The sequence below is a fragment of the Molothrus ater genome, chromosome 9 (assembly GCF_012460135.2).
Source record: "Molothrus ater isolate BHLD 08-10-18 breed brown headed cowbird chromosome 9, BPBGC_Mater_1.1, whole genome shotgun sequence".
Lineage (NCBI taxonomy): Eukaryota > Metazoa > Chordata > Aves > Passeriformes > Icteridae > Molothrus > Molothrus ater.
Window position 1 is genome coordinate 30,172,112 of NC_050486.2, and position 108,526 is coordinate 30,280,637.

At 52.2% G+C, this 108,526-nt stretch overlaps 5 protein-coding genes across 8 annotated transcripts; 1 reads left to right on the forward strand and 4 right to left on the reverse strand.

The window, feature by feature from the left end:
- Positions 1-2,431: 2,431 nt before the first annotated feature.
- SERBP1 (SERPINE1 mRNA binding protein 1) lies at positions 2,432-19,365 on the reverse strand. 4 transcript variants are annotated; one of them, XM_036387572.2, is made up of 10 exons: positions 18,902-19,365; positions 15,670-15,832; positions 14,478-14,615; positions 14,263-14,358; positions 13,614-13,688; positions 11,702-11,879; positions 7,810-7,857; positions 5,283-5,456; positions 3,695-3,733; positions 2,432-2,856 (listed from the first exon to the last, which is right to left on the reverse strand). In XM_036387572.2, the coding sequence occupies exons 1-10, from the start codon at positions 19,260-19,262 to the stop codon at positions 2,800-2,802; spliced, it is 1,329 nt and encodes a 442-aa protein (XP_036243465.1). In that variant the 5' UTR covers positions 19,263-19,365; the 3' UTR covers positions 2,432-2,799. The 4 variants fall into 4 exon arrangements, with proteins under 4 accessions (XP_036243465.1, XP_036243466.1, XP_036243468.1 ...); XM_036387573.2 differs by having other exon boundaries at positions 14,263-14,334; positions 18,902-19,364; XM_036387575.2 differs by lacking the exon at positions 7,810-7,857 and having other exon boundaries at positions 14,263-14,334; positions 18,902-19,362.
- Positions 19,366-34,209: 14,844 nt separating this feature from the next.
- Positions 34,210-36,131, forward strand: GADD45A (growth arrest and DNA damage inducible alpha). The gene is made up of 4 exons (XM_036388320.1): positions 34,210-34,347; positions 34,435-34,536; positions 34,618-34,831; positions 35,392-36,131. The coding sequence occupies exons 1-4, from the start codon at positions 34,304-34,306 to the stop codon at positions 35,503-35,505; spliced, it is 474 nt and encodes a 157-aa protein (XP_036244213.1). The 5' UTR covers positions 34,210-34,303; the 3' UTR covers positions 35,506-36,131.
- A 1,332-nt stretch (positions 36,132-37,463) lies between these two features.
- Positions 37,464-57,043, reverse strand: GNG12 (G protein subunit gamma 12). Its single transcript, XM_036388316.1, has 4 exons — positions 56,966-57,043; positions 49,351-49,408; positions 40,534-40,650; positions 37,464-38,912 (listed from the first exon to the last, which is right to left on the reverse strand). The coding sequence occupies exons 3-4, from the start codon at positions 40,627-40,629 to the stop codon at positions 38,787-38,789; spliced, it is 222 nt and encodes a 73-aa protein (XP_036244209.1). The 5' UTR covers positions 40,630-40,650; positions 49,351-49,408; positions 56,966-57,043; the 3' UTR covers positions 37,464-38,786.
- Positions 57,044-66,306: 9,263 nt separating this feature from the next.
- On the reverse strand, positions 66,307-67,483 carry DIRAS3 (DIRAS family GTPase 3). The gene is made up of 2 exons (XM_036388314.2): positions 67,355-67,483; positions 66,307-67,201 (listed from the first exon to the last, which is right to left on the reverse strand). The coding sequence occupies exon 2, from the start codon at positions 67,114-67,116 to the stop codon at positions 66,520-66,522; it is 597 nt and encodes a 198-aa protein (XP_036244207.1). The 5' UTR covers positions 67,117-67,201; positions 67,355-67,483; the 3' UTR covers positions 66,307-66,519.
- A 3,888-nt stretch (positions 67,484-71,371) lies between these two features.
- On the reverse strand, positions 71,372-101,225 carry WLS (Wnt ligand secretion mediator). The gene is made up of 12 exons (XM_036387902.2): positions 101,028-101,225; positions 89,780-90,052; positions 84,326-84,450; positions 83,740-83,901; positions 82,859-82,995; positions 82,346-82,514; positions 82,090-82,187; positions 81,523-81,586; positions 80,907-81,050; positions 79,550-79,633; positions 77,928-78,081; positions 71,372-73,508 (listed from the first exon to the last, which is right to left on the reverse strand). Exons 1-12 carry the CDS (start codon positions 101,131-101,133, stop codon positions 73,399-73,401), a joined length of 1,626 nt encoding a protein of 541 aa, XP_036243795.1. The 5' UTR covers positions 101,134-101,225; the 3' UTR covers positions 71,372-73,398.
- Positions 101,226-108,526: the final 7,301 nt, after the last annotated feature.

A 108,526-nucleotide genomic window follows, 5' to 3' on the forward strand; every position in this document is an offset into this window, starting at 1 on the left:
GATTCCTGACATTCCAGGAGAATCCATGGCCTTTCCCACACAGCTAACTCCTGGAACTGACCAATCAACGCCCCCTGCTCCCTCCCACCATTCCAGCTCTGAGGTAACTCCCCTGCTCAAACCTTGCCCCTGCTCATTCCAAAGCCAATCTGCTCCACACCTCCAACTTTCTCTGCTCTCTTTTCCAAAGGATTAGAATTCAAAAGTTGCAGTCCCCTAGATTTGGTGTGACAGCAGGAGCAAGCAAGAGGACAGAAAATGTTACTAAAAGTAAGTTCATTAATCATTAATAACCTACTTGGGAGATGCTTTTCCAAGGCAAAATCCATCCTGGGAATGGGAATGGAAGCTGGACTTCCTGGCACAGACCATGGATGAGCCACTAGGAACCTCACTGGTTTCATTCTGGTTTTCAGGACATTGTTTTTAAAACAGCATGAAAATAAACCTTTATTTCAGTTAACACCCACCAATATTAAAGATAAATGTTCACAGTTTTAGTTCTTGACACAAATGGACTGAAAGAGGTGAATTTACATCTGGCAGAACAGCAGAAGGACCAATTTTAAGTTACAAGCTGTGTTGAAAATCACTCCAGGTGCCATTTGGGAATGCTCTAGAGGAGGAAAAGGGAAAATCCAGCCAGCAAAATCACCTGGGTGGCAACTGGAACAGCAGTTTGGATCAAGGAAGAGCCGTGCTCCAGGGAAAGCTCTGCTCCACCAGTTTGGGTGTTTTCCAGGCTGTCCCCAAGGCTGGAAGTGCAGCACATCCCAGCAGGCAATGGGAGAGGGGAAAGGAACAGCTCAGCTCTTACAAGAGCTCCACACCAAGAGCAGAGTCAGGAGAGGAGAACCAAGGGATTTTCCTTGGAAAAATGGAAAATCTGCCTCCTCCTCCTCCTCCTCCTGCCTGGGGCTGGAGCTGCAGGTGAGGGAACTGATCCCTGGTACTCACAGTGGGTCCCAACAGGAGCTCTCGTGGAAAACAGCTCAGGAAAAGCAAAGGCAGCTGCTCACACCCCAGCTGAGCAGGCTGCTAATCCATATTCCAAGGGCTCCAACACTTCCTGCCTGTCCTGCACAGTTTTTACAAAAATAGGGGGTTACCTTCAGTTTTCTACCTACCTACGAAGCTACCAATATGCTCTAAGCTGGCCAAAGAGGAAAACATGAAACAAAATGAGAGATTTGTTCCTATTCTCCTAACAACTGCTGATAAAACCCCTACAAAATCCTCTATTAGCCATTCACTCAACTCTTTTTGTGTATTGAAGGGATACATAGGGAAGAAATTGAACCTGTGGTGGATTTTGAGGGAGGAGAAGGAACTTCTTACAATCATTCTCTGGAAAAACATTCCTTGGTGATGTCCCAAGCAGGTCCTGAGCACTGCACTGAGCCAGAGCTGCACTTGGATGGAGAGGTGAAGTGTTGAGGTTTAGGGGTGGATTTCTGGTGTCCCATGCACAGATTGCCATTGTCCCAGTGCGAAGCCATGAGCCACAAGTCCCTGCTGAGCCAGCCCAGCTCCTTCCTGGGAACACCTGGAGCAGAGCTGGGAATGCCTCAGGTACTGCTGCACCTGGGTGCCAGTCCCACAGCCCAGCTGGGAGCCACAGCTGCCACCTTCCTTCCCCCACTCCCAGCTCCAACAATTCCCCCACACTCACGGAATCCCAGCTCCAAGGACAGAAAATGCCCCTGAACTCCTGGAATCCCAGCTCCAGCAACAGGAATTCCCCCATTTTCATGGAATCCCAGCTCCAAGGACAGCAATTCCCTCTGTTTTAGGGTATCCCAGCTCCAAGGACAGGAATCCCCTCTATTTCAGGGTATCCCAGCTCCAACAAAAGGAATTCCCCCAATCTCAGGGTATCCTCTCAAACAAAAAGCAAAGGTAATTAAAAAACTCTTTTTTTTTTTTTTTTGCCAAAAAAGCATCTTGTTCTGTTAAAGGGAAGGAAGAGGAAATAAAGGTCCAGAGGGGGAGTGCAAGTGGGATACAGGAATTTTAAAAACCTGGTTTTCAGACCAGTTATACCCATTGCTGGATCCATATACAGGTATTGAATCATAAACCAATGTGCTTTGAATCTTGATTTCAAGTATCTGCTTTCAATTTTCTAGAAAGATTTTGTGTAAACAAAACTACCCAACAGAGATGAAAAAATGACTGGTTTTCCATGTTGGAAGTGAAGCATTAAAAGTTAAGTACTCCAGGAGTTCATTCCATACAGCACTAACAGTCTGCCAAATTAATGTTCCACAAATTCCATGGGCTGAGAAAAATCTGCCAAGGAGGAATTAAGGAAACTGAAGTAGTGTGCAAGAATTAAAACCTAGTTTGGAGTTTGGGGTGGGGGGAAGGGGGAAAGTCTAAAATGCTGACTTTAAATTTAAAAAAAAATGAACACAAATGAAGGGAAAGCTTTTAACTGGTACACACTGTTCACACCTATATTTCAAGTTTGGAAACGCATATTTTCAAGCAGCAATACAAAAAAGTATCCATGAAGAATGCATAATCTCTGAAAAAATTATGAAAACATCCCTGCTACCATTACATTTCTAAATACAAAACTTGACTACCATATTGTTGCTTCTGTGTAGCGAGAGAAGTTCATTTTCAAAACAGATAAAATTCAGTCTTTAGGTGTGAATGGTATGAATGACAGTCTCTTTTTTTTTTTTTTTTGTTTTGTTTTTTTCAATTTCTTAGTTGTTTTAGGATCCTTAAGCATGCAAGCCTCGGAGAGGAAGGCCCGACCAGGGCAGGGTTGGCTTTATGACATCCAGTTTAGGACAGAGCTGGGAAAGCCTCTGGGTCATCTACGTCAGGAGCAGAAGCACTTGACTGAAAGAGAAACAGCACAGAGTTATTGCCTGGAGGCACAGGGGGCAGCACCTCGGGGCTGGAGAAATCACTACAAAAACAACCCTTTTTTCATTTATTCCAAGCATTCCAAAGCCTTCCATACTGTTTTTTAATCCAAGCTATCCGGAGAGGAATTGTAGGCAAATTGCTGTTTGCACATCATTATTGCACAGTTCTCTTTTTAAACAGATCTCAGAATGGTCTGGGTTGGAAGGGACCTTAAAGACCATGGAATTCCAACCTCCTGCCATGGGCTGATCCTTCCCTGTGGACCAATCCTTACTGAGGGACACAACTGAAATGATAAGGCCGTTTCTGGAGCACAAATTAAGTTTACACAACTGAAATGATAAGGCTGTTTCTGGAGCACAAATTAAGTTTTTCATGTTTACTTTTTCCCCCACTCAGAAACCAGGTGTTGATTAAAGTAATTTTTGTGCCAAATTTTTAGCCCTAAAAATTCACGCATTAGTTTTCTGAAAGGCTCTGCACCACATCTAAAAACCAGAGCAGAAATGAGGAATTTCATACTCTTGGTCTTTGGAGAAGAATGGGAAGATAGTGGAACTTCCTGTCACGGTATTCATTTATCAGGAAATATATTTAAAATGAGGGTTGCATCAACACCTGTAGCTGCAGAGTCTCTGTCTTGCCTAAGACTCCACAGGCTACAAACCAGAATTAAAAAGTAACAGCAGGGCTTAAGCCACAGGCTCAGCATCTCCAGTTGCTCAGCACACAAGAGCAGGAAGAGCCAGAAAAAGGAGGGGAGTTTTGGTCCCTGATCCCAGGGAATGCTCATGCAGAGCTCACCCACCTGGTTGGGCGTGTGGATCACATCAAACTCCTTGACCAACTGTAAGGAAACAAAAGCAACACAAAGTCAGGTGCAGGAAAGCTTGGAATTACTTTGTGGCAGCATTCTTGAAGAGTATTAGTGAACAACTCAAACCAAACCACCACGGTTTAATTTCAATTCCTTAAAATATTCTGATACTGTTGTCAGGAGAGAGCTTCCCAACGAATAAACTAAAATTTGTGAAGTCTTGTGTCTGCCAGAAGGGACAAAACCAAGGAATCTGTGCGAAGAAAACCACAGCACAGAAACTGAGCTCATTTTCCAGCCAGTAACAATTTGACTGATGCCTTTAAGGCAAGTAAGTCATTCATAATAAATCAAATCTTCACTGTAGCTACACTGCAGTGCTTCAACCTCACATATTGTCTCCCAAACCCCAATCAGTATTTTTTCAGGGTATTTATTCCCCTGGTGCCTTAGCACCAAAGAAGGGAAAAACATCACTGGAGGTTGGAGAAAAACCAGTAAGAGCCCTGTTTCCAGCTGGAAAATCTGAATTCCTCAGGTCCAGGCTGTGACATGCAGCTGTACAACCAGTCCTTCACCCCCAGCAGGTCACAGTGCACACTGAGTGTCCTGGCTGTGGCTGAAAATAACCTGCACTTGTGCTTCTGCCCTGGCACCACCTCAGGCAGCTCAGGGTACATTCAGACCTGTCCACACTGGAAACTCATTCTTCAGGTTTAGACACAAAGACGGGCACCCTTTAAAAATCCACCCTCCCTTTTTTGTGTTTGGTGACAGCACTGCTCAAACCTTTTGTCCTAAGAGCCTGGTTTAAAGGCAGCTTTGCCCAGAAGGGTTTTCACTTGAGTTTAAAACACTCTGTTTGCTGGCAGAGAAAAGGAGGATGGCAGCAGGATGGGAAAAGGAGGATGGCAGAGGGACGGGAAGGGGAAGGAGCCAGAGGGATGGGAAGAGGAAGGGGAGGGAGCCAGAAGGATGGGAAGAGGAAGGAGCCAGGGGGACGGGGAGGGGAAGGAGCCAGGGGGACGGGGAGGGGAAGGAGCCAGGGGGACGGGGAGGGGAAGGAGCCAGGGGGACGGGGAGGGAAGGGGAAGGAGCCAGGGGGACAGGAAGGGAAGGGGAAGGAGCCGGGGGGACGGGAAGGGAAGGGGAAGGAGCCAGGGGGACAGGAAGGGAAGGGGAAGGAGCCGGGGGGACGGGAAGGGAAGGGGAAGGAGCCAGGGGGACGGGAAGGGAAGGGGAAGGAGCCAGGGGGACGATGGCAAGGGGAAGGAGCCAGCCGGACGGGAAGGGGAAGGAGCCAGGGGGACGGGAAGGGGAAGGAGCCAGCGGGAAGGGAAGGGAAGGGGAAGGAGCCAGCGGGAAGGGAAGGGAAGGGGAAGGAGCCAGGGGGACGGGAAGGGAAGGGGAAGGAGCCAGGGGGACGGGAAGGGAAGGGGAAGGAGCCAGGGGGACGGGAAGGGAAGGGGAAGGAGCCAGGGGGACGGGAAGGGAAGGGGAAGGAGCCGGGGGGACGGGCAGGGAGGACGGGCAGGGAGGACGGTGTCCCTGTCCCTGTCCCGGGGTGGGTGGTGCTCACCTTGTCGGTCCTGCCCCCACGGCTGGCCCTGCCCCCGCGGCCCCGGCCGCCCCTGCCCCCTCTGCCGCCGCGCCCGGGGCGGCCCAGGTCTCCGAAGTTGATCTCCAGCTGGGATGTGATGTCGTTGGCCGGCTTGCGGAAGTGGTGATCCATGACCGAGTCCTCAGCGTGAGCCTGCAACAGCACATCGCCATCAGTCAGGGAACAGCAGCAAATCCCCTCCTGGGCACTGCAGCTGGGCTCTGCCCAGCACAGCCCCTGCCCACACTCCTGGTTTTCCTCTGGGAAACTTGGAATTTCTTAGCGACCAAAGTATTTTGGCTTTCCGAGATAATTCATGAGTTCACACCATCACTGAGGTTGGAAAAGTCCTCCAGGATTGAGTTCAACCTGTGCCCAATCCCCACCCTGTCTCCAGCCCACATCCAGTCCTTCCCTGGACACCCCCAGGGATGGGCACTCCAAATCTCCCTGCACAGTTCCTTCCAATGCCTGACCTCCCTTTCCTTTTCCATGGAGAAACCCTTTCCAAAATTCCACCAGAGCAACATGTCCTTAATCCCAGACCAGACTGACTATTACCAAGCCAATAGAGAATCTCATGTTGTAGTATTTTATGTCCTGGTTCCACCAATTCCTTCCATTCTTTTTCCACTCTTGATCACCCATCCTGATTTTTCTCCCCTAGGATTTACACTTTTTTTATTTTAGCCCTTGATAAATATTCAAGGCCAGGGATCTGCTGAGAATCCCTCACTGCTCTGCATTCCCTGTAACAGCAAATGAGGCACAGAAAGCTCCAACACGAGGAGCTGAAGGAGCTAAAACACAACCAGTCTCACCAGTGACACTGGAAAATGTGGATCTCAGCACCTTTGCCAGGATATTCCCTCACTCGCTTGTTCCCAGTGCATTTGGTGGAAAGCTGAGCCTGGAGGAGCAAGAGATGCTCCCAGGAGTTACCAACAGCAGCAACCTTGGAAAATTCCAGTTACACACTGAACCCCAGCAGGTGCTTCTAAAGCAGTTACTTCTATTTTACACAAATAAAATTTCCACGTGCAAGGCAGTTTTTGGCAGCCAGGATGATACAAAGAATGTAAAAACCTGCCTGTCACAGCTCAGCCATGGTGTTTTGGAAACATGACAACATCCAACACGTTCCTTCCCTCCAAGCCCCCAACTGCTGGCTCAGCACTCATCAATTTCCTGCTTTTCCTACACAAATGCCACGTGCAGGCTCAAGCTTCCCAACTCCAATTGACTTTTCTGCTGCAGTTACACAACATTCGGACTTTCAAAGGCAACACATTGTGCAATTAAGCCCTGTGATCTTTAATTACCATTTGTGAGGCCTTCACAAGGCTGCCAGGGGATGGAGAGGTCTGGAGCCAAAGCTGCTGCCAGGGATTCCATGGGTCCTTCCCAATATCCCATCTATCCCTGCCATTCCCCCTTGTCCTCTCCCTGAATCCCCAATTTGATTCAAAACATCCCTTCCTTGCTGCTTTATTTCCAACACATTCCACTGGGATGTATTCCACAGAACAGCTGGTCCCTACTTCACTCCTGATTTCATTTTTCCCTTCCCCTGGAAATTGCTTTGCCTAACGTAGGAAGTTTGTCTCAACAAAAGGAAATTATTCCACACCTCAGCCTGACATGGCACTACTCAAACCTAACACCAGCACTCTGTAGAACACTACAGCACCTTAGAGATGCTCCAAATTCCTTTCTTACTATTTAATTTTTTATCACTGCAGGGTACTGAGATTCTATTTCCAACTAGTGGTAGCCATGTGGTAACTCCCTTTCCTGGGATTACAAGGAGTGGTGGGATCAGTGGATTTGTGCAATATTTCTGTGTATGTCCATCCCCATGCTGTTTTTATTTAAGAACAAATCACTACAGTTTACCAAAAACCATATTGATTCTGGTATAACCACTGAGCCAACAAATTGCAAATTCCCCATGTAACCTGATGATTCCTCTATCCAAAGTAATTAAAGGTCATTTAAAACTCCAACAAAAGACTTGGCACATTGTCCTCAGCCTCCTCCATCACTGGGGTGATAAGTCAGACACACTGAACAAGTTGCTTATCCTGAAAAATCCTGGGAAACATTAAATTTCCATGTATTGGTGACTCAAGAGTGCTCTGATTTAATAACTTCTTGAAGGCAGTGCTACCCTTAAGGGTCTTGCAGAAGGCTGTCAAAAATTAAGAACAAACTACCAAGAGAGCCAAAGCAGACAGTGAGAGATGGAAAAACAGCAGCAACAAAAAAATAAAAACTCATGATAGAAACTCTTATGATAAGGTTTGAAACGAGCAGGATGAGGAGCAAGGGGACTAAAACCATGCTGGGCACCGGATGGTGCCCAGTGAGACAAGAGGCATGGACAGAAAAGCTCCATGTTCAGTAAAATTCTTTCTTTTGGTGAGTTTTTAATGTCCAAACGTTCCCTGCGGAAGGGGCTGATGCTCACACCAGGTATCACCAGTGACAGAGAAAGGATCAGTACCTCATTTGAATCCAGCTGACTCCCCTGCATTTCTGTCATCGCCTTTGTCTGGTGACAGTTGTGTGTCCACGCCAAAGTGACAAAAGGAACAAAGGGAGAAAACAAAAGGGAGAAATGAGACTCAACTACATACAGGAACAACAGGTAATCAGGTCACAGGAGCTGCTGGTACAGATGGCACTGAGCACACGGAGCAGCACAGGGAGGAGGGAGCAGCTGTGCACGCAGCCAGAGACAGCACAGGATGGATGTGCCAAGGGTGGAGACAAGAGAAAGCTCAGGTGGACACCAAAAACCAGCTCAGATGGATGGACACCAGAAAACAGCTCAGATGGACACCAAAAACCAGCTCAGATGGATGGACACCAAAAACCAGCTCAGGTGGATGGACACCAAAAACCAGCTCAGGTGGATGGACACCAGAAACCAGCTCAGGTGGATGGACACCAAAAACCAGCTCAGGTGGATGGACACCAAAAACCAGCTCAGGTGGATGGACACCAAAAACCAGCTCAGGTGGATGGACACCAAAAACCAGCTCAGGTGGATGGACACCAGAAACCAGCTCAGATGGATGGACACCAGAAACCAGCTCAGGTGGATGGACACCAAAAACCAGCTCAGGTGGATGGACACCAGAAACCAGCTCAGATGGATGGACACCAAAAACCAGCTCAGATGGATGGACACCAAAAACCAGCTCAGGTGGATGGACACCAGAAACCAGCTCAGGGGGATGGACACCAGAAAACAGCTCAGGTGGATGGACACCAGAACACAGCTCAGATGGACACCAAAAACCAGCTCAGGTGGATGGACACCAGAAAACAGCTCAGATGGACACCAAAAACCAGCTCAGGTGGATGGACACCAGAAAACAGCTCAGATGGACACCAAAAACCAGCTCAGGTGGATGGACACCAGAAACCAGCTCAGGTGGACACCAGAAAACAGCTCAGAATGACACCAGAAAACAGCTCAGATGGACACCAAAACAAAAGTCAGATGGACACCAATAAAAAGGCTCAGGTGGATGGACACCAATAAAAAGGCTCAGGTGGATGGACACCAATCAAAAGGCTCAGGTGGATGGACACCAATCAAAAGGCTCAGGTGGATGGACAGCAGAAGGTTGCCCAGGAGCTGCTGGCAGCCCTGGCAGGGAGCACACATGCAGGCTGGTCTCCAGCATGGCCACATGTCAGGCACAGAGATGGAAGAGCAGGGATGTTTGAATCACTGCTCATCCTCCTGCAGAGCCTTCACTCAAGAGTCATTCCTCCCAACTTTGAGGAGATGAATCATTCCTTTCCAAAAGACATTTCCTAATCTCCCAGTGCAACCTCCTCTAAGGAAGGACGGGATTAGTGAGGAGGTTTGAAGAGGCACAGCAGGGACAGTGTTCTACTGGGTATCAGTTTTTCCAGGAGTCCTGGATTCCATTTTTGGGATGAATTTTAGGATGTGTCCACACTATAACTCATTCCTGGTTTTGGTAGGAACTGAAGACTCAAGGCACTGAAGCAGCTGCAGAGAAGATCAGGAACTCTGCTCTAGGGCATAACCCTGTGTTCTGGGAAGAGGCTCCTTGGAGCAGGGCTGCTGAGGGCCCTGGATGTCAGATTAAAGCAGCAAGAACCCAGGACAGAACTGAGAGTCCATTCTACCAGTACCTGCAGAGGGAAGGGGAACAGAGCACAGAGCTCAGGCAGGGCTGAGCATTTCAGCCCCTCAGGCAGGAGGACAAGCAGGAGGAAAAGGAGGACAGCTCCTTCCCGAGACTGAGCAGCAGCAGATCCTCATTGTCCCTCTTCCAGGCTCCTGGGTCATCTCCAAGGAGTTCCCAAGCTACAGGAATGCAGGTGCTCACCACAACACCTCAGATTTCTGAGAGATCTATTGGGGCACACAGGGTTTTTCAGCCATAGGAGTATAGATTTGGGGCTAAAACCAAAATTTACCTATAAGCCAAATTGCTTCCATGCATCATCTCCTTCTTACGAATGAGAATCAGAGAAACCTTAATTTCTTGACTCCTAAGTACACCCAAGAGGACAAAGAGAGGAAACAGCAGGTGATTGGTGTTTTTTTTAAATATGTTGCCTTCTAAAGCTGCTCACAAAGGAGCTGCAGTGGAAGCTTTCCTAACGCCTGCATTATAGAGCTATTCTCCTCTAATCCTGAGAGCAAATCCCCACGCTGCTTCCCATGGGAGCAGGGAACAATGAAGAAGGGAGATGGGGAGACACATCTGCTGGGTGGACAATAAAGCAGGCTAAAGGCAGCTCAGCTTGAAGGCAGATTTGTTAAAACCTCACTTTGGTGCTTACGCAGCAAGAGGCTGTTACCTTCTTATGTGATGGTGCTAAAAATACCCAACTTGTTTATTTGAGAAGTTCACCTCTTAAATAGAACAATCTACTAATTATGTCAGGTCTTCATGGCAGTAATTTGATTATTCACAGGTTTTGGTCAGATTTTTTGTTATTGTTTTTGCTTGGTTGTTGCTTTTAGTTTTTTTTTTGTTTTTTGAGTTAACTGGCTCAGTTTTCAAATGGAAAATACAGTCTGGATTTTTCTAGCCTCTAAATTTCTCACAAGTAGCATCACCTTTACTACCATATAGGCTCATATATTAAAAGAAGTGCTCTCAGATGAGTAAATGTCAAATAAATCTGATTCAGAGAGACTGAGGGAATTTGAAGAACTACAGGTTTAGTAAATCTTGGTAAAGTACATAAATACTTCTGCCTAATACATTCCTTCAGCACACAGCGACATTAAATGTAACTCAAACTCCCTTTTCTACCCAAGCCAGAGAAAGCAGCATTTAAAGAACACTTCAGTGAACAGCTCAGAGGAGACACAGCCATGCAAGCACTCCAAGAACTGAACTGCCCCACACAGCAAGGGAACAGCCTGGTCTGTCACCAAGCCACCCTCACTGGGAGCTCGACCAGAGCAGAAATGGAGCTTTCACTGCAATTCTGAGCAGTGCCCCCCACCCCGTATTACATCCCAGCTCCCAGGATCAAGATTGGCAAGGTGTGAAAAAGCAGGAATACATTTTAGGAGAGCAAACAGAGTATTACACACTATCCAGTCACTTCAAAGGACTCAGCACCATCAGTATACAAAGTTGCTGCCACCAATCTCTTAAGTGAGCTACTTAACATATTACAGAGCGCTAAAAACAAAGATTAGAACCGAAGATTAGCACAGCCCTGCATTACAAAACAAGAGCTCTCAGCGCTTCCCTCCCTGGTGCATCTCCCCTTGCCACTCTTGGAACAGAATAATGAACATTATGCAATGCCTGAAATGAGAAACTACAAATTTAAAACAATTCTACAGCAGCCAGGCTGAGTGTCACTGGAGCACAAAAATCATTCCCAAGAGCTTGTCTGTGTCACAGCACCAAGTGAGGAGACACCCACACCACAGATTTCAGATGCACTGTTGGGTTCAAGGTCTCTGAGGCAGGACCAGTCTTCCTTCAAGCTGACATCACTTAGCAGGCTCCATGAACCTGTGTACTGCAGAGCAGATGCTAAATAACACAAGCTGCCTTTTTTAGAAAGCAGACTTGACAACATTCCCCTAAAACTCTCACCAAGAGGCAATTTTTACAAAGCTAAGGGCACAGCTCAGCTCCTGAACCCAACCACAGTCAGAATGGCCACTTGTGCTACTGCAGAAGCTCAATGCTGCTAAAAGAATGTTGCTCAAATGAACAAGAATGAAGCTCAAATTTAAAAAAATGCTGTTCCCACTTTCTAAACTTCCAACAACAGGTAAGCATCTCCCAGAAGGGAGCTTCCACTCTAAAAAATGCTCATCAACAACAAAGCCTTACAGGGCGGACACTCCAAGCATGGAAAGGGCACTTTACCTCCTCACTCTTTGACTTGTGGAGCACAAATCCCTTTTTCCACTGCCCATCAGCTCCCTCGTTTGGTTTGCGGATGTTGAACTCGACTTTCGCACGATCCTTGCTTTGAATGGCTTTCCACTCATCCAGGGTCATCTCCTTGGGGCCTTCTTCCTTAACTTCTTCAACCTCGTTCTCCCTGTGGTAAATTCACGCAGATCATGGTCACAACTGAGGATTTACACTCTGCATACAATTCCAAAATCATTTGCTGGCCGGTCCCAGGTTCTAAATTGGACTTTGCCAAGGATTTAGCAGTTAAGGGTTGAAAATATGAACACCACTTCCACCACAGGAAAATTCATCTCCTTTACAGGGAGTGCCCAAAAAAATTACACCCAGCCACCTCTGAGCACAGCAAAATGTTTAAATTAAAACTGACCCATGCCATCAAATCTCCACATTACTGTCAATTTTATTTCCAACTCTGAAAGCCCAACTTCTGGCATGACTTGTTTGGAGCTCCTTCCCCTCTTTTTTAAATACATCTCTCATAAACATTCAAGTCAAGGCAGTGAGAACTCGTTCTTCCCACAGTTTTCAAGCTTTTAGTATTTTAAAAACCAGAATTTAAGCAGCTTTGGATAATTTGCTTCCTTTGTTGAATAAAGACAAATATTCAAACAAGTTTTACTTCCAGTTAATTTGAAAAAGTAACTGCACACACGTTATTTGTGAGATACAGCACATCTCCCTTGTGCCAAAGGCTATTTTTAAGTAAAACACACAACCACTGTGCTCAATAACAGATCATATTCCAGCTACTGGAAGCCTCTGGTCATTGTTCATGTGTTTATGCAACTGAATTTCTGATTTATAGGAAACCAATGCTGTGTATGTGCAGCAAAACGATCATGAAAGCCTCAATTTCAAAGGTTTTCATTTGGCAGCCATTAATTTTGAACAACAATGCAGAGGTTTTATGTCAAAATAACTGCATTTCAACTTTTTCTCACTGTGTAGGAGAGGATGATTTTTGACACGGGATGTAATCAGAACTTGTTTTGTTCAAGCCAAAGTTTGTTTTACAAAGTTTGTTTGCAGTAAAACATCCTACAGTTCTGCTGAAACACTGAGAGCAAAGATCCACATAAAATCAGACAATTAATAAATTACCCATGTGGAGATGCTTTTTTGTACAGAGGAAATTTTCAGTAAGGCAAGCAAGCCATGGCAAACACCTTAGGAATCATTAGGAACAAGCACTTCAAAATTCTGTTTGCCATTTTTGGAGTCCTCTACAAAGCCCACTCCTCATTAAAATACAACATTAGTCACACGAGGCTACCATAACAATTTGCATTGTATTTTTACATCAACTCAGTAGCAGTAAGGCTCCTTCTGCTTCTCTGGTTACTCTTTCATTCATCCAGTCCCTGGTTCCTTCTGTAACAGTGTCCAAGCGAGATGAGAAGAGACCCAGGTAACTTTGAAAACTGCCCAGAGAATGAAAGATACAACCTTTCTCCTACAGCTCAGTCACACAGTCTCCAAAGCCGTTCTAGAAAATTAAGTTTAAAAAGTTGCCTTCCACTGGCATTTCTGTCCCATTTGCTTGGTGCTGCTCCCTAGTCTGGGCACAGACACTTTTGGGCTTGGAATCTGGAGCTGCAATCTCAAGTCCCAAAGTGTATTAGAAATTATTATTAATAAATAAATAAACCTGAAAGAGCCTGCAGGACACCAAGGAATGGTTTAAAGACAACAACTTCCAGACACCAGGTTTTTAAGGAGACTCATTCAGCAGCACTGTGGATGATCTGCTGATAATCTGAGTTTGGCCAAAGAGAAGTGGGAATAAACAGCAGAGGTTAAAGGGAATGGAACAGCACCTCTGAGGTAAGCCAGGAGCACGGAGAGGAGTGGTACTCACTTGTTTTCAGAATCAGCAGGCGGATGCTCCTCTCCCTCCGGCGTTTCCTCAGTTACAGCTGACTGATCCAATTCACTGCAATTACATAACGGGGGGAAGTTGGGCCTTTTTTACAACTTCATCCCTCTTTAAAGCTATGTAAGATTAACAATCAAGATCTACTGTGGATTTACTGTACTTGCAGTAAGGATTGGTGCTCTCTGTGCCTTTTAAACTCTATGCTTTTCACTTAACTAATGGTTTTCCCCAGTGCTTCCTACTACCCCTCCTGAAAGGCTCCCACTGTCCCTTCCAACACAAAATGGATTTGGGCATTAAAAATAGATCTCAATGGGACAGCTGAATTTTTGTAATACAAAATGCGTGCTTATTCTGATCAAAATTTACTAGAAGTAGAACAGTTTCATTTTAACCAAGAATTGTTATCAAACCAGCACAAGAGCTCCCAAACTTGCCCAAAACTCTGGTTGAACAGTGAAGCTATTCTTGTGGTACAAGAAATCGCTGGGGTTTTAAACTCTGCAGAAGCGTGGCAAAAACCATGGAGATCAAAGGCAGAAATGCAGCTAAATCTGGGTGTTCTGCAAGCCATAATTAGGGCTGATTAACATAGTGCTAATGGTTTTCTGAGCAGTGACAGGATACTAACGTTAGCTCGTCTTTGACGGTTCCCCAGTTGTGTGATCCGCTGCCACCGCGCTTGTCCTCGTGCTTTAGGCCGCTGAAATGTGAATGTGAAACAGAACTAACAAAACTGAGTTAACATTATAGTGTCCAGACACAGAAATTCAAAAGATCAATTTCAAACGGGGGGGCAGAGAGGTAAAGGAGAGCCACGAGGGACAGGAGAGGGCAAAGACTCACGATCTATCGCTGCCACTGTGTCTGTCAAATTCCCGCTTGCCACGAGAGTCAAAGCCATCGCCTCGGCCCATCCCGCGCCCGCGGCCGCGGCCCCGGCCCAGGCCTCCACGTCCACGCATGGGTCGCTCCAGGATGGGTCTGCCATGGAACACACAAAGCATCTCGTGGCTCTTATCCCTCTTTGAGGATTTTATTTACTTGGTTTTGCTTTGATTCTTACTGTTTGGAAGCTGCGTCAAGTGATCGGCCACCAAAAATGTACAGCGTGCTTCATGGTTCTTTTCATCCCTGAGAATTTATTTACTTGTTTCTCCTTTGATAATTAGTTTGTAGCTGGGTTCAGGCTCTAATTCCAGAAAAGTCACTCCCCCATCCCTGGAAGTGTTCCAGGCCAGGCTGGAAGAGCTTGGAGTAAGCCTGGGATAGTGGTAGGTGTCCCTGCTCATGGTATGGGCTGGAACCAGATCACCCCTAAGGTCCCTTCCAACCCAAACCATTCTGTGTTTCCATGATTTTAGAATCTGGAAACAAATACTCAGGACTGTTGTTTGTTAGTGTCTTCTGGCATTAATTCCAAAATTTAATCTTTGTCTTCTGTTACATAATTAACTGATGTTAAAACTTCAACTAAACTCACTTTTATCCAACTTACTTTTAAAAGGATTTTAACTTTGGCAACTGAAACATTAATATTTGAACATTACTCAAATTCTGGCTGCCTCACAATACTCAAGACAGTTTAAATTTCATGTAGATCTAAGACAGCTTCACCACTTCCAGGTCTGAAGCCACTGCAGCCAGTCTGCAAACACCTACATGGACAAACTTTTGCTGGCTTTAAGTCAGCTGTGCAAATTAAAGCCACAGCTGTAACAGCAAACAAATCTCATCCTGCAGGAAACAGCTATGTTTGGGTTCCCTTCCTGAGCTATCTGCCATGGATGAAGAGAAATATGGTGAATATCTTGGTTTAAACCATAATTCAGTTACACCTATGACCCTGTTCATGCACATCACTCCCAGCCTATAACTGAAGTTTGCAAACAAAAGCAGGGAAAAGCGAAACGTTCTCGCTTGCATGACAGGAATTCAATCTTGATTCAATCAGCATTTTTAGCTGAGCAGCAGAAGGCAGGACAGCCCTGCCTGTCAAAGCTAGGAAAGCTGTTTCTGAGCAAGCCCAAACTCTTACTTATCCACGGAGAACTCTCCTCCCTCGCCCTTCTCCTCGGCGGGTTTCTCGAAGCGGCGCTCGCGGGGAGGTCGTCGCTCGGGTCTCCTGTCGATGGGTTTGCCTTCGCCCTGCTGCTGCTGCTGCTGCTGCTGGTCAGGCCTCCTGCCAATCCTCCTTATCCCTGCAACATCGGGCCAGACACATCAACGGAATGTGCAGTGCTCCGGGGCAGATACCGACCCTCCCCCCGGGCAAACAAGAGGGAAGAGGTTTTATTGCTGCATAAACTGAGCAGCCCCGCTTCCACCTGACTCTACTCAGTCCCTTTTTTACCCAGGATTTCAAATTGGGTTTGACTGAGAATTTGGGTAATCCCTAATGAAACAACAGGGTCAACTTTCAAACGAAGATCAAGGTAAGCAGGATTTTATCACTAATTTTTTTTACTGAAAGGTGCTTTTCAGGTAAAACAAGTGGGTTTCATTGAGGAACAGCCAAACAAAGTGAGCATCACCTCACTGGCCCTTAGACAGTGAATCCTGTGCTCCCTAGGACAGTCAGTCCTGTTCTGTTCTAACAGCTGCACCCCATGGTCTTGGAGGTGTTTCCCAACCTGAAGGATCCTGTGATCCTGTTCTTGGAAACTCTTCTGGGCAGCAGTGCCACCACCTGCACTGAAGAGGTGGCACCTGCAGGTAGTGGTCAGTGAGTAACCTGGGTGCTCGCCCACATGGATCCTCCCAGTCCCTCATTCCCTGACAAAGATTCGCCTTCTGGTGCACTCCTCAAAAGAGCTGAAGAATCCACAGTGCCACCGAGCTGCCCAGCCTTCTTCCTCCCTGCCTAGGCCTCCTAAAAGGGTTTTTATTGCAAATAAAAACCTCCCGTGGGCATTCTCTTCTCTACCAAGCCCTCTCAAAGATCTAACACAGTTTTCTTTTCCACTCATGTGAAAGGCCTTGTTTACTCTTCTTTAAAAGATGAGGACAAACACATCTCTTACACCATTTTCTTGCCAAAACACTGCCTCCAAAATTAACAAAACAGCTTTTAAATTCAAAGCTGATTTTTAATTATTTTTTAAAGAACCGAGTTTCTGCCTAGCAAGCAATGTCAAATTTGGGTGGGGCTACAGAAGTTGCAGTTGTAATGATATCCAAGCCAACACACCCAGATGAACAACGTCTCCCTCACCTTCCAAGCTGTGTTTAACATGAAGTTTGCATGGCACACAGAGCTCCCTAAGCATTCCCGACTCCCTGGGGAAACAAGGGGTTAAACTCAGCAGCCTGCACTGGGACAAGGGCTCTCCAGTGGGGACAGGCATTCCCTGAGAGCAGGAGAAGCAGGGAGAGGAGCAGGCATGCTGCAGAACTGGAATGGAACAGCCACGGCTTTTGAATTTCGAATTCAATGCCCTGCACTCAGAAAAACCCGGTTCCTGCTGAAGCCTAACCCAAAAAACGAGTTATTTCTCAGCATCACCAAGCTTTGAACTGCTAATTCAGCAGGCAAATCACTTGCAGCCTTATGGAGTAGTGGAATAGCTTAAAATACATTCACACAGGAAACAAACCCTGGCATCGAGCACCTTTATGATGCCAGAACTGCAAAAACAGCCACGCACAAAAATAGACATTTTCAAACTGGAACTTGACTTTGTTTACCACACTGCTACAACAGCAGCCCCGACTTTCTCTGTTTCACTACCACAACAAACCACGAAAATGGTTATTTTTCACACTGCTCTTGAAAACAAGCCGTGAAAATCGGAAGAGGGGCTGCCCAAAGCCCTCCTGTGGTGCCGAAGACTCCGCCGTGTCCCAGGTGTACCTCGTGGGGCAATCCTGCACCTCACTAAGGCCTCCAGAGGACACTGGCTCGGCGAGCTGGGACTCCGGACAAACCACTGAATCCCTCAGAGAGAAAACACTCCTGACCTTAATGAGCACGAGATCCACAAGCAAAGAGTATTTCTAAAATTGTTCCTAAATTTGTCTTCTCACAAGGTGCTTTCGAACAATATTAAACACCCACTTTCCAAAACAAAACAAGTAACATACTAAAATTATTTCTTTCTTTAACAGCATAAACCAGTGGAGGATCAGAACCACTTTGTAACATAAATGCGGAAGCATTAAGATGCTCTCACGTAGCACCGTGCTCTGCGAAAAGCTTGCTGAAATTGCAGTGAACCTGTTATTTATTCCCTTGCTCCCACGTCATCTGCTGTCACCACACTCTGATGGGTTTTTTTCCAAGGATTCCTTTTTGCCCGAGCTGTGACCCACCTGCCGAGCGCTGAAGTTTGGGCGCGGTGGAGCTGCTGCCCGCACGGGACGCCATGTGCCCACATCCCTCCCCATCCATGTGGGGCCCGGCCTCCTAATTCCCAAAGCATGTTCTTCGGTCTCTTTGTGCTTTAATTTCTTTTTTCCCCAAGTTTTTCATGTAAGATGTCGTGAAAATTTAGAGAAACTAAGAATTCATGCAAGTAACTATTAAAATATAGATATGGCTATCAACACTGTTCCCCTAGAAAATGGCCCAAAGAGATCTTGGAAAGCCCAGGAACTTCCAAATATCCTGTAAAATCCATCGGAGCCCCTGAAACACGAGTCAAGTTCAGGATACAAGGCTGGACGGGGCTTGGAGCAACCTGACCTAATGGAAGGTGTCCCTGCCCATGGCATGGGGTGAACGAGAAGGGCCTTTCCAACCCGAACCACTCCAGGATTCCATATGCTGGTTTAAATGGGATATCGAAAGAAATTTTTCCCTGGGAGGGTGGGGAGGCCCTGGTACAGAGTGCCCAGAGCAGCTGTGGCTGCCCCTGGATCGCTGGCAGTGCCCAAGGCCAGGCTGGACGCGGCTTGGAGCAGCCTGGGCCAGCGGAAGGTGCCCTGTGGCAGGGATAGAACGGGATGGCCTCTCACATCCCTTCCAACCCGAGACACTCCACGGTTCCCCTCAGTGCTGGCCTTTCCCATTCCGCGTTGCCCCTGTCCCTCCCGCGGGCACCAAGGCCGCTCCGGCCGCCCCGCACGCCCGACTCCATTTTGCGCGGGCCGAGCCGCGGGACACGTGGGGCCGGCCGAGCCGGGCGCCGCCGCCGCCGGCCCCGCGGGCGCCCCGGGCGGGCTCCCCGGGCGGGTTCCGCCATGCGCGGCCCCACGTGCGGCTCGGCCCTGCCCGGGCCCCCTCCGTGCGGCCCGGCTGACCCTCCCCGCCGACCCCCCGGCCCGCTCACCCTCCTTCCGCAGCGGCGCTCCAGGCTGGCCCCCGCCATCCTCCCGGCGGTCCCCGCCGGCGAAGGGCGGCAGCGGGTTCTTGCGCTCCTTCTGCGACTCCCTGCGCAGCTGCTTGGCCGCGCTGCCCGCGCCGCCGCCCGCTTGGCCTGCTCCGCCGGCCCCGCCCGAGGAGCCGCTCTGGGCGCCCGCCGGGCCGCGGGCCCCGCCGCCCGCTTGGCTCCCGCCGCCGCCGCCGCCGCTCTCCTTCCTCCGGCTCTCCGCCGCACGCAACACCTCGAAGGGGTCGGACTCGTCATCGAAGAGCTGATCGAAGCGGTTGGTGACGACGCACCCGAAGCCCTCCTGCAGGTGTCCGGGCATGATGGGCCCCCGTCGGCGGGATCCTGCGCGGATGCTACCGGGCCCCCCGCGCCCTGCTCGCTGCCGCACAAGATGGCGGGCCCTGAGGAGACGCGCTTCTCTTCCGGCGCGGCCACATCCGGGCACCCCCACGGGGCGGGCGCTGCAGCGCCACCAGCGGCCGCGCCGCGAACTGCGCGCGCATTGTGTGAAGCGGGCGCGGGGTTTCCCGCCGTGGGCTCTACCATCGCCGACAGCGGGGGGGAATGGGTCGACGGGGGAGGCGGGGGGGGGCGCGGTGCGGGGCTCCGCCCCGCCCCGCGTCCCCCCCCCGCCTCCCCCGTCGACCCCCGCGCCTCGCCCGCCGGTGGTACCTCCCGCGTGAGGGCTCCCTCAGAAATAAAACCTAAATACAGCGGAATTAAGAGATTTGGCGTTATTAACTAATAAAAGTTGATTTCCAGGCCTTGATCTGAAAGTTATGACAAGATTTACCGCTTTCGTGGGCATTTCTGCTCGTCTAATTAGCAGACGGGGGTAGCAGGTAATGTGAAGTGGAGGTGGTAGATGTTTGCGGTATTAATACATATTAGCATGTTATTAATATAGCAATATACAGTATAAATAAATACTGTATATTTCTATATACAATAACATGTATAGTATATTATAATATCTATGGTAATGTATCATATGTAATAACAATGCATCATGCGTAATACATAACATGCAATGCACACTTAATGTTAATATTAACATAATAAATATTGTATATTAATAGGAATATATTGGTGTAATTATACGTCAGCATACCACTATTATAATATTGATATAGCAGTATCTGATTATAACCAAAAGGCATTATATCAAAAGATAGATAGAAAACATAATATATATAAAAAACAATAAACAGGCACAGATTTGACATGTCCTTCAAAACACAATTTTATTGCTCACAGTTTATATCTCTAAGTCATCAGAACATTTTGGTACCTGTCATAAAATAAACTTTGTGCCTCAGCAAGGATGTTATTTCCAATATTTGCTTTGCCTGCTCCAAGAAGCTTGAAATAATTGCTTTAAAAATTAATTTAATTGCATTTGTTCAGTTCTTTAATGCGTATTGCTCATAAATTCAAGACTCAACACCAACTGGTTTGGAAAACTCCAAAGTTTAGTTTCTTAAAATTGGCATTTGGAAAATACCAAAGCTTGGGGATTTTAGTTTAGTTTCTTCAAATAAACGAATAAAGTTTTGCTTTCATGGATTGATTGTTCTTCACTATATATTATATATTTCCCTGCAGTGCCACAGCTCCCCGTGCTCACTTTCGGGGAGGTTTTTGAGGAATCCCCTCCTGCGGTGACTCTGAGGGGGATTGCAGCAGCTCCCCCCCTTCCTGGGGTATGAATAATCCCCATAAATTCCACCCTAAGGATGGAACACGTTCTCTCGAAGCCTTTTAGGGATGAATCAGAGGGCACCAAGCAGCACCTAATGGAAAGGACATTCCCAGGAAAAGCCTGGGCTCCCCGTCACACGCTCCGAGGCGCGTGGCACCACCCGCACGTTTTAGGGACAAAACACCAACAATTCCTGCTCGGATCCTTGACGTGCTCCTGCCAGATGGCACCGGCAGCTTTATGGGAGGGGATTTGCTCAGGAAATGGGCTCCGAGGGCTGGGATTTGCAGCTCCAAGTGGAGGCAGAGCATCTGCCTTTTGTTGCTTTCCAAGGGGCTCCCCTGTGCTGCTGATGTTCGCTCAGTACCCCACCATTTTCCAATGGTAAAAGGTCTGGGGTGACACTTTGGGTTAAACACACAGGACAAACAGGACAAGGGGAACGGCTTCCCTCTGCCATGTGGGATATTAGGGAGGAATTCCTGGCTTTGAATGTGGGCAGGCCCTGGCACAGGGTGCACAGAGCAGCCGTGGCTGCCCCCAGATCCCTGGAGTGTCCAAGGTTGGAGCAGCCTGGGACAATGGAAGGTGTCCCTGCCCATGGTAGAACCAGACAGTCAGTAAGGTCCTTTCCAACCCAAACCATTCCATTCTCTGATGAAAACAGGCTGGAAGTGTTCAATAGACAGAGGGAGATGGATAAGCACGTGAGCACAATCAGCAGAGGTGTGCATTCCGTGCAGCAGGAAGCAGGAATTGCAGCCTGCAGGAAGCTCCAGCTCTGCTCTGGAGTGTCACATGCTGTGCTTGCATGCTGCTGATTGCATTAAAACGGCCCCACAATCAGCCACATGGGTCAAAAGTCCAAAAGACAACATTATCCATGAGGATAATTCACAGTTTTCAGGCACTTCCGGCCTCAAGACAATATTACCATTCCTGACATTAAAAAAAGGTGTTTAAAGTATTTAAACTAAAAGGAATTCTTTACACCGAGGGAAGATCCTAGTGCTGCACCCACACAAGAGTCATTGCTCGTGTGAGGGACAAGGACAGGACAGAAGTCATCTGTATTTAGGCCTAACTTGAAAATCAACTCATTAATTGGCACGTTGAAATGGATGAGTTTTCCCCAGTGGACAGGCAGAGCCTCGCAGGAATCCCAGCCCACAGTGGATCAGGACACAGATCCCACTGCAGCCAGCCGAGGGCAGGATGGCTGGCAAGGTCTGCACTCACACAGTGAGGGAGTGATTGAAAACCAAAAACCACCCAGAGATCCTCCAGGAGCTGCCACCAAAGGCTGGGCTGGCTTCCTCCTGCACAACAGGCACGTGTGTTCCCCTCTCCCAGCGAGCAGCCCGGCGTTCCCAGTGGCCACAGGAGCAGATTCCCAGGGCTATTTCTGGCTGGGACACGCAGGGCTATCCCACCTAAGGAGCTGCTCCCGAGCTGCTGCCCAAAAGAGGCCTGGAGAGCCTCCGGACACGCCACGCTCCTCTGCTATTCCCAAGCTTTGCCAGCAGCTGTCAGCTGCCTGCTTAATAAGCAGGAATAGGAAATGCAGCGAGTTCACAGCAGGGGGAAAAGTGTTCAGCCGGGTCCTTGCTCCATTCCAAAACCGTGATTTTCCTAATTTTGGACTTTATGAATCCGGTTTGTGGGGTTTTCAGTTATTTCGCTGTCAGCATAGGCTGCCATAATCACTTCTGGACAAGGAGGATGTTGCTTGGAGGTTTTTTTGGCAGGAATCTTCCTTTAGGTTGGACTCGATGATCTTGGATGTCTTTTCTGACTTTAATGGTTCTGCGATTCTGGGCCACAGGAAATACAGGGATTGCTCCCAAATAAAGTCAAGTATGGCCATGACTTCTGAGTGTGAAAAAATTCACATACATCACAGAGAAATGTAGCAACTTCTCAGCTTGCATCCACACACGGATCCCTTCCGAGAAGAGCTCCCAGAATTAACCAGCACTGTCCAGCTGGACAGCAGGAACGAGCAGGAGAAGGCAGAGCTCACGAGGAGATCCACGATCTGTAACACACATCTTTATCCTCCCACATATTCTGCTCATTTCAGCACATTGCCAGCTCTTTTATTTTTTTAATATGGCAGAAAATGCAGCAGTTTCATTACGAGGAGGGCTGTAAACATGTGAATAACAGCAGAATTTCTGCCCTAAGTACGTGCAGTGAAAAACGCCCTCCCACAGCATTGCTCTGTGCTTTAAAATGTGCACAGACAAGCGAAGCAAATCGTGCAGACACAGAACTTGGCTTGTAAATTAAGGCAGACTAATTGAGCTCTGCCTGAACTTTCTTCCCCTGAATCCTAAACAACCTGCCGAGCAAGTGCTCTTCCTTGGAGCAGTCAAGGTAAGAGGTATTTTTAGTTTGGAAAAGCAGCGCTGGAGCTGTACAAAGCAGAAGGTCGGGTACACCAAACACTCCTTCTGTCGCTGCTATTTCTGTGAGCTGGGCTGATTCCTCTGAGCTGTGCTCCAGCCACCCCTTCCCTGGCTCCCAAAGCTGTGGAATGGCGGTGCCAGGAGGGGCTGGGGGATGGAATCATGGAATCACAGCAAGGGTTGGGTTGGAAAGACCCAAAAGCTCATTCCATTCCACCCCCTGCCGTGGGCAAGGACACCTTCCCGGAGACCACAATGCTCCAACCTGGCCTTGAACGCTTCCAGGGATGGGCACACAGGAGCCTGCTTGGCCACAGTGGCCAAACACCTCCTTTGGAAACTGCCCTGGAGGAGAAAGGCTTTGCCTTCCTAACCTGAAAATACGGAGAAGAGGAGAAAATTATGTTTCTGCTCCTAGGAAGCTGAGGAGAGCTCAGGCACAGGGGGATCCCAGCGCTGTGGGACCGAGGGGAGCCTGCACACCCAGCACCCATCACTGCTGGGCTCAGCTCCTGCTGGGCACCAAGCCCTCCTGCCTGAGCCCCTCTGCTGCCACCCCCAGCAGCTCTTCCCAGGGTCATTCCTGGGGGAAATCAGGGGGGAAATTATGAGATGTCTCCATGAAACAGCCAAGGGCCGAGAGCAGCAGTGCTGAGAGGACTGGGACGTGCCCAGTGGAACCTGCTGGGCAGGCTGGTGGCTGTCTGAGCAGAATCTGCTCCTCCCTGCCAGCTCCAGCTGCCTCTGGAGCTCACCCTTCAACAACCCCATTTAGCCTGTGTGTAAATCTAAAAAAAAAATATTGACTGTAAACCACCGTGCATTAAATAAAGTGACTCCACCGCTGAGCGCTGCTGTGCTGAACACACTAAAACTCCAGTACAAGCTAGAGTCCAAAGCAACAAAATAATATGCCACTATCAATATTGCCAATACATTTTTCTCCATTCCTCTAGCAGCAAAATGTAAGCCTCAGTTTGCCTTCACCTAAAGAAGCATGCAGTACACCTCAAACTGACTGCCCCAGAGGTAAAACACAATCCTACTATCTACCATAGACTGATCCAAAATGCACTAAAAAAAGGTAAGGCTCCAAATCATCTACCATACATTAATGACATCATTGTGTAAAAAAAAACAACAGCAAAAGTGTTTAAGAAAAAACACTCGGGTAGCACCAGCTGTGCTGCCGCTGCCCCGGCTCGGTGCCACCTCCCATGCTGGCACTGCCACACAGCCACAGGAACGGCTGGAGCAGGGCCTGCCCAGCCTGGCAGGAGCCAAGCTGCCGTGGTTTTCCCCCTGTGCCGCCTTATTTCAGGCTGGCTGTGCTGGTGTGGCAGCCTGTGGGCAGCGGGAAGGGAACACCTTAAACCACGGAGCAGAGCGTGGGGAGCTCAGGCTGTGTTCTGTGAGTGTGGGGAGCTGTGCTTCCCCCACTCCTGCCCCACTGCCCCTCCTGGGCAGCTCAGCCTCCTGCTGACCCCCTCCCACAGCCACAGGCCCTGGTGCAGGGGGAGCCGGGTCCCTGAGAGGGGCACGGGGGTGCCAGCAGTGATGGGGACGCTCTGGCTCATGGACAGTGCACAGGAGCTCCAGGACCTGCAAGAGCCCTCTCGCAGCGGGCCGACTCCCTGCCCTGTGTCCTGAACAGCCAGCCAGCCCAAATCTGGGCTGCCACTGTCCCCGGGGCACTGAAAGCCTCTGGAGTACAAGTGTCAGCATGCCCCAGTGGATGGACACTGCCACCGAGACCGTCCAGGAGACCCTCACCCTGTCCCGGTGCCCTGGGGAAGCCATGATGGGGATGGAGCTGTGCTGAGCCCAGCTCGTTCTCTGCCTGCTGCAAACCTGCCCGTCCTGTTGGTGCAGCAGCACGGCCGCGGGGCCTGGGGCACGGCCAGGGAGCCGGGCTGGGCCGCGCTGCTGAGCCGGCAGCTCCGCCGGATCTGCGGCAAGAGCTGCCCAGCTGGGCCGCCTGAGTCACCCACATCATCACCCTGCCCCCTTCATCATCATCATCATCATCATCATCATCATCATCATCATCATCCTCAGCCTGCCTGATCACCCACATCATCACCCTGCCCAGTGTGGGGCTGCGAGGGACAGTGCCCCCCTTCATCATCATCATCCTCAGCCTGCTCACTTTCATCATCATCATCACCCTCACCCTGCCTGCTCACCCTCTTAACCCAAGAACTGATCTCTCAAATCTGCAATGTGGACTTTTCTGTCCAATTCCAAAATACCATTTGGACGTATGAAGAATAAGCTGAAGAAGATCAGCTAGCTATTGTTCTAAAACTTCTATCCTGCTCCATGTATCTTGCTGTGTTTTAAAGCTTTAAACTCTAGGTCTTCTGCTGAGTGATATTACACACTTCTAATCAAACTACAGACTCATAATCCCAGTGTTATCGATTAATTTTGGAAGTTTTTTTCACAGCCTCAGGTCAAATACGGTATTTTTTTGTGGGTCTGTGCCCTTCAGCACAGAAAGTTTAAAATTTTCAGCCTGTAGGATTCCAACAGCCGTCCTCATCCTCATCCTTCCTACTCACCCTCCCCATCCTCATCCTTCCCGCTCACTCTCACCATGCTCAGCCTGCCCCTCCAGCATGGAGCACAGAGTTCATCTGCCACACAAATAAAAAAGGTCCTTTTGTTCTATGGAGCACAAGGCAGGGCAGGAACGAGTGTAGGTTGATTTTGGGGCACGGCCAAGGCAGGGCTGAGTTAAGGAAGACACAGTTTCCCACCTGGCAGCTGCAGGAGAGTGAGGAGCAGGAGCTTGGCCGAGCTCTTGGCTGCACCCTGAGCCTGGTGGTGCTGGGATAACCCTCCTGGAGCAGGGATCCGTGCCACCCATGCCAGGCCCCTGGCACCCAAAGCCTTTCTCACACCAGGGACCTGTCCCAAACACAATCCAGCCCCGGTTCTTGGTTTTTCTTGTCCCTGCAGCTGCATTTGGCACAAAAGTGACTGAGCCAAGCCCTCCGTGCCAGCTGGGAGCACCCAGCCACTGCTGTTTGCCCATGGGGCAGCTCCCCCAGCCCTCCTCATCCAGCCCCATCCTCCTGCCTGTCTGGGCTCTGGGAGGAGCCAGCCCTGCAGGACCCCAGGGGAACAGGGCAGATCCCCTTGAGGGGGTGCAGCGCACGGACTGACCCCGCCAGCAGCTCCCAGCGGGCATAAGGGGATCCCAGATCCCTTCATCCCTGCTGGGCTTCCCTGGGGCCGGCTTGGTGGGATCCGGGACCTCGGGGGATTCTGGGCACAGCAGGAGCAGCAGCTCCGGGGCGGGGGTGACACCGCCTCTGTCACAGTGAGAGTGACACAGTGAGAGCGACACCGCCTCTGCCACCAGCGTGAGGGTGACACCGTGGGGGCGACACCACCTCTGCCACCAGCACGGGCATGACACCGGGTTTGCCACCAGTGCCAGGTTTGGGCTGTGAGCTGGAGTCGTTCCTGCGGCTGGCATTCCCAGGCTGGCATTTCCAGGCTGATATTCCCAGTCTGACATTCCCTGGCTGGCATTTCCAGGCCAATATTCCCAGGCTGGCATTCCCAGTCTGGCATTCCCAGGCCGGCATTCCCAGGAGTTGAGCCGGGCACCGGCTGAGCCCACGCGCGGCTCCCGGAGCGCTCGGACCACGCGTGCCCGGGCGGAGCCGGCCCGGGTAAGGAAACGCAGGAGCGGGCGGATGAAAGGCGCCGAAAGGAGGTCACGGAGCTGCCGCTGCTGCTGCTGCTGCCGGCCGAGGCACCCCCTCATTAGGGTGATTACAGGCACCAGCTCTGCTAACGAGCGGCGTGGGCCGCCCGGCCCGCACGTCCCGAACAAGCCCCGGGGCTGTTGTGGCACGCTCGGCTCGGCTCGGCTCGGGTGGCAGCCGGGGAGGTGTCCCCAGTGCTCCAGCCCGTCCCAGTGCCCTGCCCTGCGCAGGGCATCCCAAATCCTGTAGGTGCCATGCGCCCCGGCGGGCTCTCTGTGCATCCTTGGGGTGCTCCCTCAGCCCGGAGCTGAGGAACGGGAATACTGAGGAGCAGGGAGCGCCCAGAGCACCCTGTTCCATGGAATTCACGGGGGGATGAATATTGAGGAGCAGAGAGAGCACCCAGAGCAGCCTGTTCCATGGAATTCACGGGGGGATGAATACTGAGGAGCAGGGAGCGCCCAGAGCACCCTGTTCCATGGAATTCACGGGGGGATGAATACTGAGGAGCAGAGAGAGCACCCAGAGCACCCTGTTCCATGGAATTCACGGGGGGATGAATACTGAGGAGCAGGGAGCGCCCAGAGCACCCTGTTCCATGGAATTCACGGGGGGATGAAGAGGCTGGACATCGGGGCAGAGGTCAGGAGGCTGCTCACAGGCTGAGCATCCGGGGGCTGGCTCTGCAGCGCATACAAGGCACCGGCCCCAAAACGCCTGAGGAGGAGCTGTAGAGGCTTGGGATGTGTTTGGGAGAGCTCCTGCCCAGGAAGAGAAGCTTTACCCGGATCCCACCCATCCCGCCTGGCCCCTGGGCTGCAGGCACACGGGAGATGCTCAGCCTGCAGCCCAGGAGCTGCAGCAGGAGCCCCCAACCCCTCCCCGGGCTGAGGATTCAACCCTGGGGGCTTCAGCCTCTGCCTTGTGTGGCTCAGGGACCATCCCAGGGCTGTGTCCCCGCGGCTGCTGCCTTGGATAAGGACACGAACGAGAGGGAGCTGCAGGGCTGACAGCTCTGATAAGGCACCGCAGGGAGGGCAGTCCCCAGGCTGGCGGCATGATGGCACCGTCCCCAGGCTGGTGGCATTGCAGGCCTCCCATCCTGTCCACGGCACAAGTTCGTGGTCAAGGTCATTGGATCACAGAATGGTTTGGGCTGGAGGGACCTTAAAGGCCATCTTGCTCCAACTAATCCTAGTTCTAATTATAAAATTACGCATACTGGGGGGGAAAAAGTGTATTTTCTCAAGAAAAATAAGTCACCCTTGTTGCAGGTTCATGTTGAAGGGTTGGCCTGACAGGTGCAGCTTCAGAAAGTGGTGGCAGGTCCTCATCCCCCCGCGGCAGGTGGAAAGCAGTGTCACCACGTCCCGGTGACACGGTGACATGCAGGGGGGTGGGAGCCCCCAGCCCTGCTGCCGCCCCTCGGGACATTGCTGCTCCATGAGGCCAGGGCAGGAAGCAGCTCCCTCCCTGCAGGTGCCCTGGGGCACGTGCTGCTGCATTTTTCTGCTTGTTTCATCACCTCTAATTCCTGCTAAAGAGCTTCTGGGCTTGGGGCACAAACCCCACATTCCCCAGGGCTCCCCCACTCTCTGCACTGCTGGACAGGTTTGGAGTGGAGGTGCCATCAGGATGGGATGTCCTGACCCCACCCTGCTCCTGCCTCCATCCTCTCCATGGGATGGTTTCTCACCCTTTTTCCTCTAATTTTGCAGCCCGAGGGGCTCTCTGGCATGTTGGTGGCCCCAGCCTGCAGCCCCATAGTGGAGCAGGGGGGTCAGCACAAACAGACCCCAACCCCACTGCTCCCACCAGGCTCTCCACTTCAGGATCCCGTGGCTAAGGCTGGACTCGCCTTTCTGTTTTTCCTTACTGCAAGATTACATTTAAATTAAAAACCAAACGCGTTTTTCCCGCCGCGGTGTCCGCGGAGCCCCCGGGTGCTGCTCCCACTGCGGCCGCCAGAGGGCGCCGGAGAGACGGCGGCGGCGTCCCCGCCGTGTCCGTGCGTCTGTCCCTGTCCTGTCCGTGCGTCTGTCCCTGTCCTGTCCGTGTTCCTGTGTCTGTCCATGTTCATGTCCTGTCCCTGTCCGTGTCCTGTCCCTGTCCCATCCCTGGCCTGGTTCCTTTCCCTGTCCCTGTCAGTTTTTTCATGTCCCTGGCCTGGTCCCTGTTCCTGTCCCTATCCATGTCCCTGTCCCAGTCCCTGTACCCTGCCCCTGGCCCGGTCCCTGACCTGCTCATGTTGGACTCCAGGGCTGGAGGCAGCTCTGAAATAGGGTCTCACAAGCATTTTTAAAATCTTGTTTCTTTTAGTTTATATTTTTAAATCTGCTCTCAAATAAACACCTCTGTTCCATTATCTCCACTGCAACAACCATCAAACCCTGGGCTTCACTCCACGCTCCTTCCTCTTTGCTTTCCAAACGCTCTTCCCACTCCACGCATTTATAGGAGACAAAATGAACCCAGATTAATGATTTAACGTCCCCCCCCGAGCTCCCTGCTGCCCACAGGAGCACCAGTGAAGGTCACTGTGAACCACCCCAGCTCCCTGGCTCCATGTGCATGGCTGGGACCGGTTTGGGGAGGGTCCAGCCCTCCCTCTGCCCACACCGGAGCTCTCCTGCACGCCGGGGAAAGGCAAGGGAAAACCTGGGAAACAGGGAACTTCCCTGCGGGAGGCAGCAGGGGGCTGCTGGCTGGGAGATGATTCCTTGTGCTGTAGGAGAGTGCTCCCCCATGGAAGCACCACTCGTGTGCTGCTTTATGACCCCACGCCGCCGGTGGATGGACAAAGTTTGTTTTTATTTCAGTGCCGCTCTCCGTGTCCCCATGCCGGACTTTGCCCGGCCGGGTGATTCCCACCGGGGCTGCCACGTGTGCCCGGCATGCCCGGGGGGGAAAACGCCCGTGCCTGCAGGGAGAGGGGATGGAGGGCAGCGTGCAGGGCAGGGGAATGTCCCTGCCAGCAGCAGCACAGCTTTGTCACAGGAGCCGAGCAGGGACCTGCTGCGGAGCACCTCACAAAAGATATTCCACCAGGAAATATCCTTCAGCAAAAGGAAAAGATATTTCAGGTGTTTAGCCACAGTGGTGGGGCATGGGTGGTGCATAAAATCACAGAATCCTGGCGTGGTTTGGGCTGGAAGGGACCTTGGAGCTCACCCAGTCCCTCTGCCTTGGGGAGCAGGCAGGGACAGCTTCCCCTACCCCAGGCTGCTCCAAAGCAGCTTTGAGCACTTCCAGGAACGGAGCAGCCACAGCTGCTGGGGTCTCACCACCCTCACAGCCAACAATTTCCTCCTAATCTCTAATCTCCACCTCCCCTCCTTCACTTTAAAGCCATCAAAGCACTCCCAGCTCCCACTCTGCTCCCTGTTTGCAGAGCTCCTGCAGCCAGGGTGACCCGGCTCCCTCCCAGCGCTGTCCCAGCTCCACGGAGGGCAGCAGGAATGTGCTGAGTGCAGGCAAACCGGCGGGGATAAACACATCCCACATCCCCCAGCCCCCTGCCCTGCCACCTCTGGGGGAGCCAACCCCCGGCAGGAGCCTGCAGAGGAGCTTGTGCCAGGCAGGAGGGAATGCCCTGCCAAGGAAGGGCCAGCCCTGCTCCGTGCCAGGGGAGGGCCAGCCCTCCGTGCCGCCGAGCCGGGCTCTGGGCTGCATTCCCGTGCCCTTTGGGGCGTTGGGAAAGTTGCTGGCACCGTGCCCGGCTCCGGAGCCAAAGCCAGGCGGGCCCAGACTTCCCTGGGGCTGGCCAGAGCCAAACCGTGCCAGCAGCAGGGGTGGCTGCAGCTGAGCCCCGCTTCTGGCTCCACCAGGGACAGAGGGGCTCCAAGGAACACGGGGGGATTCTCTCTTTGCTCTTGCGCTGCCGGTGCTGGAGGGGATGTGGCACCGGTGGCGCCAGGGCAGCCGGGGCCTGGGGCCATCCCAGGCTCCTGCCCTGCTCCACGGGGAGGCAGAGCCGAAGTTCCCGGGGTGCCAGAGCCCGGGGGAGCTGCTCCTGCCCGGACTCTGCAGGAGCTGGGCACGGGGGACAGCGCGGTGACACGGGGCTGGTGGCACCGGGGACAGCGCGGTGACACGGGGCTGGTGGCAGCGGGGGCAGCGCGGTGACACGGGGCTGGTGGCAGCGGGGACAGGCGGCTGCCGGAGCAGAGGCCGCCCCTGGAAGGCGCAGGCTGGCGTTCGCTCTGCTCGCTGCCCGCGGGATGCAGCGGCTCCGGAGGGGCTGGGAACGCTCGGTGGCCCTGGCACGGCAGCCTGGGGTGGCCCGGCCAAGGGACACAGCGGGATTGTCCACAGCACGGGATGGCCGAGGGGCCAGCGGGGCGGGACAAAGGTCCCGGGTGGGACGGGCCGGGCAGGGAAACAAGGGAGAGGATCAGGGACAGCCCGACAAGGCCGGCAGGAGCCAAGGGACAGGGAGCAGCAGCTCCTGGCACTGCTCCGGGCTCAGGGGCCGGGACCACCCCGAGGCAGCCCCGGGAAGGGCCCCGGTGCCTCCGGCGGGGATGGGCCTTTGTCACCTCTCGCTGACGCTGTTTGATGGTTGGTCTCATTCCCAAAAACTGAAATTAAACAACTCGATGCTCTTTCGTGCAGGAAGCACCTCCGCAGCTGGCCCAGACGTCCTCCCCCGTCAAGGGCTCCAGTGGGCATCTCCCACATCCCTGGCGTTAACCCATTGCTCCCCAAGCTGCCTCCGGCCTCGGGCAGCCCAGCGAGCATTTGGGGTGAGGATCTGCCAGGGAAGGAAGAGCTGAGCCCCTCGGCAGAGCCCGAGCCCCCCTGAGCCCCGACTCCGCGATGCCAGACACGGAGGGGAGGGCAGGCCCAGCCTAGAGAATGATGAAAGTCAGGATTAAAGGGCAGGGGGGGGAGCAAAACACCCCGGCCGCTTTTGGCAGGCGATGAAAGGAAGGTTTAGCAGCAGCTGCCAGCTGGGAGCTGACGGAGGGACAGCTGCTGGTCCGGCTTCATCCCGGGCCGAGGCACCGCACATCCCCGCACGGCCACCCCCTGTCCCCGCAGCAGGACCGAGGCAAACGGGCACCCTGCGGCTCCTCGGGAAACGGGACAGCCGGGAAAACTCCGCGTCCCTGCTGCTGCTGCTGCTGGGGAAACGGGACAAGGGAAAACTCCCCGTCCCTGCTGCTGCTGCTGCTGGGGAAACGGGACAAGGGAAAACTCCCCATCCCTGCTGCTGCTGCTGGGGAAACGGGACAAGGGAAAACTCCGCGTCCCTGCTGCTGGGGAAACGGGACAAGGGAAAACTCCCCGTCCCTGCTGCTGCTGCTGGGGAAACGGGACAAGGGAAAATTCCCCATCCCTGCGGCTCCTCGGGAAAAGGGACAGCCGGGAAAACTCCCCATCCCTGCTGCTGCTGCTGGGGAAACGGGACAAGGGAAAACTCCCCGTCCCTGCTGCTGCTGCTGGGGAAAAGGGACAGCCGGGAAAACTCCGCGTCCCTGCTGCTGCTGGGGAAAAGGGACAGCCCGGAAAGTCGCGCCCGGCCGGGAAAGCGCAGGGCCAGAGCACTGTCGGAGCTTTCAGGGCTTTGCTGCCGGCCCCGGGAGCTGCCGCCGCCCGGGAGGGACAGAAGAGGCTTCAGCTGCTTCCCAGCTGCCCCCATGCGAGACAGATTTAGCTCAGGGCCGGCACAGATGGGGCTGCGGGGCCGGAGCCACAGGCAGAGCCCTCGAGCCCTCAGTTGCTAATAGAGATAGAGCAAATTAAGCGAACTTAATTCGGAGGGTCACCGCACAATGCCCCCACCTGTTTCGCTGCGCTCCGGCCATCTGCCGCCCCTGCACCTGATGCAAAAAGGGCTTTTCTCGCTTTCCCCCGACGCCGTGGGCTCCCTTGAGCCGTGTCGGGTCTCACCAGCAGCAGGACGGGGCAGGGCCGGGCGGGGGGACAGAACAAACCCTGGGAGTTCCCTCCCGGAGCCAGCACAGCCGGGGGGCACAGAAATCACCCTCTGCATTCTGCTGCAGAAACGCTTTGATGTGCCCCTGAACGTTCCAGGTTGGACAGGACATGGAGCAACCTGGGGTGCTGGGAGCTGCCCCTGCCCACGGCAGGGGGGGACACAAAACCATCCCTGGGGTCCCTTCCAGCCCAGACCATCCCAGGATTCTGTGATGTCCCATTTGCCCGCGGCCAGCTCAGGGGCTCTGCAGGAGGTGCACGGAGCCGGCATCACTGTGCTGTGGAAAACAGCTCCTGGTGCTCAGGAGCTGCAGGAAAACACTGACAGTACCAAACTTCAAAGGACACGTTGCCAAAACCTCCGTGAGGGACCACCAAGGGTCCTGAGTGCAGCCTGTGGAGCCGGTGGGAATGTGCCAGCCCACAGCCAGGTTGGGAAAGAGCTCTGGCTGTGGGAGGATGGAGGGGTTTGGGTGCAACAGCTGAGAAAGCTTTGACACAGCAGCCATCAGGAGAAGTCCTGCCCGGAGGTCTCAGGGCTGACACGGGACATCTGGAGCAGGAGCAGCTTCCTGGAGGAGCACCGAGTTCGTGGAAAGCTGCAAAGGGAGAGATCACAGAACCACAGACCAGTTTGGGTTGGAAGGGACCTTAAATCCCACCCAGTGCCACCCCTGCCATGGGTGGACTGTCCACCCTGGGACCTTCCACTGTCCCAGGCTGCTCCCAGCCCTGCCCAGCCTGGCCTGGGACACTGCAGGGATGGGGCAGCCACGTTGTTTCCTGTGCCAAACACTGACCCTGTGTTTGAAGTTGGTGAGGCTGAGTCTGAGCACAGGGGAGCTCCCTGCAAGGAGCACTGCAAGAGTGCAATCCCTGTGGGGGCAAAGAACAGCATCCATCCAAGGGGGAATTCTGTCCCACTACCCCTCACAGGTGAGGCCCCACCTGCAGAGCTGCCCCAGCCCTGGAGAGAGCCCAGAGGAACCCATGGAGCTGCTGCAGGGCTGGAGCCCCTCTGGAGCCAGGCTGGGACACCTGGGGGTGCTCACCTGGAGAGGAGAAGGATCCAGGGAGAGCTCAGAGCCCCTGGCAGGGGCTGAGGGGCTCCAGGAGAGCTGCAGAGGGACTGGGGACAAGGATGGAGGGACAGGACACAGGGAATGGCTCCCAGTGCCAGAGGGCAGGCATGGACGGGACATTGGGAATTGGGAATTTTTCCCTGGGAGAAGCTGGGATGGAATTCCCAGCTTTGCTGTGGCTGCCCCTGGATCCCCGGCAGTGCCCGAGGCCAGGCTGGATGGGCTCCAGGGCAGGGTCACTGTCACGGTTCCATTCCCGATCCGGGTCCCGGTCCCAAACAGGGCCAGGCCCGGCCGGACTTGGCAACTTTACGGGCGTGGTCTCATTTGCATGAGCCAATGGGAGCGGGGTATGCAAATGAGGGCGGGCGGGGCGGGCGGGGCAGTGCGCGCGGGGCGCCTTTGTGCGGCTCGGGCGGCGGGGCCGGAGCGGCCGCAGCGGCCGGAGCGCGGTGTCCGCCCCTGTCCCTGTCCGAGCCCCGAGCGGCCCTGGCCCCGTGATGACTCTGGAGGAGCTGCCCGGGGAGCGCCGCGCCGCCGGGAGGTGAGGCCGGGGGGCGGCGGGGGCCGGGCGGGGAGCGGCGCGGGGTGGCCGGTGACGGCCGGTGTGTCCCGGCGTGTCCCGGCGCAGGATGGAGCAGGCGGGGGACGCGCTCGAGGAGGTGCTGAGCAAGGCGCTGAGCCAGCGGAGCCTCACCCTCGGCGTCTACGAGGCGGCCAAGCTGCTGAACGTGTGAGTGCCCCCCCGTGCCCGTGCCCGTGCCCGCCGGTGCCCGCTCCCCGGCGCGCCCGCGGTGACGGCGGTGCCCCGCAGGGACCCCGATAACGTGGTGCTGTGCCTGCTGGCGGCCGAGGAGGAGGAGGCGGGGGACGCGGCGCTGCAGATCCACTTCACGCTGCTGCGGGCCTTCTGCTGCGAGAACGACATCAACATCCTGCGCGTCAGCAACCCGGCGCGCCTGGCCGAGCTGCTGCTGCCCGCCGCGGGCCCCGACCCGCCCGCCGACCTGCACTGCGTGCTCGTCACGGTGAGCCCCGGCTGCCACCGCGGGGGGACACCCGCGGGTCCCCGGGGAGCCCCCCGAACCGCCGCGCCCGGGGCTCGAACCCGCGGCCTCAGCTGCCGGCGCCGGGGGCCCGCGGTGCCTCCCGGGGACAGCGGCTGCCTTCGCCCCTCGTTTGCTGTGCTTTCCCCGTCTTCCTCCTTTGTTTCTCCCCTCTTTCTCCTGTTCGGTCTTTTCTTTCCTTAGTTTTCCTTTTTCCCCCCCATTCCCTCTTTATTTTCCCCCCCATTCCCTCTTTATTTTCCCCCTTTTCTTTCCCTCTTTCCCCTTGTTGTTCTCTCCCTTCCCCCCCCCACCTTTTATCTCTCCCTCCTGTTTTTTTCCCCCGTCCCTACTCTGCCCCAGAGTCCAAAGCTAAACTCCTCACATGCTCCCAGGCCTGACTTGTTTGTTTGCCTCGCCAGCAATTTAAGATGATTCACGCTCCTGCTCTTTCTGCCGTGCTCCCCCCCACCCCTCCTCCCCGCGCCGCTCTCGGGTTGTTTTTGCTGCCGTGCCGGAGCTTTTTGCCGTCCCCTTTCCAGAACCCGCAGGCGTCGCAGTGGAAGGACCCAGCGCTGAGTCAGCTGATGTGTTTCTGCCGGGAGAGCCGGTACCTGGACCAGTGGGAGCCGGTGATCAACCTCCCGGAGCGGTGACCCCGGCCCGGCTCTGCCGCCGCCGCCGCAGACTCTCTCGCTCAGGAAGGAACTCCCTGCCCCGGCTCCGGGAGGGGAGGGAGGGAAAATAAAACCCGACAGCAGCAACAAAAAAGAAAAAAAGAAAAAAAAAAGATATAAAATGATAAAGCTAAAACTGATGTCACTTCGGGGGGTTTGGCTGGAGCTGAGCAGTGTGGGAGCTGAGGAGAACAGGGATGAGCCCAGCCCGATGCCCTCCCCAAAACTCCCCTCACTCCTTCTGTCCTTAAGTGCCACTTAAAGTTCCTGCTTTAAACACCTTAACGAGCAAACGAGGTTAATCGAGGCCTTTTGCCAGCAATGTTGTTGTATTTTTGGGATGTAATTCTCACGTTTTTATGCTAAGATATATAATAATAATAATAAGTTATTTTCTGATATCAATGGAAAAATTATTTATACTTGGAGGTTTGAGAACCGAAACGCCCTCGAGCAGTTGGTCTGCAACCACGAATCTTCTCCCAGCTGGCTGCAAAAGCAGCGCCATTAATATAATTGTTTGAAATTCGAGTGTTTTTTGGGGTTATGGTGTTCTTGTTTTGTGTTTTCTTTCTTTTTTTTTTGAAATAAAGTGTAAAATCAAACCTTTGGCCCGGGCTTTTATTTCCTCGCTCCACGAGTGCAGACACAAGGGCTGAGCAGCAGCTGCTTCCTCCTCCTGGCCATGGGCAAGGTCCTGTTGTGCAGCTCCAGTGTGGGTTCATTCCCGGCCCCTCCCAAGCAATTAAAGGCTGAAGCAGCCCATGTGCTGCAGGAAATGTTGGGAATGCTATTTATTTATTTATTTAGTTCGTTAGTTTGAACGCTGCCACAACTAAAAAAAAAATAAATAAAATCTAACAAAAAGGGGCTTTGCTGCCGAGGTTTCTGTGCTCCTGCAGCTCCTCCTTGGAATCCTCATTCCCTGGGGGAGGAGAACCTGGCCCGGGGTTTCCTTGCAAAGCCCCGGGATTTGTTTGCACCCCCCAGGCTCCTCTTCACTGACACAGCCGGGCTGGCACAGGTGGCATTTCTGCGTGTGGCAGGACAATGCCACCCCTGCCTGGGGCCAGCAGTGACACACGCTGTCCCCCCAGCCCGGGCACGGGGGGAGGCTGGACCTGTTCTCCCACTCCTGGGATGCTCCAGCACGAGGCCACCCTGTCCCTGTGCCCAGCCCAGGTGCCACCCTGTGCCCGGGGACACTGCAGCAGCAGCAGCACCAGATTTATTTCTCCAAGCTCAGATTGAATCCAAACCCCACTGGTTTCTCCCAGTGTCACCCCAGCCCTGTCCCCACACCACAAACTGGGGGATCCTGGGGGCACCTGGCCCAGCACACAAATTCTCATTATTCTCCCCAGATCAGCACAAAAATTCTCATTTTCCTCCCCAGATCAGCCAGCTTGGCCAAGGACAAGAGGGGCAGCCCAGTGATGCCCCGTGGTGGGGTCTCACCATGGGCTTCTCCCAGCACCTGTGGATGCAATGGCTTCACTTCCTTTATAAAAAAAGTCTGCTAGGGCAGAGTCTGCATTTCCCCAGATTTTACAATTCCTGTTCTTTCTGGGGGTATTGATGGCAAAAAGCAAAGTGCAAACGTAACCACTCCAGATTTCAGTGTATATATTGCATTTTAAAAATGGCAAGTTCACCAAGAATCCCTGGATTAAACGCTGTCAGATTTGTGCTGGATCACCAGGCACCAAAACATCCCTGCAGCCCCACCGGGGATCTCAAACCAAACAAAAAAATTCCAATTTTCTTCCCAGATTGCTGGGAAAACAACCACCAAGAGCACGAGGCTCCTTCCCTCCCCAGAGCCCCCTGCAGCTGTGCACAGCTGGAATTCTCTCAGCCCCACGCTGAGCAATTAACAGAGCTCGTTAATTGTGACCAGGGCTGTGACAAACACACACAGACACAGTAGAGAGGAATTAGTGCAGAGCCACATTGTTGGTTTTTTTTTTCAACCGCCACTAGAAAAATACTCTGATTACAAAAATAATTGGCAGGCAAGCAGAGGGTAAGCAGCAGGTTTCTCTGTCAGGCTGATTTTTGGGGCTCTGCCAAAGAGATATGTCAAACAAAGTTGAATTTTTTATTCTGTATCAAAAGTGGGTCTATAATTTCATATAGAAATGACAAATGTGCAACATAAATGACAAGTGGTTCATGAATTCTGCAAATATCCCCCCAGAAATGCAGGGTTCTGGCAGATGCCTTCAGCTGCCTGCACAGGAGGACATTTGCAGCCAGCTGAAACCAGGATTATTTTTAAACCCTTCAAATTTTGCTGTTAATATATAAAGTTTATATATCTACACACACACAGAGAGAAAGACTTTTTTATTATGTGTATATATAAAATATATACTAGATGGAAAGGCCCTCAATTATAGATGCATAACCACAAGCTGGAGCTAATTTGGCATTTTTCCTGTTTAAAAATGGATTTTTTTTTAATAAAAATGAGTCAAGTTCTGACTCCCTGCTCAGAACCCAGCTGGGATTGGGAGCGAGGGCAGCGTTCCTCCAGCTCTGCCAGGGCACTTCCAGCCTCTCTTTCTTTTCTCATTTCTTTGAGGGTGTGTTTTATACTAACACAGGTGTTTCATTTGAGAAAAAAAAAACGCAGCAGAATCCAAGGTGGAAATTCTGCTTTTCCAACTCACAGAAAGCAGGGGAAGCATCTCTGATTCCCATCTCTATCCTTTGAAAGCCCTGGGATGAGAGGCCAGCAGGAGGAAGGCTGAGGCAGAGCTCCCTGGAGCTCCCCAGCAGCTGCTACAATCATTTTGCAAGGTAGATTTTGCTAGAAAATGCACTTTTAAGTGTGCCTGTGCACAAACAGGTGCTGCTGCCAGCACAGGCACAACCCCCCCACCCCCCAAAAAACCAAACCAAAACAAAAAAAATTCCATAATTTTATAAAATGTAAACCCAGTGATTCCATCAGGTCTCTACAGCTTTGCTTTATCTGCAAAGCTCAGGCAACTTTGGTCGTGCTGGAGTTGGCAAATGCCACCAGGACCCCCCGTGCAGAGACCCTGGAGCCCATTCCCTTGGCCAGGACAGGCAGGGGCTGAGCCAGAAAGCTCCTAAGGGGGACAGGGGTCAGCAGGAACGCCTTGGGGAGCTCAGGGAATGCTCTGGGCAGGCTCGGGGGTGCCCACGGGGCGCAGGTACCTGGGGGAGTGGTGCTGCTTGGCCCGGCCCAGCTGGGCTGCAGGGGCTGGGCAGCAGGAGCTGCCCCTGCCCTATAACAAAATGCAGGTTTTCTTGTCCTTGAAGGGGTTCTCAGAGGCTGGGATGCCCATCAGCAGGGGATCCTTCTTGGCGTGCTCCTCACAGTACAGCATCAGGTCAGCCGAGGCCTTGGACACCTGCAGGGCACAGAAACCAGCAAAAATGGGGTTTGCCATGGAAATGGCACCAAAATGGGGCTCAGGAAATCAGCAAAAATGGGGTTTGCCATGGAAATGGCACCAAAATGGGGCTCAGAAATCAGCACAAAATGGGGTTTGCCATGGAAATGGCACCAAAATGGGGCTCAGGAATCAGCAAAAATGGGGTTTGCCATGGAAATGGCACCAAAATGGGGCTCAGGGCACAGAAATCAGCAAAAATGGGGTTTGCCATGGAAATGGCACCAAAATGGGGCTCAGGGCACAGAAACCAGCAAAAATGGGGTTTGCCATGGAAATGGCACCAAAATGGGGCTCAGGAAATCAGCACAAAATGGGGTTTGCCATGGAAATAGCACCAAAATGGGGCTCAGGAAACCAGCACAAAATGGGGTTTGCCATGGAAACAGCACCAAAATGGGGCTCAGGAAACCAGCACAGAGTGGGGTTTGCCATGGAAATGGCACCAAAATGGGGCTCAGGAAACCAGCACAAAATGGGGTTTGCCATGGAAATGGCACCAAAATGGGGCTCAGGAAACCAGCACAGAGTGGGGTTTGCCATGGAAATGGTACCAAAATGGGGCTCAGGAAATCAGCAAAAATGGGGTTTGCCATGGAAATAGCACCAGAATGGGGCTCAGGAAATCAGCAAAAATGGGGTTTGCCATGGAAATGGCACCAAAATGGGGCTCAGGGCTGGGAGGGAGCCTGGTGGGGTGGGAGAGGTGCTCTCCATGGACTCGTTCTCCAGGACCTGCTGGTTTGATCCCCAGGGAATGAGGTAAAGGATGGAGCCTGGGGCTCCCTGGGGCTCTGTGACCCCAGGCAGGGAAAGGCTCCACCTGGATCCCACAGGACACTGGGAACAGGAGGGGCATCACACCACCACCACCAGAAACCAGCCATTTCCTAACTACCATGCATTCTAAGTGCTTCTTCACCTATCAGCTTTAACCATACCATACCATAAATACCTTAAAGGAAATAATCTAAAATCATCCATCCCTCATGAGTCCATCTTTCAGAATTCTATTTCTCCAAAGCACCTAGTCTTATTTACAAAGCCACCCTTTAGAACTTGTTTCTAGCTCCATTTCTCTCTCAACAATATCTATCCTATTCCATTTCTAAATCAACATTTCTTATCTCAACATTTACAATACAAATCCACACTATGAGAACCTTCTGTCAGACTTCAAGAATTCTCTACAAATCCGTTTCCCACAGGGCTTCAAAATCATTCCAGGGGGATTTTCATCTCTCCTGGAGGGACAGGACAAGGGGGAACAGCTTCCCACTGCCAGATGGGATATTGGGTGGGATTTTGTCCACAAGAAGTGGATTTATTCATTATTATTTATTATTAATAATTATTTATTATTTTATCATGATTTACTATTATTATTTATTATTTTTATTATTTATTATTATTATTTATTTGGAACTCTTGAACTTTGAGGAGGCAAACGCTGAGCTGTGGGTGCACGAAGACACCGAACCCACAGAGACACTGTGCAATGCCCCTGTCCTACAGCCAGGAGGGGAAACCAGAGGAGGAGGAGGAGGAGGAGGAGGAGGGGGAATCCCCCTGTGCTCACCTTTATCCTCTCTATGGAGGCCTCTATCCGGAGCTGCTGCACGGTCCTGCGGGCCTGGGCGATGTTGTTGCTTGTGGTGGCTGTTTTGCCTGACATTTTCAGAGGAGCAGGGAAGCTCTGCTTGGAAACACAGGGGGTTGTTATTGCAGAAGGCAGCACAGCACCCTCAACTGCTGCTACACACAGGCATCCACTACACACACGGCAAGAAGGGACTTTTAAACGTTATTGTTGTGGCATCCAACAGGACCAATCAGCCAAAAAACAGCTCTGGAGGCAAAACATGCTCCAGAGAAAGGCATGGAGCTGCTGTGCTGCCAGATTGTGCCCTTTTCTGACCCAGAGATGGGGCAACTGAGAGGTGGTTTAAAAACTTTTATTCCATTTTCAGTCTCATGAGAAGGCTGAGACAACACAGATGTTACAATTCACGCCATCACAGCCAGAAGCTGTTTTACAGGTTTGAGAATTCTCTACAAATTCATTTCCCACACTGTGCAGGTTTCTGAGGCTCTGGCACAGCCTGGGCCACTGGATCCCCCCTGTGCATCCCAGAAGGTTCTGGAAAGCCACAGGGTCCCTGGGAGCTGCCCGAGGAGAGGGGAGCAGCTCCTGCAGAGTGAAAGGAGGAGTGAGCCAGGATGGAACCACAGCATATTGGGGTTGGAAAATCCCTCTGAGCCCATCCAGACCAACCATGCCCAGCACTGCCAAGGCCACCCCTGCCCCGTGTGCCCAAGTGCCACATCCACAGGGACTGAAACCCCTCCAGGGACGGGGACTCAGCTGTGCCAGGGCTGGAGAACCTCTCTGGGGAGAAACACCACCCCTGGCTGATGGAAACACCACCCCTGTATGATAGAAACACCACCCCTGTATGATAGAAACACCACCCCTGGCTGACAGAAACACCACCCCTGTATGATAGAAACACCACCCCTGGCTGACAGAAACACCACCCCTGGCACAGGCTGAGCCCAGCACCCCTGGCTGGTTCTCCACCTTAGTCCTGAGTGTCCCAGGCCAGGCTGGACACTTGGAGCACCCTGGGACAGTGGGAGGTGTCCCTGCCATGGCGCAGGGGTGGCACTGGGGGCTTTGAGTTCTCTCCCAGCCAAACCAGTCTGGGATTCCAAATTATTCAGGTCTGTGGGAATCTTCAGCCCAGCCCTGCCCATGTCCCTGTCCCTGTATCCCAGCAGGCTCCAGCAGGGCCCTGCTGGCTTTGCCCAGCTCCAGGAGATGAGGGGAGCTGTGTTTGAAACCCTCCAGTGCCTGAGCTCCTCCTGTGTGTCACACCCCTGTGTATCACCCCAGTTCTGTGTGTGACCCCAGTTCTGTGTGTCACACCCCCTGTGTGTGACCCCAGTTCTGTGTGTGTGACCCCAGTTGTGTGTGTGTGACCCCAGTTCTGTGTGTGTGACTCCAGTTCTGTGTGTGTGACCCCAGTTCTGTGTGTGACTCCAGTTCTGTGTGTGTGACCCCAGTTCTGTGTGTGTGACCCCAGTTCTGTGTGTGTGACCCCAGTTGTGTGTGTGTGACCCCAGTTGTGTGTGTGTGACCCCAGTTCTGTGTGTGTGACCCCAGTTCTGTGTGTGTGACCCCAGTTCTGTGTGTCACACCCCCTGTGTGTGACCCCAGTTCTGTGTGTGTGACCCCAGTTCTGTGTGTGACCCCAGTTCTGTGTGTGTGACCCCAGTTCTGTGTGTCACACCCCCTGTGTGTGACCCCAGTTCTGTGTGTGTGACCCCAGTTCTGTGTGTGACCCCAGTTCTGTGTGTGTGACCCCAGCCCTGCCCTGCGTGGCCCCTGGCAGCTCCGTGCCCTTTCCAGCAGCCCCTGCAGGCTCAGGTTTCCCTCACCCAGCCTGGCAGCAGGGCTGCTCTCCAGTGCCAGCCCAGCACTTTCCTGCTCCCAGGCCCTGTTTGCAGGGGACACTCCTTGGAAAAGCTTTGGGCAGGAAATGCTGGGGGAGGGACAGGCACTCCTCAGATTGGGTGCCACTAAAAACTCATTTCCTGCAGGAAAAGAGATCCCCCTGCAGGTCCATGGATGCTCCAAGCCCTGCCCCACCTGGCCTTGGGCACTGCCAGGGATCCAGGGTCTGGGAATTCCATCCCAGCCCCTCCCCAGGAATAATTCCCAATTCCCAATCTCCCATCCAGCCCTGCCCTCTGGGAGCCATTCCCTGTGTGCTGTCCCTCCAGGCCTTGTCCCCAGTCCCTCTGCAGCTCTCCTGGAGCCCCTTTAGATGAAAAATGAATTTTCCCAGCAGGAAACTCCAACAGGCACTGCTGGAGCTGCTGATTCAACAGGGGCTCTGCCCATGGAGCTCCAAACCCCTCTCTGGGATAACAAGGAGCTATTTCACGTGGACACAAAGCACAAATCCACCACAAATGGAGCCCAAAGTCCCAAAGCCCCTGCAGTTCTCCCTCACAATATTCAAAACCTGCAGAGTGAAAAACCCAACACACAGCAATTTATTTTTATCCAGTAACAAATGCAGCTTGGAGAGGACAGTTCAGGAGCTGCTGATTCCTCTAATTTTAGTACTTTTTTTTTTTTGAAAAGGTTAAAAAAGTTGCAAAATTAAAAGATAATTATTATCCTCTCATTTAACTGGGGAAAGGCCACACTCAGCCTTCCCTCCCCCAGCCCCAAACCCCCTTTTGCCACTGGAGCTGTTGGATTCTCTGGATCCCTTCCCACCCTGCATGGATTGACCTCCTTAGGAAAGTTCCAGTGCTTGTTTTCCCAGCTGCTTAGCTTTGTTAATAAATGAGATGTTTGGAAAAAAACAAACCAAACCAAAACAAGCCAAACCGTAAGATTTGAAAATTAAATTGCTGCGTTTGCCCATCTCCAAACAAACACGAGCTTTAATAGCCCTCCTAAGATTACTAAATCTCTTCTGCAGGGAGATTTACAGCAACTAGGTCAGCTCCCCATAAATCTGTTTTCCTTCCCAGCTCCTGGCAATGCATCCGAGCTGCTGCAGCCATGGGATTTCTCCCAAGGCACCCTGGACTTCCCAGAACTCCCCAGATTTCAACTGGAGGTGCCAGAATTCTGCAGAACGTGGGGGTTCAGAGCCCTGGGCAGGGTTTGCTGGGCTAGGAGGATCTGCCAGGAGAAGAAGCTGCTCCCTGAAGAAAGGAGCCCTCAGTGTGAGAGGGCACAGCTCTGGTCTCTGGGAAATGACGCCTGGTGCTCAGCAGGCAGCCCTGGGAGCCTCCCCCATCCCAACACCTTCCCTTGGGATCTCTGGGGTGTCCCAGCACTCCCAGGCCCAGCTCCTCCTTCTGTGCTAAACGCACCAAAAATGAATTTTCAACAAATGTTTCTGTTCACCACCTAAACCAAAACGTGGCTGGTGATCCAGGCCAGGCTGGACACTGGGGCTTGGAGCAGCCTGGGACAGTGGGAGGTGTCCCTGTCCTGGCAGGGGTGGCACTGGGTGGGATTTCAGGTCCTTTCCAGCCCAAAGCATTGCAGGATTTCCTGCTGTGACCTCAGCTGCTCCAGGCAGGAGGGGGTTCCCTGTGGGGACACTGGTGACAACCTCGGTCCCCTGGGTGTGACACGGCTGAGCAGGACCCGGGCTGGTGGTGACAGAGATTCCCAGAGCCCAGAGCAGCTGCAGGCACGGCTGCAACTCTGCCATGGCTCTGACTCAGAGCCTAAAAGGAGACAAAGGACCAGACCCAGAGCAGCCTCGCTGGCACCACCCTGCCATGGCAGGGCCACCTCCCGCTGTCCCAGGGGCTCCAAACCCACCCAGCCTGGCCTGGGACACTGCAGGGACCCAGGGGCAGCCACAGCTGCTCTGGGCACCCGTGCCAGGCCTGCCCACCCTGCCAGGGAAGGATTTATTTCTCATTCACCCACTGAGAACTGCACAGGAGGATTCCCACCAGCCGCGCTCTGCCACGGAAAGACAAAACCACAGGAAACTTCCAGTGCACTTCCTGCAGCCACACACCTGCACTTTTTCCTTTCCTGAAACACCTGCAGACAGGTGGAGCTGCCCCTCTTCCAGAGAAAAGCCCTGTTTTTCCAGGCCTTGCCCCATTTCTCTCCCCAGGCTTTAGGCAATGAGGTTGCCGTGCAGCAGATCCCCAGATCCGCCTGGGCTGGCTGCCAAAGCCCAGCTCCAGTGGGATAATTAAACTCTGGACTGTCTTATTTACTCTCTTAGATCCAGGACTTGTGAGGCACCTGCTGAGTGAAAGGTAATTAAATCAGCCCTGCTAAAGCAGGGCTGGGGATCTGCTGGAAATCCCAGCAGCTCTGCCTGGAACACAGCTCCCAGTTTGCTCCAGTTACACCAAGCCAGCTCCTACTGGAGCAGCAGAGCCTGGCTGGCAGCAGGATAAAGCCTCAGAGGTGTCCTGTAACTGTCTCTTTGAAATAAAGCAGATTTTGAGGTGAACAACTCAAAACTTGGATTTGGTTGGGCAAAACACAAACCAACACCAGTGACAACATCAGCACCTCCAAGTGTAACACCCCGCCAGCCCTGGCTTGTTTTCCAGCCCCTGCTTTTCCCGCCCTGGTTTTCCAGCCCCTGGTTTGTTTTCCAGGGCTGCCAGCAGGGATCTAAAGTTACAGCTGACCTGCAAATGCAGGTTCCAAAGGGCTCTCCCTTTCCAGTGCCACTGGAGCCCTGCTGGGGAGGGTGGGAAGGAGGATGGATGTGCCAAACGCACCAAGGAAAGGGCAGGAAAAGGACACGGGGTGCTCCCAATGCCCCCAGTGCCCCTGCTGCCCTGGTGTGGGTGCCCTGCACACCCTGCAGGCCCGTGGGGTGGGAGGGAGCCCCAGGAGCCTCTGCTGCTGCTGCTGCTGCTGCAGGGAATCCATGCTGGAGCAGCTCCAGCCCGGAAATGTTTGGATGCTGCTGCCTGATAAACCAGAAACAATCTCCACCCTGGGAATGATCCCACTTCTCTAAAATACACAGGAATAGGGGGAAAAGGGAAACAAGCAGCTGGACAAGCTCAGAGCTGCTGCTCCCAGCTCACTGCCAGCCCTGAGCTCGAGTTAGTCACAGTAATTCCACCATGAGTGCTGCAGGTTTCCAAGTGACACCATTCCCAGTCCTGCAAACTCCCTGCTGTTTGCTGGGAGACTTTGAAGCTGGGTCTGGTTTGTCACCACCACTGACACAGGCTCTGGCTGCTGCCATTCTGCTCCCTCCTTTCTCCCTGGCACGCTTTCATCCTTCAGCTGGCACCCTGCAAACAATTTGGGAACAACACCAGCAAACCCCAAATCCAGCTGCCTTCCTTGTAGTAACTCACAGGAATAAAAGGAATAAAACTTTGCTTCTGAAAATGCGGGGATTTGTTGGGCAGGAAGGTGTTGGGAGGAGGAAGAGGAAGAGGGGATGCAGGGAGTGGCACCAAGCTGGGGGAAATCCTTATGGAAACAGGGGGAAGGAGCCCCAGCGGCCCCTGGAGGGGTGGCAGGAGCAGGGGGTGATGGCAGAGGCTGGGCTGGCCCCCGTGGCCACTGCAGGAGCAGGGCAGGAGTGGGGTGAGGCTGCCCTGGTCTCAGGGTGCTCTGCACTGCTGCGATCCCAGCAGCTCTGCGGGGGCCGGTCAGGACTTGAACGCTGGGGGTTGGCTTTCCTACAGGGCACCCTTGGGAGCTCAGGGTTTGTCAGGACTTGCAGAACCTGAAAATGCTCCCAGTCCAAGCCAGGAGGCCACTGCTGGCATTGAAGGTGGGGGCAGGAATAAGCAGCTCATTTCTGAGCAGGCATTGGAGCACAACCGGCCACAGCAACAGCTGAAACAACTCCACAGGGGCAGCACAAACTCTCTGGAATTGTGACATTCCCCAGTTTTGATCTCTGATTTTTCAGGCCTCCGGTGGAAGAATGTGTTGGAGGAATCTTAGTGTGCCTGGCTCTGTTTCCAGCCCAAGTGCTGCAGAGGATTTGGAGAGCTGAGGTGTCCCCCTGGCCCTGCACACCCTGGAGCACAGCAGCACCTGGAACAAGGAGACCCAGGAAGGCTGGGAGAGGCACAGAGCCCCTGACAGCCCAGCAGGAGGGAGAAAGGAGCACCCAAGGGCTGCCCCTGCCCACCCGAAACCCAAATGGCCCTCGGGGCTGCTGCTTCTCCCCAGCATTGACAGATGGGGCTGAAGGAGGTGCCTTGCCCTGGCAGGCCCAAGGATCTTGGAAAGGACTTGGGAAGAATGGATCATTTTTCAGGGTGGAAAAAGAGTGGAAGGGCTGTGTGGGGGGGAGCACCCTGAGCTGTGTGCCTGCAGCACCCCTGGGAAGGCTGGGCTGCCATCCCACCCCAAAGCAAACCCTGCAGGACCTGCTGGCACCTTCACTGGGAGCACTGGGAGCGGGCGGGCACGTCCCAGTGCTCCTGCTGGGCAAGGAGGGAAGGAAGGGAGGAGGAATTCCAGCCCCACAGCCCATCCCAGCCCCGGCCATGCTGCCAGCCTGGCTCTTCCTTCCAGCGGCCCAGGGGAAAGCCCAGGGCTCTGCCGGCCCAGAGCGGGGCCGTGCTGACACCCAGTGGAAGCTGCGGAGCTGGAACCTCCTCCTTCTGCCGGAGAGAATGGAAATGGACCTGGGCAGCAGGAGAACAGGAAACTGAGGGTGGAGCAAAGCAGGGATTCGAGATGCTTTTGGGTCAGTTCTCTCTTGATGGTGCTTTTGTCCCATCCCCAGAAGGGTCCGAGGCCAGCACGGAGCAGCCGGGGACAGGGGGAGGTGTCCCTGCCCACGGCAGGGCTGGCACTGGATGGGCTTTGAGGGCTCTCCCAACCCAAATTTTCAAATTTCACGATCCTTTTTCCCCGCACAAGGAGCAGAGAGACAAGTGGTGCAATATTCCACAGATTTCTGGGAGCACTGGATGGGCTTTGAGGGCCCTCCCAACCCAAATTTTCGAATTTCACGATCCTTTTTCCCCGCACAAGGAGCAGAGAGACAAGTGGTGCAATATTCCACAGATTTCTGGGAGCACCCCGAGCCACTCCTGCCCTTTGCAGACTGAACACAACACCCACAGTGCAAACTTCCCAGGAAAAATGGCAACAGGGGTCAGCCATGACCTCCCTGCTCCCATCAGGGGAAAGGAGAAGGATTTTTCCACACCTACCCCAAACCAAGCTGTGAGTAGCAGCTCCCTGGCTGAGCAGGCAAGAAGGGCTGGATTTTTAAGCAAGACTAGATTTTTAAGCAAGACTGGATTTTAAACAGTACTGGATTTTTAAACAGCTCTCAGGCAAGATTTACAGTCATGGCACAAATATTTTATATGAGCTTTACATAAGAAAAAGTTTAGGTTTGATGAAAGAAAGCAAGATCCTCCCCCAGACAAGAACCTGCCCCAGGGCTCACCCTCTGGAAAAGGAAAGCTGGAGCATCTGGCAGCTGCAGGACTTGCAGTGGTGTTGGGGAGAATGGGGCTGCTCTGGGGTGCACCACAGCTGAAGGGCTTGGGGGAGCTCGGGCAGCTCAGATTTCAAAGCCAATTTTGCAGCAGAAAAGGCCCAGCAAGGCCCAGCTCTGCTGCTATCCCCCTCCTGGAGGAGGTGCAGCAGCCAGGGCTGGATGGGAATTGGGAATTGTGGCAGGTCCACCTGGTTTGCACAGGGTGCTGGCAGTGCAAACACAGAATAAAAGCCCCTTAAAGCACAGAACATCCATTTGTGATGTTTCCTCCTTCAGAGAATTTACACTTGAGAGTACTGAGAGATTCTACACTAGAGATTCTTTTTTTAAATTATAAATAACACTGCCAGTGTCTTAATTGGGGATTAAAACCCTTAATGATGTGAAATGAAAGGAAACAGACAACTCCCAAGATCTTCAATTGGACTTGGTGTTCTGGGTGTTTAATTAAGGCTGTGCTCCTCCACAGCCTCCCCTTCCTAAGTTATTCCAGCACCATCCTGCTGATCAAGCTGGGCTGCAGCTCCCTTTGATTTCCAAAGGCAGCCCCCACTGTGGGATTCTGTCAAACCCAAGGCACATTCTGGGAGAGGAGCAGTGGAAAAACCTGCTTTTGCTTTCCTCTGCATTTCTCCTGACTTCACTTTTTGTACCTTTAGCACACACGAAAAGCGACTTTTAGATCAAGGTTACTTTGAAAAACATCTGAGCAGCGTTATTTTAGAGACACTGGAAAAGGCAATGAACTGCAGGGCAGCCTCTCCACAGAAGGTCCCTGTTCCTCCTCACAGGGAAAGAAGGAAAAACTCCAAAGAGACATTTGCAAAGAGACTTTCAGCTGCATGAAAATCAGGGCTGCAAAGCAGGAGTGGGCTGTGCTGGCAGCTCCAGCCTGGCCCCAGGTTCTGTGACCTTCAGCAGATTCTTTGTCTGGCACAGATAAAGCCTGGGATGCTCTGGGGAGAGCCCCACGGGGCTCAGCTCCAGGAACTGGGAAGGTGGGAAGGATTTCACCACCTCCTTGGCTGCAGGAATATAGGATGGGGGGAATATAGAATAATTTGCATTTATGGTCAAACAAAACACGTGTAGCACAGCAAAGGCAGAAATGATGAAGATTTGCAGGCTGGTAAAAAATTTTCCCTAATCAGGGAAATAAACAAGGAAAAGCTTAATTTCTGTGGGAAAAGCAGGTTTTTCTGCCCCCTGAATCCAACCCAAGAGCAGTCAGGCAGTTAAAATAATGAGGTGAAAAGTGTCAGCAGTCCTGCCAAGGACTTTATATTTGTTCTGCTCCAGAATAAAATTAAATCACCAGGGTTTGGGAGCTGTCATGCTGCTTTGTATTTTGCATGAACTAAAAGAACCAGAGTGGACTGGAAACTCACCTACATAGGCAGACTTGCTTCCTGTCCAGCTTGCCTTGATTTTATCGGTGTAATGATCCTGAAACAAGAATAAAATAAAAGTTATAAGGATTTTGCTGTTCAAGGAAGCCAAAGCTGGGGGGGGGGGGGGGGGTTGGCACTTGTGGCTTAATGCTAATCACAAAAACAATATTTTGAGATTGGAAAATGCACCTCAAACTTGGAGCAGCCTGGGAAAGTGGAAGGTGTCCATTCCCAAGGCAGGGGGTGGGACTGGATGGGATTTAAGGTCCCTTCCAACCATTCCAGGATTCCTTTGACCCTGGAGACTCAGAGCTGTCAGCCTGCAGTGATGTGTCCTCACAGCTGGGTGTAAATCACTGCCCAAACAAATCTGAGAGCTCACATTCCCTGTGGAGGCCTTGCACAGCCAGAGAGAAACCTGGAATTCTATCAGCCCTCACATCCTGGAGCCCCTTCAGGCCCTGCCAGGGGCCCTGAGCTCTCCCTGGATCCTTCTCCTGTCCAGGGGAGCACCCCCAGCCCCCTGAGGGCGATCACCCGATGGGAACTGTGTGAGAGCTGGAGCAGGGAGGGATTTACAGGTAAAATCACCTTTCCCCTCACTCTGCTGGCCGTGCCGTGCTGCTGCTCAATGCCTGCAGTCACACCCAGCTCTGTGCCAGGCTCCAGCAGCTCCCAATCCAACCGGGGCTGGCAGTGCCCGTGGGACCCTCCCCTGGGATGCCCAGTGCAGGTTCCCAGCGTGGAGCTGGGACCAGAGTCACTTCCTGAGCTGGCACGGCCAGGGCACGGCCGGATCCGGGATTTCAGCCCTTGGGATGGATCCAGCCTGCAGTGCCAGGGGCTGCTGCAGCCCTGGCACCCAGCCCTGGGGCTGCTCCGGCCAGGCAGCCACCACAGCCATCCCCTGCCCTCATTCCCAGGGAAGGAGGAGGCAAAACCCCACCTGAAATTCCCCAGGGACAGCCCCGAGCAAGGCAGGCAGCTGTGGCAATTTACTTTGGGGATTTTGGGAGGGATTAGAGATGGGACTTTTGAATTGTTTTTGATTATGTGGTTTGTTTTTCTTGTCTTCTGCATAGGCAGGAAGGGTGAATTTGGCCCATATCAATACAACATGGTTTAGAAGGTCTCAAGACCCTTAGTTATAAGACCTTCTAAGGAGTTATTGACTAATAAAACATTGTCAACAAGGATATTTATGGTTTTGATTCAATCTTTAAATATTTTGTTTTATGGACTCCTGCTACAGTGTAAGTTTTCTTAATCATGTTATGACACAAACCTACAGTGCTGCATTCTAAACTCTTTGTTTACTTCTGTAATTACTTTTACTTTTTCTATATCTTAAACTCTAAAACTCAAAACTTTCTTTTATTTAGCTTAACATGTCTCTGCTTTAAACTATAAATCCACATTCTCACTTCTGGCGCCTCAGTTTGGGAGCCTTTCCCAAGGTCTCAGATCAAACCCTGGGTTTAATTCTAAGCTTTGGTTTACAGGCCCAAAGCTCTGAGAGTTCCCTGCATTTCAGATTCCAGCAGGCAGCATGGGCACTATTCGCATTATAATCACACCCCACTTCCCGTGCTGGAAATGGGATCACACTTTTAACAAGTGCTGGTCAAATCACTGTGTGGAGGAGGAAAATAAATTGTGTTGAGGACAGTCTGCCTTGCCACAGTCCTTGTCCCTGTGCCAGGCTTGTCCTGTCCACATCCAGCAAGGAAACCAAAATAAATAAATGTGACACGTACCCTCCTCCAGGGACGTGTGACTGCTGCACAAAATCAAAGCTGGAATGGAAAAGCAGCTCCTCTGCTTATCTGTACAACATCCCAACCTGCTCACACCCCCTGGACACTGCCAGGGAAAAACAAGAAGAACTTTAAAATTGGCTCGTGCATCCTGAGGGGGATGCAAACACAGCCACAACAACCAGGGAGCACCAGAATGGTTTGGGTTGGGAGAGACCTTCAGGGATCAGCCAGCCCAGGCACATCTAAGGGCTGCTACAGGGAATGCTGGATCCCCAGGGAAGGCTGGATCCCCTGGGCCACGTGTCTGCAGGGCTGGATGGACCCCCACCACATCCCACCCCCTGTGGGTACCCCCCCTGCTCCCCCCACCTTCCTGCTTCTGCCTCTCTCCCTGAAATCCCTTGGGGAATCCCAGCACGCCCCTGAGGAATTCTGTCACAGCCTCTGCCCTTTCTCATCGATTTTAAGAACTTTAAAATCGGCTTGTGCATCCTGAGGGGGATGCAAACACAGCCACAACAACCAGGAATGGTTTGGGCTGGGAGAGGCCTTCAGGGATGAGCCAGCCCAGGCCCATCTCTAACTCACCTGAGCAGTGATTCCAGCTCCTGGGGCTGCCCTCCAGCCCAGAGCCACACTGCTGCTCCTGCCTAATCAAAGCTCCTATCAAGCCACTCCAAAAACCCACAAAGGCAGCATTGCTGGCATAGTTTGAGGCTGGAGTAATGCACCCCCTGCAAAAGCCTCCACTGAGAGGCCAGGCCCTGCTGGGGAAGGAATAAATCAGGGAAGGGCACGTGGGCTGAGGAAATTCCACAGCTGGATGGGTCCCAGTCCCTCTGGCCAAGGCTGGCAGCACCAGCCAGCTCCTCCTGCTCTGCAGGAGTTCCAGCTCCAGCTGGAGCATCCCTGCTCTGCAGGAGGAATCCCTGGCAAGTGCTACAGCAACGTGAGCCAGATTCAGCTGGGAAAAGGATGGGCCCTGTCCCACAGAAGTCAGGGACAGTTTCTGCTTATCCCAGCTCCAAGCTCAGAACAAAAACCCTGACCTTGGGAGGGGGATTGAAGCTACAAACAGAGCTGAGAATGTAATTTGGGACCTGCTCAAAATTATTCACAGCAGTCACAGAATCACAAACTGGTTTGGGTTGGGAGGGAGCTCAAAGCTCACCTCATCCCACCCCCCCCTGCCATGGCAGGGACACCTCCCACTGTCCCAGGTGCTCCCAGCCCCAGTGTCCAGCCCTGCCTGGGACACTGCCAGGGATCCAGGGGCAGCCCCAGCTGCTCTGGGCACCCTCACAGGGAGGAATTTATCCCTAATATCTCACCCAAACCTGCCCTATTTTTCCCTTTCTATGGCAACCACCAGTCCCTGATGTTTCCCTGGTTCAGGCAGCAAGGGAGGGGGATGTTTCCCTGGTTCCCTTAGGCATGGGAGGGAGAATTTTCCATCCTCAGCTTACAGCACCAGGAAACTTCCTGGTTTATGGGCTCCGGGGGTGGCTGGGCACAAGAAAAACCCTCCTTTAGATGGGAACACCAGACAAAACCTCCCCCATGAGTTCCCAGTGGCTCTGCACAGGGAATGGCTCTGGAGAGCAGAGGGGTGATGGCACAGAGCAGCTGGATCAGGGCAGCAGCCTGGGAATGCAGGCTGGGAATGCAGGCTGGGAATGCAGGCTGCTCCCTTCCCAGCAGGACTGAGAGGGGCTTTTCCACCTCCAAACACCCTGAGAGCCAGGCTGGAGAACAGCCCCTGCACAGGCAGGGCTCCTCAGAGCAGGGCAGCAAGGACTGGATCACACATCCACAGCAAAGGGTGCCAGAAACTCCCCTGTCCCTGCACAGCAGGACTGCAAATCCATGGGAGAAGGGATGGGAAGACAAAGGGGGTAAACAAAGGGGGAGCAGGGCTGGCTCAGCCTGAGCTGAGCCCAGTGTTTAAACAAGGAGCTGATCCCAGCAGCCTCAGCTGCTGCAGCACAAATAACCCTCACAACACACTTTCTTCCCTTTCCCTCCTCCCCCTGGAACTCCAGCACATGCCAAGATGCTGATACAGACACAGGAAGCTGAATATAAACACATTGCCTGTTTTACCAAATATTCAAAGGAACACAACTAAAAATACTCAGCTGCTGGTGTCCAGGAACATCCCAAAGCTGAGACCCAGCCCCAGCCACGCTGCCTGGGGCTCCCAGGGAGCTGGGATTTGGGGCACACTGAACCCCAGGCCCAGCTTTCACAGAATCCCAAATGGTTGGAGTTGGAAGGGACCTTAAAGATCTTGTTCTGTTCCCCTGCCATGGCAGGGACACCTCCCACTGTCCCAGGCTGCTCCCAGCCCCAGTGTCCAGCCTGGCCTTGGGCACTGCCAGGGATGCAGGGGCAGCCCCAGCTGCTCTGGGCACCCTGTGCCAGGGCCTGCCCACCCTGCCAGGGAACAATTCCCAATTCCCAATCTCCCATCCATCCCTGCCCTCTGGCAGCCATTCCCTGGGTCCTGTCCCTCCATCCCTGTCCAAAGTCCCTCTGCAGCTCTCCTGCAGCCCCTCCAGGCCACACTGAGCTCACCCCCAAGCTTCTCCTCTCCAGGAGAACATTCCCAGCCTTTCCTCCCAGCTCAGAGCTGCTCCATCCCTGGGACCATCCTGGTGCCTCCTCTGGATTCCCTCCCACAGCTCCAGGTCCTTCCTCTCCTGGGGGCCCCAGAGCTGGAGGGAGCTCTGCAGGGCTGTCACCACAAGACCCAGGAGTGGATCCTCTCCTCCCCAGGGACACCTGGCTGGGAGGGGCTCAGCAGCTCCCCAGTCAGGAATGCTGGATCCCCCAGGGCCATGCGTCTCTCCAGGGGCTGGATGGACCCCCAGCACATCCCACCTCCTGTGGGTACCCCCCTGATCCCCCCACCCTCCTGCTTCGACCTCCCTCCCTAAAATCCCTTGGAGAATCCCAGCACACCCCAGTCACCCTGAGCACTTCTGTCACGGCCTCTGCTCTTTCTCATCAACCCTTGCAAAACACAGAATGGAAACTTTCTGCTTTTTTTTCCAACTTACTTTCTTTTTTTTTCATGTCACCAGTGGAGTCTCACCCTTCCAAACTCTCCCCAGGTGATTCCTGAGGGCAGAAATGATGTGGGACCAAGAGCTCCCCACACTGAGTGCAGGGGGAGCTCTGAGGTTCGGAAAAACAAGCCCCAACTGTGCAACAGTGTAAAATTCACCAAACAGCTGCACAACTCCAGCAGAGCAGCAATCCCAAGAGCCACCACACATCTGCAGCTCCCATTTCCCAAGAAAAACGGAGTCCATGATGACTTTCAGGAACTGGGGGTGTTCCAGCCCAATTCACGGAGTTTCACCCCCAGTCCTGCCCTGCTCAGGGGCATTTCTGTGCCAGGACCCAGCAGCCTTCCCCCTTTCCCAGCGTTTGTGTAAGCACAGATGCAGTTGCAGCAACTCAATCCTCCCAGGAATCCAGCTCTGTGCCTCGGCCAGGCCTGTGCCTGTGCTTCCCTTGATAAGTGCAAACCTTTGGAAACGCTTCCCCCCGCCCCTGCAGTGATCTCTGCTCCGGCAAAGGGCACAAAGGCAAAGGCTGAGCCTTGCTGGGGCTGCAGCAGCAATGTGGATCTGAGCACGGCCACAGGGGGACACGCTGGGCTCTGGGGAGCTGTGGCCAGGGAAGCAGCACCTTCCCAGCCCACAGAATGGGGTGTTCAGCATCTCCCGGCAGCTCTTGCACGGACGGTGGAGCCACAGAAAAAGGAGGGAGGGAGAGGGATTTTTTTAAACGGGCATTTTTAACACAGGGAATGGCTTCCCACTGCCAGAGGGCAGGGATGGATGGGATATTGGGAATTGTTCCCTGGCAGGGTGGGAATAGAATTGCCAGAGCAGTTGTGGCTGCCCCTGGATCCCTGGCAGTGCCCAAGGCCAGGTTGGACACTGGGGCTGGAGCACCTGGGACAGTGGGAGGTGTCCCTGCCATGGCAGGGGTGGCCCTGGGTGGGATTTGAGGTCCCTTCCAACCCCAACCATTTGGGATTCCATAATTCTACTGTGTCACCCCAGGCCCTGCTACAGAGAACTCCACATGAATCTGGTTCATATATTCTGAGTCTTTTTAGCAACAGAACCTAAAACCTTAAGAACTTTCAGTACTTAAAAAAGTGATCACATTATATTTGAAATAAAAAACATCTAAAACCTACAGCACAACTCAATAATTTGATTTAACACCAGCAAGACGTGAGAGATCAGTTGTTCTGCTGCTGCCTGGGAGCCCAAGAAACTCTTTCAGGGCAAGAGGAGAATTTAATCTTTCAAGGAAAAATCCCCCAGCAGCTGGGTGATTATGGAGTGAGCTCGCCCTCAGCATCAGAGCATCATTGCTCCTCTCTGGCATTGATTGCTCCTTGATTAGAGAGATCCCAAATGCTGTGGTGCATCCCAGCCAGGATGGAATAGGGGATTGAGGAGTCATTAACTCCACACTAATCCCTCAAGCTCATTTAGTGGCACCGAGCAGCACAAAATCCTGCCACTGTCCACTAGCCACCCTGTACTCCCAGAACTGTGCCAATTCAGAATTTCTGAACCAATTCACACCCAGACAAACACACACAAGTAAAAGTGGCCCTGATCCTGGGGGTTCCAAGCCAGTTAAAACCCCGGATAACTGCCTGGCAAGCTGCCGGGAATTCCATTTTGCCACTTTCCAACTGCCACGGCTAATTAAGTCACAGAATCACAGAATATCCTGAGCTGAAAGGGACCCACGAGGATCAGCAGGTCCAGCTCCAGGGCCTGCACAGGACGACCCCAAAATGTCACACTGAGCCCTGGCATTGCCAGGAGATCTGGGCAGTGCCCACCAGCCCCGGCAGGAGGAACCTTTCCCAAAATCCAACCTAAACCCCTCCTGACACAGCTCCAGCTCCATCCTTCAAACACCAGGCTAACACCACAGTATACACTCAAAACCCTCTTTTTCCCCCACTCCCAAAAAAGTAAAGAATTCAAGCTGGCAATAGAGAATCTCAATTATAAAGTTACTAAAGGAACTAAAAACTTCCAGGAGTTGGGCTCGATGATCCGTGTGGGTCCCTTCCAGCTCAGGATGTTCTGCAATTCCATGATTCCGAGCAAACCTATTACTGCAACAGGGTGTGTAATCTCAGTATCAACACAAAACCTCTTGGAATAATGACGCTTCCCACTAATTAACCTCCTTCCCACACTCAGCCCACAACTCCCCGCACGTGGGAAACTTCCTCCGGCAGGCACAGCTCCGTGATTCCAAGGAAAACCCATGGGCTGACGGCTGGGAATGCTAAAATTGGGGAAATTTAAAGGGTTTAGCTGAAAGCTGGGGTGGTCCCCGTGGAGTTGGAGCCGCCAGCTCTGGGTGTCCATCGGTGCCACGGGGAAGGTCTGGAGGGAAGGAGGCGGGAAGGAGAAGGAAAGGAAGGAAAAAATTGCCCATTTTAGGATTATTTTCGCCTAATTAAGCACACTATTTTTTACACAATTAAGCAGATTTTCCCTCATTCCCGTGCCACTTGTTGAACCACACTACACCCGCGCGCTGCCTCCCGCCGGGAACCCCGCGTCAGCACAACCAAAACTCGGTTAAAAAAACCCCCACAAAAAACTCCAGATCCACCCCAAAAGCCGCCAGGCACCGCTCGGGCCCGGCCCGCCCCGCCAGGCCCGGCGGCCGCAGGGGCCGGGCTGGCGCTCCCCGCTGCCCCCGCGGTGCCGGGCGGGCTGTCCCGGGTGGCGGAGCTCGCTGTTCCCGGTGGGAACCCCCCTGTCCCGCGATCCCGCGATCCCGGTACTCACCGAGCGCCGCTCCCGGTGTCTCCACGGGCGACCGGAGCGGGAGCGGAGGCCGCGCCCACTGAGCCAAGCCCCGCCTCCATTCCCATCGGCCCCGCCCATCCCCGCGTGGCCCCGCCCCGCCCCGATCGGGGCGGGGCGGGGCCACGCGGGGATGGGCGGGACCAGGAGAATGGTGGGCGTGGCCACGCTGTTCTCCCAGTGATTCTGGCGAGACGGAAGGTTAGGGAATTTTGGGAGCCAGGGTGGGGCAGATGTGGTATTTGCAAAGGCTTGTCTGCTGCCCGGACGAGCCCGGCGTGCCCGTGCTTGTGGGGCTTTGATCCTGGGATCACCTGGGAATTCATTTGTCTCCAGAGGCAGGGGAGGGTGTGGGTTGAAATTTGAATACGGGCTCCTGCCTGCGAGCTGCAGGAGGGAGAAGGGCTGGAAAATGAGGGTGGGGAAGGCCGGATTGTCCAGGGAAAATGTGGCTGCCCCATCCCTGGAAGTGTGCAAGGACAGGTTGGACAGGGCTTGGAGCAGCCCGGGATAGTGGAAGGTATCCCTGCCATGGAATGGGCTGAGCTTTAAGGTCCCTCACAGTCTAGGATTCTACAAAATTCCAGGAAAACTGGGAGAGATACTGTGCTCATCCCCATCCCCGCCCAGAGTGTGTCCCCACGGAGCATCCCTGCCCTTAGAGAGCACCAGGAAAACCTCTCACTCTCTCCTCACCTTTTTCCATGGTTTTGCCCGCTGTTGCTGTCCCTGGCACTGCCAGTCCGCCCCGGCTCCAGCCTGTCTCCAGAGCAGCTTTTATGGGAGAGGAGATGGGATCACCAGCCTGCCCGGCTCCTCTCGATTGCCATCTCAGCTGGGAGCGCAGGGATGCACAGGAGGACCTTGTCCTGCATTAATCCCCAATGGAAAAAACAAACAAACAAACAAAACCCTCAGGAAGACTGTAAGAAGGGAAGGAATTCCTCGTTCGATTCCTAGTTAAAAACACAGGAATCCGGTTTTCCCGAGTGTGGCCACTAGCCAGGGGAGCGTTGCCCTCTCGTGGGCTAAAGCAGCAGCTTCCCACCATTCCGCCCTAAACGAGAGCTTAATTAGCCAGCGTTAATGAGCTATCTGTGGGCTCAGTGCAGCACTCCCCGGCGAGCAGCCCCTGACCCGAGCAGGAGCTCCTCGGGCTTCCCTGGAGCTTGTCAGGGATTCCCAGGAGCTTTGCTGGGGCTCCTGTCCCACTCTGGCCAGTTTGCCCCGGGGCACACACGGGGAGGGCACCCTGGCCATGAACTGGGCACACGCTGCTTGCACTGGGGCTTGCATTGTGCATACTGGGAGCACTGGGACATGCAGTGGACACGCTGGGAGGGCACACTGGTTTGAACTTTGTATTTCCTCTATTAAACATTTATTTTCCTTTCCACCAGGGGCGGGATAAAGGCTCAGCTAGAGGGGATCTCTTGTTTTTCCATCCTTTTGCTCCCTCCCAGACACTCAGCCAGTGGATGTCTCACCTTTGTCTGAAGGCAGGACTGAGCTCTTGGGATCCTGGTGATTCAAGCACAGGTTTCCCTTTCTCCTACAAGCACAAATATTTATGTAAATGTTTATTATTGTCATTAGTGTGTGGTAGTAGCCTAGATCAGAGCACTCACTCTTAGATATTGGGAAGGAATTGTTCCCTATGAGGCCCTGGCACAGGATTCCCAGAGCAGCTGTTGCTACTCCTGGATCCCTGGAATATCCAAGGCTGGGCTGAGGCTGGGAGCACCTGGGACCGTGGGAGGTGTCCCTGCCATGGCAGGGGTGGCACTGGATGGGCTTTGAGATCCTTCCCAACAAGGCAGTTGGGAGGTGAGATACTGGGAGGGACCTGGAGCAGTATCCAGGGTGGAATGCTGTCCCCACCAGCATTTATCTCTGTGAACTCTCGTTATTTCCTGCACAAAGAGGTTCAGAGTTCAGCCAAGGGCTGCCTGCAGTGCTCAGCCTGGGAGGGTTTGCAGCAGCTCTGCTCTCAGGGTGCACTTTGGCCAGAGAAAGCAAAGCCAGATTTCTTCTGCCTGTTTGACAGAGCTGCTCCTTCCCACCTTGTATCCCCTTCCAGGGAGGTGGGGGATTCAATGAATGAACTCAGGGGGCTTTCCCAGATGGATCATGAAAATCTGATGCTGGAGAAAATGAGCCACACTGTTCCTGGCAGCAAAGATCCTGGCAGGAGCAGGCAGAGCAGAAAAATCTTAATTCTTGGATGAAATCATCAAGATTATACCATGTTCCCCCTCAAAACCCCCTTAAAATCAGTGATTTTTCCCCAGGATCTGTACAGAACAGGAATTTTGACTCGGTTTTCCCAAGATCTTTGCAGAACGGGAATTTTGACTTGGTGGCTTCACTGAGCTTGTATTTAACCAGAAATGCAGAGGAAAATGATCCTGAAATTAGCTGGGAGCAGGCAGGGGCTCGCTCCTGGTTAGAGGCTGGTGCGGGGTGGGGGTCGCTGTCCTGCCTTTCAGGAAGGGGGTGCTCCCACGACTCTGGGATTATCCTTGGGCACGCAGTCCGGAGTGGCAGGGACAGGAAGGGACCTGGCTAACAAAGCAGGCAGCTGTGCACAGCCAGCAGCCAAGGAAGGCTTTCCTGGAGCAATTGAATTCCGCGTGGGAGCAGCGGAGGCGCAGGAGACGGCGCGGTGTGATCGCCAGGGCAGCCATCCCTCACGGCTGCTCTCTGCAGGGCCACAGCCTGTGCCCGTGAGCCTGGCCAGGAGCAGCTCCTGCTCTCCCATCTCCATCCCTGCCACATCAACAGCTGCCATTCCCTCCCTCCCTCCAGAGTCATTGAGAAGGAGCAGGAGCCCAGGCTCCCCTGGCTTTTCCCACCCTCGTCCCAAAGAACCAGCCCCCAGGAGTATGGTGAGAACCCTCCCAATGCTTATTTTCCCTTACTATTTGTCATGTATTCCTTCCACAAAGGAATCCCTTAAATCCCCATCCCTGGGCTGCTGGACCCAGCCTTCCCTGGAAAAGGCTGTCCAAAAGGAGCACGTGGGATAAACTGTCCCTTTTTGGGTGTCACACTGGACACCCCCAGGAAGAGCCTTGCTAAGGCTGTTTGGAGCAATCATTAATGCAACAGAAATTACTAAACAACAAATGTCCTTGTGTTCCACATAGCAAACACCAGCCACCCTCCAGCATCCTCTTTCTTGGATGTAAAGACTTATTTTTCCACTAAAAATTAATGAAATGAATCAATGTCTGGAATTACGCCTGTGGGAATGAGTAATTTCTTACATTTCATACAAATATTTCCCATTTTTCAGCCCTATTCTGGCTCATCTTTCCAGATAATCACAAAACCAGCCACTCTCCCCTAGTTGCAGCTTGGCCAGCTGGTAAAGCATCTGACAGCAGAAATAGCTAAAACAATCTGAGCATGAACATTCTCTTATTTATTAATTTTCTTCCCTATTTTTGGGCTTCTTGTTGTTGAAATCAGGACTGCCCAGGGACAGACCTGTGTGCTGCAGCTCAGGTGTGCTCTTCCTCGGGGGCACAAGGAGTACATCCCATTGTTCCCTCACCTCCACATCAATCCCAGCAGGTCCATATGGACCCGTACAGGGCTGAACGTGGGTGCAGGCTGGGATCTGCTCCATCCCTGCTCGAGGGATGCTCCAAGCAGTCAGGAGGATGTGGGCAGCAGGATGTGGGCAGCCAGCTCTGGCAGAAGAAGCCTTTTCCTCACTCCCAATCCAGATGAGACCTTGGTCTTGATCCAAGGACTCCATGTGATGGATGGGTTTTTCCCTCCAAGGAGGGATTTTCACTGCCTGGGTGTGAGCTGCTCATCCTTCACCCACGGGCAGCCTGAGGCAGATAATGGGATGCAGGGGTTGGAGGAAAACATGTAGGAACAAAGGAGAACCATAACGTAGGAGAGAAGAGTTCTCATATCTCCATCCTTAGGTATTTTTAGTCTGAAAGGCACGAATGCATCACTGAGCTATGAAAGGAAAGCTCCCTGCTGCTCTCCATGTCAGAGGCTTCGGAGCAGTGCTCTGCCTGCTTTGGAGGAGCTGCCTGTGGGCACCTATATCCAGGTGGAGGAAAACCACGTCCCTTTAGCTGGAGGAGACATCACTGGCAGGGACACCTTCCCCTATCCCAGGCTGCTCCAAGCCCTGTCCAGCTGGGCCTTGGACACTGCCAGGGATTCAGAGACAGCCACAGCTGCTCTGGGCACCCTGTGCCAGGGTCTTACCACCCTCAGAAGGAAGAATTTCCTTCCCGATATCCAATCTCAACCTGCTCTTCTTCAGTTTAAGTCCAATCCCCGTTGTGAAAAGCCCCTCTCACAGCAGAGCAGCTGCATTTGCCCTCTGCTCAAGGCTTGGAGCAAGTTCAACGCAGGCTGCCAAGAAGAGATGGGCTCTGCTGGGACCCCACGCCCCCGTTCCCACCCAGATAGGAGCTGAGGGCAATGGGAGGAGTAGTTGGGATGGTTGGGTTGAAAGACTCTGGATCTGTGCTAATCCAGGAAAACACCATCATTCCTTTCCCTCTAATGTTCAGACCTGCTGGAAGTGTGACGAGGACAAAGAGCAGCAGATGGGACAGAGGCAGCCGCCCAAGCCAGACGCTGTTCCAGTGCCCAGCTGTGCCAGGGAGGTTCAGCTCCACCACCACGGGACTGTGAACAAACCCAGCTGAGCCACGGCAATTCTGGGCTCCCCTCCTTCCTCTGCTCCTCCATCCTTTTTGCATTGTTAAATCTACTCCCATCTAACAGGATTTTATGTCATCGTTTTTCCCCAAAGTGGGAAAGAGGAAACAATTAGAGGTGGCAGGTTTAGCCTGGCATGCAGCAACACCATTAAGTGGGAGGCTGTCGTTGGTCTGGAGCCTCTTGAGCATTTTCATTAGCTCTCCAAAGCTTTTGATGTCCCTTATTTACGGCACAGACACTGCAGAGGAGGCAGGCGATGATTAAGACAAGCTTTTACTCTTCTGGAGTGCGCCGGGTACCTCGTGGCTACGGACCCTACATATAAAGCAATATTGCTTATTATTCCGAGCTGTTTGTTCCATTAATCATGAGCCTGCTTTGCTCTGGGAAGAGGAATTGGAATACAGCAATATTCTGTCTGCTTGTTTTTAAAATACATGTGTGGGTGGACACTCCAGCTACTGCTCACATTTTTCCCTCTCAAGAAGAGCTGTTCGTGATTCTCCTCCCCAGTGTTTTCTCCTGACACTGATTTTGTTCGTCGAACTCGGGAAGGGAACTGCCTCAGGCCTGTCAACGCGTGTTGTATGGAAATAAGGAGTACTGACTGAGAAATGCTTGAAATTCAGCATCCCAGAGGGGAAAAGGATTTCTTCATGGAAAGGGTGGACATTGGAATGGGCTGCCCAGGGAGGTGGTGGAGTCCCCATCCAAGGAAGGGGACACTCAGTGCCCTGGGCTGGGTGACAAGAGAGGGATTGGGCACAGACTGGACATCATGGTCTTGGAGGGCTTTTCCAATCTCAATGATTCCATGATTCTGTGGTTCAGGTCAAAGTCACTCACTGCCCTCACAGTCCCAGCCTTCACCAGGAGCAGCACCAGGCAACAGCAGGTCTGGGGATTCCTTCAGGATATCCCAGAGGGAATTTTCAGAGTGTTCAACTCATGATCCCGAGAAGACACTATGGAGGCATTAAAAGCAACTCAACAAGCTGTGCCTTGTCTCACCACATCTGACCTCATGAGGAGCCTTCCAGAAAACCAGAGAGTTCTAGGGTAGAACAAAATGAAGAAGGGAATAAAACAACCAACTTGAGCGTTATTAGTGAGTTCCCATCCAGCCCTCCAGGCACAGACATGTGTCAGGGCATGTCTCCAAGCTGAAAGGTTTACAGGATACATAAACAGCTCCATAAAACAAATGTTGTCACCAGCTCCTGGAAAAGCACTGCTGGAAACAGCAGGTGATGCCAGAGCAGCTCCATCAGACAGCAGAGCCGCTTCTTCATTGCTGACACATGGCTTCACCTAAATGTCCTTCATCAAACAATCAACTGGAAAACTACAGGTCTGTTGCTTTTCTAACCTGCACTTACTCAATCCTTCCAATCCAATTTATACCCTCACTCCAAAACACAGCATCCACTCCAATGAAATGAATTTCCCTTCCTATAAGAACGATAGATTGCACACACACAAGCCAGGTTAGTTCAGTTCATATGGAAACAGCCAATTACGTAATTTATTTATTAATACAGTTTTAATTTGCAGTACAATTGAGCTGCACACCCAAGACATAGATTATTTACAAAGCATGAAAGGTAGACACAGGGCAAGGTGTCCCTTGTTCCCCAGCTGGTTTGGGTTTCTAAACTGGGACACCCCCAGGAGCACCCCAGCATCTCCACTGCCACACAGTCTTGGTCTCATGGCAACCAAGGGAAGCTTCAAATCATGGAGTTGTTTGGGTTGGAAAAGTCCCCTAAGATGATCCAGCTGAATCATTCCCCCAGCACTGCCAAGGCCACCCCTGCCCCATGTCCCCAGGTGCCACATCCACAGGGATTCTAAACCCCTCCAGGGATGGAGACTCCTGGGCAGCTGTGGCAGGACTGGAGAACCCTTTCCAGGAGGAATATTCCCAATATCCACCCTGAGCTGCCCTGGCCCAGTCTGAGGCCGTTCTCTCTGCTCCTGTCCCTGTTCCCTGGAGCAGAGCCCGACCCCCCCGGCTGTGCCCTCCTGGCAGGAGCTGTGCAGAGCCACAAGGGCCCCTGAGCCTCCTTTGCTCCAGGCTGAGCCCCTGCCCAGCTCCCTCAGGGATTCTGCAGCCCCTGCCCAGCTCCTCAGGGATTCTGCAGCCCGTGCCCAGCTCCCTCAGGGATTCTGCAGCCCCTGCCCAGCTCCCTCAGGGATTCTGCAGCCCCTGCCCAGCTCCCTCAGGGATTCTGCAGCCCCTGCCCAGCTCCCTCAGGGATTCTCCCGGGTGCAGGAATGCCTGAGCCCATTTTGTTCCAATGGATTGTTGCTCTGACAGATCCCAGCCCTTGGAGACCTCCACACCCCGCACAGGGAACACACAGCAGTGCTAATGACACATTCCAGAACATCCTGGCTGTGTGAGTAATTGCAGATCCTTTGCACAGGCATCTCCATGAAGGCAGTGGGAGTTGTAGAGACATTATTAGGTCTCCTGACATTTTAAAAAGGCTTAGACAGAAAACTTCTTTGAGGGGTTTCAAAGGCTGCAATGGAACTGAAATAGTTTTTGTAATAACAACCAAACAACCCACGAGGAGCTTTGTGTAACTGCTTGGACATGAGAGAACAGAAAGAGAAAATCCATGCACAAAGCCAGAGAGGAGAAAGGAAGAGTTATGTCCAAGCAAAGCCATCAGGGCTGCTCCCACAGACCCCTGGCCACCCCAGGAGAGGTCACACACAGGGGACGACACCAACCAGCACCACAGGTCCATCACTGGGGGCCTGGGGGTCCCTTCTCCAATCAGGAAAATCAGGAGCAGAGCTTTTGGGCTGACTTTGGCAAGTGAGCATCACCTTTGGGACAGCTCCAAACCCTCCTGCAGAAGATGGGTTTCTGAAATCATAAGTCATATGTTTTTCTGCCGAATCAAAAGGTGTGAGGGCTCCAGATGAAAGTGGGGCAATCTTCCCTGGCATACATGGAGCCATCTGACCCCATGAGTGCTGTAGGGACAGCCTAAGGAGACTGGAAAAGCTGCTCAGGGACAGCACGGGGGACAAGGAAGCATCAGCTGCCAAGAGTTGTTAAAATCTCATATATTCACATGGATACAAATGTCATGGGTTTGTGTATTAGCCTGCAGCATGAACAAAGATGTCTGGGAGAAAAGGCCATTCTATAGCACCTTCCATTGCAACCCAGACTCATTTGGGTTGGGAGGGACCTCAAAGCCCATCCCATTCCACCCCTGCCATGGCAGGGACAACTCCTACTACCCCAGGGTGCTCCAAGCCCTGTCCAACCTGGCCTTGGACACTGCCAGGGATCCAGGGGCAGCCCCAGCTTCAGTGGGAATTCCTGTGCCAGGACCTCCCCACCCTCACAGGGAGGAATTCATTCCCAATATCCCATTGATTCCTGCCCTCCCAGGCAGGGGAAGCCATTCCCCCTTATCCTGGCTCTCCAGGCCCCCATGTTTCTCACAGGCTCCCCTCAGGTCATTCTCGACACAAATACTTTCACAGTAAGAGCCTGACAGCCTCCAGCACCTCCTGTTCCATATCGTGTTCACCTTCAGCACTGAAATCACTTGACTAGGAAAGTGCTATAAAAAGTAGCAATTCCTCTCCTCCCGTGTCTCATGTGTCAAGACCGCGTTGCTGTGTAAAAATCAAACCTACGGTGTAACATTGAGGTCTCACAGTCGTCTGCTTGGGCTGAAACACACCCAAAATAGGAGACAGAATCATGGAATTATTTAGCTTTGAAAAGCCCTCTAAGACCATGGAGTTCAACTGCTCCCCAGCACTGACCCACATCCCCCAGTGCCACATCCACACAGCTTTTAAATCCCTCCAGCCCCTTCATTCACATGAAGCGTCTGCCAAAAGTTCTCATCAGAGAGGGATTTGCTCCCAGGCGTAGCTGCTCCTTCCCCAAGCAGTGTTGTCTGAACTGACTCATCCCAGGTCTCAACTAAACCCTGGGTAACATGGATGGAGGGGGGAAAATATCTGACAGAATTCCAGGAAGGCTGGGAAAAGGAGCTTCAGACAGCAAAACCAGGGTGATGGCTGGGCAAGGAGAAGACAACCAACTGCTGCAGCAATGGGCACTCAGAACCTCCCAGGTACCTTCACCAGGAGGCAGCTCCTGCTCAAGGACACCAAGGATCACTCCTGGACTGGGGGTGAGAGCACGCGGAATCTCCTGCCTCGGTGAACAGAGGAAGTTTGGGATGAAAAAGCAAAGCAGGAATGGAAGCCTGATTTTATACAGCTGTAATCACTCCCAGAACTACACACGTCTTGAGAATTGCACAGCACACAGGAAAACTTCACTTCTGCCATGCTGCCACTGTAGCTTGGGTGGGCAAGCCAGTCTGTCAATCAAAAATTTAGGCATGCAGAGCCACACACATGTTCGTTTTTAGAGCAAATGCCTCGCTTTGTTAGAGATTTGCTCTGGTCAATAGATTCCTGAAAACAATTTAACTCTACACATTATAGATTATTTCCTCTGAGTTAACAGGCTGGAGATATTTAAAAACTGGCATGAATAGAGAGGTTTGTTCTGAGAGACGTTTTTCCCCTCTGGAAAACTTCTTACATTAAAAACTTCTAGTCATAGGTAATTGCTAACATGGAACATTTATTGGTTTAAAAAAATAAACATGCAGAAGCCATCCTCCTTAAAAACAACACATACAATTACCCAGCGGGGATTTTAGAGGAAAGCAGCAACCCTGCAAGGCGTGGATTCCTCCAAAATCCCCAGCAGAAATGTATTTTCTGTGGGAGTCCACGCTCCAGCTGTGCCGTGCAGCAAGTCCAGCCAAAGGCAATCACATTACAGAGCATTTGCCTTGCAGTTTATCTTTCTTTTTCTGCTGTTTGGATTTCTTTCCATCCACCTGGAGACTGATAGTTCTCCTCTGCTCCAGATTCAAGAGCTCCTGGAAGAGCTCCTGCACGTTGTAGTTCATTTTGGCTGACGTCTCCATGAAGGCACACTTCCACTTGCTGGCCAGCGCCTGCCCCTCGCTGGCATCCAGCTCCCTCTGCGTGTCATCACTTTTGTTCCCCACCAACATTATCGGGATTTTCTGGATGTCGCCTTTGATCTGACAGATCTCATCGAAGATGGGGTGAAGATCCTCCATGGATTGCCTGCTGGTGACGGAGTACACCAAGATGAAGGCATGCCCTTTGGATATGGAGAGCCGCTGCATGGCAGGGAACTGATGGCTGCCCGTGGTGTCCGTGATCTGCAGGGTGCAGATGCTCTTGTCACAGCTGATCACCTGCCGGTACGTATCCTCGATGGTGGGGATGTAGGTTTCCCTGAAAGTGCCCCTCACAAAGCGCAGGACCAGGGAGCTTTTGCCGACCCCCGCTGCTCCGAACACCACCACCCTGTAATCATTGCTCTGCTCAGGCATGTTCGCTGCGCCGAGACGTGAGGGGAGGTTTTCACACAAAAAGCCCGAGTTCCACCAAGTTTACACACCCCTATGCAGAGGTGGGCTGCGGAGAGGGAGGGGGAAAGGGTGCGTTATTGAAATCAGCAATTAATAAATCACTCCCATCCTTTTGCCGTGAAATAAACCACTGTTCCTCCCTACCCCAGCCATGCAGCCCATGCACGTTTAACGCTACGAGACGAGAATAAGAATTCACCTGCAGCCATCAGCTCCACCGAGCAGCGAAACGGGGCTGAAAGCGCCTGGCAGCCGCGGGGAAGAGGTATTCCGGCTCCAGGGAAGCCGTGCTCAGCCCCGGGAAAGCCGCGCTCAGCCCCCGGGAAGGCGTGTTCCCGCCCCCGGGAAGCGGCACCACCCTCGCCCGGAGCGCCGCCGCCGCCGCGGCAGGGGAGGGGAGGCTCCGTGCCTTCGTAAATCCAGCCTTGCACTCAACCGCCCCGTGAAAATAAATAAATAAATGATCAGCACGACCGCCTGAATTAAAGCCGCTGCAGCCGAGCTCTGCTGCTCCATCCCTCACTCCGCTGCTCCATCCCTCACTCCGCTGCTCCATCCCTCACTCCGCGCACAAAGTCGAGTCTCGCCCTCCCTCAGCCCCCCGCACCGCAGACCCCCAGGAACTGCCGGGCTCTGCCGTCTTTCATCCACCCTGCGCATCTCCCAGCTTAAATTTAGGGCTGATTTAATTTAAAAACTTCAAAGCCGGGTCAGGTTTTCGCCCCCACTGGCATTAAGCGGGGCAGGGATGCCCTGAGCAGCTTCTCAGCCCTCCCCGGGTAAACCACCGAGCCCCAGGGCTATGGCCAGCAAGGTCCACTCAGGACCTTCTCCGTGTAATCCCTTCCAACTCGGGATATTCTGTGATTCCACTGTTGGGTTTGTCTCCCTCACACCGCAGGATGAAATAAGAGTAGTTGTGTGTCACAATCACAAGCCGTGTTTCTCCTCGTTTATTAGGAATTTCCCCCAACGCAGTCTCTCCAAACGCCCTCATGCGGGGACACCGGAGCTCGCACCACCCGGTGCCTGACAGGGGCAGGCGGCCGTGTATCCGCACTGTTCCACCTCCGGCACGGCCGGGGAGGAGAGCTACCCCCGGCTCTTCTCGGCCGCCTCCCCGGGCTCAGCTCTCCCCTCACGGTCCCTTCCCGCCTGTGAGTTCCCCGGCTCGGCTCTGCCCTCACGGTCCCTTCCCGCCCCGGTCCCGGCTCTGCCCTCACGGCCCCTTCCCGCCCGCGCGTTCCCGCCGAGGCACCGCCCGCCCTCACGCCCCAAAATGGCCGTCGGCCTCTGAGGGGATCGGTCCGAAATTAATGCATTTTATGAAATGTTTCTGTTTGTGGGTCACCTACGTTGCAAGATGTGGGATATGTAAAATTTCCTTAAGACAGGATGTTTTTTTGGTGCTTGATCTTTGCATACTTGCAAGCCTAATCGACAAAAAGTGAGATTGAATCTGTGAAACAGCAGCCAACAAGCTCTAAGTGATGCCCGTGTATTAAAAAAAATAACTGAATTGTTGGTAGAGTTGTTAAGGTTAGTGCTGGTCACGTTTCTCTGCTCTCAGACCTGGGGGAGTTGAACAAAGCTTGGGAAGAAGGATGAACCATTGATAGTGGGCACAGGGAATGCAGGATTTATGGACCACAAGGACATCTGGCAGAACTCCCAAGATGAGGAAGAAATTCATAAAAACAACTCAGTAACTGTGCTGAAATCAGCACTTGTAGAGGAAAACTTCCCAGTCGTTCCCCAAGCTCATTCTTCTCAAACCATTTGTGGTTTTCCGGGTTATCGTTTCTTATTTCCCTGATCCTTGTCGCATTCCTAACGCTGTGGTATTCTCTTATTATAAATCCACTTCTATCAGCCTTGTCATGCTTCTATCCCAGAACAACAAAAAGTAGATCTATTTCATAATGCTGTGGAGTTTTTTTGTCTAACGCAAAAGAAAACCCCAGAGGAGTTTCAATCTTGTCATGAGGCTGAATCACCTGGGATAGAACTTGGACCAAATCCATCTCCATGCAAGGGGAACTAAACCTGAGACCTTAAAAAAGAAATGGCCTCTCTAAAACCAGGTGCCCATTTGTACTGAGATGCTTTGAAAGGTCCCGTCTGAATTAATTATGATAATAATGAAAATAGGAGAATAAAGCAGGACTGTGAAAGTCCACTATCAACATTAGTGGGGGTCAGGGATCACCCTTCACCTTCCTTTTGCTGTAAAAAATTCCTGTTCATCTGCCATCTGCTTTTACGGTTCCTGTCTCTCCAGGCAGGGTGATTTGCCTGTGGCAAGGCTCAACCTGCAGGTCATTCACTTTGCCTCAATCCCATCCTTATTGGGGATTTTCAGAGCAGATTTACAAACCGTCATTTCTGGTGTTTATGGGGTATTTCTAAACCTTCATTTCTGGTGTTTATGAGGTATTTATTAGCCACAATGAAATGCTGGCTAGAAATGAGTAGCTAATTTGCTCTCTGTGCGAGCCACTTTTGCTCAGTTATCCCATTTTCCAAGCTTTCCAATGGTTCTTTCTAAGAGGTGTTTTATTTAAACCTCCAGATCTAAAGCCTGAAGCTGGGATTGATTTCCTATAATAGGCTGTGACAAGGGAAGAACTCTAAGAGCTCTTGCACAGTGTGGTGTCAGGTGCTAAGTGGGAAGCAGACCCGTGACACGTCCATGTGCCCACCACAGATCAAAACCTTCTAGAAATAAATCTGTTGCTGCTCATTGCTTATTTTACCCCAAAAAGCGCTCTGACGCTGTCCTGTTGTCAAGAGCAGGTGACTGTCATTATAACCAGAGCTGGAGCTCCATCTCCTGCCGTTCTGTCCCCAGCAGTGCACCCCATCCTTCACTGCCATCCTAACAAAATCCCAGAAACGGCTTTGGGCTGCAGGGTTTGGAGTGGAACAGGGGACGCCTTTCAGTGTCCCACAACACTGGAATTGTTTGGGGCTGCTGGAAGTGGGTTTAAACCCCAGCAGCTGCCTCTGCTCAGGGCTGACAGGCTCAGGTGACTTTTCCCATCCCTGCCTGTTCTCACTGTGTCCCTGCGCAGCCACCGGAGACACCAAGCTCCAGGACAGCCCGGACCCCGAGCAGCGCCGTGCAGGCAATTGTGGTTCCTACACATCACCAAATTCCCACATTTCACTGCCGAGGGATCGCTCGGTCCAGCCGGAGCCGGGTTCTGGTGGCAGCAGGTGGCAGCAGAGCCCTGCCAGGGCAGGATGCGCCCGGGAAAGGAGCGTGTGCGAGGGGGTGGCGGCGCTACAGGCACTGAAATCTCATTTATTCGCGCTTTTGACACTCCTTAGGTCCCAGAGCTGCACTGCCTGTGGCTGGAGCCAGCACAGGCTGCAGCAGGAACGGAGCCACGGGCTCTGCCTAAAGCTCACACCCGGACCCTCCCTCAGGTGCTGTTTCATCAGGGCAGCCCCTCCTGCAAGGGGACTTCAGGCTCTCGATGCTGAACTTTGTTTTCATCAAATTTTCCACTACTCCCTGAGTGCAAGTCAAAGAACTATGGCATTATTTAGGTTGGAAAAGCCCTCTCAGACCACTGAGTCCAGTCATTCCCCCAGCACTGCCAAGGCCAGCACTGCCCCGTGTCCCCAGGTGCCACATCCACACGCCCTTCAAATCTCTCCAGGGATGGGGTCTCCACCCCTGCCCTGGGCAGCTGTGCCAGGGCTGGACAACTCTTTCCATGAAAAAATTTTCCCAAATATCCAGTCTAAACTTCCCCTGGCACGACCTGAGGCTGTTTCCTGTTGTCCTGTCACTTGTTCCCTGGGAGAAGGCACCAACACTTTTTAAAAATTTATTTTCCCTGGATTATAGACAGCAAGGCAACATGGGGAGAGCAGGCTCCAAGCAGTGGGCAGCAGCACCTTGAAATATGGCAGCAGATGGAGGGTGCTGCCCAAATCAACACTGCAGTGGGGTGATGGCCAACACACAAAGGTCACAGCACAGCTGTGACAGCTCCAGGGCTGGCAAGCAGGGACAGGAGTGAAAACCCTGCAGGGTTGTTCAGCCTGGAGAAGAGAAGGCTCCAGGGAGACCCCTTCCCATAATTAAAGGGGCTCCAGGAGAGCTGGAGAGGGACTTTGGATGAGGGTCTGAAGGACAGGACAAGGGGAAATGGCTTCCCACTGCCAGAGGAGATTGGAGATGAGGAGAAATTCCAACAACAAATCCACAATATTGTATATTTTATTTAAATTAACAAAACTACATGTTTTCCAGGTTGCTTAAAGCATTCTGTAAAAACTGAACTCAACCTAAACAACAACAAAAAAAAGGATATATTTTAATAAGACCCAGGGACTATTTCCAAGACATAGGAGTTGGGCTGAGGAATGAAGAAATAAAAAACCCACACACGCACGCACACGCGCCCCGTAAACAAACTGTTAGTGTTTGACACAGAATTTGGTTTGAAAGCTGCAGCTCCCCATTCGTGGGCAGCCTTTACAAAACGCAATGCTATAGTCTAAGCTGGAAAAGAACCCACGGACACAGCTATGGGAAGAACATAAATATCACGTAAGAACCCAAGGGAAAAGGGATGGTAAAGTTGCAAAGTCGAGTGTTCAGCTGGGAACGTTCCGGGGTTGCAGGGATGTGCGTTGATTTAATTCACTTCTAACGGAGTAGCTACTACAGTAGGAACATTGCCTGGACCTGCTTGGCCTCCAGGGGCAGGGGGAGCTGGGCATCCTGGGGAGAGCAAACACAACAAACAGAATTGCTTCAAGAAAGTCCAGTAGGAGCTGCAATGTATAGTCAGGGAGCAGGCCTTTGGCAGAAGGGGTCTGCCTGGTGTAACACCTCCTGACTGGAGGAGCCCCACGTGATGGTGCCCAGCAATCAAACCCACGCAAGGTGATCTTGTGGTGCCACCCCCTCTTTTTTCATAGTATTGAGCTTTAATAAATGGATGAGGGTAAATGGATAAATTCTGGGGTGGAAATTGTTATGGTACTGGGAATCGTGATGGTACCTGGGCTGACAGGAATGAGTTTCTCCTCTCTGCCTCCCCTATAATGCTTCAGCAACACACAGCAGCAGCAGATTCTTATCTTGTAGGGTGAGTTCCATGTTACCAGCAGTTTGTAACACAGACGTTTGCTCCTGCCTGCTCTCTGGATGCTCCAGGCCATGGAAGGTGTGCCCTGAGCAGCACAGACCCTTCCCCACCGTTCATTTCTCTGAACTGGGCCCAGCAGGGTTCAGCTCCAGCCTCCACCCTGGACCAGTTCCCACTCCCCTCTCTTTGCCAAAGGCCTCCCAGCACGGGGCTGAGCGAGCCCGGTGCCGGTGTCTGCTCTGGGAAAGCAAAGATCCACATTAGTGCGTGACCAGCGGATCCTTTCAAGTCCTTAATCCCTGGAAGAATCCAGCTCTGCTCCAGCCTGGCAGCGCAGAGAGCGAGTCTGCCCAGCTCCCAGGGATGCACTGTAACAAAAGGGAAGGTGGAGGAAGCTACAAAAGCACGGGGAAGCCAAAGGGACTGAGAACAGGGAGGAGCTGGCTGTGGGATCAGCCAGCTGGCAACTTGGGTCAGGAGTGCTCTGTTCTCCTGCAACTCAGCTCAGCGTCCAGGCTGGCCATTCCCTGTATCCAGCAAACAGCTGCAAAACCTGCTGAGAAAGCAGTCGCTGCTTCTACTAAAGCCTTACAAACAGCCTACTCCTCTCCCAGCTGTGCTTCATCCAGCCACAGAGGGTGGCTGCCCCAAAGACTCAGACAAGGGTCAGTACAGCCACAGCGGTGGAATTAAATGCTTTTACAGCAAGGCTCCCCCCCGCAACCAACACCTTGCGTAAGCTGCACGCAGGAGCAAACCCAGAGTAGTGAGCACGTGCTCCTGGCTGAGCTCCCTGCAGCAGCTTTATGCACCAGCACACCCAGCAAAATCAAACCAGCCCCATGGCAGCTCTGCCCCGGCCCCACATCCGCACCTGCGACTTTGCAACCTCAGTGCCCTTCCAGCAGGGTTTTACGTGCCCGAGTGTAACACAATATACACAGCCCTCCCCCCAGGAATAACTACGCCATAGTAAAGAGTTACAAATGTTCTGCTCGCTGTCGCTGCCCTGTGGATGCACCAGGGACGGGGTGCTCGAGGAGCGGACGCGGCCGGAGGGGTCTCCAGCCAGAGGGACTCGTGTGTCCTCTGCTCCTCACGCCAGGCCGGTCCCTGCTGAGGCACCTCCGTGTCACTCCTGAGCCTCCTTCCGAGCCAGCTTGTACACCTCCGTGGGCCCGTCCACGTGGGTGATGGTGGTGGTGAGCTGCAGCTCCTCCCCGCTGTTCACCCCCAGGTCACCTGAGAAACAAAGATGTTCCGTCAGTGCGGTCTCACAATAAAATATGGGACTGTTCCAAAGGAAAAGATCCACTTTATTCCCTCCAGCCGCTCAGCTGCCTAAGCCACAGACCAGCAACTTTCCTATAAATTGTTTTATTTACAGCTATTTAAATGGAAGCACAAGAAACACATTGAGGGGCCGTAGCATGTCCAGAGAAGGGAATGGAGCTGGGGAAGGGGCTGGAGCACCAGGAGTGGCTGAGGGAGATGGGAAGGGGGCTCAGCCTGGAGAAAAGGAGGCTCAGGCAGAACCATCTGGCTCTCCTCAACTCCCTGACAGGAGGGTCTATTTTCTCCACTCCTCATCCCTCCATCTGAGCTGCACAGTTCCATCTGGGCAATGCTAAAAGGCACAGAAACCACCCTGAAGGTTCCAGCCAGCCTTGGCTAAAAGTCAAACCTGTCTAACGCAGCCATTAATTCAAATGCCTACTTGGAAACCCAAACCATCATTTGCAAAATTTTCAAGGCGCTGAGTGTGCACTTGGACCAATGAGGGCGGTGAGGGAAGCCAAGCAATCAATCAATATGATTGGTAAAGCAAGCTTCGGTTTATTTTGAGTATACCAGTACTTTTATATTGTTTTCCAGTAATTATGCATACTTGTCATTAGTTTATTGGTTTAATTGCTCATACATGTCATGAGTTTATTGGTTTAAAGCAAGAGATTACATTTACATATTCCTCCTACTTTGTGGTTGTGCATACTTTATGGTTTCTATTCTCGTCGCTGTCCTTGCCCCTTCGACCTTGTCAGCAGGCAGGACACAGCATCCTCCTATCATGGCGTGGGGCCTGGTGATGCTAAGTGTGGCTCACTTATGCTAAGCTGCTAAGTTAACATGTATGCTAAGTTAATATGGACTTTGCTTGTACAACATTTCCACGGATCCATGGCCCTTTTCCTCCAGCCATTCTTCCCCAATTCCCCCTTTTTCCTTTTTGTACAAGCAAAGCCCTATCGGTTAATTGTGTTACATTTTTCATAATACAAGAATAGGCAATTCTAATAACTATTATGATTGCAAGCACTATTCCTAACCAGCATAGTCTTTCTGTTATTAAGGATATGAGCCAGGGAGATAAACTTCCAAAAACAGAAGACAGCCAACTATCAAATGGATTATCATTTACCATGAGCTTCTGCGTATGCTCTTTTAGCCATTGGAGCTGTTTGTGGATTGAAACGCTATGGTCTGATAGATTGAAACAACACATCCCTTTGAAGTCTTCACAACCATCTCCTTGCGCTAGCAATACAAAATCTATGGCAGCCCTATTTTGTAACACTGCCTGGTGTATGCTATCAGCATCAGCAGTGGGTTCATCTAACACTGCGGACGTGATGTTGACTTGTTTTCCTGTCCAACACGCTAGACACCTCAATAGCGTGAGGGCCCATGCAGAAGCTACTCCTGGCGCGAAAAGTGATGCCAATATAATCGATAGTGGTTCCCATAATTGTACATCATCTCTACATTCAGGGTTTAACTGATGTACACTACGTCTTGAGCGTTGGGACGTGTGACTGATGTTAAGCATCTGGTGAATGCTAGGGGCAAATAATGTTAGTTTGCCGAAATAACATGGTCCTCCCAGAGCCTTCTGAGGCATCGCAGGCCAGGCTCTGTCTTCGCAGATAAGGAAAACCCCCAGGAGGCAGCATTTTTGCTACACCTTGTTTTGCTGGTAAAGGCTCTGTCTAGTTGTTGCAATAAGCCGTGGTATTATAAGCAAATCTGGGCTTGCAGAATAATACCCAAAAAATCGACAGTAATTGCCTGGTATAGAGCCCAGGATGTCTAGCTCTGTGGCTCTAGGCTGGTGACATTCAATCCTTGGGCAATTGTAAAGGCTTGTGCTCCCAAGGGGTTCATTGGAATTCCAAAAACCTTGCACCAATTAGCAGAGGTTGATCCGCTCCCAATCCTCCACCATTGGCCTGTGGGAGAGTGGGGAACTCCCGTGGAGTGTTGGATTCCTCATTGCTGGCAAAAATTTCTCATTCGTTCACTGCTGTAGGCTGGGCCGTTGTCTTAATCTGCTTTGGAACGCCTAGTTTAGCAAAACAGCTGGTCAAATGACGAGTTCCATGAGAGGCCTTGTCTCCTGCTTGCGCAGTCACTCATACGAATCGACTGTAGGTGTCCACTGTGACATGCACATACTTTGGCCTTCCAAACTCAGGGACATGTGTGATGTCCATTTGCCAAATCTCATCCCGGTCTAAATCCCGAGGATTAACCCCGATGCCAAGGCCTGGTCCATGATTGCTGCAGGTAGGACATGTTCTTATTATCCCCTCTGGCTTCTTCCATAGTGATGCTAAACTGTTTGTGCAGTCCTCGGGCATTCTGATGAAACGTGGCATGGGCTTCTAGAGCTTTTGCAAACTCACTGGTACCGTCAACGAGACCAACCGATCTGCACGAGCGTTGCCTTCACCCAGTCCCTCAGTCCATTTGTGGCTTCTGATGTGCAATACTGCATATGCTTCCACTCTTTGGGCTATTGCTGCCTGCAATCGTCGTAACAGTTCAAAAAGCTGGAAATGTTGTATTTCCTAATGTGTGCATTTTCAATTCTCTGAACAATCCCAGCCACATATAGTGAGTCCGTTACCACATTCAACTTACCGTGGGGCCACTGCTTAAAGGTCCAAACCACTGCAGATAATTCCAGTGTCTGCAAAGAGTTCCCCGCAGGTAGTGGTATTGTTCTGAAGTCCTTCCACTCGCAGTGGGGCAAGGGCAGCAAAGGCTTGCAGTTGATCTTGCACCAAATCTTTCCCTATCTCTTTTACTGCCTCCACTAACATAGCTTGTGGGCCTACTGGCACCCGACTCATCCTGACTAGCATTTCTTGCACTGTAGCATCCCCTGGCAATGCAACTATCCTGATGATCTATTGCTTCCTTTGAAATCACTTGTCAATCTATCCCTGAAAGTCTATTCTCAGACTCTCTATCTACATTCTGTATCTTTTCCTTTTTCCTCTCTCTCCTTTTACAAGAGACTTTGGCATTCCAATCATGATCACTTACAGCTGCTCTGCCTAGTTCCTCCTCCTCACTCTCCGTTAACTCATTACTCCCATTCTCCTCCTTATGTTCCCTCCTTGAGCAATGGAGCCACTGTCTCTGACCCTACCCCTGCCTTTAATTCAGCCGTTTATTCCTGAAGCAGTCGGGTGGTTGGCTCCACTGACTCAATTTCCTGCCGGGTTTTCACCGGCACCGAGCACTCTACTGGGGGAGTAGACACATAATCGATTCCCAACTGGAACTTCCCTGCTTCTGCGGGTTTGCCTTCCAAATGAGCTGACGCTACAGCTGCTATCTTTTTCTCAGCGTGATACTTTTGTAAACAGTTAATTACTGCCCGCCACAGCTTCATCAGTTTCTTAGCAGTTTTGTTCTTATCTGTAACCAAATCCCATAATACGTCCTCATATTTCTGCCACTGAGTAACTCGAATAATGTCCCCAGATCGGTAAAACAACCTCGCGCCTTGCCAAAAGCAATTAACCCTGCTAACTCTTTCTTAAGGTCAATATCCTTTACTGCCTGCTTTTCTAAAAAGCGTATAAAAAAATCAAGGGCTACCTCACTCTCCATTTTGGCCGGCCGGCAACTGTCCCTGTCAATGTCCTTAGCGCAGCCTTTTCTCTTGGGTTGCGCAGTCGGATTGCGGACTCCTCTGCTCAGGTCAGTCCAGGCACAGATCGGGCATCCAACGCCAGCGTCTGCTGATCTTCTGCCCCCCGGTCGCTGCCTACCGGTGCTTTTCCGATGCCTCGCCGCCGTTGAAGTCAGGATCAGAAGGTAGGGTCTCCTGGTTATTGATCACGTTGGGGTCACCATTGAGGGCGGTGAGGGAAGCCAATCAATCAATCAATATGATTGGTAAAGCAAGCTTCGGTTTATTTTGAGTACACCGGTGCTTTTATATTGCTTTCCAGTAATTATGCATACTTGTCGTTAGTTTATTGGTTTAATTGCTCATACACGTCGTGAGTTTATTGGTTTAAAGCAAGAGATTACATTTACATATTCCTCCTACTTTGTGGTTGTGCATACTTTATGGTTTCTATTCTCATCGCTGTCCCTGCCTTTTCGACCTTGTCAGCAGGCAGGACACAGCATCCTCCTATCATGGCGTGGGGCCTGGTTATGCTAAGTGTGGCTCACTTATGCTAAGCTGCTAAGTTAACATGTATGCTAAGTTAACCTGGGCTTTGCTTGATTTCCACGGATCCATGGCCCTTTTCCTCCAGCCATTCTTCCACAAACCAAAAAAAAAAGGCACAGAAGGCACACCCTGACTTGTACCCCTTTGTCCCTTCGAGAGCCCTCAGGTCATTTGGGGACATTTACCATTGGACTGGTCTTCGCCGTAGTTCTTGTGGGATGGCGCGTACAGGAACATGAGGGCGAACACGTAGAGATTCCACATCCCGTAGATGCCGGTGAAGAAGGCACTGTTCACCTGGATCGTGATGTCCCCCCACTTCCAGTGGCCTTCTGTCACCTGTCCAGGGAAAACAGACACGGACAGGCCATCAGGAAGAGCAAATTCCATAAAGACACAGCCTTGGAGTACATCAGTGAGAACAGCATCAATTCAACAGGATAGAGGAAATGAAGTGTAAAAGGTTCAGTGAGGCAGAAGTCAGGCTGGGATTCTCCTCTTCAGACTCAGTCTGCAGGGACAAAATGCTCCTGACAAAGTGAATCCCTCAGGACTTCTTCAGCTCTGATGTCTCATTTACTGTGACCGAACCGCTGCGCTCTGCGATACCCCTGCCACAAGCATGTGCTCAGCACAGACTGACACACAAAGGGCACTACCTAGGGACACCACTGACATCCCTGAACATCCACCTGCTAAAAATAGACCTTTTATAGCAGGAAAACCAGCGTGAATAATGGGGGAATTGTGCTGAGCACGGCTGGCTGAGGAGGGGCCAGGCTGACAGCACCAACCTGCCACACGCTGAGGCCTGTCAACATCCATGAAAATATCATCAATATTAATATTCCATGAAGATACACAGACTGCTCAGGCTGCAATGTTGCTTTCTGTTAAAGAACAGCATAAAGGCCAAGAAGAAAACTACAGTAGCTTAAAAAGAGATCCATGGAGATGCTCTAAAGGCTGGAACCCCTCTGCCTTGGAGCCAGACTGGGAGAGCTGGGGGTGCTCACCTGGAGAAGCAAAAGATCCAGGGAGAGCTCAGAGCCCTTCCAGGGCCTAAAAGGGCTCAAGGAGAGCTGGAGAGGGACTGGAGGGACAGGACACAGGGAATGGCTTCCACTGCCAGAGAGCAGGGATGGATGTGATATTGGAAAGGAATTGTTCCCTGGGAGGGTGGGCAGGCCCTGGCACAAGGTGCCCAGAGCAGCTGTGGCTGCCTCTGGATCCCTGGCAGTGCCCAAGGCCAGGCTGGATGGGATGAGGAGCAGCCTGGGACAGTGGAAGGTGTCCCTGCCCATGAGATGGGCTTCAAGGTCCCTTCCAGCCCAAGCCATTCTGTGATTCCATGATTCCAGCAGTGATAAAAGCTCGTTCGTACAGAGGTGATATGGGAGCTCAGGACAAACAGGTACAGCTACTGCTGGGCACAGCAGGGCTGCAGCCAGCCCAGGGAAGGTTGGATGCTGTCATGTCTCCCTGGGCACACAAAGCCACCCGAGTGTTTCAGTGTGAACAGAACATTTTCCTCTGGCTGAATTCTCAGAAATGACTAAAGCCTGTTGGCCGATTTCCGCACAGCGCGGCCCCAACGCTCCCTGGGAGCCAAGGACCTTTGTGCCGGCTCCAGCCTCAGCAACTGCATGGCAGAGCTTCAAATAAACCAAAACAACTTCTTCAAAAGCAACTTGTTATCAAACATGCTCAGAACAGGCCAGTCCTGTCTGACCAGCGACGCGCGGCGTCGGGAGCGGCTGGGAAGCGGCGGCTGAGGCTCTCCCAGGAGCCCAGAGCCACCCCTCACCTGGCTCACGATGAAGAAGATGACGGTCATGGCTGCACAGGCCAGGGTGATGAGCATCATGAACTTGAACCTAAAAATCAGCCCCTGTTTAGAGAGAAATGTCACTGGTCACATTAACAGAATCCACAAAACCCATTTTTGGTTTTAGGATAGACAAGACACGAGGATAAAAAATAAAAAATAAAACAAGGGTCCAACCCACGAAACCCCAAAGCAAAACAACCTCCACCCACTCCTGTGCCGTGCTCAGCACAGCCCATATCCTCCGCTCCCCACACGTCTGCCGGAAGCTCCGCGCGGGGTGGGCACGTCTGGACAGCGCTGCCTTTCCATGACATTTGCCCGCTGACGGATTGAGCAGCAGTTAATCCAGTGGGAGAGGTGGCACCCCGGGCTGCAGGGGGCACGGCCCGACAGCTCACGGCCCTTGTAAAACAAACACGAGGTGGGGTCGGTGCCCCAGCGTGGGCTCGGGCTCTCACCACACTCATGCTCACCCCCAGCCCGGCTGGGAGGGAGCTGCAGCGATTCCAATGTCTGGAAAACCTGGCTGGCTAGCACAGAATGGAGATTCTGAGACAAACTCCTTGGCTGGCAATCCCACTGCCCACCGCCCCTGCTTTCACTGGTTCTACATTTTTACTTACAAATTCTTTTGGTTTTGGGTGAGTGCGTGGGTTTTTTTAACCTGGTTCTGGAATTTAGGTGGAAATGTCAGTGTCTGCGTAATTACCCTGCCACACCACGACAACAAAGGACTATTAATTTAACTCTTCCACACCAGATCCCTGCTCCCCAGATGTTTGGATGTGGAGTGTGGCAGCAGCAGCTCTGCTCCACAAGCTGAACCCCTGTGCCTCCTGCTAGAGGGAAAAACACTCAGTATCTGCTTCAAATTCTTTCAAGCCCAATTTTCTAATTTTTGATGTGCATTCCTGATGGATGATAATGACTTGTTTAAAGAAGATGTGACCATAATTTAACAGAGCAACTTTGGGGATAAATATTTGCACCCTGCAGAAGCAGGTTAAGCACTCGGGTTTGGCAGCAGGCAAATCAGGTAGGACAGAAAAACATACAAAATCATAGGCTAAAAATGGGGATAAGGGGGGGACTATGTTGTGGTTTGATCCTCCAGCAACTTCATAAGGAAATGATGACCCCAAAAATCAAAATTTATACAGGGAAAAACCAGATGGTCTTAGCAAGACCTCCCATTAAACACAAAAGTTAATATTAAAGGAGGAGAAATGGAAGTATGAGGATATTATGTATAAAGGGGGGGGTCTCAGAACAGACTGTGAGTCCAAAATGTCTTTTAAAAACAAGGAATCTGTGCCCCAAGGAGGACCCTTACCTCGTAGTGAAGGCGGCGAGCCTTGCTCATGGCAGGGAGGCTCGACTGCTTCCCACTGATGTTTCTGAACACTTGGAAGACCATAAAACACAGGAAGAGAAAATAGAGGCACAGGCAGATCCCTGCGACTATAATAAAGGCCATCTGTGCAGAGGAAGTTAAGGGAAAATGGTACAAACTAACAGGAAATCCTAGAAAACATTACCCAGGGAAAATGGCACAAACTAACACGAAATCCTAGAAAACATTACCCAGGGAAAATGGCACAAACTAATAGGAAATCCTAGAAAATATTACCCAGGGAAAATGGTACAAACTAACAGGAAATCCTAGAAACATTACTGAGGGAAAACTGTACAAACTAACAGGAAATCCTAGAAACATTACCCAGGGAAAATGGTACAAACTAACAGGAAATCCTAGAAAATATTACCCAGGGAAAATGGTACAAACTAACAAGTAATCCTAGAAAACACTACCCATATCCAGCTCCCCGGTGATCTCCTGCAGTGCCTGAGCCAGCCCATGCCCCTCAAAAGCAGGGAGTTTGCCCACAGCTAGCAGGGACGTGGCAGGAGGGAGCACCTCCCTCTCCCAGGAAGCAGGGGAAGGATACAGCCAGCTCTGTGCCCACCTCGGTGGTCCAGATGCTGTAGAAGGGGTTCTTGAGCTGCACTCCCCTGCAGAGAGGAGAGAAAAAACCAGCTGTCAGAGGGCCCCTTGTCCACTCTGCAGCCTGGGAATCACAGAATCAGGGAACATCCTGAGCTGGAAGGACCCACAGGAATCACTGATCCAGCTCCTGCCCTGCACAGACACCCCAACAATTCCACCCTGTGGCTGAGAGCATTGTCCCAGTGCTCCTGGAGCTCTGGCAGCCTTGGGGCCGTGCCCATTCCCTGGGGATCTGTGCAGTGCCAGCACCCTCTGGGGGAAGAACCTTTTCCCAAGGTTCTGCAGGGGAACAGCCAGCTGTGCTGCCTTCCCATGTGGGTGAGGAGAAGGTGAGGGGGGAAGCGTTTCCATGGCCAGCGCACTTGGGAGCACGCGCAAGAGACTCCCCTGGCTCTGGGAGATGTGGCTGTGCACCCAGCCATGGGGACCCAGCCGGTCCCTGCTGCAGGAGGTGGCCAGGAGCCCCTGCTCTGGGAAGGCCAGGCCTGGGCAGTGCAGCTGCACCCACCTCTCACACATGTCAAAGATGAAGAGGCAGAAGGAGCCCACAGCAATGGGTCCAACCTGCTTCCAGTAGCCCGAGAGCCGATTCCGCTCGTTTTGGTCCTGGGCACCAGGTGGGGAGGAGGAGAAAAAGGAGAAGCAAGTTAGCCTGAAATCCCCTCAGCTGGTGCAAGTCCCCCCAGCATCATTTCCAACCATCAGCTGCCAGGTTTTCCTGGAAGTGGGGCTGGAAACCACCCTCCCACAGGTGTGGTACCCACCATCATGTGCTCCCCGCAGAAGATGATCCAAAACGAGAGCAGCATGGCATAGAAGATGCCCTGTCGAATGTCCCCGAAGAGCAGCATCCAAGTCCAGTCAAATCCGATGGAAAACCACTCCACGGGGATGTTAATGAACGTCATGGAAATTCCCAGAGCAAAGATGACCCTGGAGAGGCACAAACACTACCTCTGTCCAGTGTGCAAGGGCAGGACAGAGCCCCAACAGCCAAAGCTGTGTGTGGAAAGCAACAGAAGGAAAGCCAGCACTTTTTGGGAAGTGTCACCTCCTGCCACCAAACCCCCTAGGACTGAGCTCCTCAGAGCAGCTCCCTTTTCTCCAGGGGTTTAACAGGAAAGAAAAGAGAAGCTGTGGAGGTCTCCAGCTCCCAGGGTACCTGGGTGGAGGGAGGGGATGGAGAAGAGACAAATCCTATCTCCCAACCATGGGCTCTGCCTGGGAGCAGTGACCACCTCAGCGGGTCCCCTGGGCCACCACAGGCCCCTACTCACTTCTCCAGCAGGACAGGGGCGCGTGTCATCAGCGTGATCCTCCTCCAGTACCACACCATGATGATCAGAATGCTGGGTGTCAGGAAGGTCTTCATGGCAAACCACACCTTGGTGAAGCCACCGTTTTGATGGATGCCCTGAGGAAAAGCAGGGTACAGGGTTTGACATCATCACCCTGTGCTTCTCCTCATGGAGTGTCAGGGGAGGCACGCACATGGAAGTGCACCCCAATGATGGTTTAGCCAATGATGGACAGAGAACAGGGGCCCACTGCACCCCCAGGCCACCTGGGCAGGTTGCAGAAGGTCTGAGAACAAATGCCAGCAGACACGGCCTCCATGGTGAGGGAGAGAGGGAATTCTGACACAGCATGGAAAAAGCTGGCAGAATCACTCCCAGACAAGTAACCAGAGCCTCATGGAGCCAAGTCACCCCTGGTGGGAAGGGCATTGGCTCATTAACGTGTTTCTCCAGCCACGCATCCTCCCACCGCTGTCTGCAGCCACTGCAGCCGTGGTGGGAGGGCTGCAGCTGGGAAAAGCACCCCTGCTCACCCAGCCTCGAGGGCAGGCAGGGCAAGGATCCCTGACAGCCTTCCCACACGTGGCCACAGCCACCTCCAGGCAGACCAGGCCCCCTCTGAACCCTCCCTAGCTCGTGTCTGTAGGAAGGACTCTGCATCGCAGGCAGACTGCGGTGGGAAGCAGAGGACACAGGGAGCTCAGAGCCTTGGGAAGAGGAGGAGGCCTAGGGAGGGCTCCTGCGAAGAGCGGGGCATTCCCAGGGAGGAGGAGAGTCCTGCTGGAGGCAGGGGAGCTGGGGCAGGAGCTGCAGCAGCCCGGGCACAGATCTCAGGTGGCAGGGGAGGGCAGGACGCTCACCACGAGGCGGATGTCCTTGATCTCGCCGATGCCCACGTTGATGCCCTTCCTGTCGTTGACGGGCAGGCGGATGTTGATGAGGTAGTACTTGTGTGCCACGCTGCCGATCTCCATGAAGGGCAGGAAGTCGCAGTCGTAGTGACGGCCCTCGGACTCCACCGTCTGCAAAGGGCAGGAGCACAGCCACGGCCCTCAGCCCCAGGACCAGCACAGCACACAGCCCTCCAGCTGGGAGCGCTGGGAGCGCCCAGAGCCTGTGTGTGTGTGTGAGGGACGCCTCTCCTCGTGCTTTGGATTGTTGGGGATTACTGAGCAGGCAAGGGTTGACCTCAGACAGGTTCACATTTCAGGCTTTAATGGGAGCCTCCCAAGATGAACCCTGTACAGCTCCCTAAGAGGAGGTGGGAGCCAGGTGGGGATTGGCCTTGTCTCCCAAAAAAAAAGTGACAGGACAAAGAAAACGGTCTTAGGTCATGCCAGGGGAGCTTTAGGTTGGATATTGGGGAAAATTTTTTCATGGAAAAATGTGATTGGAAGAGGACAACTCCCACTCACCCCCACTCCCAGTGTCATTCAAATTCCTTACTTTTGGAGAGCCAAAGGTGCACTTCAGCTTCCTGATCTCTATGGCATGTGCTATTTCCTCCCAGTCATCGAACATGTCATCACGATAGGCCAGCGACACATCCAGGGTGATCTCTGCGTTTTCCTCTGCAACAGCAAAGAGACAGGAAGCTCAGAATGTTCACAGAGAATTAAAAAACACAACACAAAGTTCCTTTAGAAGATAATTAATGAATTGAAGCTGAGCTATGCTGGCCTAGCCGGGAAAAACTCAGAACTAGCCACACACAGCAGCATTGATGTTTTCTATGTGTCTTGTTTAGCTTCAGTTGTTCTACAGAAGGGTTTGGAGCTCTCCCTTCCTCACCTACAGAACATTTTGGAGCCCTCCCCTGCTCCTCCACACCTGCCCTGACTTGTTCCTGCCTCTGCAGATGGCCCAGCTCGCACGCCAGCAACACACACGGAGCTCATGGCCTGGCAATGTCACACAACCCTGTGGGACCAGCAGCTCATCCCCTCCTGGACGTGTGCACAGTGACAGGCTGGGATACAGCTGCTGGAGAGGTGCTCCTGGCAGGACACTGCCAGAGCCCAGGACACTGCCAGGAGGGAGCGAGGCTGGATCAGGCTCGTTCAGGCTGGAACAGGCTCACTGAGGAGCCATAACTGAGCGAGTTCATGCACTGGAGCAGCAGCTGAGGCTGCCAAGGAGCATCAACACGTTTAAAAACTTGAGGCAAGTCTGTACCAGCTCCACCAGCTGGAAAATCCTCCTGTTTACCAGGCACAGATCCCAGGGAAGGCTCTGAACGAGGAACACGCTCCAAAATGAGCATGTGCATGTTACAGCCCAGCCTCCTTTTGAAGGGCACCAAACCCTTAATAGCCACAGCTGCTGGGAAAGCCCCAGAACCATCCACCTTGGAGAAGCACTGGGAGATGGCTCCAGAACCATCCACCTTGGAGAAGCACTGGGAGATGGCTCCAGAACCATCCGCCATGGAAAAGCACTGGGACATGGCTCCAGAACCATCCACCTTGGAGAAGCACTGGGAGATGGCTCCAGAACCATCCGCCATGGAAAAGCACTGGGACATGGCCCCAGAACCATCCGCCATGGAGAAGCACTGGGAGATGGCTCCAGAACCATCTGCCATGGAGAAGCACTGGGAGATGGCTCCAGAACCATCTGCCATGGAGAAGCACTGGGACATGGCTCCAGAACCATCTGCCCTGGAGAAGCACTGGGAGATGGCTCCAGAACCATCCGCCATGGAGAAGCACTGGGACATGGCCCAGAACCATCTGCCATGGAGAAGCACTGGGACATGGCTCCAGAACCATCTGCCTTGGAGAAGCACTGGGACATGGCTCCAGAACCCATCTTTTCAGCTACATTTTTGTTGGGAATATGTGGTGGCACACTCATCCCACCGGATGGGAAGGGGTGTGGATGGGATCTGTCGTCAGCAGTTCTATTTTTACGCCCTTTGGAGGTGGCTGGGTTGTGCATCTGATGTGGACACCTCAGGATTTTTCTGAGCATTTTCTGGTGCATGTGATCTGCACCATCCAGATCCACATGCAGTCTCTTTCCAGAGCTGCCAGGAGTTGGGTTTCCATGAAACACGAATTTGCCATCTCAGATCCGCTGTTTAGGAGACCAGCAAAACAGATAAATGGGAACATAAGGTTGAACTTGGCCAGGCTAAAAAGAACCATGAACTCCATTTCAGAAGCCATAAAACCAACTGGAATGCTTGGGATTTAATCCAAGAAAAACAGCTTTCAGTATTTCATCTTTGCAGTCCAAATGTTGCTGCTGCCATGGAGTATGAAAACCAGAAGGCAGAAGATGAACTGCTGCGTGCCTTTCCAGGCCAATGGATTAGAGGCTCCCTCTGGAATTCCATCAGTCTCTCTGCTGGGGTGGCACCTCCCCTTGGAAATGAGTTTTGTGCAAAGACCCTTCAGGGCTGTCAACATAAAATACAGATATATCCATATATCCATGTATTTCAGCACAGCAGACTGATGGCAGAGCTGTGTTAGTGGTTGGACTCCATCTTAGAGGTCTTTTCCAACCTAAATGATTCCATGAGAATCCTACACCAGCCTTCCATCAGCAACTCCCATTGTGCCTGAGGAACAAACGAGGACAGTGACAGAGAACCAAATCTTAAGGAGATTCGTGCCTTACTCCCATTAATCAAATGGTGAATAGACAATTTTCTGGGGAGGGGAGGGTGTCCTTTTCCTGCACAGCATTAAACTGAGAGGGAGCAGGATCAGATTTATCGGCGATAAATCCTTCCCTGTGAGGGTGGGCAGGCCCTGGCACAGGGTGGCTGTGGCTGCCTCTGCCTCCCTGGCAGTGCCCAAGGCCAGGCTGGAGCAGCCTGGGACAGTGGGAGGTGTCCCTGCCATGGCAGGGGTGGCACTGGATGGTGTTTGAGGTCCTTCCAACCCAAATGAGGACAAGACACACTCCTGGAGGTTTCCCAGCCCTGAGCCCTGTGCTCCTCCCAGTGAGGGACTCCCTGCTCATGCTCCAAACACCACCAGTGTCATTTTTCCCACTGGCATTTTACTGCCCAGGAGCTTTTCCATGAATCACTTTATAGGACAATACTTGCCCAGGATATCTTCACTCACATTACAATGGCCTAAAAATAGTGGAGCAGTTTCAGGAGGGGGCTCTGTGCCAGCTGCACACTAACACAGCTGGCTGGGGAGAAGCCTATGGCAGGCAAGCAGAAATGCTGGAATTATTTCCATTACACTTCCATGCTTCAGCAGCTCCCTCAAATTACAAAACCTACCAAAAAGCCCAAGGCTGGACGAATTAGAAAAGGAGAGTGCAGCACTCTGCTCTCTCGCTGTACACAGTTGCTTTCCAGCTGCAAAGAAACTCCATCTCCTTCCTCTGGCCCCCTCCTTTCCCAGTTCTGGGAAGGGGTTTTAATAATTCAGTGCACAATGCATCGAGAAAGGAAAGGGACAGCACAGAAACAGCCTTTTCCTCAGAGGAACAGCCTGATTCTCTCCCAGCTTTCTGGGAAGGATAAACTCAGATTCTAAAGATCTGCATTCCAAAAAATCTCTGTTTCAAAACCACTGGAAGTCCAGAGGCAGTTCCCAAGGTGCAGGTGATCAGGGCTGGTTGCTCCTCTGAAAGGTGAGATCCCATAGGGTACTCCAGGAGGCTCAGGCCCTGCCAGCTCTCTCAGGGCACCTTACCAGGGCTGCCCTTGCCCCTCTGTCCCTGAAAAACCCTTTCTGGCTGGATGAGGACAGCTGACACAGGTTCTGGATGGGGAAAGCTGACACAGGTCTGACTCCAGCTCTCTGTGGATGAGGAGTCAGCCATGAGTCACCAACATTTCCCAACAGGCCCAGCTGCCCCTGCCCCAGGAGGGTTTTGGCACCCAGCACCCTGAAAAAACCAAATGCAGGTTTACTCTGTGCCTTGGCCTTGCTTAGGAATTGCAGGGGAAGAGGACAACCGAGGGCCTTGGAGGAAAAAAGCAGGAGACAGTTTGATGTGGCTCAGAAACCTCCCTGGGAAGGCCAAGGGGAGCTGGCAGAGCCCAGGACTGTGCTCAGCACCTTCAGACCCTGCAGAGGAGCAGGAGAGCAGGATGTGCCCCAGGCAGCAGCTTCCTCAGGAGGATAAATCCTGTGCAGCTCCCAGCAGTGCTGCTTTCCTGGATGATCTGAGGCAGCTCCAAGACAGTTCTCAGGACAGTGAGCAGAGGCCTCAGCAGCTGTGGTGCCTTCCAGGAGTGGCCCTGGTTTGGCACCAGCCCCTGCTGGCATCAGCCACAGCAGAAGGAGGCCTGGAGGGCTCAGAGCCCCAGAGAGAAGAAACTTGAATTGCTGCTTTAAAGGAAGAACTGAGGTTATTTCACATTCTTATTGCTGTCCCTTTGGAGGAGCTGATCCCAATCACCTGATCAATGGGGCCCTTTCATTTAACAGCAGGGGCAGACACACAGGTGCAATTAATTCAGCTTAACAAGTCTGCTGTTTATTTCTTCAAGAGCTGTTACAACACAATCTAGCGAGCAAGAAATGTGTTACTTGTTCCTGAGATTCTACACCTAATTTACATCTGCCTGCAGCTTGGTACAAAGTGTTGGACAATCCCCAAACCTCCTTTTTATTACCCAGGGGGTGGCCCTGGATGAGCTGTTCTGCTTTGAGATCTCAAAAAAAGCTTCCCACCTGTGCAGGACTCAGTCACTGAAGGGCTCAAAGCCCAAGCAAAGGCTCTGCTCTTGCAGCAGAAATGCTGCCAGAGGCTGGGTTAGCATTCCAGCAGCCTGCTCCAAGGGCCAGCTCCTGACTCCAGCACAGTGGTTCAGCTTGAAAGTCCTTGGAATAAAGAGCTGTTTCCCTAATGCAATCATCTGTCCAAGTGGAAGCAGGTGAGGCCTTAATAAAGGCACAAAGCTGCTCTCTCTGTATTTCAGAGATAATTACAGGGATAAGAACACAGGTGAAAGCTTCCTACAATTTCATTTCTAACTTATCTTAATGATAATGTGTTAAATCATCCCTGTTCCATCTCTGCAAGTGCTGAAGGTGAGACAGGGCTTGGAGCAGCCTGGGATGGTGGAAGGTGTCCCTGCCCATGGCAGGGGGTGGGACTGGAGCTCTGAGGTCCTTCCCAACCCAAACCAGTCCGGGATTTTGGGATATATAGCTGGAGGAACAGTTCCACACTGAGCAGGAAGGGGTCAAGGACACAAAGATGGCTAAAAAAGCTCCTAACCCCCACTAACTCCCTGAACTGATTCCACTCCACAGATGCCTGAGGATGAAGCCAGCCCTACAGCCAGGCTGGAGCCAGGGCAGGAGCTCCACACAGCCCAGCCCAACCAGTCTGGAAAGCAAATTGTTTATTCACTGTGCCTTATAGTTAGAGAGGGATTTCCCCAAACACTTTAAACCATGCAAACACTTGGACAACTTCCCTTCCAGGGAGGGCCAGAGCAGTCCTGCCCTTGCTGCTCTCAACATAATTGTGCAGGTTTTAGTGCAGGATTATTTCTCACTTTGGGGGGGAGTTGTGTGTTTTGTGTGTGTCAGGGAGGGTGTTATATATTTATTTAGTATTTATATAATAGCTTCAAATGGAGAGGAGGGGAACTAAAGTTAGATATTGGGAAGGAATTCCTGTCTGTGAGCTGTGGCTGCCCCTGGATCCCTGGCAGTGCCCAAGGCTGGGTTGGAGCAGTCTGGGACAGTGGAAGGTGCTCCTGCCATGGCAGGGGTGGCACAGGATGGACTTTGAGGTCCCTCCCAACCCAAACCATTCCAGGATCACCAATTCCCAGATTCAGGAAGTGCTCCAGCACCACCTCACTGTGTGGCACCAACACAACTCACAGCACCAGGTAAAAACCCCTCTAGGGGAGGCCCTCTGGGCAAGGAGAGCCAGGCAGCAGCTCCTGTGCCAGGCACTTACTGAGGTCGTTGTCCATCTTGAAGGCGATGTCCAGCTGCATGATGAAGAGCATGAACTGGAACCAGGGGCTCATCTCCTTGCTGGGCAGCGGGATGTGCACGGCGAACACGATGTCGTTGGCCTCGATCTGCCGGCTCACGGCCTCGTCAAAGTCCTTCAGCTTCTTGCAGTGGTTGGGTCCCCAGGGCATCAGCCACTTGGCTTTGTGGTGGTTCTTCCTCACGTCAATGCACTTCACTGACATGTAGGGAACAGCTGTCGTGGGGCTGGGGGCTGGCAATGCAAGAGAACCACACTTGTAGCATCTGCAGACATCTGATACAGCGGCTTCCCCACCAAAACTCACAGCTCCCCGCTCGCCTCTTTGAAGGCAATTTAAAACAAATGCACCCAGTGCTGCTCCTTCACAGCTCTTTGATCTCACAGTCAAGTAATTAAGTTTATTACATCCACAGATGTATTACTGACTTTGTAGTGGGATCAAATTAGGATTAATTGAAGAGCTGGGATCTGCTGGTTCAGTCTCAGATACCTCGGTCACACAAAATCAGCCTGATTTACTGAACTCTTCTCCTTTCCCTGTGCTCACCCAAGCAAATCCACCCAGAAAGCGTGTGCCCAGAGAAACCTGGATGGATAAACTAATTCCAAACTTCGTGGTCCTGCAGGGCAGGAAGATTTACCACGGGGATTTGCACCATGCAAGGCCACACATCTCCTTGGGCAGGAAGATTTTCCCCCCAGGCAGTGAGTGGCATGGGAAGTGAGACTCTGCAGAAGGTGATTTTCATGTTGTCACCATCCTCATTCTGATCATCCAGGACTTCCCTTACAGATCACAGCCCCCCCCAAATACTCCAGCAGCAATAACACCACTATACAAACTCCCAATATCCCAAGGAGGAAAACAACCCCAGAGTGAGCTTCACCTCCCAGCCAGGGCTCCTGGCTGCCCCCAGCCCTGCACTGCTACACCCAGATGATTCAGCCCTGGCTCCCTTGTAATTTGGGCACAGCAGGATCATCCCAGCAGCTCTGGAGCCATTTGGGATGGCAGCCAGGAGCCCTGTGGAGCACCTTGCCCAGTGTGCCACCTCGGCACAGGGCGACATCCACACGGCTTCCCACGGGCAGGGAGCGGTGACTCAACGCCAGGCAGGAGGAAGTTACTCCAAAGCCAAATGTTTATCAACTGCATTTTTTCCATTTTTTCACAGCACCTGAGTTTCTTCCAGCTCCAAAGGCACGGGGATGCCGGGATAAGGGTGGGCTCCAGGGGACTGCTGTGAGCAGGTGGGTTAATGGTTGGACTCATTGACCTTAGAGGGCTTTTCCCAATGAAAGGATTCAGGAAACTCCCAGATGGATCCCAGCTCCTGGGATGCATTGTTGCACTGCTGCATCCCAAAGCCTTGCTGCATGCAGGAATCACACAACATCCAGATATTAAAACAACCCCAAAACAGAACAAATTATTGATATCAGAATCAGGACATATCCTGAATTGGAAGGGATTCACAAGGATCATGGATCCAGCCCCTGGCCCTGCACAGACACCCCAACAACCCCACCCTGAGCATCCCTGGCAGAGCTGTCCAAACCCTCCTGGAGTTGCTCTGGCAGCCTCAGGGCCATGCCCATTCCCTGGGGATCTGGGCAGTGCCCAGCACCCTCTGGGGGGAAACCTCTCACAATACCCACCCTAAATACTGCATCAAGAAACAGCAAAGTAGAATAAAACAAAGCCCTCAACAAACAAACACAGATGAAGCTGCAAGTCCAGGGTTACAGAACTCTCATGATGTGCCCATAGTGCATAAAACACTGCAATAAATGTTGATTCCTCTGCTGTGCCTCGATGCAGAGCCCAGTAACCACAGCTAGAGCTGCAGCTGGAAGGGAATATCAGGAATACTGCTGTGAAGTAAGCCAGGCATTTCAGCCGAGCTCTCTGAGCTCTTTAACTCTGACACATTCTGGGTGATTTCGAAGGCATTTCTGAATTAAGAGACAGCGTTCCCTCTACAGAGAAGCCGAACGTTTCTTGCTTTGATGCAACTCATTATAGCCATAAATACATGTTTTCATCACTGCCTGATTATGATTTTAAACACTTGGCATGCTCCCTGCAGCCTCCCTCTGCCAAAGTTACAGCTTTGAGGAGCATGAGACAATTACTATACATATTCCTTGTCGGGAATCGCGCACCAAACAAACGCCGGCACTTGGCTTCCATTACTGATCTGGCTCCTGGCCCACTCAATCCGAGTGAGCCTTGAACCAAGTGGAAAAAAAAATGCTTTGTGGAGCTGCAGCCAACTCAGCCAAGAGCATTACAAAGTGCTATGCAAAACAAAGCTCTCACCCAGGGATTTGGGTTGTGCTGTGGTGCCAAGGGCTGCCCCAGCCCCTCTGCCCCCAGCCCGGGGGTGCAGCAGCCCCACAGATCCCAGGATCTCTGTCAGCCTGTAAATAATTGAGTAATTGAACAGCTCTGTGTGCTCAGCACAGTGCATCAGCCTCGTGCTGCTCGCTGCCATGAGAGCTGCAGGAATGCAGGTACCGCTTGGAGTAAGAGGGGAGCAGAGCTTCCAGAGGAGGCTTGGGCAGGAGCCAGGGGAGTGCAGCTCTCTGGGAGCCAACTCAGCCAGGAGCCCCCAGGAGGGAGTCCTGGCCCCAGGGGCTGGCAGCAGCCATGGGGCAGAGAGCCCTTGTGCCAGGGGGCTGGGCACCAGCAGTGCCAAGTGCCAAAAGCCATGGGCAGGAGGTGCTGGAGCTGCCAGCACTGCCACAGGACCACAGAGTGAAAGAGACCTTAAAGTTTGTCTCATTCCAAAGCCCTGCCATGGCAGGGACACCTCCCACTGTCCCAGGGTGCTCCCAGCCCCAGTGTCCAGCCTGGCCTTGGGCACTGCCAGCGATCCAGGGGCAGCCCCAGCTGCTCTGGGCACCTGTGCCAGGGCCTGCCCACCCTCCCAGGGAGCAATTCCTTCCCAATATCTATTTATCTATATTTCCCCTAGATTTCTGCCTCTGCATCTCCTCCAGCTGGGCCTGCAAAGGTGCTGAGCTCACTGCAGAAATCCCAAATTACAGGGGCAGAGCAGATCCTGCTGCTCCCTGTGATGGTTTTAGCCAGCAAATACTTGGAAACCTGGACACCTTCACCAGTGTGGCCACCACTGCCCAGGGAGGGCTTCCCATGGACTGCCAGGGCCACCTCAGCTGTGTCTCACTGAGTGAAACAATCCTGCACAGAATTTCATCCTTTCCATTCAGCCAGGTCAGGGCAGGGTGCTCAGGGCCTGATCCCACCAGGACAGCAGAAAACAAGGTCCAAGGGGCTTCCCTCCAGAGCTAGTCCTCAAAGAAAGAAAACCACACTGCTTCTCTGGTTTTAGACCTAAAGCTTTAGGGAAAAAAATTACTGAGTCAAGTGAGCTCGATTTTTTTAGCATTTTTGGGGGGATATGTTACGTACACCTAGGTTTGGGTAAGAACCACCACCACTCAGTATTTCAATTTCAATAAATTCAGCAGATCTTCAGAAAGCTCCTGTGATGGAGCCTCAAACACCTCCTTCCTCCTGCGCTCAAGTTCCAGGATCCCACTCCCTCTCAGCTCCCCAGCAGCCCTCACCTTGGGAATCACATCCTGCACCTTCTCATCCCAGCACCTCCAGCACTCCCATTAAGCACCGACCCTTGCTCCAGCACCATAAACAAGCCCTTTGGAAACTCTCAATTGCATTGTGTCCACACTGATTAAAGGCTGAATCCCCCTGACCTCGGGGGGATTTAACTTCTCCCGGCACCGGGAGCATTCTGCTTTTCTACTCAATTACCCCCTCTGGAGCCAGCCAGCACTTCCCAGCGAGCACACACAAAGGGCTTCTGCTTCATTACCCTAAGCGACTGCAGGGTAGGAATAAACAAGCTAATTTATCATGGACAGACCCAGCTTTTCCAACTGGAACAGCCACAACCTGGATAACACCATGCATGCACTCAGGATTATGAATATGTATTTATTGCAGCCGGATTTTTTCTGCCTCCCTCTTCCCTGACCTCGATAGCACCAGTTTAATAAATTTGAGTGACACAGAGACTTGTAATTACTACTTCTTTGATAGTTCTTATTTCACAAAGCTTTTTGGAACATTGCAGCAGCTTTTATATGCAGAATAATTGTATATTTAAATAACCCTACTGCCTACTGGAAGCCCACTCCCCTTGGGAAAGGTTTTTCTTTCTTATATTTGAGTTCAGGCTTTATCCAGACCAAAATCCTTTAAAGCCCTGGGGCACCAATTCCGTCCTGATTTACAGTGGGAGTTTCCAGATATCCTGTTGCAGCTGAACACCCATATTTCTGTTGTTTCAGAGGCCTTTTATCAGTACTACAGGTTTCCCTGGTTTGTTTTTTTTTTCCAGATCACAAAAATGAACCTGTCCAAACCATCAAACCCAAGTTTGCTGGATCAGAACAGAAACTTTGTGGCTGCCCCTGAACAGGGACAGGCTTGGAACAGCCTGAGACAGTGGAAGTGTCCCTGCCATGGCAGGGGTGGGATAAAAGTGGGATTTAAGGTCCATCCAACCCAAACCATCCTGGATTCTGTGACTCTATAATCCAGCCACATATTGCTGGGTACTCTCATGTCCCAGGGGTTGTGTTTTCCCTCAAGGTTTGTTCTCCAGTGCTACTTTTGCAGCTTTGCTACCAGCAAAGCCTCTTCAGAGCAGCACAAACTGAAGGTTTTTCCCAATAAATCAGTTCCCAAGGAGCTGCAGGAGCATCCATGCCCACAGCCCTTAGAAGTGAGGGAGCAGGGGATTCCCAGCTCCCTCATAAGCAGCCAAAGGGCTCCTGGGGAACAGAGATAAGGAATTATTCCCTCAGCCCCAGGCAAGTCACACAGCAGGGAAATCTGGAGAACTGAATGAATGATCTCCATGATTCACATCCATATTCAACAGCAGCAAAGAATACAAATGAGGTGAGCATGAGTAGAGCTCCCTAAATGCAGAAATGGATATTCAAACATATTTAAAAGAAGAAATAGGGGAAAAAAAAAGAGATAAGACTGATTTCCTAATTGCCACGGAGAGCCTGATCTTCCTCCAAGTCAGTTTTCCAGTGGGATGAGATGCATTTCCTGCAACCCCCAGCCAAGGTAGGAAATCCTGCACACAGATCCCAGGGAGCAGGGAGAGCTGTTGTTATCCAGCAGCTTTTCTCCTGAGCCTGACACTCCCCAAGATAAGATACCTTGGAAACTGCCCGTGCTCAGATATGTGAGGAATTTCATCTCCATGTGAATGGGCCGGGCCAGGCCCTTCCCCACTGGACACCTTGAGCCTTCAAAGGCTTTCCCAGGCTGTCAGGGACTTCAAAGGCCACAAGTGTTATTTACCAAGGAAAAGGCTTCCTGTGTGGAGGTTTTCCCTCTCAAAGGGCAGGGAGGCAGCAGGAGCACTGCTTGGGAAGAGCTCGGGTCACATTTAAATCAACAGAGGGGGAGCAGCAGGAGGACTGACCTGAGCTCTCCCAGGTTTGGGTTTGGAAGTGATGCAGCTGTGAAAAGAGAAAACCCCAGCACCTCCGAGGATTCCCAGCTCCTCAGGCCCCAGCACTGCCATTCCTGCCTGGGAACTCTCCATTTCTGGCACTTTTGCCCATTCAGCTACAGTTACAGCTCCTCAAAAGAAGAATTGAGCAGGCCTAACTAAACAGCCATGACCTTTCGTGTCTGCTTTCTCCTGGGCTCCCAGCGCCTCTGCCAAGGCTGCAGCACTGCAGGAATGTGTCTATACACAGGATCCATTGGCATTCATGGCCACGGAGCACCGACCAGCTCCTGGAGAGGCCCTGCATGAAAGGAAGTCAGGCACACAAAAATGTTCTTTATCCCCAGCCTGAAACACTCTTTCCTATCCATACCTTGGAAATCCGAGTGCTTTCCTTGTCAAAGGATCAGCTCAGCCCGAGGAAGGTAATGAAATCCCAGGAAAGAAAATGAAATCCTGGAAACAGGGGGCTCAGGAGCCAAATCAGACATTTAGATAATGAGCTGGGATTGTGGAGAGCTGCTCAGCCATGGCCACACATGACTCATTATCTCTCCCGGCCAGACACACAAGGAAGTTTGAGTTCCTCCAGTCACAACAATTCTGTTTTTTCCAGCCTAAGCCAGGGAAGGGAGCAGTGAACCTGCACCTCCTTAATCCATCATCCCCTCAGCCCAGAGGACTCATGTGCTAAATAAATCCCTCCACTTTTCCAATCAGTTAAATTTGTACAGTGTACGGGTGGGCACTGGGCTTGCAGCAGTTCCCTGGGTGTGAGCCTGCTCTGGCTTTGCCTGGACCACAGAGAGTTCTGCATCCCCTGTGCTTGTCTGAACCAAGGATCCGTGATTTGGGATATGGCATCCTTGGAATCATGGAAGTTCGAGTTGGAAGGGACCTTTAAAGTAACTCACATAAAATAAGCCATTGAAAATTCCCTTTCAAAAAGTTTTCAAAGCTGCACAGAGATCTGGGTTGTTTGGTTTTTTTTCCTTTATGTATATAGAAAATAACTTTATATATATATATATATATAAATTCCGAGATGAAAAGGCAACTAGAAATGAACACCAACAGCTTCCCACAGAAAAAGATAATTTGTAATCAAAAGCTTTGCTTTCCAAACAACCAAGAGGCATCAAACCCACATAAATCCAGTCAAATTCTGCACACACAACTTCCACCCCAGCAGCTGCCAGGGGGACACTGGTGTGTCCCAGCTCAGCTGTGGTGACCTTCACTGGAACATCCCAGCCAAAATTCCCAGCAGCAGCACAGCCAGGTGGAAGCTGCAGCTGGTCCAGCTGTGGAATCATGGAAATGTTTCGGTTGGAAAAGCCCTTTTAGGCCAGGAATTGAACTGTTCCCAGCACTGCCAAGGCCACCCCTGCCCGTGTCCCCAGGTGCCACATCCACAGGGATGTAAAACCCCTCCAGGGATGGGGACTCAGCCCCGCCCTGGGCAGCTGTGGCAGGACTGGAGAACCCTTTCCAGGAGGAATTTTCCCAATATCCGCCCTGAGCTGCCCCTGGCCCAGCCTGGGGCCGTTCCCTCTGCTCCTGTCCCTGTTCCCTGGAGCAGAGCCCGACCCCCCCGGCTGTGCCCTCCTGGCAGGAGCTGTGCAGAGCCACAAGGGCCCCTGAGCCTCCTTTGCTCCAGGCTGAGCCCCTGCCCAGCTCCCTCAGCCTCTCCTGAGACCCTCAGAGTCTCTCTTGTGCAGAGGGACCCAACTCTGCCCCAGCACTGGAGGTGCAAGGTTTGTCCTCATGCCCTGTCCAGGGCTGTCACAAGCCTGGTGGCATCCCAGGACAGCCCCACTGGATCCAGGGAAGGCAGAGCAGGCAGGGGCTCCTGGGAATGCTGGCGTGCCTGTAAATTATCATCAGCCCCATTCCTCACAAACGATAACAGAAACCATCCCTGGTGATCCCATCCTCCTGTAATCCACACGTGCCATCATTTACAGCAGGATAGTGGAGACAAGGCTGCATTAGGATTAATTTTGTGGATCATGTTCTATCTCCCACTGCTGCATCCCGACTGAACACATCACACACAGCCCAGAAGTGTGACCTTTAAACAAGATGTTTTCCACGAAAGGAGCAGACACCAGGAATCCTGTGGGGTTTCAAGTAGTGACAGCCCCACTTTCTGGAGCCAACAGTTCATTAAAAGCACAGCAAAGAAACAGCCCAATAAATTTCTCTTTTGGGGTGTTTGCTCCCTTTTGAGCTTTGCAAAGCTCCCTCCACGCATGGGGACTCCACCATTGCCCTGGAGAGCCTCCAGCAGGGCTGGACAACCTTTTCCATGAAGAAATTTTCCCAAATATCCAACCTAAAGCTCCCGTGGCACAGCCTGAGGCCGTTTCCCCTCATCCTGCCCCTTGTTCCCTGGGAGCAGAACCTGACCCCACCTGGCTGCATGCTCCTGTCAGGGAGCTGTTGGCACAGGAGCTTCCTCCTGCCACAGGAATTTCTCCCTCCGTGTGCATCTCGTGCTTTGCCAACAGGCAGCTCTGAGCAAATCCCACCTGAGAGCTGATAAGGTTCCTGCTGCTAAATAAAAGAGCTGTTGGAAATGTGGAAGCTGCATTAAAACCCTGGCATCACACACACTGACTGCCCAAAACCGAGCTGGGATCCTGCAGTGGCAGAAACCCCCTGATGTGAGGAAAACCAGCTTTGTGGTGGCTGTATCAGGTACCAACGTGCTGCATTTGGGTATTTTGGACTGGCACGAGGGATCTGTTAAAATAGAGCACTTAGTCATTGTTTTGAAACATGACCTAAGTGCCTGCGAGGGGAAAGGCTGGCTGGGCTGAGCAGCCCTGTCCCACTCGTGTACGTATTTTGGGTTGTCTAGACCTGGGCACACCAAAATAACCGGATTTTGGTGTCTGTTGGGTGCGCTGCATCAAACCAGAGCGGGGCCACCGTGGCAGTGCCACCTCTGCTCCCAGCCCACCTGGTGGCACCCCCGTGGGGCGGCACTGGCAGCTCTCCTGGCACGGCTCTGATCCCTTCGGAACGCTGCCACCGACCCGCTGCTCAGCACGAGGAGTCTCCTTGTGGGGAACCCCACACGCTGGGATGCACTAAAGGGGTCGGGCCTGACCCCTGGATCAGAGTTTCCAGGGATACAGGGAGCCCAGAACAGGGCAGGTTCCTGGGAAGAGCTGCTCAGCCTCCCAGGCCGTGGGTCACCCTGCCAAACACTGGGGACCACACCGAAGGTTACACATGGAACTTGGTGTTTCACAAGCACCAGATATCCCTGGATTTGCAGCTCCCAGGAGGGCTGGCTGGGAGCTGCTGGCTCAGGGATGAGCCTCTGAACTCCTTCAATGCACCAGAAGGGGTAAGTGCTGCAGAGGAAAGAACAGTTTGGATGATTGATCAGAGCAGTCTGATCCGAGGGAATCCAGGAATTAAAGAACTTTGGGGGCAGCACCCCCTAGGACCTGCCCACAGAGAGAAGATGCATTTATTCCAGAAGGATGGAGTGACTGAGCCTGTGCAGGAATTCCAGCAGGATGCAGTGACTGAGCTCGTGCAGGGCATTGAACTCAGCCCCAAATCCCTGTCCCTGCTGGCCCCAGCCCATCCAACCTGTCCATGCAGCTTCCCACCCCACCTGGGAGACCCATCCAGGATGGGAGGGTGCAAGGTGGATGCCCAGCAGCAGCACCAGCCAATAAAGCAGGGAATAAACCAGCTGGAAAACTGAACTAACATAATTTAAATTCTTTAATCTCCGAATCCCTTCAAAACTGAGCAGAACACTTGTCTCTTTTCCCTGTAAAGCCAGCCATAAACATCTGTTTGTCACATCTGTCCCCGGATGCCAGCACAAACAAGGCTTTCTGAGCCACACCAGCCTCTGGAAAAACCAACTATTTCAATTTAGCAGCAAGAAACTGCTAGAAAAACCCTTTTAAGATGAAGTCTGGCTTCTCTGCACAGCACAGGCCAAGAAATTTTATCTCAGGAATCAGCAGTGGGTTCAGTAGCCTGCTCTTGAACCAGCTCTTAAAGAGAAAAAAAAAAAAAGGAAGCAAAAAAGCTAATCCTGATAAACTCCATGTGGTTTCAGGCCTGCAAGAGCAGGAAAAATGAGTTTTAGTCAGTATGTGCCAGTGACTCCCTTGTGTCAGAGGTGAGGAAGAGAATGAGGGAAACTGCAGTTTTCCAAAATTACGTTTAGTGGAGTTTTATGGTTATTAGAGGCTGATAATTCAAGGCCAGGAAGGCAAAGCACTGATGGGCACCAGGAGCACAGGGTCTGCTTCCTGAGGAATGGCCGGAGCTGTACCCTCGATCCCTCTCAAACAGAGAACAGCCCGACTTCATTCTCCCAACGAAGTGCAACAAAGTTTCGGAGTGAATTTGACCCCGATTCTTCCAAAAAGCCGCAGAGCTCCGCAGGGATCCTGCCCGGGAGGAAGGGCTGGGCCCGGGGGATGCCCCGCAGGGCCGGACAGCCCTTCCCGGACACAAAGGCAACATTCCCACCCTGGAAATGGCCAAAGCAGCCATATCCATGCGCCCATCATTCCAAGGAGCCGGCGCAGAACTCAGCTGCTTTCTAGTAAAAAAAAAAAAAAAAAAAAAATTTAAAAAACTCCCAGGACTGCCCCAAACTCGCTCTCCTCCATCTTCCTCCTTCCATCCCCCAGGGAAAACTCTCCTTGCCGCAGGGCTGTGTCCCAGTTCCCATCTCCCTGCCTTTGGGAATGCTCAGGGATAAACAAACACAATCTGGGCTTTAGAGTGCCCGGTGCGGAGCTGGGCACCCCAGAGCCGAGGGGAGCCGGGGATGAAACCCCTCCCTGGGCGGCCACGAGGGTTTTCCACGGGCAGGAGCAAACCCAGGCCGAGCCCACGCGGGTTTGAGCTTCTCCTGGGAAGGGATCGGGAACGGGGGAAGCTCCTGCAGCAGGAGCGGGAGGCGGAACGGGGGGCTCCTCTTGGAGGAGGATCGGGAGGTGGGAGGGAGGGGACCCGTCCTGACAGAGGTCGGGAGATGGGAGGGAGGGGAGGGGACCCCTCCTGGAACGGGATCGGGAGGGAGTGGGGGGATCCCCCGCAGAAACGAGCCCGGACAAAGCGCGAGTCCCAAAAAAAACCCCAGAGCCGGGACCCTCCACTCCCACCAGTCGTTCCCCCTTTTTTTTTTCCTCCCTAGATTTTTTATTAATATTTTTTTTTTGTTCTCATTCTGGCAAGGGGAAAGGTTTCCTCTCGCGGCCGATTCGGAGGCCGAGGCACGGGGAGGTGCAGCGCCAAGAAGGGAGGAAAAATCCTTTTAAAAAAATAAATTATTATTATTTTCTAAGCCAACTTTGAAACGCGAGGCTCCCTGCGCGTTCCGTCGCCATACTGAAGCTTTCCCACTTCCCTCTTTCTTTAAGTCCAGGCTGAAACCAGGCCAAAAAAAAAAAAAAAAAAAAAAAAGGAGAGAAACCAACAAACCAACACAGAAACTTTTCCTTGGCCGGCTCCCCCCGCAGCAGCCGCGGGACGGGCACAAAGGGCCCGGAGCCGGGATCGCTCGGCTACAAAAGCGGATAATGAGATCATGGGAGCGAGTCAGCGATACTGTAACCAGCACTAAACAAGCGGGCAGCGGCGGGAGGAGGAGGAGGAGGAGGAAGGCAGCGGCCCCCGGCACTCACCGATGAGCCCTCCCACCAGGAAGGCGATGACTTGGAGCACGAGCAGGATGCCCCCGACGATGCAGAGCTTGCGGGTGCTCATGTTCTCGATGATGGCCCCGGCCATGCTGGCGGGGCGCTGCGGGCCGGGGCTGCTGCGGGCCGGGGCGCTGCGGACGGAGCGGGGGCCGCGGGCGGGCAGCGGGCGGGCCCCGCTCGCCGCCCCAGCCGTGATTGTGCCGCTCCCGCCGCCCGCGGCCGCTTTAACCGGGCGGCCACACGTGACCGCCGCCCCTCCCTCCCCGCGCCCCGCCCGGGCCGCCACAGCGCCGGCAGCGGGGATGGGAGCGCCGCTGGGATCGGCACCGGGAACCGGCACCGGGAACCGGCACCGCGAACCGGCACCGCCGTGCGCTCACCGCAGCCCAGCCCGGCCCGGCCATGGCAGGGACACCTCCCACCGTCCCAGGCTGCTCCAACCCAGCCTTGGGCACTGCCAGGGATCCAGGGACAGCCGCAGCTGCTCTGGGCACCCTGCGCAGGGCCTGCCCACCCTCCCAGCCAGAATCCCTTCCCCATATCCACCTAAATCTACTCACTTTCAGCTTCCAGCCATTCCCTGTGTCCTGTCCCTCCGTGCCTTGTCCCCAGTCCCTCCCCAGCTCTCCTGGAGCCCCTTCAGGCCCTGCCAGGGGCTCTGAGCTCTCCCTGGAACCTTCTCTTCTCCAGCCTGAACTCACCATCATGCTCTCCCCACTGCTCTCCCATCCCCATGGCTCTGAGCAATGCTTTGTCCTTCCCCCAGCCCTACTTTGATTCACCCCAGTTGCTCACACTGAGCAGTTTTCCCAGGTCTGCTCCCCTCCATCTCTCCCCATTTCCCACAGGAGGATGCTGTGTACCCATCCCACCCTCTGGAAGCTGCTGGCTCATCATCCCCTGCCCTCACCTTTAGCAGCAGGACAAGGAGAAATGGGTTTAAACTGAAGGGGGAGAGATTTAGATCAGATATTAGGCAGACTTTTACATCGAGACTTTTACACAGGGTGCCCAGAGCAGCTGTGGCTGCCCCTGGATCCCTGGCAGTGCCCAAGGCCAGGCTGGAGGGGGATTGGAGCAGCCTGGGATGGTGGAAGGTGTCCCCCCATGGCAGGGGGTGGCACTGGATGGGATTTAAGATCCCTCCCAGCCCAAACCAGTCCGGGATGGTATCTCTGGTTTTTGTTTACTGGCTACCATGAGGATCTCTGTTCTGCTCCCTGTTGCATGTGGAGTGATGGATGAAGAACATCATCCTGTATGACTGAAACTAGGCAGGGAGTTGCCAAAAGCACTTGAGAACAAATAAACCATGAAAGGAGACAACTCATAACAAAAATACAGACAGGGGCAAAATGAAAGACAGGTCAAATATGTAGAAGCACAAACCAACAATGAACCAAAGCAAAAAGTGTCAGGAAAAAAGTTGGGAAGGACTCCAACACTCCTTGACCATTCAGTAGAGGAGATAAATGGTTGTCCATACTTGGAGTATTGTTGGTAGCTATTTAGGAATAATATAACCTGGGATAATATAGGTTGGGATACGGGCACCAGGAACAACTTTAGCTATTTTGTCACTGCAGGACAGTTTAATCTTTAAGAATATTGTGAGTTTTACCTTTCTGTAGTTTAGTCTTAGCTTTACTTTCACATTCCAGTTCTGACTTCATTGTTAAAAATAGTTCCTAATGGATGGGTCCTTGCAGCCATTATGATCCCACTCGGATCAGTCACATGGATTTGCTTCCAAAAATCAAAGCCTCTAAGTGGCTTTTCGCCAGCACAATTAAAGACTTCAAATACCAAATACTTCATACTGAAATTAAAAAAAGAAAAAAAATCCCACATAGAACAATTGCTATTAAAAATGCTTCTTTTGAAATATCTAATAATAATTTTTTGGATGTCTGTCTGACACAGTGTTGATTCTGAGTGATGATTTTTGCCCTTTTCTCTGTTGGGAATGCACCAAGCCTTGGAATTGTGTTTGTTCCCTCGTGGTCTGTAAGCACTGCTGAAGAGCAGAGTCAGACGAGTCCCAGCCACTCTTTGAGGTCCTGCTTACCCAAATGCAGGGACCTGTGTGACCAAGCAGAATCCTGGAATGGTTTGGGGTGGAATGGACCTTAATTCCACCCCTGCCATGGCAGGGACACCTGCCACTGTCCCAGGCTGCTGCAAGCCCTGTCCAGCCCTGGACATTCCAGGGATCCAGGACAGCCACAGCTGCTCTGGGCAGCATCTTTGGAGCCATGAGTGCCACTGAATCCAATCTGCCTTTAATGACTCTACAAAAGTTACACGGTGCAATCTTTTGTTAAATGTCCCTTTTGTTCCAAACCACTTACTTCTGGGACAGGAATCTCAGAGGTAGAGCTCAAATCATTCCATCAGGAAAAAAATCTGGACTGAAAAAAGTAAAATAACTAAACCACAGGAAACAATTCTTCACACTAATAAGGCACTTTCCATTTCCATGACTTTCCTACACCTTTAATACAGCAAAGCTTGGAGAAATTAATGACATGTGACTTTTGACACGTGTCCAAAGGGCATATGGAGCACATTCCACAGTGACCACACACAGACTGGCACCAGAGAGGGGCCAGCTGTGCTTTCCAGCTGTTCACAAATCAGAATTCCTGTCTCTGAAAGGATCTGGATCAATCACCTGGGAACTCATCTATTTGCCACTTCTGACACGATTTTCTCCTGCCTGCTCTAGGCTGTTTGGAAAGCTGAGCCTTTACAAGAGCTGTGCCAGGCTCAGCCCCAGGCAGGAGGAGGAGCTTTCCACAGAGAACTCTTGGCAGGGTTGGGCCTAAAGCCCAGACTTTCAAAGGGATTTTGCTGCCTAAAGGTGCAGTAAGGGCTCAGCAGGGTTTCCACACACTCCTAAATTTTGGAGCTGTGAGCTCTGTTTTCAGGGTGGGTATTAGTGCTGCTAGATGCAAGTTCTTGTTTGTTTTGTACACCTAAAACATTACAAAGATACTCCAGTGTGCAGTTTAAAGATAATTAAAAGGGTTCAAAAGCTGTGCTTGCTTCTCAGTATGGACTGCTTTGAAAGGTAAATTCTTAGTTCTGCTCTCCTGCAAATTCTGATTACATGGAACATTTTCTCACTGAACAGGAAAAGAGTGTTTTTGTCATTTCCAGCACACAGATAGTGGGGGACATTTTCTGTTTGGAAAATGGACAAACCTTTTCTGTGGTTTGGAAAGATACTCAAATGTGGCACACGTCAAAACAAGCATGGAGGGCTGAGATTGGTGAGCAGACAGAGATTTACACCTGGTAATGACCTCAGCAGCTGGGAGTAGGAAGAAAATCCCCAGGTCTGCAGAGTTCCAGCTGAAGCAGCCCTGCTCCAGAGTGTAAATACTTGCAGAGGTTTCCAAGGCAAACATTCATCACTGATTAGGAGGCAGGAAAGCTGAATTTTGCCACTGTTCCTACATCTGGGAACTCAGAGTTAGACATAATGTTTCACAGAATCCCAGAATAATTGAGGCTGGAAAACACCCCCAAGAGCATTGAGTCCGAGCTGTGACCACCAGAGCAGCCCTGGGTGGGTGACACTGCCCAGCTCAGGGACAGAGCCACTGTCTGCACTCAGCTGTCCTGGACTCCCTCAGCAAGGGACTGGGCAAGAAAACCACAATTCTTGGGTTCCTGGAGTCATTTGCATCTGACAAACACGGAGAGAACTGTCCAGACAACTCTTCTGAGGGCTCTGCCCCAATATCCTTTCAGGTGACAAAACTTTCCTCACACTGGGTGAAGCTTCCATGGAATCCCAGAATGGTTTAGGTTGGAAAATCTCTGAGAGCATTGAGTCTAGCTGCTCCCAGAGAACTGCCCCATGTCCCCAAATGCCACATCCACAAACAGGGAATCAAGGCTTCCCTCAGTCTGTAAGACAGAGCTGAGCTGTTGATTTGACAGAGCACATTTCAGCCTGTCAGACTGACAGCGCAGACTTGTGAGATCCTGAAGGAGGGGGCCAATAACAGCACATTAAAATAATTTATTGAGGACTGTTTGAACTGGATTTTTCAGTGTTATTTATAGTCTTTAATTACCATGTGGTTAAAAGGCTCAAGCCCTCCAAAGCTGTGGAAGTCTTTGATTTGGGTCTGCCAAGATGTCTTTTTCAATCAGCAAACAGGCAGAGTTCCTGCCATGGGATATCTGACAAGTCTGAGGAGGATTCATCATTACTCTATCACTGAATTCCCAAGTTCTTCCATCCAAACCTCGTCCATAATGATCATCTGGCAGTAGAAGCAGCTCTGCTTGAATCCTTTAGTTTGATTGAGCAATCATCTAGAGGCCCATAAGTTTTGTCTCATCAAAACCGCTCCCCCCTCCACCCATCAGTGCCTCTCACCTCCACAAAATCCATTTACAAAAAGCCAGGTCTCCCAGCAGGCCCCACAGGCAGGAACATGGGATATCAGGATGGCTTCAGGCACCCCTCCAGGCTGGAATCTGCCTTTCCCTGCAGCGTGACCTCCTCGAAAGCCAGCAATGAAACGTGAACTGCTAACAGATATGTTAATATTTAAAAGGATGTCCAGCATGTTAATATTTAAAAGGATGTCCAGCATCTTGTCTTAGCACAGCAAAAGTAAAATCTGAATTGCACAAACATTTATAGCAAAATCTCCATAGTACCATCACTCCTATCCATGTTCAGAGAACAAAGACTGAATTCCATTTTAATTAATGGCAGAGATTTAATCAAGTTCCTGTGCCATCTTCAGATGAAAAGCTGACCAATATGAACCTCATTTTATTCTCATGTTATGTTAAATAATGTGGATTTAGTAGGTGGCTGTTTATGATTTGAGAAGAAATGATCTGCAGTTCTCACTGTCTGCACTGTGTGTACGGGGTTATCAGTTTGTGCAATCTCAAACTTTGGAAGTCTGCAGAAATTAGAAATTTCAAGTTCAACCAGAGCCACACATGCCTAAAGTGCCACCTAAACCCAGACATGAAGCATGGATTAGGTTTTAGGATCTCCTAGAAGGAGAATCTCTTTTGGAACAGTCACCAAGGGCTATGGCCAAAACTATCCGGTAATAGTTACGAGCTGTAATTTGACATTTTAGATGCACACTCCTCTTGCCAAGCAGTATCATATTTTGGCTCTTGAAGGAAAAAATAAAGAGAAGGATCTGTCCAGGATGAGTAATTTAGTACAATGTAATCAAGGCAAGCTGCCCCACAGACTGGGGACTCAATTAAAATTAGCAAGTCAGGGCTTTTTTCCTCTTAAATAAAAGTGTGTGCATTAAACAGGAAAGAATTTAGAAAGAAAAATTGTTTTCTTATTAGACATTTTCCATCTGAGCCCAAGTGTGGGCTTGTACTGCAAGAGCAGCTGCTTGGAGGTGGGGTGGCTGAAGCAGTTACTGAGCTGTGTTCCTTGGAGCTTTCCATCCCTGGAGACACATCCCAGGCAGGGAGCCTCCCGTTCCCCCAGGCAGCACAGTCCCCGAATTCACAGATTTCAGACTGGCCAGGAGGCACAGGCACATCCCAAACCTCGAGGGGGATTCCTGGCAGCAGCAGAGTGCAGCTGGCACAGAAGAATCCACCTGTAATCAGGAGCTGCCAGCTCCCTGTCCCTGGGCAGGGAAGTGCCTTGAACTGGAGCAGTGAATCGCTGTCCCTGTGCCTGTTCCAGCAGTGTTGAGCTGGGACACAAACACTGAGTGCTGAGCATTTGAGGGCCCTGCCATCCTTGTTTTACCCAGGCTGAGGCAGTCAGTGAGGCAGAGGGACAGTTTAGGGGGAATCTTCTGTAATCTCCAGTCCCAGACAGGGATTCCTGCTCTTACCCAGCAGTCTGGGTGGTTGCTGAGCCTTCAGCCTCGCTGCTTCCTCTGCACTCAAATCCCAGCTCCCTGTTTAGGGTCTTTTCAGCCTGAAAATTCCATGGGTTTTGTGCAGACCCACCCACAGCAGCTGTAATGTCACAGTCCCACGTGGGGATTCACCAGAGCTCAGGTTCTGTGAGCTCTCTGCTCTAACTGCAGAGGGAAACGACCCAGAGAATTTTTATTATTGGCTTCTCTCACATTCTGGGTTTTTAAAATTTGAATAATTTCCTTGGTTTGCTGTCAGCATTTCTTTAAAGGCAAAGCACTCAGGATAAGCCTGTGTTGTAAACCCTGACACGAATTTTTTTATGTTATTTTAGTGCTCATTCAGCTTTCTCAGAACAGAGACCTGCAAATCTATTTGCTAAACAGGACATTATTTTTAATTATTCTTATGGTATATTAAAAATGCACCAATATAAGCAAAAGAAGATAAATGAAACAATACACTTAAATACTTAAATTCACTTGTACCATAATTGAGTATTTCCCAAATTATACCACATGCTGATGCAAATCACTGTAGTTTTTTTACAGTAAATCCAATTTCAGCTGGAAAAGACTGATTTTCTGATCTTGTGTGTTGCTGTTATTTCAAATTTTTGTCCAAGTGTTTTTACCAGTTCAAGCAATGGGAAAAATGAGCTGAAAGGGTAAGAAAAGCAAACTCTATTTCTTAACTCCAGCACTGCTCATGGTTTAAGGAAATGAATGAATTTCTAGAGAGAACTCTGCTCTCACAACAGCCACAAATTGTGCCCATCTCACATCAAGGATTATATTTTCATATATTTTCAGGGCATCTGACTCTGTTATAGCAAGAAATGCCGGCTAAAAGAACAATGCAGAGTGTGGCACAGTCCAGCCATGTTTCCTGTGCAGGCAGAAGAGAAACCCAGAATCACTGTCCTGGAATGCACTGAAACCTCTCAGCAGAGGTCCTGAAATATTCATGAACATTAAGGAAACAGCAAACTTTTGGGGAGTGTGCTATTTAGCTGGAACTTGCTATGTGCTGCCATGCTCTGAGCTCTAAAATTACCAAGGGAAGGCTTTTTGCAGAAAGTAAATGAAGTAACAGAGACTTGGGAATTTTATCTTCTGGCTGCCACAGACCACACAATGCTGAATAATTCAGCTCCTCAATTACTCATCCTAACTGGGAAGATTCTGATGTGTTTGCTGGTAGATCAGTGGGGAGCTCAGAATTTTAAGATGAGATTTACTAAATGTGTAAATTCTTCGTAAATAGTAGAGGAAACACCAAACTGCCTTTTACCAGCTGCATTTACATTAAGTGAATGGCTAAATTTACATTCACCAGCCGATTTACATGAACTTCCCAAACTGCTCCTGTGTTTTTGTTCCTTTTGGAAAGTTCAGAGGCAAACAATTTTTGATGGAGGGAGGGGGGGGAAAAAGGAAAAAGAGGAATAAGAATCTTCAGTTGCAGGTAGGGAGCACACTACAGTGCAGAAACTTCTGTCACCACTTCCCATCCTTTCCCTGCCTGGATGGGGATCTGGGAATTGGATTCTGGGGATTTGGATCTCTGGATTGGGTTCTGGGGTTCTGTGACTCTGG

Bases quoted from the DNA above. Each gene is read 5' to 3' on its own strand.
- SERBP1 (XM_036387572.2), bottom strand. From the start codon at position 19,262: ATGCCCGGACACCTGCAGGAGGGCTTCGGGTGCGTCGTCACCAACCGC. The intron at 14,359-14,477 runs GTGAGTCTTTGC...CAGTTTTGTTAG, and splicing joins CACAGTGGCAGCGATAGATC to TTCTGTTTCACATTCACATT. The intron at 13,689-14,262 runs GTTAGTATCCTG...ATGTAATTGCAG, and splicing joins ACCGTCAAAGACGAGCTAAC to TGAATTGGATCAGTCAGCTG.
- GADD45A (XM_036388320.1), top strand. From the start codon at position 34,304: ATGACTCTGGAGGAGCTGCCCGGGGAGCGCCGCGCCGCCGGGAG. The intron at 34,537-34,617 runs GTGAGTGCCCCC...GGTGCCCCGCAG, and splicing joins GCGGCCAAGCTGCTGAACGT to GGACCCCGATAACGTGGTGC. The intron at 34,832-35,391 runs GTGAGCCCCGGC...TCCCCTTTCCAG, and splicing joins TGCACTGCGTGCTCGTCACG to AACCCGCAGGCGTCGCAGTG.
- GNG12 (XM_036388316.1), bottom strand. From the start codon at position 40,629: ATGTCAGGCAAAACAGCCACCACAAGCAACAACATCGCCCAGGCCCGC. The intron at 38,913-40,533 runs GTGAGCACAGGG...TGTGCCCTGCAG, and splicing joins CCTCCATAGAGAGGATAAAG to GTGTCCAAGGCCTCGGCTGA.
- DIRAS3 (XM_036388314.2), bottom strand. From the start codon at position 67,116: ATGCCTGAGCAGAGCAATGATTACAGGGTGGTGGTGTTCGGAGCAGCG.
- WLS (XM_036387902.2), bottom strand. From the start codon at position 101,133: ATGGCCGGGGCCATCATCGAGAACATGAGCACCCGCAAGCTCTGCATC. The intron at 82,515-82,858 runs GTGAGTAGGGGC...GTGCCTCTCCAG, and splicing joins GCCCCTGTCCTGCTGGAGAA to GGTCATCTTTGCTCTGGGAA. The intron at 81,051-81,522 runs GTATCCTTCCCC...TCCTCTGCACAG, and splicing joins AGGTGGGCACAGAGCTGGCT to ATGGCCTTTATTATAGTCGC.